At 43.4% G+C, this 144179-nt stretch overlaps 2 protein-coding genes and 1 pseudogene across 2 annotated transcripts; all 3 read left to right on the top strand.

The window, feature by feature from the left end:
* The first annotated feature begins 6388 nt into the window (after window positions 1-6388).
* LOC147447070 (uncharacterized) lies at window positions 6389-7182 on the top strand. The gene has a single exon (XM_086524241.1). The coding sequence runs from the start codon at window positions 6573-6575 to the stop codon at window positions 7071-7073; it is 501 nt and encodes a 166-aa protein (XP_086380367.1). The 5' UTR covers window positions 6389-6572; the 3' UTR covers window positions 7074-7182.
* Window positions 7183-38335: 31153 nt separating this feature from the next.
* Window positions 38336-98197, top strand: LOC147447069 (uncharacterized; annotated as a pseudogene).
* Window positions 98198-98408: 211 nt separating this feature from the next.
* On the top strand, window positions 98409-130255 carry LOC147447068 (UBX domain-containing protein). Its single transcript, XM_086522969.1, has 5 exons — window positions 98409-98563; window positions 98632-99672; window positions 99784-99954; window positions 129370-129573; window positions 129658-130255. Exons 2-5 carry the CDS (start codon window positions 98794-98796, stop codon window positions 129889-129891), a joined length of 1488 nt encoding a protein of 495 aa, XP_086379095.1. The 5' UTR covers window positions 98409-98563; window positions 98632-98793; the 3' UTR covers window positions 129892-130255.
* The last annotated feature ends 13924 nt before the right edge of the window (window positions 130256-144179 follow it).

Here is a 144179-nt window from a genome sequence, read left to right as displayed (position 1 = left end):
GGAGTGCGTGCTTGTGGATTTTCAACCCCATGAGACAGCGGAGTTTTTATTGGTTTTGGGAATGATAAACAGGTAAATCCAATTGTTTAATACACCCAAGTGTTCTATAGGGCTATGAGGATTTCAGTCCCTCACACCACTGCGCACGATATATTCATGGTGAGAAAGCTAGGGCTAGCGAACCCAACTTCACTCCTTCAGAAATTTTCGGAAAGAGCGAGATTGGCAGCAGAGAGGGCTGTGAACTTCAAGGGTCCAAACAAATCAAAGTGGCTAAAGTTGCCAATGGCTATCCTTGCTCAACTCATTTGGAAGGTATGCATTGAAAGCAATGTTAATCGAGCATGTGATTTGATTATGAATTTTTATTATATATGTTTTCATTGTATCCTTTGCAAATGATAGTAAGAGTTTGATGCTATGTACAATAGCAAAATTGAAGGTCTGCCATCAAAAGGGAGCTTTGACTATACAACTTGGCACCTGACGCATTCGAGCAAAGTATCATTTTGACGCTATCTCAAACAGAGCAGTAGTTCACGTGCAAAGGGCTTGAGATAGCAACAATTGCAAATACAGAAAACAACAACGACTTTTTTCAAAAATGTATATCATTTACAGGTTGGGGAGAGAAGACCACCACAAATGACACCATCTAGAGTGACAGAGGTTGCGCGGGCACGCATTAGCCTAGAAGAGTACGTAAATGTTTGTAAGTCTTTTGATATCTTTCTCTCTTCATTATGTGTCAATAAAAAAGAAGACTCTTTTCCTCTGCTAGAAAGTGCCGCTTAATCGACATGCTCCAAGGTGGTGATGCAACCTTGAAAGAGAATGGCATAGGGTTGACGGAGAAGGCATGGATCCAATGGCTTCGCTACCACGTGTATTGGTGGCAATTAGAAAGGTGGATCAATTGATTATGTCCTTGAATCAGCATGTTGGTGATCTCACTTGTGTCCTCTTATTTGTTACAGGAGAGTGCTTGAGATGGCCAAGAAAATGGAGGGCGAGAATCGACATGTTGCAAGCCTACACAAGTAGGTTGAAGAGAGGCATGGTTGCACTCTCACACACACATTGCAGAAATATAGGAGGAACCACTTTGACAAAGCCTTCAAGAAGTGGAGTGCACAGATCAAGTCCACACATGAGCCCCGAAGAGCAACCCCACTTTGCTTGCACGGCACGATGCATGTTCTACAAGTTTGACTTTTGTGCTTGACACTTTACGTATGTTTTGTAGGTTACACTAATCTTGTCACGGTGGCACAAAACATTACTTGTTGTTTTATAGATGGTGTAGAGATGCTCTAGTTTTTCCCATTCCCAAGCACCCTAGTGATGCATGGTGCATGTCTGAGAGAGAGGAGACGGGTTGATATCCGGATGCGTGGATAAATGATTTGCGGCCAAAGGCAGTGTGGGGAAAGTGTCCTTGGTGGCTGGATTAGCCGGATAAGGAGTACCCACCCGAAGAGAAAGAGCGCCGGATAAGGAGTACCCACCCGAAGAGAAAGAGCTTTACATAGGTAGAGTACTATTTTTATTTTGCCTTCTCCATGCAATATGACATGGACACACTAACCTTCATTTTTTAGTCAATAGCGGAGCATAATTCTTCACGTAAGAAAGCCGTTGTGGTAGAGGATGCACTCTCTTCGAGCACAATGAAAAAACCGGCCTCAAAGAAAGACCCAAAGATTGGATCCACATCAGGCAAGCAAGTCCCCTTGGCTGACCGACAAGGTGGGAAGAGAAGGAAGAGAGCTATGAGAGCTATGACCTCCAGTGATAGAGAGAGCGAGTATGTAGATGAGGAGAATTCTATCGAGGTCAGCCATAATGCTCACATCCTTAGTGCTATGAGCCACAGTGCTCAGAGCCATAGTGCTCGGAGTGCACAAAGATCACCATCACTTTCCTTCACTCCGAGACCACTAGGGGACACCCAAGAGTCACCTCCATCTTCACCATCACTGGACAGGGCTACAGAGGACCTATCGGACATGGCTCTAGGTTTGTAAAAATGGTTAATGTTGAATTGTTCTCTTTAGCAATGCATGCAAGATATTATTAATCATATGTTGGGCATATAGATATACATGTAGAGCCACGCACCTTGCAGTGCATGCTAGTGAAGTGCTTGGCAAAAGCTATTCCTTATGTGGTGTGCAATGACAGGTAAGCCATGCTATTTTGCCTTCCTAGTTATGTCCACAATTTTAGTGCTAACAAAGATTTTGTGCAGGTCTCTCCATTCAGTAAGTAGATTCTTGAGCTCTCTATCAGAGACAGGACAGACGAAACCCAATTTAGCATTGGGTGAGAGAGAGAGAGAGAGAGAGAGAGAGAAAGAGAGAGAGAGAGAGGTAGATAAAGAATCTTTTGGGGATCTGCTTGTCCAATTCCTAAAAGGCGCTCACCAAAAATTGCTCACCCAAAAATTACATCCCATTTTCAATGAGACCAAGGGCTAAGATAGGTTTATCCCCAATTAAAAGAAAAAAGGGGATGTGGCTACAAACATGGCGCTCCTCTTGTGATGGTCAGGTGAGAAAGGTTGACGTTGGGGGTAGCATATGAGTGGTCTAGATGAGAGAATAATGTTGCAATGATATCATGCAAGGTGATTAAGTGGCCATGATGGCATTAATTGGAACAAACAATGATACATCAAAGTAAAGTATTATGATGCAGATAGAATCCGTGGTCAAAAATTATCCACGCACAACTTTATTTTGCATCTCTATATGTTTCTTGCTAAAGGTTGTAGTAGATCTCGGCAAAGACTATTGAAAACAAATGCTTACCAAATCTATCAAATATTGATTTCACCACATTTGCATGCATACTAGTGTCCAAGTTGAACACCAGTGCAAGTTTCCCTTGATTCAAAAAAGATAAAGCAATCTATTAGGTACAATTTATAGCAATGAAGACAAAGAGTCCAAATAGGTACATTGTATAACAATACATGTGCGTTCTACAACAACAACATGATAGTACACAAGTGCTCTACGTCTCCCTATTGCTAGTTATACAAAGGCATGGGAGGAGGTTGTAGCAAAGCATCAAAGTGCTCTGCTTGCTATTGGTTATATACAGGCATAATGAGCACTCTTGAGTCCATATCAAATCACTTGATTGATGGCATGTCATAGGTGAGATGGTGCAGTAAACCTAGAGCCACAACATGGAAAGTAGTGGAGTAGGGGACATAGTGCCATAGTACACTATATTGGTTGTAGTGTGAAGGATCGGCAGGAAATGATGAAGGGGTCAAGCTTGAGTATGTAGGGGTTGGAGGGCATTATGCTCTCTCAAATCTACCTCACAAACAGGTACACCATGTACATGGGCCCCATTCCAACTAGAACAGAGTCCAGTACCAAGTGCATAGCCAACTGCAACATGTTGAATAGAACCAAGGCAGCATGCGTACCTAAAGTGTTCAAGCCCACTAGGACCAAGGTGACAGTTCCTGAGATGAGAGGTGGAGCCCTGTGTGCACTGAGTGCCATAAGAATCCCATGCATGAGGGGTGACCTCTAGTCATCCTCCGTGAGTGTCCACCTCTCCATCACCACCTCCTCCAATGGCATGTTTCAATGTTTATAGCTTTTGGTTAAAAGCACTAGGCTGATCATCTTCTTGTTTCGATATGCAGGAGATGCAAGGACTTGCATGAATGGAAGTGTACGACCCCATGATTACACCAAAGAGATGCATTTGTTGCTAACTAGAAACAACTTAGAGCAAATAACCTAGAGAGAGAGAGAGTTCCATGAAGGTTTCCATCACGCAAATGTATATGAGTGCCAAAATCAAGGAAGCTGGTAGTGGGGCAAACTGTGAGGAGTCGATGGGCTAGAGTTAACGACTGTCAAACCTTGGAGAGAGAGAGAGAGAGAGAGAGAGAGATGCCTTCATTGCCCATACAATGTCGCCTAGAGAAAAGGACTATTATAAATGGCCACTACCTTCTGAGACCAGTCAACTTTTTTCTAGGTCAATTTTTTTTTCTTAATTTCAGCTAGCGGCAAAAAGAGGACTGAACGCTATAGCCCATGCCCTTCACGCAGGCCAAAAAAAATTGCAACTCTCAATCTGGTCTAACAATGAACAAGGAAGAACGTGACTAGATCGTGTGCATTTTTCTTCTTTATCATTTTGAACTCTCCTTAGGAGGAGCCTATATTGTGTGCAACATTGATGAAAAAAGTATTTAGAGTTGATGAAGCACCTAAAGTGTCGGCCCTCTTTCCATATAATGTTGACTCATAGATTACATTTTATATACTTGAAATTGGCTCTACTGGCTCTATTGGCTCTAAAATCCGGAACCCATTAATTAATCGTGAAGATTCCCTTTTTCCCCAGATCAAAAAGTTCAAGTGTGTCCATTGTCTCTGGTTCCTGCGCGCGGTCCCCCACATGTAACCCACCCCGTCGTTGCGCCCGCCATCGCTATCATTGCGACCCTGGTGCCCTCCTTCCCGCACGATCGCTATGGCATACTCCACACAGTAAGATGCAGGGAGTGTTGTTTGACTCTCCTCATGTTCCGGACATGGTCCGGTCTTCGACCTGCAGCGAAACAGAGAGAGAGAGAGACACTTGCCCTCCCCATCGCTTGAACCTTCCCTTGCCTTGCAAGCAAAGGCCTCAACAACCTGTCTCTCGCATGCACCCTGGACCTCGCAAGCAAAGTATGCCATCAATCCCTGCTGCCGTCCCGCAACTCCTGCATCTCCAAACTCCTGGCCTCCCAAGGAACAATAATGTCTCGCGGTCTGCAAGACGACATTCGCGCGTTCGCTATTGTGCATAAGCACATCTCTCTCAGTTGTCGCGACGCTGAGCCATCGTCGAGAATGTCTACGTCTCTTGCCCGACGTACGCACTACGATATACCATCCACACGAAAAAATTTGCCTCTTTACCTTTCTCTCTCTCTTCCACGTGTTCTCCCCCACCCTTTTCCCCTCAAGCCATACAAAGCATCAAACAAAGATTCCATCTAATAGACCTTGTTTCGAAAATTGAGCGGGCCTACTTGAAGTATATATTTGGTTTCTTTAACTGTGAGGAAATCCAAGGGGTCAAATCTCCCAGGAGGGTACCCATCCTTAGGACTATGGCCACACATGCACATTTAGCTAAAGATTTTTGAAGCTTAGAATAAAGTGCCTCTCTTGCGCGGGGGGGGGGGGGGGGGGCACTATTGAGAACCCCACTCTTTTAGCCTTTGCACTTTTTGTCATATATAGGCTCTGCCCAAGTTTGGCCTTCTTGCCAATGGGACTTTACTATAGTCCTTCTGAGTAAAGTCACAATAGTGAGTATGCCTTTCGTCGAAACGCACTTCTAGTGAGTATGCCTTTCGTCGAAACGCACTTCGACCCGTTGGTTTAGGACATTAGAACTAATTCAAACTGCCCCCATAAAGTCTAAACCTTGGACATGTATAAATTTCTAGAGAGTCTAAACCACAAGCGATCTAACCCAAGGGGTAGGATGAGGTGAGGAGCATGAGTGGGGTCCATTGATGCTTAGAATTGCATTGTTAGGCATAGCCCATTTTCTCAAGAATCCTAATGGAATCCCCTTGTCCTTTCGGGTGGGAAGAGGAAACATAGCGATGATTGCCTAATATATCTTGAGACTCATTGTGAATTCTCCCTAATTCTCACCTAGCGAGCCAAAGACTTAGACCAAGCTATTATTGCTGTGTTTTTCCTAAAAATTATCCCCATTTTGTGTCTTAAAAAAAGATGCTTCGTTTTAGTTATTTGTAGTTGAGGTAACATCTCCCTAGTGTGACATTGAACTGATTGCTTAATTAATTGGCAAATTGATAAGCTTGCAAATTGGGTCTTTGTGCATCACGAGATAAGCTACAAGTGAATCACATTCTTGTTAAAGTTTAAGCTTGTCTTATTAACGTGGGCATAATGTCTCTCATAGCCCATTCGTACATACTAGTTAAATTACCTTATCTGAATAAGACAGAGCAAAATGAAAAGCAAACCATCAATTAAAAAACGGAAAATTGCCAAAATATCCCTGTGATTTTTAAAATTTCCAAAAGACCCTTGTGCTATTTCTTACAAGTAATTGTGCCAATTTTTTCAAAGATAAAATACAAAAACATAAACACATATTTACAAAGTTGCTAGCCAAAGATAATTATCCACGATAGCATTTGCATGTGTTAATATCGAGCTATTTTATCTCTTGAGTCCATAATACTATCGAGAATCTGCATTCTCACACACTCAGTTTGTTGAATAGAGTGCTTTATATAGAACCTTGTAAAAGATTACTTTTTTTTCCATGTTTTCTGTTATCACCAGGGGTAGATTGGGGATATTTTAAAATTACAGGGGGGTTTTGGGAATTTCCACAAATTTGAAGGGTAATTTGGTAACTTTCCCATTAAAAAAGCAACGCAACAACAGGGAGAAAGCAAAAATGAAAAGCAGTCCATCAATCGAAAAGCACTGCCGGGCGAGGATGAGAGCTCGTTCGCGCATTGACGCGGATGCAAGAGAACGATCTGCGCGGAGATGGGGAGTTGTGCAAGAGGCAGTCATGGCGAGGGGGCGCTATACTGCGATTCGTTACTACGAGACGCAGGCGAAGCAAGCAGCAGCCGCATACCTGGAGCGGGACTGGAAGAGAAGGAGGGCGATGGCGCAGCAGAGAGGGAAATTAGAAGGTCCATGAAGGCAGGTCAAGGGGGAGTGGAAGAAGCAGCGGCCATGAGAGAGGCCCGGGGAGTGACTAGGTATACGAGCTTGCGGGACGTGCCGGGTGGGGATGGCCGGAAGGAGAGGATGACGATATGGTTGGACGAGTCGGAAGTGGTTATGAAGAGCAAGATTGTGGAGAGGGCGGCCAAGGGCTTCCTGCGCACCAGCAACTCCTACCTTTCCCTCCTTCCTCCTCGACCCCCGGCCCCTTCTCTCATCCGCTCCCTCTTCAACACCCTCACGTCCCTCTTCAATTGCCTCCTTGGTCATAAGGATTCTCAATCCTCCTCCTCTCTCACAATTCCCTCATGTTAGCTCAAGAATATATGCTAAAGTAGCCCACCTCCTCTCCTTATCAAAAAAGAGAGGGAGAGAGGCTCTATCTCATCACAAAAAAGTCCATAACTCGCTCAACAAGAAGAAAGAGGAAAGGAGGAGGGGGGGGGGGGGAGGGGAGGGGGGGGGGGGGGGGGGGGGGGGGGGGGGGGCGCTCTCATCATCACAAAAAGTCCATAACTCACTCACTCAACAATGTTCGGTGAGCTATCTAAGGAAGTGAACCCCTAGAGCAACACACTGGTAAGGAAGATGAAGCTAGCTAGCGACGATGACAACATGGATCTATGTGTCAATGCATGTGGCACATTTAATACCACCCTAAAGTTCTCAACCACCATCAACACATGTCTCATATATGAGTTCAACTACTTTTTTGGCTTCTACTTTCCCGCATTCTTTGGTTTGCATTTGAAGATGTTAGAAGACATTGAGGCTTTGTAGGGAACATCATTGACAACAGATGTTGTTGTGTTTGGTCTATTTTTTAGGCCAGTTTTATTGGATGTCTTCATGAAGAAAAGCAAGCTAGATGTAGTTAAATATATATTCCCCCTTTGCACTTTCTCTCTTAGAATAGGCTCTCTCACATGAAGTATAAAAAACGTAATTAAAAGCACCTCCATTTTAAGGGACTAAGTATGGCTTGCTAACAATATATAAGAAAAGACTCAAGGAATCACAACAAAATTTGAGCTAGAGGGAAGGAGTATGGAAATCTCTTTAAGTTGGATGATTTACTTCAACACTTTCAGCCAGAGATGAGGCAATATCAACCTCTCTTTCAACTAATAAAGGAGGCCCAAAGAAGGTCCACTATGCCTTCCTCAATGAGCAGCTTGAGGAAGAAGTGAAGCAACCACAAAGGAGTGTTGCTACGCCTAAAAAGCACTTGGAAAGAACACTAAAGGAAAAGAAACAACCAGTTGCAAGTTCAATGCATTTAATTTGCATGCAAGCAAGAAAAGATTCTACATGGATTTTATTAAGCTTCAAGAGCTTGGCATGGAAGAAGGAAGAAATCTTTCAAGTCCAAGGGAAGCAAGAATGTATTGGTCTCGGATGCATACCATCAAGCAAGGAGATCCACAAGAGAGATTTAATTCCCAAATCAACCTTAATTGAGAAATGTGATTGTGCTCTTCTTAGCTCCACTATGGAGCATGCTAAAGCTACTACATACAAATACAATTTTTGGAATGGATGTTACTAAGCTAGATAATTGAAGATTAAACTACTACATTCAGGTTACGGGATGTGTTTGGCATGGATGTCGCTAAGCCAGTAGACATGTTCTAGCTTGAGGCCTTTGTGGGCACACGTCCACATATTGGCACGTCCACAACGAATTGGAAATCAACTTTTAAATGCATCTTGAGGTAGAAAAAATTCAAACACAATGGCCAATTCCTTGATGTGGGTGGAGTCAAACCATGTGGAGTATGGGGAACGTAGGATATACATGGATTACAACATTAGAGAACGATTAGCTATGCAAGGCAAAAGGTTTCATGTCTTTTGGTGCTAGGTGACACCACATAATGTGAGTGCATGTGTGATGCATGCGAAGTGCAAGTGTGAGTGAGGAAGGAGACAAGTACACATAGTGTTTGTGGAGCTCAACATGAGGATTGAAATATTTTATGTATCACATGATAACGGACTTCTATGCATTTTAACTTGAAATGGAACATGGGACTCTTCACTAATGCAATCGCACTCTAGCTATTACAATGAAACATTGGAGTCTGAGTAATGTCAAGATCTCCCACCAGGCAAGCTAACTACACAGCTTCCTTGCTAGCATCACAAGCTACCACATACTCTGCCTCTATGGTGGAAGATGTGTACAATCCTAGAGACATGATCTCCATGACATGACTGCTCTAGTAAATAGGAATACATAGCCATATGTGGATCTTCAGTTATCCACACAACCCACATAATTTGCATTCGTGTAACCCACAATGGATCCATCACTATTCCCAAAGCGTAAGTATTTGTCTGCCATACCTTTTAGATATCTCAAGATGTGCTTCACTGCTTTTAGATTATTGTCATAACAACCTCTCCCCAAAGTCTTAAGGTGAATTTGCCATAGATAGCATGGAAGTGACCTTCCTTGAATAGTCCTATTTGTGTATCCAACAACTCAATTTTGAGCAGGTGTGTATGATGTAGTAAATTGCCTCCTAATGCCTCGTTTGCTACAAAAGTTCTTAAACTTAGTGAAGACGTACCCTCACCCATAGTCAATGTGCAAAGCCTTCAACTTTTTGCATAACTAGTCTTCTACCATAGCAAGAAATGTCTGAAATGTAGCAAAAACTTTGTTTGTCCTCTTCAATAGAGGTAGACCCACACCGTTCGAGTAAATTCATCTATGAAGTCAAGAAATACGATGCAAGGCAACCTTAGGCTTGCCTTGAAGCTTGTGCAAATGCAAAGCACAGGAAGTTGACATGGCTATGATACCACTTGTGAGTGTATGTGAGGAAGGAGACGAGTGGCACAGTGTTGGTGGAGCTCAACGTAAGAATTGACCCCTCACCTTTCCTTATCGATCTATATTACCAAAGAATAGACAAGGTTAGTACGGTTAGTGTGATGGGTGTCTAGCCAATTGGCCTAAACCCTAACACAAAATGTGGGATGTCATGCCAAGGGCAGACCCAAGGGAGGTCATGGACCTGAGCCAGTAGGTGGATGGCTGCCAATGTGGAACAGGGGATTCGGTAGCCAAGGACTATATAAGGGGGGTTTGGCGGTGAATCCAGCCAAGGAACTTCCCTGGGCATTGTACTGGTATCAGAGCATGGTTCTATTTTTGGGGGAAGAATGAAAGGACAAGGGAACTAGAACATGCTCATCACCACGCAGCCATGCCCTATTATAGACCCTTGGCCTGCTAAGTATAGGGACCCCCTTGACTGCATGTCCATCCTGGCACGTGGCCGTGCCTGGTCTTACCCTTGGCATGACATTACTCCCCCCTTGGAGAAGCGTTTTCGTCTGCGAAAACAAAAGTGGTAGGATCTTCATAAGAACACTAATTTTTTCCAAAGTGGTATCCGTCATGGATCCAGCTTTTTGTTTGATCAAAACACGGTACAGTAGGAGGTTCAATGAAATCAAGAATAACATCGTGATTTTTCACATTGTTGTCCTTTTGGAACCATCTAGTGTGTAGACTCCATTTAGAATGCACATGAGCATGCTTAAACGAGTTATCACAACAAAGATGTACCTGAAAGAGTACCGCTTTTCACTTTCCGTGAAAGTAACTTGCTGACATAACTCATCAGCCAAGTATAAGTCCTTGACTTTTTCTCAAATTTCATCAGTAAACAACCCCACCATAACTAGTGTTCAAGGTTAACGCCACTTTGCAAGGCCATCAACATGATGTCAGGACATCATGACCATGGACTCAACCTTCTCTTCAGAAGCTCTCAATCACATGCAATTAGGAATTCGGATGCCAATCATGTGGCAAGGAAGCTCTTCGATTTCGAGAAGCAATCTACACACAAATAACAGACAGGGTATGTGTATTTTGTTCACTTTTCTTATTTGATTAGTTACAATTATGCAGTGCCAAAAATTGCTAGGGCTGCAACACGCTTGGCATGCATGGTCATGCAACATGCAGGATATTGGCAGCATAGCATGTCGATTCGTGGGATTACTGCGACGGCAAGCACAAGGTGCTTTTGTCACGCTAGCTTTTTGTGGCACAAACAAGCATGCACGGCATGTGTTGGACGATTTTTGTGCATGACTGCACGTTCAGCACTCCAAGCACAAGCACGGCTTGTGACAATTTGGAGCATTTACATTTTGAGCAAGGCTTTGACTCAAAGATTGAACATGGTTCGAGGTTCAAGGATGCTCGAAAATGTAGGCATTGTGGCCGATACAACAAATTGCTCGAAGGCATTTGGCATGTAAACAATAGGAGGTAAATAAAAGATTTCAATACCGCTTTGTTTTCCTCAAGAACATGTTGCATCAAGACACGAGAAAGGCTTGTAAGAACCGTGTTGTTATCAAATTTGCTTGCACGCATGGCTTATTCGGGGCATAAAAACCTTGCACGGTTGGATCATGCCGAGGGTTGTGTTAGAAAACTTTGGTTGTCCGAAGACCAATGACTAGTTTGACGACCAAAATCAAGCAAGGCTTAGTAAGACATGATCTCGTTTCACAACAAGGCTTTTGTCCATGCCTAGCAAAGGTTAGGGCATGGTAGTGCTAGAGAATCTCATGGAGATCGGCACAGCCTGTTGCTAATCTTGATGAAGGAGGCAGCACGTGCTCGATAGGACCAACCATTAACGACCATTTCAAGAAGCTGTCAAGAAAATTGTTAGGGCTTGTTTTCACTGGAGCAAGGATTCGTCTCCGTAATCAAGCCAAGCAGGTACGAGGTACATATTTTGCAAGAAATTTTTTATGTTTTGTTTTTCAGTACATTGTACAATTCCACAAGGTCAACTATTTGTGACTGCTCGACAAGGTCGACTTTCTTTTACTATGACATTTGTCTATGAGCAAGAGTATCTGTAGCTCTGCGGCATGGTAGTATGCAAAGTGAGTCTACTGAGAAGTATCATGCAAAGACAAGATTCCCTCAATTGGACTATGCTATGAGCATACAAAATTGGCACGAAAATTGGCAATATATTTGCAAATTATTTCTTCCTTGACATCTCAAGACAACTGGTTATAGCAGGACAACCAGTTTCACTTGAAGCCCGGCTTCGTCTTCATGCTAAGATAATGCCCATTGACTAGGCATCAAGGGCATGGCAACACAAGTTTGGAAAACTGGTGCGATCAAAAATTTGTTTCCATTTTAGTCGTAGTGACATCATGTTATGATGTATCACTATCACTGCAAAATGTGCAAGGCACTTATGGTTTTGGCTCTCTCGCTTCAGACTGTCACAGTAGCCAAGAGATTACAACATTACATGCAAGGCATGCTATCCAAGTGGACTGAACTCCACCACATCATGAATTACGCTTCCACTATAACACCAAACACTTTGTCAAGGACAAGAGATTCTTTCACATACTTTTGGTTGCTGTCAACGTACAACAACCCTATGAAGAACCTCAAAAACACGACTCCTATAGGGTAGGTGGGTCAGGATATGTTATGTGTTTTTTTGTTACCTCTCTCGATGAGAGCGTCATATCAGAAAATTGTGGTATGCTTAAGGGATAAACTTCAAGTCAGGCAGACGATGCCTAAGAGCATACACTCTCGAAATTTAGGAAAGTTCCTCAGCCCAACCTGCTCTTCTTCTCTCTCTTTCTTTTTTCTCTCTAAGAATAATGAAAACTTTCTAAGAAGCTTTTGATACATGTTTCATTGGTGCGGCGGCTTCAGCCAAGGTGCTCTAACTCTCAGCTAGAAATTGGGCAAGATGCCATCCAAATTAGTCTTCATCGGTTCCACGATTGAACACTAATTTCCATAACGGCTATGAGCCACACACGTTGGCTAAGATTCATTGTCAGATTTTGGGTAAGACCCAACTGTTGGCATTCCTTGGGGGCTTGTTCTTAAGATCGAACAGCTATCTGCCCACCAGTGGAGTACACGTCGAACACGTCGACGTTAATGGACACCCAAGAGTCTTGTCATTACGGATGTTTAGGGTGTCATTTTTGCACTACATGCTTTTAGTGCGACGCTCAAGTTGAGTTTTTAATCTTAGACTCACATCAGCTAATCTATACCACAGAATCTAGAGGCAGCAAATAGTTGAGACAGCATGGCTGTTGATACGAACTAGGCATGGCTTTTTGCTCTCTCTATAGCACCACGAGTGTCTATGGACGCAATGTTTTGGGGTAAGACCCCGCGGGTGCTTACTAAATCACCCATGTACTTTCAAGGAAAGAATTCTGCAATCTATCATGCGGTAGCAAAAAAATTCAACTTTTCAAGTTGATTCTCATCATTCTGTACACGGTTAACTATGTTGGCTACCGTTACCTGCTAGTTGAGCAGTTTCTACAACAGGTCTGACCAAGGGGTTTGACTACGTAGATTCTATCCAACGGGTTTGGATTGCGAAGGCAACACCCAGGGTTTCCAGTGCAAGGTTGCTTGGTTTTTTCACAAGTGTGAGATGTGCTCATGTGCATTTGAGCACGGGTAGCTGAACTTTCAGTTTAATCCCCAGGGCCATGTTAAGGGCATGTCGAAACAACTATTTTGTGCCGTAGTGTCCAATGTACATTATGTTGTCATGAATCCACTTGACGGATTCAATTTGGCACATGTTGTCACATGGGATACCACATGGTCTAGGGACTCAAGGAGTTCGGTTTAGCCAATGTGGAGCAAGGCTAATGAGGGTCCCTCTCACTCCCGTCGTAGAGTGTTTGCAGTTACCTCCACACACAAATACATCTTGTACTTGTAGGATGTTCTTTTTTGAGACATCCTTAGTTGAGACATATTCCACATGTGGCGAATATGAGTTGCTGGGACTAACACTGGCGCCACTATTTCAAGTATGTGTCACGACAAGGTCCCTAGGTGCTGGTCTCATCTGCTTTCTAGACCATTTTTAGCACGACATATTAGGGGCAATTTCAGTGGCCAGAAGTTGTCGGATAGTTAGAATGACTTGTTAAGGTACAAGTGCTGCTAAACAACATTACAGATGGTTATTTTACATATAGAAAGGCTATGAGTTGTTAATGAAAAAGTTTCATTGTTTGTACCTAGAAGTGATCATTATTTCACCTTCTATTATGGTTCAGACGTTTCAGCAAGGCTTGCAAAAGATTGCAACGGAAAGTATTTAGTTTCTTTTCAGGACTATTTACATTCCTCTTTAATATGTGCTAGGCGCATCACATTTGCCATAAGTATTGGCAAGGATCACCATGGATATACAGGTTCGGATCTGTTTTTTGCTAAATGCATGCACACTAGGTGTTATGGGCCCTAGTGTTTAGCAAAGGCTGATTTGGAACGACATGTGTATTCATTAAGTTGCTGTTTATGAAGTATTTTGCACTCTATATGCAGTATCTCTATGAGATTACTTTTGGGTCTACCAATCACCAATAGAGGTCATGGCTCGGTTTGGGTGTTTGTGGATTTTTCAAGTTAACCGTGAGGGAAACATACCTCGGTATCGTCAGTTATCCAAGGGGATAGGCAAATTACAAAGTGTAATCTTGTGCTAAAGGATATGCAAAGTGCGTACATTAGCACCAAGCAATCCAATTAATAAGCGTTTATTGATCTACTTGGAGTTTTCTTACCATCAGATAAAGCATGTTTGCGATTAGGTTTAGTCTCTTCATGTTTAAATCAGGTTCTGAACCTTGAACACTAGTTATGGTGGGGTTGTTTACTGATGATATTTGAGACTTTGCGGACTTGCCCTCCTTGCTTTGAAACCCTGCAGACTCGCCTCCGTGCTCGACCTGGGAGGGATGGGGCCCTCGGCACCCGCAACTGCAAAGTTTCTATCAATGCCCTTGCAAAACTGCAGGATAGCCCATGGGCCAACACCCTACTTGGGTGTGGTTAAATTTAGGCCAATTTTACTAAAATAAATAAATAAACTATTTTTGAAAAGGCTCAATGGCGTGTTGCCGCTCTGCGCAGGGAGTACAACAGACGATGAGCGAGTTGTGGTGCGCCTCAGCCGCCGTCGACTATGAAACGAAATTTTCTCCCCATCCTTGGACGAACATGCAGAGCCCATCTGCGCTCCATTTGGTGAAGGTGGCCTGCGTGAGCGGCCACTTACCAAGCCCCTCTGTACACAAGCAATTTCGACCTTCTCCAGCCAGCCTCTTACCAAGCCCCTCTGCACACAAATTTCGGCCTCTTCCTCCCAGCTTATGGAGAAGCCAAGCTTTCCACGGCCCCCCTTCTTCTTCTTGGAAGGCCCAAGAAAGAGTAAACGAGAGAGAGAGAGAGAGAGAGAGAGAGAGAGAGAGAGAGAGAGAGAGAGAGAGAGAGAGAGAGAGAGATCATGCAGCCATGCCCATGCAAAACCTTTCCCCCTCCTCCATAGCCTCTCCCTTTCCTGAGCTTTGATGCCAGTGAAAGGACGAGGGAACTGGAACATGCTCATCACCACCCAGTCATGCCCTATTATAGACCCTTGGCCTGCTAAGTATAGGGACCCCCTTGATTGCATGTCCATCCTAGCCTGTGGCCGTGTGCCTGGTCTTACCCTTGGCATGACAAAGAAGGAGTGGAGCCACCCACTTGCTTTGCATGTTGCATGAGGCGGGGAGGCAAGGCGTGGAAGCTCTCTACACAAGGGGAAGAGCCGAAGCCACGGCGCATGCAACATCCCTAGAGCCGCAAAGTCGACCATGGCAAAACAGGTTGGGGGTGGGCTTGTTGAGGTCGTGCAGACATGCTGAGGTAAAGCTGACACACAGTCGGGAGTCGCTAAACAATGCAGGCCAGGTTCTCTCTCTCCCTTGCTCGTTCACGCTATCGACAGAGCTCGCAGAGCTCCTTCTTTTCACATGGCGGGCACCCAAGGACCTTAAGGTTCTTAGATAATTTGCATAAGGGAGGGTACCCACAGTCGGGTTCCCCCCCCCCCTTCCTCTTAGCATTGGAAACCGTTCTCAAGACCATATATGCTTCTCGACAACATCATGAGTTCCCAGAGGTGCAAAGGTGTTTCGGCTTTTTGGCAAAGGACGGTCGTGGGTCTCATCTTTCCGACCAATCTCGACTAATTGCAAAGTTTCAAAAGACGTTTTCTTGACAGTGGTTCTGAATTCTATAGTCAAGCGGCCCAGTTCTCACAAGCACACCATCGTGCTTGTTTGTTTAAGAAAGAAAGGAATTGTACTTTTCGACACTGGGTACAGTTTCTACGTTGTTTACCTCCGACTTACCAAATCAAGTAGCGTGGTTAATTGATTGCGATCGCGACATTTTCTGGACTCATCAACAGCGCACGTGAAGGAACGCAAATACCTAAAAATCACATAATTAGCAAGGCTAGTTAGCGGTGGTTCACGGTAGCGACGGCGACAAATACGACGGCTTTACATCACATCTTTTGAAGCCATGTATTATTGTTTTCTTAAATTGCACAGTCGTCATGGATTCAGATATCAACATGACTTTTGATTTTGAGCACCATACGCCCGATCCTCCCAATGATGGCTCGCGGCCTTATACTCTCACAGAGGGTACCCGTGAAGCTACGAGAGGAGATGATGCTTATGAATTGCTTGATATTCAAGAATTTCAACACTTCAAGCACATATGTCGGTAATGGAAGCGAATTTTGCATCATTAAATGAAAATGTCAGTAAATTATCCACTTTAGTAGTGCAGTTTATGCAACAGTAGGCCAAGGGTCGTGTTGGCACACACATGTATGAGCATGTAGCCAATCAGGGGCACGGTCCTCCTGGTCAGGGACAAGGTCCTCCGGATTCTCTACACTCTCGAATCGCGAAGGAGGGTGGACGAGTTATTGAAAAATACAAAGCCACCAACTTTTAAGGGAGAGGACCGAGAGCGCAATAAGGATGCACTGAATATCTTTCTCAGCAAGTGGGACAAAATTCACGCCTTACAACGTACTCCGGATGCAGTCAGGGCACTACAGACAAGTCTAACTCTAGAAGGCAAGGCCTATCAATGGTGGATGTCTCTAAGGGAGAAGAACATCATACCACAGAGTTGGACAGCTTTTGAGGCTATGTTTATAAAAGAGTTCCTACCCACAAATGAGGCAGATAGAAATTGGATGGCTTGGGACACGTGTTCCATGCACCAACACCCATCATTGCTTGAATATATCTTGCACTATCGGGATGTTATCCTCAAGTTGGAAGGGTTAGAAACCTTTCAACAAGTATGTGGGTTTATTCGTGGTCTGACAGAGCTTAAGAAGCAAGTCAAGACTCGGGACGCTGAAACACTTGAGGAGGCCATAATGAAATCTCACATTCATGATGATCACGATGAGAAGAAATCACATAGTACTCACGTGCCTGCTAACACACATGGTAATACACACACATCATGGGCACAATAAAAGGAAATTTATAGTAGCCAACTCAGAAGCAGCTAAGAAACCCAAGGGGTCTCAAGGGTCTCTCTCTCCTGAGGAATTTGAGAAGGCTAAAAAAGAGAAGTTATGTTTTCAATGCTTGGGAAGCGGCCATGGCAAAAAGAATTGTCCCAAGGGGAAATTTGTTGCTCAAGGCAAGGAGAAAGCAATTCACACGATGCAATTGTTGCCTCTTGAGTCTTCCTCACGTTTCTCCAAGGTGGAGGTAACACACACCGAGGTGGTGCATGAATGCTGTATCACAAGTTCCATGTGGCAACAAACCTTCCGTCCACATGATTTAGTGTGTATGCATGGATATCTCCAAGGGCACAAGGTGCGTATCTTGGTAGATAACGGTGCTACTCACAATTTCATTAACTACAGATTAGTGAAAAGACTCAAATTGCCCCAAACTCCGAGTTCCCACCGCTACAAGGTAGAAATGATTAACGGCTATGATGCCAAAGTATGGGATACTCAAGTGAGAGCTGTACCGTTGGAAATTCGAGGCTATTCAACATCCTTGGATTTCCAAGTTATGATTATGAAGCGGATAGATGTGGTACTTGGTAGAGAGTGGTTGCATAGCCTAGGACCATCATTGAAGTGTAGCTACGAGCACAATAGTTTGATGTTTGTATCCCATGGCGCACATGTGTTGTTCTTAGGAGAGAAGGATGTGTCTTCCTCACCACCACTGATACGTACATTAGAGCTTATGAAGCTCACTTCTGATAACGAAGTAGAAGAAGTTTTCTTGTGTTACTCATTGTGTCATTTTCTTTCAAATGTTGAATCTATTGAACATTTCTCAATGCGGCATGCTTCTCTCTTTTCTTCCAGCAATTACTACTATTCTCTCTTCTCAATAGCAAAGGTTGCTAGTCAGCTAAAAGATTTATTAATGGAATTTCAATATGTTTTTCCTAATGATTTACCATCAGGATTATGGCCGACACGATTTGTGCAACATGGCATAGACGTGGTTGCAGGTAGTAAACCAGTCAGTAAACCACCCTACAAAATGAGTCATCATGAGGCTGCTGAGGTGGAACGTCAACTTGCTGACTATCTTAGCAGAGGGTTTATTCAACCGAGTTCTTCACCATGGGCTTCTCCTATTCTATTGGTGAAGAAAAAGGATGGTAGTATGCACATGTGCGTAGACTACCGTAGTTTAAATGCGATCACTGTTAAGAACAAATACCCATTACCACACGTGGATGAGCTGTTCAACAAGCTCACTCATGCTCGTATTTTTACAAATATCGACTTGTGGTCATGTTATCACCAAGCACGTATTCGACTTGCTGATATACCCAAAACTCCATTCCGAACCAGGTTTGGACATTACAAGTTCTTGGTTATGCCTTTTGGGTTAACCAATGTGTCCACTACTTTCATGACACTCTTGGATAGTGTCTTGAGACCGTACTTGGGCAAGTTTGTTATCGTTTTTCTCGATGACATTCTCATATACATTGCTTCTAAGGAAGAGCACTTGCAACATCTCAGGCAGGTGTTTGAATTGCTAAGAGCAAACAACTTATATGCCAAAGAATCAAAGTGTGGTTTTCTACAAGGAGGAAATTCACTATTTAGGGCATCTTATCTCAACTAATGGGCTGCGCATGGATCAATCCAAAGTGGATGTCATTCGAAGGTGGCCTTCTCCCAACGATCTAGAAAATTTGTAGATTTTTTGGGGATTTGCAGGTTTTTATCGACGGTTCGTAAAAAACTATGCTCGTATTGTTGTGCCAATGACGGCCCAACTAAAAGGTAAAGGAAGGACCTTTCAGGGGGGTGCCGCTCAATAGAAAATTTTTTATACACTCAAGGATGCATTAGCTCCTATTCTAGCTATTGTGGATTGTTTGAAGCCATTCGTTTTGGAAACAAATGCTAGTAACCGTGCTATTGGAGCAATCCTTCTACAGGAGGGGCGGCCAATTGCATTTGAAAGCAAGAAGCTTGATTCAACGCAGCAGAATTATTGCTTATGAGCGTGAAGTTTATGCAATAGTGTCTTTGTAAGGACATGGGTCCTATGGGCAAGGCCACCGGCACGACCGGACAGTGTGTACGCTAGGAGGAGGCTATAAGATAGCACGGTTGGCTAGAGACTAGCACACGCATTACCACCGCCCTTTCACTGGTATCCGAGCTAGTTTTGGATTCAGCGCAACAGAATTATTCTGCTTATGAGCGTGAACTTTATGCAATAGTGTCTGTGTAAGGACATGGGTCCTATGGGCAAGGTCACCGGCACGACCAGACAGTGTGTACGCTAGGGGGAGGCTATAAGATAGCATGGTTGGGTGGAGACTAGCACACGCATTACCACTACCCTTTCACTGGTATCCGAGCTATTTTTGGGAGGTGGTGAAAAGCGGGTTGCATGTGCGTGCGACGCTTTGCTTCTCTCCCACGTTCGGCAGACAAAGACGTCTCCGTTGTGCAGCAAAATGAAGGCAGGCATAGGTTTCCGTGCGAGCAGCACGTGGACAGACAGCAATAGCCGACCGCATATAAGGCGGGCGACCAAGGCAAGCTCAACAACAGACGAGGGGGACGACCAAGGCAAACTCGATCGGCAACTCGACGGCACCGAGGCTCCGAAGGCTTCCGTTGGCTGCACGCGTAGGAAGGCCCGCTTAACCCTTGCATGAAGGAGGGTTGAACCCACCCCATGAGGGTAAGAGGCTAACACTTTACTATCAAGCTATTGACCCTTGTTGTGTATAACAAGGAAAGATAGCTTTCTTGTGTTCAAAGGAAAACTAGAAGGAAGGGAAAGCTTCAAACTTCAAGGAATTAGCTTCACCCTTACTTTTCACTTCTTGGAAGAAGGCAAGTTTTCCTCCAAAAATTCTTTTTTCCTCAAAGAGGTGGCTTCAAAGTGAACAAAAGCCTTCACAAAAACGACATGTTTTTGTGAAGAATCAACAAAGGTGTTCTTACAACGAACGATTAGTGAAGCGCTCAAATTCCTGCAAGGCGAGGTTCACATGTAACGCAAATCGCGGAGCATACAAAACACAAAGACTTCAATTTCTCAAGGTACAAGTTGTCGTTTTTTATTCTCTCTTTGCATTAGTGTGTGTTTACCATGGCCAGTGAGGATATCCCACCTACACACACGTTTGATTTTGAGCACGTAGATCAAAATCAAGGCACCACGGGTGCTGCTGACACTAATATGCATGATGATGATCATCTAGGAGATCATGGGCTTGTAGATATGGCTTCTTTCAAGACTTTGGAACATCGCCAAAGTGTACTTGAAAGCAACCTCTTTGCACTCAATGCAAATGTTACCAATCTTACGGAGTTACTTGTGAAATTTATGAATTCACAGACGACTCAAGGAGCCACAAGTGGCACGGTTCAAGGGAACCAATCTCGCACGACTCAAGGAGTCCAAGAGACAAGTGTTGCAGAAGATGCAGAAGGTAGCAATGCATTACTTAAGAATATCACCATTCTTGAGTTTCACGGGGAAGAGCGTGATCACAACAAGGATGCAGTCAATACTTTCTTACACAAATGGAGTGATATTCATAGATTGAGACACACCCTGGATATAAAGACGGCTGTGGAAACAAGTCTATCTCTTAAAGGCAAGGCCTATAAGTGGTGAATGACATTTCCAATAGATGCTCGCCCTCCGTCTTGGGCTGTGTTTCAAGCTTCTTTCTTCAAAGAGTTTTTGGACTCCAATGAAGAAGATAAGAATTGGTTACCATGGGATGCATGCGGCATGTCTAGCCTCTCTCTCACACAGTACCTTTCGAAGTATCGGGAAATCATATTAAAACTAGAAGGTCTAGATGAATTCCAAAAGATACAGGGTTTTAATAGGGGTCTTGACAAATACTATCGTCTTCATGTCAAGACCCGACATCCAAAAACTTTGGAAGAAGCCATCATTCATGCGCAAAGATATGATGATGACCAAGAGAGGAAAGGAAATGTTCCCTACTCTAAGAATACTTTTGCTAAGAGCAATGTGGCTAAGAGCTAATGGCGAGGTAGATCTCCCACACGTTCCAACAGGAATAAGAGACAATCTACCTCTCCACGCCCACAAGAGCCTAAAAAGCCTAAGCACTCATGAGATACTCCACGTGGGTTTCTTAGCACTGCTGATTTTGAGCGTGCAAAGAAACACAATTTGTGTTTTAGATGTCTTTCGGACCAACATAACAAGAAAGATTGTCCTCTTTTGCAAGGCAAAGAAAAGGCCATGCACACGGTGCAACGCCTCACATTAGATTCATCTGCTAAATATTGTGTTGTAGAGGTTCTTCATATGGAAGAAAAGCACAAGTGTTGTGTGCCTGCTTCAATGTGGCAGCCCACCTTTGGCCCCTATGATTTGATTCGCATGCATGGCACTATTAATCGACAACGTGTTCGTATTTTAGTGGATGATGGTGCAACTCATAACTTCTTGAACTATAAGCTAGTCAAGAAATTGAAGCTTACACAGACTCCCTGCTCTCACAAGTATGTGGTGGAGTAGATGTCTGGGAATGATAAAGAAGTATGGGACACGGTAGTTCAAGGGGTTGAGCTTATTGTTCAAGATCTTACGATGACCCTTGACTTCCAAGTTATGAACATGGACCGTACTGATGTAGTTTTAGGACGGGAGTGGCTGCATGGTTTAGGAAACACATTGCACACTATTTATGAATACAACTCCTTATCCTTTATGGCCAATGGTAAACATGTGCTTTTGCTTGGTGAGAAAATTATTCTGCACCTCTTATATGTACAGCCGAGCTTTCTATTTTGCAGAAAGCAGAATTAATAGATGAATTCTTTTTGTGTTACTGCTTGTCTCCAAGTCTTGTGAATTCTCAAGAGCAAAGTGCGGTGAATTCTAGTAATGGTATGCAAAGTGCAATGAATTCTACTGATAAACAAAGTGTTAACAAATCTAGCAAGCAAAGTGCTTTCAATTTTAATTCTATAGAGCAACGTGCAACTGTTGTAAAACAAACATTACAGGAAGTACAAGATTATCCATCCCAGCATAACTCTAGTTTACTTTCTCCTTTTGCACGGCAAAAGTTGACTCACTTACTCATGGAGTATAGTGATGTGCTCTCAAGTGATTTACCACTGGGTTTACCCCCTACACGTGATGTGCAGCATGGCATAGATGTCTTGCCAGTCATTAAACCGGTGAGTAAACCACCTAATCGTATGAGTGCTAAAGAAGCCAAGGAGGTTGAGAGTTAGTTGGTTGACTACCTTGCCCGTGGTTTCATTAGACATAGCACTTCGCCTTGGGCATCACCAATTCTATTGGTAAAAAAGAAAGATGGTACTATGCGCATGTATGTAGATTAACGCTGATTAAATGCGATAACCATCAACAACAAGTATCCTCTACCTTGAGTGGATGAGTTGTTTGATCAACTCCACGGGGCAAGATACTATACAAAGATAGATCTTCAGTCAGGATACCACCATGTGCGTATCCTACTACAAGATATCTCAAAAACTGCCTTTAGAACAACACGGTTCGGGCATTTTGAATTTTTGGTTATGCCTTTGGTCTAACCAATGTTCCAGCTACGTTTATGACACTCATGGATAGTGTCTTACAACCCTATCTTGGAAATTTTTTTGTGGTTTTCCTTGATGACATTCTCATTTGCAGTAAGACTGAAGATGAACACATAGAACACTTACGATTAGTGTTTGAACAGCTACGAGCTCACGCGCCGTATGCTAAGCAAAGCAAGTGTGATTTCTTTAAAATAGAGATACATTACCTCGGTCATGTGACTCTTATCCTGGCATCAAGATGGACACTGACAAGGTCGCTGCCATTCTTTGATGGCCACATCCCAACATGGTTGAGGAGTTTCAAATATATTTTTAGGCATGGCTGGATTTTATCGACAGTATATCCGTGACTATGCCAAAATCATTGTTCCTATGACGGATCAACTTATAGAAAAAGGTAAGACCTTTTCTTGGGAAGAACCCCAAAAACGCAGTTTCAAACAGCTCAAGGTATCTATAGTCACTGCTCCCATCCTAGCAATCGTTGACCCACTTAAGCCGTTTGTGGTAGAGACTGATGCTAGTGATAAAGCCATTGGTGCGGTACTTCTCCAGGAGAGAAGACCTATAGCCTTTGAAAGTAAATAGTTATATAGAGCTCAACAAAATTATTCTCTTTATGAGAGAGAGCTCTATGCCATAATTCACACTTTACGAAAGTAGCGACACTATTTATATATGGTGACGAGTTTGAAGTAGTTTTTGACCATGAGAGTGTCAAATGGTTTACTACTCAAACAGACTTGAAGGGTCGTAAAGCTAGATGGGCAGAAATCCTTCAAGATTATGATTGTAAGCTACGATATCGCAAGGGGCAATATAATGTAGTAGCAGATGCACTAAGTCGGATGCCTCAGATTAATTCACTTGCTTTCACGGAATAGTGGATTTTTGGAGTCATTACGTGGCAAGTGTGCACAAGATCGATCATATGCTAAAGTGTGGAGTGCAGTTTTAAAAAGGGATCCCTCACACTCACATGTCGCTAAACAGCCAGATCAACATGTCTCTGCACGCGCAGATAAAAACTCCAACACACAGAGCTCCACCCATACTCAGGAAGAGCTTAAGCGATGGAAGAATTTTTTCCATTGATGATGGCTACTTACTCCACAAAGGTAGAGTATGTGTGCCAAAGGACTCACACTAGGCGCCAAATCTTATTTGAGTGTCACAATAGTCCAAGTGCTAGTCATCCAGGTATCCGTAAGACATATACCTTAGTTCGATGGCAATTTTATTGGTCGGGCTTACATCATGATGTTCAAGAGTACGTACTGAACTGCCAACAGTGCTAAGTTAATAAGACAGAGCGCCTGAAGGTAGGTGGCCTTTTACATCCTTTAGAGATTCCACAAGGTAAGTGGGAGAGTATCTCTATGGATTTTGTAGTAGGACTACCTACTACAAATCATGGACATGATGCCATTTGGGTAATTGTAGACCGTCTCACAAAGATGGGTCGATTCATTCCCACTAAGACTACGGTTAAAACACTAGAATTAGCACGGCTATTTGTAGAGCATATATATAAACTCTACGGTCTTCCAACTAGTATTATTAGTGACAGAGATCAAAAATTCAATAATCACTTCTAGAGAGCTGTGTTTCAAAAGCTGGAAACTAAACTTAATCTAAGTATGGCTGATCATCCAGAAACGGATGGTCAAACAGAAAGAGTTAATCAAGTGCTAGAGGATATGCTACAAGCGTACGTTAGCAAGAAGCAAACCAATTGGGAAGACTACTTACCTATATTGGAATTTACTTATAATAGTTCAAAGCATGTGACTACAGGGTTTAGTCCATTTATGCTTTTATATGAATTTCAACCTAGATCACCCGTTACGGTGGGTTTGGCTAAGGAGAAGATACAACAAGCGAACTCCAAGACCATTTTGACATGCTTCGAGTTGCTCGGGCAAGGCCACCGGCACGGCCGGACAGTGTGTACGCTAGGGGGAGGCTATAAGATAGCACGGTTGGGTGGAGACTAGCACACGCATTACCACCTCCCTTTCAATCTGCCTTAAAGACATGGAAAAATTATTTGTATGGAGCTCAATTTGAGATTGTGTTTGACCATGAAAGCATAAAATGGTTTACACAACAAAGAGACTCGAAGGGTCGAAAGGCCCGGTGGGCTGAGATTCTTCAGGAGTATGACACAAAGCTCTGGTATCATAAAGGACAATACAATGTGGTGAGACTGATGCTCTTAGTCGTATGCTTGAGATCAATTCTCTTTTGTTCCCGAAACTTCAAAGTGAGTTTTTGAATTCTCTAAAGGGAAAATATGAGCATGATTACGTATACTCCAAAGTGTGGAGCCATGTGCTAATGAGGGATCATTCTCACTCCAATGTTAGTGGTGTGTCATTAACCTCCACACACAGTTCTCCTCAGTCGAGTGATGAGCTACAGATATGGAAGATTTTTTCCATCGATAATGGGTACCTACTCCACAAGGGGAGAGTTTGTGTACCGACGGACACGGACACTCGGCTCCAAATTCTTTAAGAATGTCATGACAGTCCAAGTGCAGGGCACCCAGGCATTAAATAAACTTATGCTCTTGTAAGACGGTAGGTTTACTGGCCAGGTTTACATGGCTTTGTTCAAGACTATGTCTTACATTGTTTAGAAATGTCAAGTTAACAAAGCAGAGCACCTGAAGGCAGGAGGACTCTTACATCCTTTGGAGATTCCCAATGGTAAATGGGAAAGTATCTCTATGGATTTTATTGTGTGTTTACCAACCACTGTACGAGGTCATGGCTCCATATGGGTGGTCATAAACCGGTTGAAAAAATAATGCAAGTTTATTTCCAACCAAGTCGACCATAAAGAATCCAGAATTAGCAAAGTTATTTGTGGACAATCTTTACAAGTTGTATGGATTGCCAACTAACATTGTGAGTGATCGTGATCCCAAGTTTAACAATCATTTTTGGAGGGTTGTGTTTAAACAATTGGGTACACAACTCAACCTCAGTACAGCTGATCGTCCAGAAATGGATGGTCAAACTGAACGAGTTAACCAAGTGCTAGAGGATATGCTACGAGCATACGTTAGCAACAAACAAACAGATTGGGAAGAGTATCTACCTCTTCTTGAGTTTGCTTACAACAGTGCTAAGCATGTCACCGACTAGATTTAGTCCTTTCATGCTGTTGACCGCCGGTCAACAACACAACATAACTCAAGTTTTGTACCAAAGTCTTATCTTTTGCGAGTTATGAAATGCTGCGGATTATGGATATAAATGTCATTTGTAATGAGTAGTTATTCTAGTTTCAGAAGCCGGGGTGCAATGGCACTTCCAGATTGTAAATACAAAGCCATTTGACCCTTTCAACCCCATTTTTGGTTAAACCTAAGGTAGCCTTAGTATATAAGGTACCTAGGTCATTTTGTAAAGAGACTTTTTTTCATAATCAAAACTTTAGCGTTGCCGTCTACTGTGTGTGACAGAGAAAGAGAGTGAGAGTGAGCTTCATCCTCTCGCTACGCCCGGCTCGCTCAACACATTGGAGATCCGACTGCACCATTGTTGTAGGCTCGAGGAGAGCTACGCGACAACGCCAAGCATTCCACGCGAGACGAAGCGCACACGCCGACGCATCTACGAGCTATTTGTGGCCGTAAGTGTATCAAACGATGTCTGTTTTCTACGTGCTAGTAGTCTATAGAATCGTGGGACATAAGCTACGCATAGGTACTCATAAATTTCAGTTTCGGGCACTTTCAAAATTTGGCTCTGTCATCCTACGCGTTTTCCGCAGATGGGTTTAGAGTGAGGGTTTTGAGTGTAGAAGCTTAGGGACACGTGTATCCTAGTGAGGGGATGGTGTTCCTTCAGTTTCATATGATTCTGGCATGACTAGGTGAGTTACCTTCCGTATGTGTGTATGTGGCTAGGTGGTGTAGTTGAGGGCAGTGAGCTTCTTGATTGTGGTTTAGTTGGCCTTCCAGAGTGATGTATGTGTAGGATGGTCTCAGCCTGACAAGCTAAAGAGATTTCCTCCGTGTGCTTATCGTGTCATCTGTGTCCTCGATTGACATTATGTTGATCTAGGTAGTGTTGCATGCACTTCATGGGTGTGTGAGTCGCTTCCCGTCCAACATTGGCGCCGTTGCCGGGGACACAAGGACCTAAGTAGGTTTCCTACTAACACTCGTGTGATGGTTGCTTGATTTAGTTTCGGCTAAAGAAAGCGTTTTTCTTAAGTGGATCCGGAAGAGGATATTCCGCGATCAAGTGGATAGCCAGGAAGCGTGTGTCTTGCCGAGGGTCTACGACTAGATAGGTTTAGTTAGGATCTGTGGATTAGAGTAGTTGTTGGGGTGGTCGAGTGATTTGTTAGGTGATAAAAGCGTTTACTAGTGGCAGTGAAGCATTTTTCTACTCATAGATGCAAAACCCCATATGATTTGTAGGAGTAGCTTTAGGTAAGTGATCCGATTCCGATCTAGAGCTATTCATCACTGAATTATTTGCTAAAGTGCTTGTTTGCATTTGAAATCACGGAAAAGTGTGCTTTTGAGGGTAAAAATGCATTAAACAAGCTTTTGTGGATATTTTTGTATGACTGACTGATGTTGTGCATATAAAAGAGCATTTGCAAGGGTTCTGTGAAGAAAACCTGCAATTCTGTAAACATAGGATGTCTCAAGGGGGTTCTGGAGACCAAAATTTGAAAATTCTGACTGCACCAGTGGGTTCAGAGGGTAGGTTTTACCCTAGTAACATATTGACTTGGGTGTTTTTCCCTATTTTTGTTGACCAAAAGCCAAAAGGCGGAGTCAGAAAACGTAAAATTTCAGAAAAGGCTTAATTGAGTGATTTTTGCATGTTTTTGCAATTGTGAAGCATACTTGCACTTGCTGAGAGCATAAGGAAGCACCAGGGACACTTCAGCCTCAAAAAATCAGCAGTAGACATCCTACGCGGAGGATGTCTACAGGGTGATCCGGTGGAAATTTTGAAATTCCGAGGTTACCAGTGTGTTTAGAAGGTGGGTTTTACCCTATTTTCACCTAGAAAGTGGAAATTTGACCATATCTTGACAGGATAAGACCAAAAGATAAAAATTGCCAGACATCTTACCCAAATTGTGCCAAGGCATTATTCCAAGACCAAAACCATAGGATGGCTGCAGGAGCATGATCTGCATGATATATTGAGTGACTGAGAGAGTTTTCATCTCATTTGGGGGAGAAACGGGGGTCCTAAGCAGACTTTAGCACTTTTGACTGAAAAAGGCAAGAACAGCTAAAATTTGGGACTTTTGAAATACAAACCAAAATCTAAGCATACCACTGGGTTGCTAACATCAAGGGGAAGCTTTGGGTCAAGTCTGGGGTCAAACAGGCCAAAAAGACATCCTACACGTAGGATGTCATATGTGTGATTTTGCACTCCAAACCAAAATCTAAGCATACCACAGTGATCAGCACCTTAAGGAGAGTCTGTGGTTCAAATTTGGGGCAATTCTGAGTAGTTAGACATCCTACGCGTAGGATGTCTAAGGCATGATTTAGAGGCCAAATTCAAACTGTGGACATAGCACGGTGTTGCATAGCCTTAGGCAAGCCTCCTAGTCAATTTTGGTCCAATTTGGAGTTGATTTGACTTAGGAGTTCATCAGAACAGACATCAGGCTTTTGGAACAGATTCTTGACCATTTGACCAACCTATAGGTGTCAGAATCAAAAAGTAAAAATAGCTGTGAGTTTAGCACATCAAGGGAAAGCTACAATGCAAGTTTGAGCTGAAATAGAGCAAAAAGACATATTACGCGTATGATGTCTCTAGCTTGATTTAGGACTCCAAACCAACCTATGAGCACACCACTGTGATCAGCACATCAAGGAGAAGCTGGGGTGAAAATTTCAAGTCATTCTGAGCAAAAAAACATCCTACGCGTAGGATGTCTCAAGGCCATTTTTAGGTCCAAATGAAATTCTGAGCTTACCATCGTGTTGTTGGACTTAAGGGGAGTCCCTGGACCAAATTTTGTTAAATTCTGAGCATATAGACACCACGCGTAGGATGTCTCTAGGCCAGTTTTAGGGTCCAACTATACTTTTGACCATACAAAAGTGTTCACAGTGTCACAGAGATCCCAAATCTTTTTTCAAAATTGAATTTGGACTCATTTTGACCAGTCTAAACTGCATTTCACTGTTTTTGCCATAACTTTCACAAACGGTATCGGATCGGAAAAGTTTCTATATCAAAACGTAGCGTGAGAGCGGCTCTACAGATCTTAGAGCAAAACTTGAACTAAATGCATGCCGACGGCAACCATTTAGTTAAACTTTGAAAAAAACATCGTTTGAGGCCTCAAAATTCATCCACAAGTTAGGGGTGTCTGAAAGCGACAATTTGCGAGAATTGTGACGAAACGGTTGCGGTTTTGGACATAGTTTCGACTTTTCCCTAACCAAAGCACTTGAACACAGTGGACTAAGTCTACGTGAACCAAGAAAAAGATCTTAAGCCCAAAAATCATGTCTACCCTAGATTCAAACGCAGCTTACACAAGCTTGGAGATCCCGACGATAGAGGAATATCCTCCCACAATGGATCTACCAAACTTGCAATTGATAAAGACCCATCTTGTTGAGAGAGTTTGGATGATTGGTCATGAGAGTGAAGGACTATATAGATACATTGATGACAATGAGGTCAATCTTTATAGGTGCTCAGATCCATACCTAGAAGAGATAACGGATTACAAGCTCTTATATGTCTACACATACGGAGTCGACTGTCAATGGAGATCTATAGTTGTCGACAAGTATGGACGAAAATACAGAGTTGTAGAAAGCACAAATCCACAGACTGCACTAGAAAGAGGTGGATATTTGGTCAATGAAGGACCACAAATGCCTCCACCAAACACGAGAATTCCTATAGGAACTCCAAGAAGAGAGCCACCAGCATTCCCTTCAAGAGCGATAACGAGAGAAGGATTGGGAGAGTCTCTGGTTAGACTTGTAGACAATCGACGAGTTAGACCATCCCAAGTCCAGAAATGGGTAAACAGAAAATACTCCGGAGATGAAGATCCGAGAGATCACGTAGCGGCTTTTAGAAGAGTGATTAGAGCAGAGGAAGTTTCAGATTTTGCGACACAGTTTGCGGGATTTGGATTGACTCTAGAAGATGATGCAGCTACATGGTTTGACTCGGTGGAAAAATGGGATTTTGAGACCCTAGATGAGCTATTTGAGGAAAATATTGAAGAATTCTCGCCAAAAGGCATTGCTCACAACACGGTCTCGCAAATCCATGGATTCAAACAGAAAGAGGATGAATCAGTACGCAAAGCATCATTACGGCTCAAGAGATATGTTAAGCTCTGTTCGAGAGCGGAATTACCTACACAAGCACGATTGATGTTGATCTTTATCCAGGGAATGATACATGTGGGCCTTCAGAAGGATCTGCATATGATAAGGAGGATGACGCTAAACGAGTTGATCAAAGAAGCTCTTTATCTAGTGGATAACTGTGAGGCATACAAAGAAAAGGACTTAAAGAGTCAAGGAGATGACACATCCTCTCAGCACAGTGTTTCACAGATAAGTGAGTCCATTGCCAAGCCAACGGCACCTATTGATCAAGAAAAGCTTATCGACGACTTGGTCAAGAGGTTGATTCCTCTTGTAAGGTCTGATTCGGGAGAGCCGAAGTGGTGTGAAATTGAGAGAAAATGGACGAAACATACGGGGGAAGAGTGGTATTATAGCATGGAAAATGCTAGGGAGAGGTATGTACAACCTGTTCCAGAAGCACCTACTCCACCTAGATACATTACGGGGAATGCGCCAGGACCAGTAGGAGTTTTAAGGCCACAGCTTGTCTTAGGACAACAACCTCCGCTGCCAGGTGCTAGAATGCCGGTAGACATGAGATACATGCCAATTATGGAAGCATCAAATAAACCAACGCCAGTACCAGCTACAATGTGGTATAGCAACCAAAGTAGGTACTACCCTTCGGAGCAACAAAATGTGAGAGAAACACATGGAGTGGTGAGGCCGGTACAACCTCCACCTCCTGGGTTTCAGTCGAAAGAAAGAAGGTATGAAATGGACAAAAGGACATTGCGATTCATTGCAAATAGCGGCTTATCTAGGTCAAAGCTTGCTTATAGCCAAGAGGAAATGCTAAAAGAATCTCCTCAACCAGAGACAGATTGTCACAAAAGTCGTGACAACCACTTGGTCAAACAATGTCCTCATACGGAGATCACTTAAGTAAATGCCTATTGTCTTGAGTGTGGTATCACTCACTTGATCCCTGATTGCCCCAAAAAACCAAACCAAATCAGGAAAATCATGACAAATGTATCAGGGATTGTTCAACTCCCTAGTAGCTCACAAAATGAAAATGTTGTACCAGTTCAAGTAGTTACGAGAGCACAAGCTCAAAAGAAAGCTGATGAAAATCCAGAGACAAAGAACACGGAAAGTGACACAAGTCCAAAGACAGATGATGGACCAAAGACAGACGCACCTAGTCAGAAAACCAAGAGCAAACGAAATAGTTGAAAAGCTAGAAAGACTAGGATGAAAGCACGCAGGGAACGAGAGAAAAAATCCCTAGCTGAGAAGCTTACCGAAGCTGAAAAGAAGATAAAACAACATGAGGAAAAGGAGGCACCTTCTCTTACACAGATGGTTAAACCTCTAGAAGAACCATCCACGGATGAGAAACCGAGAAGCGCTAGTTCAGGAGGATCTGTGTTGGCAGAGAAGGTTAATGAGACATTAGATGCCCTCTTGAAAGCCTATGATGCGAGGCTCAAAAACAACCAAACCCAAGAACACAGGTGGATGACATATCCCTATACGGAACTAGAAAAGCAAAGGTTTGAAATGTGCAAGAAAATGATTCAAACAGCCCAAGCTTTACTAGAACCACCAGGTGCAAAACCTGAGGATGTGATCCGTGTCATGCCTACACAAGTAATCCCACCAAACCAGGAACTAAAAGAGCCAGATTCTATTCATGAGCATAGACCAAACCTCAAAGACCCAGCATTAGAACCAAGGATAGTACTGAATACCACGGATAACTCTTCCGAGGGATTTCACCAAGCTATACCTGAGGATTGTAAAGAGATAGATGGTCTTGACGAGGTGTGGAAACAAGTCAGAGAGGCCAATGAAGCCGATGACCTAAGAAAACGAGTAGACAAGACTGGTGATGAACGAGGAGTGTTTCTACCACCAATAGAGGAATTTGAGAATGGATCTCAAATGAATCTAGACGTGCAATCGTATTGGGGCGAGAAAGGATCTGTACAATCTATGGATAGTCAACCCCATTCGCTAAGAACACTACCATCCTACATTGGAGAGTACGAAACCAAGTCATATGTGGTTGCAGTCCCATCACAGAGACTGTCTCCCAACAAGGCCATCGATTCAAAGGGGCTAGTAGATATTCTATCTACCCCAGTCACCTGTACAATAATGTTAGCCGAGTTGCTCAGAATAAGACCAAACATGTGGGCTAATGTGGGTAAATGTCTAGAGAAATTTGATGTAAAAACCCCAATGCCATCGACAATCAGGTCATGTCGGGGACGACATGCACGCGGAAGGGGGGAATGTTGACCGCTAGTCAACAACACAACATAACTCAAGTTTTGTACCAAAGTCTTATCTTTTGCGAGTTATGAAATGCTGCGGATTATGGATATAAACGTCATTTGTAATGAGTAGTTATTCTAGTTTCAGAAGCCGGGGTGCAATGGCACTTCCAGATTGTAAATACAAAGCCATTTGACCCTTTCAACCCCATTTTTGGTTAAACCTAAGGTAGCCTTAGTATATAAGGTACCTAGGTCATTTTGTAAAGAGACTTTTTTTTCATAATCAAAACTTTAGCGCTGCCGTCTACTGTGTGTGAGAGAGAAAGAGAGTGAGAGTGAGCTTCATCCTCTCGCTACGCCCGGCTCGCTCAACACATTGGAGATCCGACTGCACCATTGTTGTAGGCTCGAGGAGAGCTACGCAACAACGCCAAGCATTCCACGCGAGACGAAGCGCACACATCGACGCATCTACGAGCTATTTGTGGCCGTAAGTGTATCAAACGATGTCTGTTTTCTACGTGCTAGTAGTCTATAGAATCGTGGGACATAAGCTACGCATAGGTACTCATAAATTTCAATTTCGGGCACTTTCAAAATTTGGCTCTGTCATCCTACGCGTTTTCCGCAGATGGGTTTAGAGTGAGGGTTTTGAGTGTAGAAGCTTAGGGACAGGTGTATCCTAGTGAGGGGATGGTGTTCCTTCAGTTTCATATGATTCTGGCATGACTAGGTGAGTTACCTTCCGTATGTGTGTATGTGGCTAGGTGGTGTAGTTGAGGGCAGTGAGCTTCTTGATTGTGGTTTAGTTGGCCTTCCAGAGTGATGTATGTGTAGGATGGTCTCAGCCTGACAAGCTAAAGAGGTTTCCTCCGTGTGCCTATTGTGTCATCTGTGTCCTCGATTAACATTATGTTGATCTAGGTAGTGTTGCATGCACTTCATGGGTGTGTGAGTCGCTTCCCGTCCAACACATGCTAATGTATGGTTTTCAACCTAGGTCACCCGTTACGATGGGGTTGGCAACTGAAAAACTCCAGCACGTTAAGGATTTTATCCAAGACCATATGGATATGTTGAAACTAGCTCATCAGGATGTTCGCCAAGCGCAAGATCGATATAAGAAGTACGCTGACGAGAAACGTCGGCAAGTTACCTTTAGGGGAAGAGGTATTTTTACGTGCGCCAGAGCATTCAAAAAGTCTGAAGATTGGACCAACACCTAAATTATCTCCAAGATATTGTGGGCCTTTCAAGATACTCAAGCGCTTTCGTGGTCATGCTTACAAACTCTCGTTACCAGCGTGTCCATCCGTTATTTCATGTAACCCGTTTACGTAAACGCTTTCATGGGTACGACAACGTCGTTGACCAACAGATTTTGGTTGATTTTGTTGAACCTCCTACCTATAACAAAGATAAACTTGAGGGACCATAGCTATAGGGATGTGACGAGAACACCGGTTGAGGAGTTTGATTCCGCCACAGTGGCAGGATCAGAACTTCCAGCTTGGTTATGGAAGCCTAAAGAACTATGGATGTGTGGAGCTTCACAATGTGGTAGCTTGAAACGTGAGGAATGTATCCTAGAGCGGGTTATAGAGGATAGCGACTATATCCCAGAACCATTTCCTGAAGAAGATTTAGAGCCTTTTGGATGGGAACACATCTTGGCTACTCTAGACGTGTGCGCCGTGGAGGATGCTCCCACAACAAAGTTTTGTGATGAAAACGGCTATGATGTCGTTCCTTATTTTGCAGTGAGTGTAATCCAGGAAAACGAAGAGAACTAGACATCAACAAGCTCTCGACATAAGGAGCAAACAAAGAAATGTGGAGAATCAAAAAATGAAGAAGACGACGAGTTCTATGACTCTGTAGAACACTTCGAGCTTCATGAAGATCAACGACCTGGGAATCAATGTCATCGCTACACGAATAAAGTGCATCAAAAGTGGATTCCAAAGTCCTCGATGAAGACACAGCCACCACAAGCATCCTCATCCATGGTTCCTAATAAGGATGGAAAGACTCAGCTAGGAGGAATACGACCAGAGCAACAAGCTAACAATGCTCTAATCAATGGGCGAGAAAAGTGCTCCAAGAAACTACCACCCACGAGCAAACAGACAGTAACTTTCCACTACCAGCCAAAAAATCAAGGGAAAGTACAAGAAGTCAACCTTGCTAAGGATAGTAGCGATAGTGATGAATCTTACGACATCCCCTGTCATCAACTCAGGCTATTACTATCACCAACCCCTTCAGCAACAACCATGACAGGTCAAAAGAACAGGACAACAAGTCAAAGCCAAAAAGCTCGACAAATCTGGATACCAAAAATCCAGATCGGCCAAAAACAGATATGGATCAAGAAGACAAAGATCTCTAATGACAAATCCCAAGATCCAACACCAAAACAAGGAAAGCGTGCACGAACGGGTAAGAATATCACAAAGTCGCAAGCTTTCACAACTCAGGTATGGGCTCCAAAGAAGTTGATTCAAGCACGAAAAAGTCAGGAATTTATTTAGATTCCAAAACAACCACAGTATCAACTTTCAAAGCCTGAATCCCATCACCAACCAAGCGTACAAGGGCTGAAGCAAAGACCACTGTCGACTCACACAACAAAAAGGTGGATCCCAAAGAAGTCTCTTCAAACACAAACGAAGCACGGGCTAGTATGGGTTCCCAAACGAGCGTCAGCAACAAAACAGCCAATAATCGCAAAGAAATGGGCCCAAAGAAGAACAACAAAACTGCTGTCAGTGCATCGCCGCTTGAATTCTTACAATTCTTCCTACGATTATAGTACAGTTAGAAGAGAGCAAGTCGCTTCAATCAAGCAACTATACAGGAGCTTCAAAGACCATTACATTGCTTAGAATAGGAAGCCTCGCGAACAAATGCCAATAAGCAAATTGCTTATACCCACATCTTGCACAACATGAGTCTTTTCCATGCATTGACTGTGTATGCATAATAGGGCTACATTACAAGGCCTGCATAGGCACAACTTTTAATTGCCCAAGCACAACACATACCCTTTGCGATACCCTGTCGTAAAGGATGACTCCAAATAGGAAGGGGAGAGGCATTCTGAATGCGGACCTAACATTATGACTATTAGGGGGCAATGTTTTGTGAGATGCATTGAATTTTTGCGTTTTATTGTGATAATTTTTGACAAAATTTAGAGTATATGCCCTCATAGTAGTGTTACAGAGGAGTATGGGGACAAAATCCATATATGAGCCCCTAGGGACATGTGTATAGTGTACATAGCATTTAGATTTCTATTTGAATGATTTTTCTTTTGTTGAGTTGTTTTAAGATTTTCTTTGTTTATTATTAAGAAAAAAAAATCCATAATCCACATGAAGAAAAGACCGACGAGAGGCCTGAGCACTACAAAGAGAAGAAGGTACAGGGAAACGATCAAACTTCACGAAGTATGTCTCAGCAGCCACTACAACAGCCGAAGAACTTGTCACAAAGCAGTGTCAACATGCAACCGACAAGTCATACAAGTCAGAGTCGAGCTAAGCCACAAAATGAGTGACGTGTTAGTCCCAAAGCTTCAAGTAATATTCTCTGGGTCTAAGCGTCTTAGCTATTCTAGGTACTGTTCAAGCTGGAAGAGTTGAGCATATTTACGTTGTGTCGCTCATGCTGGTATAGGTGAGCAAAAGAGTCGAAGTCTAAGTACTTAAGTCTGGTGAAGTGAATGAGAAGGTCCAAAAGACACTCACGTACTGAGCACAGTGAGATACGAGTGGAGAAACTTCTACATCGAAAACCCTTCTTGGAGTGGTGGAAGCTATTGAGACATCTTTTGATGTCACATGTGCTACATTTATTCCTCGAAACACCCATCATCTCCTTCTTTCACATTGCATGCTTTTATTGACAAATTTCTCATATGCATATAGAGTGTCCCATAATTGGCACTTGCATCAGGCACTCTTTCCGTGTTTCACCCAAGCACTCACCTTTCATGAACATGTACTTCACGTTCAACTACTCAACTCCAATAAGAGAGTATACCAAAGCATTTTTTTCCCACCGGGTTTTTTCCTTTGGTCATCCAGGTTTTAGACCCTAATCTAAAGACACCTATCACCATCCTCTTGAACATATTCCTTCTACATCAACAATAAGGAAATGCTACTCAAATCAATTGACAAATGAATCGGAGCACCAATTTCACATCATAGCATACTTCTCCTCAATGGCGAGTCGAAGAATGGCCTACAATGACAAAGCTGCAGACAAAACTAACAACATGATTGCACAAGAACAAAGAAGTCCCCAATGAAGAAGAGCAGACATAAAAGTAATCACAGGATCTCAAAAGCTTGTCCTTGATAATGCGCATCGAATGCTCGGTAGGGTTTTGAACCTCAAATTAGAATAATTACGTCCTGGATTCAGCCTGACAAACAGACTTTGCATTGGAGTGCAACTTGGCCTAAAGAAGTTAAGGGTTTAGCCATACAATTTCTACAAAAACCTTACAAAGTTTTCATTGGCTCACAAGATAAGAAAGCCAATCACTCAATTCTACAGATTGTAGAAGTTGTTTCTGAGAATCACAAATACTCCGAATTGACAGATTTGCTGGAGCAAGTGATGGATGGAGCTTTCTCTATCCATAATGATAAGAGTCAAGTTAAACAACATTGGCTTCTTTTTTAATTTAGATCTAGCAGTAGACCTATAATGATAGAAACAGATGCTGCAGCTTGGAGCGTGGATGTGAAAGACATAAAGTTCATCATCAATTATGATTTTCCTGAATCATGTGAAGACTATATACATCGGATTGGACGAACAAGACAAGCTAATGCAAAGGCTATAGTCTCTGCTTTCTTTCCAACAACAAAACGACAGCAAAGACCACATCGCCATCGACAATCAGGTCATGTCGGGGACGACATGCACGCGGAAGGGGGGAATGTTGACCGCTAGTCAACAACACAACATAACTCAAGTTTTGTACCAAAGTCTTATCTTTTGCGAGTTATGAAATGCTGCGGATTATGGATATAAACGTCATTTGTAATGAGTAGTTATTCTAGTTTCAGAAGCCGGGGTGCAATGGCACTTCCAGATTGTAAATACAAAGCCATTTGACCCTTTCAACCCCATTTTTGGTTAAACCTAAGGTAGCCTTAGTATATAAGGTACCTAGGTCATTTTGTAAAGAGACTTTTTTTTCATAATCAAAACTTTAGCGCTGTCGTCTACTGTGTGTGAGAGAGAAAGAGAGTGAGCGTGAGCTTCATCCTCTCGCTACGCCCTGCTCGCTCAACACATTGGAGATCTGACTGCACCATTGTTGTAGGCTCGAGGAGAGCTACGCGACAATGCCAAGCATTCCACGCGAGACGAAGCGCACACGCCGACGCATCTACGAGCTATTTGTGGTCGTAAGTGTATCAAACGATGTCTGTTTTCTACGTGCTAGTAGTCTATAGAATCGTGGGACATAAGCTACGCATAGGTACTCATAAATTTCAGTTTCGGGCACTTTCAAAATTCGGCTCTGTCATCCTACGCGTTTTCCGCAGATGGGTTTAGAGTGAGGGTTTTGAGTGTAGAATCTTAGGGACAGGTATATCCTAGTGAGGGGATGGTGTTCCTTCAGTTTTGTATGATTCTAGCATGACTAGGTGAGTTACCTTCCGTATGTGTGTATGTGGCTAGGTGGTGCAGTTGAGGGCAGTGAGGTTCTTGATTGTGGTTTAGTTGGCCTTCCAGAGTGTTGTATGTGTAGGATGGTCTCAGCCTGACAAGCTAAAGAGATTTCCTCCGTGTGCCTATCGTGTCATCTGTGTCCTCGATTGACATTATGTTGATCTAGGTAGTGTTGCATGCACTTCATGGGTGTGTGAGTCGCTTCCCGTCCAACACATGCTAATGTATGGTTTTCAACCTAGGTCACCCGTTACGATGGGGTTGGCAACTGAAAAACTCCAGCACGTTAAGGATTTTATCCAAGACCATATGGATATGTTGAAACTAGCTCATCAGGATGTTCGCCAAGCGCAAGATCGGTATAAGAAGTACGCTGACGAGAAACGTCGGCAAGTTACCTTTAGGGGAAGAGGTATGTTTACGTGTGCCAGAGCATTCAAAAAGTCTGAAGATTGGACCAACACCTAAATTATCTCCAAGATATTGTGGGCCTTTCAAGATACTCAAGCGATTTCGTGGTCATGCTTACAAACTCTCGTTACCAACGTGTCCATCCGGTATTTCATGTAACCCATTTACGTAAACGCTTTCATGGGTACGACAACGTCGTTGACCAACAGATTTTTGTTGATTTTGTTGAACCTCCTACCCCATTGCATGAACCTGAGCAAATCCTCGACTATCATGATTTGCATACGCATCATTATGTACATCGTCAAGCTTTAGTCAAGTGGAAATATCGACCTGAAGAAGGTGCCACTTGGGAAAACATTAGTGTTCTTAAGAAGAAGTTTTCCACTTTTGTTTTCGAGGATGAAAACACTTCTCCAAGGGGGGAGTAATGTCATGCCAAGGGCATACCCTGGGGAGGTCACGGACCTAGGCCAGTAGATGGCTGGCTGCTAGTGTGGAACACGGGATTCAGTAGCCAGGGGCTATATCAGGGAGGTTGGACGGTGAATCCAGCCAAGGCAGTTCCCTGGGCATTATATGGGAGAATCTTTCAACTTTCCATTTATGCTAGAGCTGACATGCATGCATGTGATGCGTGTAGGGTTTAGTGCACCTCAATGCAACAAAGGGTATTACATGGTGAAATATGTGGTAAATTGAGGCTAGTACACTTGGAATGGTACTTGGAGCGTGTTTGCATCTTAGTCAAGAAGGATTGTAAGAGCCAAGATGCCTTCTAGCCCCACTACACACAACAGATAATGGAATGTCGATAGACTAGGCTACTTGGCTATTTCCATGGATACCAGTCACCAAGGATTAATGGGAAAGAAGATAGCATGTTAGTCCTACAACATTGGGGCCTTATCTTGGTGGGTTGTATGCTTATGTAACAACCAACACAGAGGTCATATTGCAAAAGGCTAGCGATAAGGGGAAAAAAATCCTAGGAAGAATGATAGAAAGTGAAAGTTACTCTGAAGAGAGAAATCAGCAGTGGGCGTGTGGAAAGCAAGGTGAAGGTCCCTCATCGTCCGTTAAAGTTGTTAAAGCTGCAAGAAAAGGGAAAGTAGCAAAGACGAAATCTAGGGCTAGAGCTAGTATCATTGTGCTTGATGAGAAGCTTGTGGGCATGTAATAGAAATGGCCTATGAACTTTGAGAGTAGCAAAATAAAGAAATTAGATAAAGCACTTTTGTGAGATTACTTTGTGAGCATAGAGGGGGAACTTAATTGATGGTAGCAACATAAACATGGTACTTAGTTAACTTGGCATGAACAATACTTTTGCAAGAGAGAGAGTTTAGAGAACATGACAACAGTTGAGGACCGGATTTATGTGGAGCCGGTCCCCCCTCCAAGAGGCATTTGTATTATAGATTCTCCCATCAAGAGAGACTTGGTACAATACAATCTTTGTGTTCCTTGTGACCTAGGTGATGCAATGAGCATAACATAACTTTGCAAAAAGCATTAACTATCCCAAGCCTCAATCCCAAGGCCTCAAACACCTTCGAAGGTGGAGGGAGCTAGAGGGGAATGAGGGTAGAGAAGAGAAAGAAGAAATTTTCCATAGGAAAAATAAATAGTTCCTCACTTATCATCACTCTTCTTGCTAGCATACATAATAGCATGGTAATGAATATGGAGAAGATGTCAAGCTTAAGCATTGAAGCATCGCTCTTGGTTGGATCTACATTCCATAGCCAAGAGTGTTGGTGTAGGCTCTCAACTTCTCTACTATCTTGGAGAAGGAGATGGAGCTCTTGCACTTTGCACTTCAGACAATGAGAGTGTGTGTGAGTGTGTGTGGGAGAGTATACCCCCCAAGCTAGCCCCCTTCTTGCTTTGATCCACCCCCCTAGTAGCTCAAGCTTGAGGCTCATTGGACCCCTGCAAGACTAGCCATCACATAGGGAAGTCTTGGGACAAGTGTCCCCCTTTTCCCTTTGAGAGAGAGGACTTGATACATACAAAAACAATTAATTTAATCTACTAAATTAACATTGGACCCCTTGGGAGGCTAACCAATAGGCTTTAGGCACACCATGAGGGCAACATGAGGAGAACTTGACAAGTGTTCTATATGCTTTCTTCGTACAATCTTGCCTTGTGTGAGGGTGTGTGTTCTCTCTCTAGCCCCCTCTTGTAGGGCTTGCCCCCTCCTTGTAGGGATAGTTGTTGACTTTGTGGAACACCTTACCCTCAAGCACCTTAGTCAACAAGCATGACAAAGCACCTCACGCTTGGGTAATGCTCCCACAAGCATCTCAAGCTCCCTGGTCGACAAGCGCAACAAGCACCTCAAGCACCTTAATCATCAAGCACGACAAGCACCTCAAGCATCTTAATCATCAAGCATGACAAGCACCTCAAGCTTGGGCCGAGTTTCCACCTCAAGCTCAACCCTAGCTTACCTAAGGTCAAAGGATTTTTTAACACTAACCTTTGGAGGTCTTCAGTGAAGCTAATTATAAGGTATTTTAAGCTCCATTGGGTAGCCTTGCTCTTTGACATCCCATCTTTCATTTCGACCCCTTTACCATGGGCCCCATGGTGAGATAGATCTATAAGCACATGTCTATATTCTAACACTTGTTTTCATTTATTCTCCCACATTAAATTATCAGTTTAATATGAGAAAATCATTTGGGTTGGTTAGATATTAGATTTTATGACATTACCTCTCTCTTAAAATCATAGTCGTCCTCGACTATGAGGTAGAAGAGATAAAGCCTTAGTCATTAGTCAATGTTTCTTAGTAGGTAGAGGGTCCCTTTTTACCACTTATATCTTTCCAAGATGGATGACTAATCCATTTGGTGCTATAGCTGGCACAAGCATGTCTGCTCTTTAGTCCATTTCATTCTCCCAAGTAGAGTGACAAGTTTTACTTGGTGTTTGAGAGACGTTGTCATCACAAACATGATTCTAAGTATGCATACTACTTAAATTTGTGCACAATAAAAAGAGAGAACTAGTCTTATAAGACAAAAACATTGATCATTCAAAAGAAATTTGTACATTTTCTTACTCTAAAGCATTGTAAGCATTTACAAGGTTCATATTATCCTTAAGTTGTATTCCTTGCATCCATCTAGCATCTTCAAAAGGATAATTTTTTAACTCATTAAGATACTGTCGGATAATCTTACCATGTCGTAGTACCTTGTCTTCATGCCGAAGGATAGCTTCAAGTTGTAGCACCTCTTCTTGGTCTTCAGGGTCTTCAATAATTGGTTCACTTGGTGGCTCTCCTTTGTAGGGCTTAAGTAGGCTCACATGAAAAGCATTGTGTATGAGCCAATGATTGGGCAACTTGAGTTGATAAGCCATCTCATTGATGGGCTTCAAGATTAGAAGGACAATAGTATCTTTTTGCTAGCTTAGCATAATACTTTTGATGGCCCGTAAGATTTTTGCTCGTCGTTTGCCTCAATCAAGCCTTTGGAAACTTAAGTAAGACCCAATCATTTTCTTTGAACGTTAAGGCCCTTCTGTGCTTGTCAGCAGAGCAGCTTTTTGCCTTTGTTGGGAGATGGATATAGCTTTCTTAATCTTTTGAAAGATTCTTGTAGGTCACGGCTATACTCATCGGCAACGAAGATCTTCCCATGTACCTTAAGTAGCAAGGGACTTTTGTGTCTTCCCTCAATGATTTCAAAAGGTGCTTTGCCCATAGAAGTATGTAATAGTATTATGTATGCATACTCTACAAGAGGTAAGTACTTTTCCCATTGTGAGCATTGATCTACTTTGGTAACATAAGGCTTTAGTAATTAGAGTATCATAAGATTGGCTATCTCACTTTGGCCATCCGTTTGTGGGTGATAGGCCAAAGAGAAATTCAATCTTGTACCTAGATTTTCAAAGAGACCTTTCCAAAAATTACTGGTCATTCTAGGATCTCTATCTAACACGATGGATGTTGGTAATTTATGGTGTTTGAAAATCTGTGATATAAAGAGAGTAGCCATTTGGTGTGTCTTAATAGTCTTTTTCACAGGAATAAAGTGTGCTTGCTTGCCAAACATGTCGACTATTTTCCGTATTCCCGTATTCCCATGGATAGACTTAGGTAATCCAAAGATGAAATCCATGGATATACTCTCCCATGGTGAATTTGAGATAGGCAATGGCTGGAGTAATCCAGGTTGCTTCCCTCTATCATACTTAGTCTTTTGGCATACCACACATTTTGAAACATACTCTTGTATCATACATGACTTTCTCACGAAGGGAGTGGGTAACACATAGCCTATTTCCATGGAGAAGATAACCATCCTGCAAGGTGAATGGTTTTTCTTTCTTCCCCAGAGCAAAGGATGACATTATGTCTCTAAAGTCAAGTCAATAGCATACTCATCTATTATAGAAGATAGATCATTGTGAGTTGCTATAGACAGCGCATTAACTTTTGGACGTCGTGAAAGTGCATCGGTCGCTTGATTGTGCTTACTAGCAATGTGAGCAATATGAAAATTAAATTGCAAAAGAAAATTTTCCCACCTCATTCGTTTGTTGGAAAGCTTGGTTTGCGTCATGAAGTACTTGAGACTTTGGTGGTCGGTTCGTAAAATAAATAGAGTCCCACCAATAAATAGTGCTTCCATGTGTCTAGGGCATGTAGAACAGCTAAAAGCTCTTTCTCATAAATACCTAAGACCCGTTCATCTGTATTGAGCCTTTGGCTCTCATATGCTATGGCATGCCCTTCTTGAAGCAAGACTGCTCCAAGGCAATCACCACAAGCATCACATTGGACCTCAAATGGCTTTCAGAGATCCTGAAGCACGAGGACTCATGATTGGGAGGTAAGCTTCTCTTTGAGCTTGTTGAAAGCATTTTACTCCTTATCAATCCATGAATACTTAAAGTTCTTCTTTGTTAACTTGTGTAATGGTCCTGCTACTTGAGAAAATTTTGCTATGAAGCGTCTATAGTATGCACACATACCAATAAAGCTTCTTAGCTCATGTAGATTCCTTGGACTAGGCCATGCTTTTATTACCTCTAACTTCAATGGATCCATACGGATACCATCTCAAGAGATAATATGACCTAAGTATTGAATCTCTTGAAGAAATTCACTTTTCTTTTGGTTGAGAAAAAGCTTGTTCTCCCTCAATGCTTGAAAAATCACTTGGAGATATTGCTTGTGTTCCTCCAAGGACTTGAAGTAGATGATGATATCATCAAAGAAATATCCAATGAATTTGCAATAGGGTCTAAAGATTTTATCCATTAATCGATTGAACGTGGCCAGTGCATTGAGCCATGTAGCTTATCAATCAGATCTTCTACTCGAGGCACGGGAAAAAAAAATTGATATTGTAAAGAATGAGGATGCAAGAGAGCTACACAAGACAAGCACAAAACACACAGAGATTGAAAGCTTCTTCTTCTTCGTCGCTAAGAAAAGAGAGTACAAAATGACTAAGTGCTAAAGCTGAAAAGTAGCACATATGTACATGCGGTCACTAAGTGTGAACTCGCTAGAAGCGTACTAGGCTGGCACTATAAGTGTAGTCCAGCTGTAGAATCACTGGCAGAGATCCTCCGTGTCGATCACCTAACGCGCCAGTGAGTAAATGCCGTAAGCGGCCAAGACCCGTAGTGGATGTCAGCTCAAGATGTAGAGCTCGACATCTCAACACTCCGCCTCGAGCTCTACATGTCGCAGAGTCCAAGCATAGTCCGAAAACATCGAAGCTTCTCAGCTTCGAGGGCCTTGGTAAAGATATCCGCTATCTGCTCCTCTGTGCTGACGTAGACCAAGTCGATGTCGCCTGCCAACACTCGCTCTCGAACGTAGTGGTAATGGACCTCTATGTGCTTGGTCCTGGCATGGAACACTGGGTTCCTAGCTAATTGCATGCTTCTGAGATTGTCACAATGGATGACGATCTGCTAGTCCACCTACACTCCCAAGTCCTCAAGTAATGTGCGTAGCCAAGCTACCTCGCACGCCGCAACTGCTGCACCTCTGTACTCAGCCTCTGTGCTCGACAAAGCAACCGTAGGCTGCTTTTTGCTGCTCCAAGTAACAGCAGCACTCCCAAAAGAGAACATGAAGCCACTCGTAGATCTCCTATCAACAATGCTACCTGCCCAATCTGCATCTGTATACCCATACAATGCTAATGGCGTATCTGCTGCATAGAACAATGCGTAGTCAAGAGTCCCTTGCACATACCAAAGTGTGCATCGTACTCCATCCAAATGTGGCTTCCTCGGAAGCTGCATGAACTGACTCTCCAAGCCTACTATGTAGCTCAAGTATGGCCTCGTGATAGTTAAGTAGATTAGACTACCCACAATCTTCCTGTACATCTTGACATCCTCAACAACATCACCCTTCTTTGCACTCAGCTTTGCATTCACATCCAAGGGAATAGAAATTGGCTTACAATCAGCCATACCATACTTTGACAACATGTCCAAAGCATACTGTCTCTGTGACAGCCATACACCCTCTGGAGTCCTGATCCCCTCAATGCCAAGAAAGTAGTGCAACTCGCCCAAATCTTTCATTTCAAACTCCTGTTTGAGAAGACCCTTCACATGGTCAATCTCCATAGCATTGTCACCCACAATAATAAGGTCATCTACATATATGGTAATGACCACAATCCCCATATCACTCTCACGTACATAGAGTGAATGATCAGCATGAGCTCTCCTAAAACCAATACTGACAAGATACTTGGCAATCCTGTCATACCATGCTCTAGAGCCCTGCTTCAAACCATACAAAGATTTGAGAAGCCTGCATAAATAATATGGGTAACCTGGATCGACATAACCAGGTGGCTGATCCATATACACTTCCTCTTGCAACTCACCATTCAAGAAGGCATTCTTTACATCCATTTGATGCATAATCCATCTCTAGATGCAGCCACTACTATGACAGCTCTCATAGTCGTCATCTTTGCCACTAGAGCAAAGGTCTCCTCATAGTCTATGCCATACGTCTATGCATAACCCTTTGCAACCAGCCTTGCCTTGTGACGCTCAATGTTACCATTAGCCTTATGCTTGGTTTTATACACCCATTTACAGCCAATAGCTTTCTTGCCACTTGGCAATGGCACCAACTCCCATGTGTCGTTTGCTTCCAATGCAGCCATCTCTTCATTCATTGCATCATCCCAATGCACATTTTCAACTGCATACTCAAAACATGTGGGCTCCACATCCTGTATCACCTTAGCCATGTAGGCTTGGTGATGCACTAGATACCCATCATAAGTCAATTTCTGAACTGGATTTCTGACTATGTTAGATTTGCGCGGTCCTGGGTCACTCCTTTGCCCTCTAGCATCTTCTTGTACTTTCCTTACACCAAGTGTCCTGACAGCCGGAATTCCAAATTCCTCATCAAGACTTTGTTCAGAACCATCTGAATCCATGTCTATATGTGAAAAACCTGATGATGCATCAGCCATAAAGGGAGGTTCATCAACCTTTTCCTTTCCTTTTCGTGATACATTCCCTGTACCTGCCGGTGGAGTGACCTGCGTACGTAGTCTACCATTCCATGGCTTCTCAACAGAGCCACGAGAAGAGGACTCTTGTCGTCCACTCAAAACCTGTGACTGTGGCCTCACATTTTGTACAACCACATCATCTTTTACATCATCCCCAATAGTGCCATGTGCATTACTGTACCAGCTGCTCATCTCATCAAAGACTGCATCTCTGCTGACTCGTAATTCTCATGTAGTAGGATTGTAGCACTTGTACCCCTTTTGTTCAAGGGAATATCCCACAAGAATACATTTCTCTGCTTTAGGATCCAATTTCCTGCGCAACTCATCTGGTACATGCACGTAAGCTATGCAACCAAACACTTTCAAGTGTGCCAAATCAAGCTTTGTACCTGTAAACTTTTCCTCAGGTGTTACATCATGCACCGTAGCTATAGGTATCATGTTCATAATGTACACAGCTGTATTTATAGCTTCAGCCCAGAAATGATGAGGCATGTTCTTCTCATTCATCAATGCATGTGCAACCTCTGCAATGTGCCTGTTTTTCCTTTCTGCGACCCCATTCTTCTGTGGAGTATATCTGCATGTAAACTGCCTGCATATACCATGCATTCGCAGAAAATCTGAAAAATCATTGGAGAAGTACTCTCCCCCTCCATCTGACCTCAATGTCTAGCATGCACGGACAATGTCATCGTCTTCCACTGAGACTTTAATAGATCCAAGAGCCTCAATGATACTCTTGATCTTCAAGGCATAATCATTGATGGAGAGGTTGTTCCTCTTAACCTGATTTAGCTCCGACTTTAGTTGAAGCTTCCTGGCCTTGGTGTTCACCTCGAACACTCTGCCTAAGTTTTTCCATGCAATGGTGGGGGTTTCAGCATCCTGTAGATAGCCCATCATGCCATCTATGATGCTCATAGAAAGCCAATACATCACTTTGCTCTGGCCTTGTTGCCAGTCCCTCAAAGCTTTTCTTTGCTCTACCGTAGCATTTGCCTCAGGAATCTCTGGTTCCTTTTCATTGTCTCCTTCTACATAGTTCCAATAACCTTTTCCTTTCAAGAAATTAGTTATTCTGAACTTCCAGCTTCTCAATAACCTCTTCTCAAGCTTCTCAGTGACAATCTGACTGAAACTGTCAGACATCTTGAAGCATTAAGACAAAATAGGTGCAATCTGTAAAAACCTACAAATCTGTTGAACCTGCTATCGTGGTACCTTTAACACTTTCTACACTCAACAAGTGTCCACAATCAAGCGTACATACAACCACTGTACTTGTACAGTAAATCTCTGTATATTGCACTTTGGAGACATGTTCAGAAACTTGTACGTGGATTGCGAACGAAGAGATTGTAATGCTCTTGCTCTCTTAGCCTCTCTTGCCTGCACCAGGCTCTGATATCATGTAAAGAATGAGGATGCAAGAGAGCTACACAAGACAAGCACAAAACACACAGAGATTGAAAGCTTCTTCTTCTTCTTCGCTAAGAAAAGAGAGTACAAAATGACTAAGTGCTAAAGCTGAAAAGTAGCACATATGTACATGCGGTCACTAAGTGTGAACTCGCTAGAAGCGTACTAGGCTGGCACTATAAGTGTAGTCCAACTGTAGAATCACTGGCAGAGATCCTCCGTGTCGGTCACCTAACGCGCAAGTGAGTAAATGTCGTAAGCGGCCAAGACCCGTAGTGGATGCCAGCTCAAGATGTAGAGCTCGACATCTCAACAGATAGTGATATGGTTTAGTGCTTAATTGCGGTATACCATCTTTCTTTTGCACTAAAAGGGTTAGAGAACAAAAGGGAGAGGAGCTAGGCCTCACCATCCCTTTGTCTACCAATTCTTGTACTTGCCTCATGATCTCCTCTTGTTGAGCTTGGGAAACTCAATAAGGAGGCTTGTTAGGCGATGAGCTTCCTGGTAGGAGCTCAATTCAATGGTCATCATCCCCTCATTTTGGAGGTAAAGTCCATAGAGATATCATCGATGAACACATTTTGAAATCCTTTTAGAAAATTAGACAAGTCTAACTCTTCTTGATTCCTACCATTTACATTTTATGAAACATTAGGATATTTTAGGGATCTTTTGACAAAAATCATGTACATAGATGTGCGCTCCTTGCCGCACTATCGAAGCAAGGGACTTGCCGTTACACCGTGTACGAGCCATAGACGGCTCCAAGCACACAACTAGCTTAACTGGTAAGCTCAAAAGAGGGCAATGGTGTGTCACTCACCGCTCTATGCTCCTGTCGTGGAGGATTCCTCGCCGCGAAGAAGAAGGAGACGTCGCTACGTCGCGCTCAACCGCTTCACCGCCGTCGTGCCGCCGCAATGCTCTATCGCACTCTCTCTCTCTCTCTCTCTCTCTCTCTCTCTCTCTCTCTCTCTCTCTCTCTCACACACACACACACACACACACACACACACATACACACACACACACAAGGAGGTGAAGAAGAAGAAGATGGAGATGGAGATGGAGCAAGAGCACTCTTCTATTGCACAAATGAGACAATCCGTGAATTTTAGGTTTAGTTGGCTTTTATATGAGCTCACCCCATTCACACTTGGGCGCCCATGCTTAGCCAACTAATCCCTTGAATGTCCCAGTTAGAGTGCGCCTCTCATCGGCGATCACTCTCACCCTTTTCCTATTGGTCCGACAAGCCCGGTACCTGACTCTACCAAATACATAATACACGTCCGTCGTAGGTGATGGGGTGTCCGTGAGCCGTGAGGGTTAACATGCCCCCCTTCCTGATGAAGATTCCGTCCTCGGAAGCTATTGAGTTGAAGCTCGTTCGTCGAGGTGGAAGAGCATTTGAGATGAATGTCCTTAGCCTTCTTCAGTCACTGCAAAATCAAACAACATTGGCACAGTAATTGCATTCTCATAAGTGATTAAAAAGCATATGCAGTTTTAGGTAGACAAATTGATTGGTAAAAGAATTTCAAACAATTTGTCAGCAATGAACATTAAATTGCAATGTAATCAAATGCATAAACAGATGTAAAGGTAAAAAATTAAACAAGTCTGGGGTCGCTAATTTGACGGTCGAAAGGCACTAGAGATCGAATATTAATACCATGGGTAAGCTTCTTAATTTTCTGTGGTCAATTAAGTTGTTTAATTGCGAGAGCCAAGTATTCATGTTCGAGGGCTTACTAGAGGCCATATCTAGAAGACCTTGTAGTTAAGCTACCATAAAAGGAATTTCTCATGAAATCATCGCCTAACTGATTACTTTTTCTTTGACCCCCCAAAGTCTTTTCACAGTGATTCAATTTTGATGTGTGTGCTTATTTTGTATGCCTTGGGTTTTTTGCTTTTCAAGTAAAAGCGCCCATACTGGGAACCTCTAGGGCTCTAGTACCATAGGCAATACATGTGAGTGAAGTACCAAATCAAGCTGAGATTTCTCTTCCAGCTTAAGATTTTATAGTGTGGCACTTTGATTTTTTGTTTGTTCATTTTCAGCATTTTAATTTTGTAACTTTGAGGGGTCATATAACACTGATACACCTCCCCAGGCTCATCACACTAGTAAACTCCCTTTATAATACTTAAGCTAAAGGTCAATAGGGTCAAGCCCACTAGAAAGCCCTAGTACATTTCACACAATGCTGCCTAAATCGGATTAAGAACTTAAGTAACCATTAATTATTAGGAAGGCATTCCCCATGGTATTAAGAGAAGATTTCTAACACCTAACTTGGTCAAACTAGTTTGTCGGACTGCTTGATTTTTAAACCTAGACAAGTGATTATGACAAAAAATTACATTGAATTAAATGTTTGATACTAAGCAAATGCGGTGAATATTAGGCTACCAATCACAATTAAAGCTGACAATCATAGATGCAAAAAAGATAAGGGGCAATGCTAATAGACAAGAAACACCTGTTTGTGTCGATGGTCGCGCTTGATTTGAAGAGTGAGTTGAGATAAAGATTCCATGAAGGTCCAAATCCTACCAATAGCAACACGCTCCTGTACACACTCGGAAACAAAAGGAATACCTCCAGGAGGCACATTAGTGGAAAAATCCAACACTTATTGAACACAACAAAAAACATAAGGAACCCTAACCTAATTATTTGCACTCTTCCTAGAGAGTCAAGGGAATAGGATATTGTAGAGGTTGGGGGGAAACCCTAAGGCTAAACCCCTATCCTCGTCGTCGAGATAAACAAAGTCATCATCCATGAGACCATATGTGCCATCCGTGTAGTCGTGTAAATTTTCTTCTCCATCATAGGTGCCCATGTTTACTAAGAAGGTCACGAGACGCCTATAGTCATCTTGGTCAAAAGGGTAGGCTTGTGCAATGGGAGAAACGCTCTCTACTAAGTATGGATCAGACGTGGTCAAGAGACGTATCAGCCATTCTAACTCCTCAAAATTCCTCTCACATGCTAGCGTACCTATCAAATCCCATTCACATGCAAGCACTGGAAAGCCCATGTGAAATATTTGTGAAAAGTAACGAGGGTACCTCTCACCCAAGGCAGGAGTGGATGACTCTAGCGTACTAGCCATATCTGTACACGCAAATAGATGATGATTAGAGTGCAAATATTACAAGGGTCGTGTTCTTGTGCATAATTTGTTTTTATGATTTGTGTTATGGCTCTTGCTCTTTTACTTTTTTATCTTGTTTTTGTGAGTATAAGGCTTTATATATACATTCCCTAAGATTGGAGATTAAGAGGTCAGGGAGAAAGGTTGAGAGGGAAGCAAGTGAATGATGGATGTCCACAAACACTCCCCTCTTCCTTGGGTAGATCATACCGTTTGAAATGATGTCATCACCCTTTGAAACCAATTGTTCCAGCTGGTAATAGGTGAGGATTTTTGCGAGTAGTTTTCTATTACCCTAGGTGCCTCGTCAAGTTGCAAGGGTGGTAAGGTACTCTCCCAGGATCGAACTTGAAGTGGTTCATCAGGTGATTCTTGAACACTGGGAGGTGTGGATTCTTTTGTAGCTTCATGGAGGTCCACTACTATAGATGGAGGCTGTGTAGAAGCTTTTACCTCTATGGATGTATTACATGAGGAGCTAGAAGCTTCATGGAACTCCCCCCTTCCTGAGCTAGGTGGAATAAATTGGTTTTGCCTTGGAGCCCAAACTAGCTCTGGACTAGGTGTGTAGCATTCTGTGATCTTTCCCTTCCCATGGTCTGCCATTGGCTTTAGTGTTACATTGTTTGACTCATATGGGTTTGTTGTCGATAGGGAAGGACACATTTTATGTTTAGGTACCCAAATTTGCTCATTTCCATCATAGTAGCCTTGGGCTTCTAATAGTTGTTTTGGAATCCATCATGATTTGGTCTTGACTCTCCTAGGGCGCGCTCTTGGTTTTCCCAGGAAATTTTTTCTTGGAATGGATAGGAGGGTTGAGGTAGTTGGAAGTAAGGCCTTGGGGACCCATTGATATGTACTCTTAGGTCGTGCAGGTTGAGTACTTGCAATATTACTGCTTGCTGCAACTACAAGTGTTGAAGTGCTAGGTTCATGGGTAGCTGGCAAAGACGAGTTAACCACCTTGGCTTGTGAATGTTGGCTATCCTTCAACTTTGCTAGAGTTTGCAACGTAGGTGACTTTGCTTGAATGATAGGGGTAAGAGTCGGTGGTCGCGTCGTGACACTACCAGTATCCCAATCAATAGTGCATTTGGTTGCCAACATCCACGTGCGTCCCAGGTTTACGTTGCCTTCCATAGCTCCCGCGGGCATGACTAGAAACCTCTGCACTATGCTTCCATTGTCATAAACAACAGGGGTCTGAAGGACTCCAAGACTAGCAGTTTTCTTTTTATTAATGCCCTTGACTTGCATCGTACTCGGGGATAGGGTCGGTTTCCCTAATTGACACCAAACTCCATAGGATAACAAATTGTGTTTAGCTCCCGTATCTAATAAGGCATTGTATAGTACTTTCCCATAGGGGCTATTTAGCTCAATTGGGTATCGTAGGGGTGGCTCAGATTCTAATGAGTCGTCATCTGTGTCCTCGAAAAATGCTTGCGTGATTCCCAGATTAGCCTCTCGTTGGCGTCTAAGACGTTGTTGTCGTTCTCGAGCCTCAACTCTTGCTTGGATTTTTTTAAGCTCTGCTTGTTCGTTGGCAGCCTTCTTTTGATGGATGGCTTGCAACTCTTCCTGGCTTAGAGGATCATAATATCTTTTGAATTTACTCCCATTAAGGAATCCAATGGTTTCAACTCCATCTAGAGTCTTCATTGCACCAACAAGTTTTGTCAACGAACAAAAAGATTGTATTGTACAAAAGTCTCCTTTGATGGGAGAAGCTATAATACAAGCCTTTTTGGAGGGGGGGGGGGGGGGGCTCCATGTAAATCCAGTCCTCAACTGTTGTCAATTAATTGTTCTATTTCTCTCTCTTTTCAAGTATTGTCTATGCCAAATTAGCTAGGTGTAAATTGCTATGTCGCTTTCTCAAAATAAGTACTCTTTCTATGCTCATTAGAAACTTATTCTTAATGGAATGCTCACTATGTTATCAATTTCCACTACACACAAGTTACTAGTGCATTAAATGTTACATTGGTATCAGAGCTATTGGTTTATCTTTTCTTGCTCAATAAGAGAGGTCCTCAAGCTTGCCACAAATGGTTGGTGTTATTAATTGCAAAAGAGAAAGTTGAATAGGGATTTTTCATCCTTGAAGCACGCCTGCTTTATGCAGTTAACGGGGATACCATCGAGAGCTATGGTCTTAATAATGGAGTCCTATGAGGCTTAACCATTATTGAGCTATTAGAAATTTGACAGGAACCGGTGTTGTCTTGGCTCTGTCGAACCCTCTCTTCTATTCCTTTCAATTAATAATATTCGAGCCACGGGTATAGATGCTTGAGTGCTTATCTTTGAAGGTAAAGAGGAGTAGCAACTAGGGCTTGAAGTGCCAAAGTACAAGTAAAAATTTACACCTAAAATTTGCTGGTATGGTTGACAAGGGAAAAGAGATTGAAATGAACGTTGATAGCTTTGATTTTGCTAATGAAAGAGCAACTAATTATGCCCCTATGCTTGTAAACTATCTTGTTTCTAGGCTTCAACAATCCCTGGGCAATCCATCGCTCCAAGGTGAAGTGCTACAGCAATTGCGCACCCATGGCATTCTCCAAACTCCCCACCAAGAAGAGACAGTACCTAGGAAAGCTCCTGGTGAGACTTCCAAAAGAGCACTCTCTCTGATAACGGAAGAAGAGGAGGATCCATACGAAGGGCTCAAAAACTTACTACTCGATGAGGCATCTCCCTCCCAAAGGAGAACCTAAGTTTTAGCGGTAGAGCCCCCACCAAAAGAACGAGAAAGAAGCGAGTCTCCTGCCACCTTGGAAGAGATGGCTCCACAAAGACGGCGGGCAAAACGCTCTCCAACACCCCCTAAACGGAGAAGACCATCGCATACTTCTCTACACCATAATTCAAAGAGGGAAGAGAGAAAACAAGAGAAGAAAAAGGCAAGAAAGAGGTCACCCTCTTCTCCATCTTCTTCATCCTCTTCCTCTTTTGAAGAAAGTGATGGTGCAGACAAGGAGGAACAAGGGAAGAAAAAGGCGAGAAAGAGGTCACCCTCTTCTCCATCCTCCTCATACTCTTCCTCTTCTGAAGAAAGTGATGGTGCAGCTCCCGAACCACCCAAAAGAAGAGGCCAGAGGAAATCCTATGCCGCCTGGAAGAGGTTGTCCAAGCTCGAAAAGTTCAAAGAGGGAGGAAAGAACATCTCTTTCCTTACCTACGATGGCACCTTTGGTGCTACGAACAAAGTTTTGGCCTTTATCCAACAATTCGATGCGGTGTTCGGAGATGAAGGCTTCACGGAGTCCTCTAAGCTACGTCATGTAGCTATGCATTTTCAAAATTCCGCCAAGCAATGGTGGTCTAGCCTACGAGCAAACGGTGACGCTCCATGAACATGGAAAGCTTTAAGAGCTTCCATCATGAAGCAGTTTTTGGCTACCGATGCCAAAGACAAAGTACTCACCGAATGGCGAAGCTTGAAGCTCTCTCCCTACAAATCTATTCACAAATATGTAGACAAGTTTTGGAATTTACATCTCAAAGCCACTGTCTACAAAAAGATGGATTTTGGAGAGCAAAAACAACAATTTTGTGTGGGTTTATCCGAGGATATGGTGGAGTATGTTAACTCCCAAAGTCCACGCACCATATCTGCAAACATACATCATATTATGGTGGCTTCAAGAATCAACTTCCAACAAGGGGCTAAGAGAAATCTTAAGCCCATGGAAAACAAGGACCGAAATGTGCCTAAGGGGAAGGACAACGTCCAAAAGTCTCGCAAAGGCAACACCAACAATAAAAAATCCAAGGAGAAGGGAGTTTATAAAGGCAAAAGTAAAATCTCTCCTAAAGAGCTAGAGCATTATCGAAAAGTTTCAAGTGCGGGGAGCAGGGGCATGCGTATCGTGTTTGCCCCCACAAGGATACACGTAATGAGCCTCCTAGAGCTACCTTGGTCGAAATTCAAGAAGAGGATGCTCATCTCACAAAGGATCTCCTCTATGTCATGCTTGGGGAAAGGTAAGAGAACATGATGCTTTCATTCTCTTTGACCCTGGTTCTACTCACAATTTCATATCCACAAAGTTGGCCACCAAGCTAGGCATCCAAGCCTATGAGATGGGAGATGTCCTACCTACTGATGGTCCTTTCAAGGGGCAAGAAGCCTCAATCACTCCCTTAATTAAGAAATTGAGGCTCCATGTCCAAAGCTATGTGGACAAGGAGGATTTCTTCATATCTCCTCTCAAGCATGAGGATGTAGTCCTAGGGGCACCATGGTTTTGATCGCATGGTTGCCAATGTTAAATTCCCTGAAAGGCAAATCTACTTTAGGTTCAGGGAAAAAGATATGTACATAGATGCTAAGGAGTTGGGTAGCACTATACCCATTGTACATAAGCAAGCTTTCAATAAGTCAATAAAGAGCTCTATTCTTGTGTACATGATTTTTGTTAAAGATTCTCAAAATGAACCTAATGTTTTAGCAAAATAAGATATAAACAATCAAAAGGAATTAGAGTTATCCAATTTCCTCAAGGGATTCCAAGATGTTTTTATTGACGACATCCCTTGTGAACTACTTCCCAAACGAGGGGATGACGACCATGCAATTGAACTTCTTCCATGAAGCTCACCGCCTAATAAACCTCCTTATCGAGTTTCTTTAGCTCAACAAGAGGAGATTATGTGGCAAGTGCATGAGTTGGTTGAGAAATGCATGGTTAGGCCTAGCTCATCTCCATTTTGTTCACCAATGTTATTAGTGCAAAAGAAAGATGGCACATATCGTATGTGTGTCGACTATAGAGCACTAAATAGGATCACTATCAAGAATACGTTTCCCGTTCCACGGGTAGAAGATCTATTTGATAAGCTACAGGGGTCGACCTACTTCAGTAGGATTGACCTAAAAAATGGCTACCATCAAATAAGGATAGTTGATCAAGACATTGTAAAGCCCGCATTTCGCACTACGTTTGGCCTTTGCAAGTACATTGTCATGCCTTTTGGCTTGACCAATGCAGTAGCCACATTTAACCGTCTGATGGAGAAGCTATTTAGGCCTCATCGAACCTTTACTGGAGTGTTCTTTGATGCTATAATCGTCTACTCTAATTCATTAGACGAACACAAGCAACACCTCTAGGTAATATTTCAAGTTTTAAGAGAGAATAAACTTTATAGTAATCAAAAGAAAAGTGAATTTTTCTTACAAGAGATTCAATATTTAGGTCACATTATCTCTCAAGATGGCATCCAAATGAATCCATCAAAGTAATAAAAGGATGGCCTAATCCAAGGAATCTGCATGAACTAAGAAGCTTTATAGGTATGTGTGCATACCATAAACGCTTCATAGAAAAGATATCACATATTGCGGGACCATTACATGACCTGACAAAGAAAAACATTAGGTATATATGGTCCACCAAGGAGAACAATGCTTTCGAAAAGCTTAAAGAGAAGCTCGTCTCTCAACCTATGCTTACACTACCGAATCTCTCAAAGCCATTTGAGGTCCAATGTGACGCCTGTGGTGATTGCCTTGGAGCTGTTTTGCTACAAGAAGGGCATGCCATAGCCTACAAAAGTCAAAGGCTCGACCCTGTTGAGCAAGCTCTAGGGATATATGAGAAGGAACTCTTAACAGTTCTACATGCTCTAGACTCGTGGAAGCACTATTTATTGGGGACTCCTTTCATTCTGCGAACGGATCACCAAAGCCTTAAGTACTTCATGACGTAGACCAAGCTCTCCGACAAACAAATAAGGTGGGCAAATTTCCTTTCGCAATTTCATTTTCATATCGCTCACATTGCTGGCAAGCATAATCAAGTGGCCGATGCACTCTCAAGACGACCAAGAGTGAATGCGGTATCCACAATTATCTATCCTCTATGATAGATGAGTGCGCTATCAATCCCGATTTTAGAGATGTGATTTCAGCCCTTGCACTAGGGAAGAAGGAAGAACCATTTACCCTACAAGATGGTTATCTTCTCTATGGCAATAGACTATGCGTTACTAACTCATTACGTGAGAAAGTAATGTATGAATCTCATGCTCCGGGGCATAGAGGGTTTCAGTCTACCCTAAAAGGGATAGAAACATACTTCTATTGGCCTACCATGAAAGCAAACATACAAGAGTATGTTTCAAAATGTGTGGTATGCCAAAAGACGAAGTTTGATAGAGGGAAGCAACCTAGATTGCTTCAATCTTTGCCAATCCCTAATTCACTGTGGGAGAGCGTATCCATGGATTTTATCTTTGGATTGCCCAAGTCTATCCATGGGATTACAAGAATATGGACGATAGTAGACAGGTTTAGCAAACAAGCACATTTCATACCAGTCAAAAAGACTATTAAGACAGTCAAAAAGACTATTAAGACACATCAAATGGCAACCTTCTTTATATCACAAATCTTCAAGTACCACTGCTTGCCAATGTCCATAGTGTCGGATAGAGATCCTAGAATGACCAGTATTTTTTGGAAGGGTCTCTTTGAGAATTTAGGTACAAGGCTAAACTTCTCTTCGGCCTATCACCCACAAAGTGAAATAGCTAACCTAAAAATTATTGATCTACTAAAAGCTTATGTCACAGAAGTAGATCAAAAGTCCCAATGGGAGAAGTACTTACCTTTAGTGGAGTATGCTTACAATAACATTGTACATACTTCCACCGGAAAAGCACCTTTTGAGGTGATAAAGGGAAGATAAAAAAGTCCCCTACTACTCAAGGTACATGGGAAGATCTTTGTTGTAGATAAATATAGCCGAGAACTGCGATAATCTTTTCAAAAGATTAAGGATGCTATATCCATCTCTCAGCAAAGGCAAAAGGCTGCTGCTGATAAGCATATAAGAGCCCTAGCCTTTAAACAAAATGATTGGGTCTTGCTTAAGTTTCCAAAGGCTCGATTAAGGCACACAATGGGCAAGAATTCAACGGGACACCAAAAGTACTATGCTAAGTTAGCAAAAAGGTACTATGGCCCCTTTCAGATTCTTAGTACAATCAATGAGATGGCCTATCAACTAAAGTTGCCCAACCATTGGCTCATACACAATACTTTCCATGTGAGCCTACTAAAGCCTCACAAAGGAGACCCACCGGAGATTGAGGACCAAGAAGAAGTGTTGCAGCTCGAGTCCATTCTCTGACACAAAGACAAGGTATTACAAGGCGATAAGACTATCTGACGATATCTTATCAAGTTAAAAAATTATCCTTTTGAAGATGCTAGATGGATGCAAGGCATACAATTAAAGGATGACCTAAACCTTGTCAATGCTTACAATGATTCCCTAGAGTAAGCAAATGTAAATATGTATAAATGAACAATTTTTTGTCTTATAAGACTCTCTTTTTCTTTATTGTGCACAAATGTTACTAAGTATGCATGCTTAGGATCATGTTTGCGGAGACGACGTCTCCCAAACACCAAGTAGAGTTTGTCGCTCTACTATGGAAGATTGATATGGACTAATGTGCAGACATGCTTGCGGCAGCTAAGGCTCTCAAGCACCAAATGGACTAGTCATCCATTCTAAAACGATGTCGTAGGGTAAAATAGGGATCCTCTACCCCCTAGCAAATGGACTAATGACTAGACTTTATCTTCTCAACCTCATAGTCGAGGACGACTATGATTTCAAGAGAGAGGTAATGTCATAAAAACTAATATCTAATTCTCCCAAATGATTTTCTTATGTTAAACTGATAATTTAATATGGGAAAGTACCAGGGAAGTAAAAGCTAGAATATTTGTAAGGCTACCACACCGGTCTCTGCAGGGATCCAAAGGAGAGAAAATAGGGATCCAAAGGGGGACAGTCTGTAAAAGAGCAATGTGCATCACTGGAGCTTAAAAGACCTAAGGTTCAGCTCCATTAAGACCTCCATAGGCTAAGGTTCCAAAAATTAATGAATAAGTCCAATGGCTAAAGGTGGAAAATATTTGATGGTTATGGGAAGACTAAAAAGTCTTCCCACATCCCTAGGAAGGAGGGGCGAGCCCTAATGGTAGGGGATGAGAGAGAAACACACACACACACTCCCAAGCTCTCCCCAAAGGGAAGAATGGACACATGGCAAGCTGCTAGCCCAGTTACCCCCAATCTCCCCTCATATCTTATTGGATGGCCATAGAGGTGGACCAATGAGAATTAGGCTAGAGTAAAATTAGTCTAATCAATTTAAAATGCTTGATAAAAAGAACCAATAAAAATTAAGCTCCCTAGAAGACTATTGGACAGTCTACCAAGGGGTCCAATGAGCATCCAACAACCCAATTGCTTGCTTGATTCCTATTGGCCAGAAGAGTAAAAGGTCCAATGAGATTTTGAATAAATTATCTAACTACCTAAAGCTCTCACAAAATGGGAAAGGGGGGTTCATGTCACAAGGCTATCAATTATGCTTCTAATTTGTGATTAGCTAAGCTTTGCAGGAGCCAATGGGAAGCCAGCAAGAGCAAAAAGCAAGAGGGGTCGACCAAGTAGAGAGAGTGTGGGAATTTTAGTCTAACTCACTTTGCTACACACATACACAACTTATGTTCACCGTTTGCTCATAGGATGCATTACAAGCAACAAGGGTAGTCTTGGGACAAGTGTCCCCCTTTCCCCTTTGAGAGAGAGGACTTGATAAATGCAACAACTTATGTGTTGAGCAAGAACTCCATCTCCTTCTCCAAGCATTGAGAAGTAGAGGCCTACACCAACAAACTCTTGGCTATGGAATTAAAATCCAACCAAGAGCCAAGCTTCAATGGCATGCTCATCTCCTCTACCATGCTAATTACTAAGCTAAGCTATGCTATTAGAGTAATTATGTGAGGAGAATACTTCTTCCTCTCAATCTTTACTCATTCCCTGCTAACTCTCACCATTTTTGAAGGTGTGTGAGGTGTTGGGACTGAGTCTAGGGACACGACGTGTGTTTTTCAAGAATAATTTGGTACATGAAGCTTCCATCTTCATTGCACCAATGAGTTTTGTCAAGGAACACAAAGATTGTATTATACAAAAGTCTCCTTTGATGGGAGAAGCTATAATGCAAAGCCTTTTTGGAAGGGGGACCGGCTCCATGTAAATCCGGTCCTCAACTGTTGTCAATTGTTCTATTTCTCTCTCTTTTCAAGTATCGTCTATGCCAAATTAGCTAGGTGTAAATTGCCATGTTGCTTTCTCAAACTAAGTATTCTATCTATGTTCATTAGGAACTTATTCTTAATGGAATGCTCACTATGTTATCAATTTCCGTTACACATAAGTTATTAGTGCATTAAATGTTACAATAAGTGAGGAACTATTTCTTTCTCCTATGGAATGTTACTTTTTCCTCTTCCCTACCCTCATTCCCCGCTAGCTCTCTCCACCTTCGAAGGTGTTCGAAGCCTTGGGACTGAGGCTTGGGATAGTTAATTCTTTTTGCAAAGTTTATGTTATGCTCGTGATGCATGAAGCTTTCCATCTTCATTGCATCACCTAGGTCACAAGGAACACAAAGATTGTATTGTACCAAGTCTCTCTTGATGGGAGAATCTATAATACAAATGTCTATTGGAGGGGGGACCGGCTCCACATAAATCCAGTTCTCAACTATTGTCATGTTCTCTACACTCTCTCTTTTGCAAAAGTATTGTTCATGCCAAGTTAACTAAGTACCATGTTTATGTTTCTATTATCAATTAAGTTCACCCTCTATGCTCACAAAGTTATCTCACAAAAGTGCTTTATCTAATTTTGCTAATTCAAAGTTCATAGGCCATTTCCATTACATTGGTATCAGAGCATTTGGTTTCTCTCTTCTTGCTTAAGAAGAGAGGTCCTTAAGTAGCCTATTAATGGTTGATTTTGTTAATTATATTAGGGTAAGTGGGACTGGGATCTATTATTGATTTTGTTGAGCCCACTATGTGGGATATGATGCACAGCTCGGGAGCTTTGGTCTTAATAATGGAGTCTTTTTAGACTTGCCTACCGCTTTACCATTATTGAGGCATAAGAAGTCTGAAAGGAGCTATCCCTTGGCAACTCTGCAATATTAGACCCACACCACTACTCTCTATAATTAACCAATTTGAGCCGTGGGTGTAGATACTTAAGTGCTAATTTTCAAAGGCTAAGAGGAGTAGCAACTAAGGTTTTGAATTGCTAAAGCATACACTAAGTAAGTACAAATTTTTTGTTAACATGGCTGACAATAAACAAGAGAGTAGAATGAACATTGATAAGTTTAATTTTGCACATGAAGGTGCTAATGATGATGCCCCCATGTTTGTCAATTATCTTGTTACTAGGTTGCAGCAAGCTATGGGAAACCCTGCTTTTGCAAGCCGAAGTTACTCAACAACTTCATGGTTATGGGATTTCCCTTCCTCTCCAAGAGGAGAGAGAGCTTAGGAGGCCTCTTGATGAGACCCCCAAAAGAAGACTCTCTCCCATATAAGAGGAGGAATCCAAAGAATGGGAAAGTGATGAATCCCTATGTTCCTCTGAAGATGTGGCTCCACGAAGAAGACGGTCTAGACGGTCGCCAACTCCTTCCAAGGGAAATGTTCATACCATAGTCCTTCTCCTCGTCGTTCCACAAGGGAAGAGAGGAAACAAAGGAAGAAAAGGGAAAGAAAGAGGTCACCCTCTTCTCCTTCTTCTTCACCTTCCTCCTCTTCCGACGAGAGCTATGGCTATTCTCCTAGAGAATACAAGAGGGGAGGACATCGCAAATCATACCCTGCATGGCGAAGGTCACAAAACCTCAAGAAGTTTAAAGAGGGAGGAAAGAGTATCTCTTTTCTCACCTATGATGGCACCTTTGGTGCCACTGACAAAGTAATGGCCCTTCATCTAGCAATTTGATGCGGCCTTTGGAGACGAGGGCTTCACGGAGTCCTCCAAGCTACGCCATGTAGCTATGCACTTCCAAAAAGCCCCAAAGACATGGAAAACTCTACGAGTTTCCACCATGAAGCAATTCCTTGCAAGTGATGCAAAGGACAAAGTGCTTACCGAATGGTGCGATTTAAAGCTTCTCTCCCACGAGTCTATTCAGAAATATGTGGACAAGTTTTGGGACTTACATCTCAAGGCTACTGTCTTCCAAAAGCTAGACTTTGCCGAGCAAAAGCAATAGCTTTGTGCGGGATTACCTGAAGAGATGGTCGAGTATGTCAACTCCCAACGGCCTGAATCTATCACCGAAGTAATCCACCACACCATGGTTGCTTCGCGTATCAATTTCCAACAAGAGGCTAGACGGAATGTCAATCCCATGGGAAACAAAGACAAGAGTGATGCAAAGGGGAAAACCAATGCCCAAAATTCTTCCCAAGGCAATTCCAATAACAACAACAACAAACGGTCCAAGGAGAAGGGAGTTTACAAAGGTAAAAAAAAACTCTCCCCTGAAGAATTTGAAGCTTTTCGCAAGGACCATAAGTGTTTTAAGTGTGAGGAGCAAGGACGTGGCTAACGTTCTTGCCCCAAGAGAAGTGCTCGCAATGAGACTCCTAGAGCTTCCACCATCGAAGCTCCAAAAGAGGATGTTCATTGCAAAGGAGCACCTCTCTCCTATGCTTGGGGAAAGGTAAGGGAGCATGATGCCTCCATCTTGTTTGACCCTAGCTCTACTCACAACTTCGTATCAACGGAGTTGGCCACCAAGTTGGGCATTCAAGCTTTTGAGATGGAAGATACTGTTGCTGCCGATACAACTTTCAAGGGACAGCAAAAGCCTACGTGTTGGAGCCCCATTTGTCCAACTGTTGTAATGAGCCCATCTTGTAAAGCATATCAAATTCCCATTTTATGTCAAAGACGTCTTATCATTTTGATCCATTCGTCTGGGTTATGTAAAGATTAATCAGTTAGTCAGGACTCAGATTTGTTCACACTTTGTAATAATGAGTAAGATAACCCCATGTACATTTTTGAGCTAAGGTGACTAAAGTATAAAAGTCACCTTAGAACCATTTTTAAAAGGACATTTGAACATTAATTCTGTGTTGTACGAGCCAGAGAGAGAGAGAGAGAGAGAGAGAGAGAGAGAGAGTGAGTGTGTCTTATCCTCTTCGCTACACGCTTCTCCCTCACCGAATTCACGACGTGACTACACCATCGCGGTAGTCTCTCTGAGAGCTACGCGCCCACGCCACACATTCACATTTTCGCGTTGTTCGCGATCGATCCTTCCTCGAGCTTGTTTTGCTTGTAAGAAGCACAAACAGTGTCTGTTTTCAACAATCAGGTGCTTTATGGAATGAGAAAGAGATTAGCTACACATAGATACTCATAAACTTAAGTTTCGCCCACTTTTGGATTATGACCTGTTAGTCTTTCGCGACTGTATTCGAGATAGCTAGGGTTCAAATCTGGTGAGATTAGACTTATAGGTAAGCATATCCTAGTGAGAGGATGGTGCCTAGTAAGTTTGATACGATTCTGAGTTCATTAGAAGTGTAAATGGTGTTATGAGCGTTTAGGGATAGAGTGGGTTGCATTCTACCAGAGTTAATGATTGATGCATCATAAAAGTGCGTATGTGTAGATTGGTCTCAGCCTGACAAGCTAACGAGATTGCCTACATGCACCTACGGGTTAGTCGTGTCATCGGATGATAAGTATGTTGTCTGTGTCGTGCTCTTGAGTATGAACAGGGGAGTAGTCAAGCCCTAAAACATCGGCGCCGCTGCCGGGGACACAAGACCTTAAGTAGGGAGATCTACATCACTCGTGTGATGGTTAGCTTACTTTAGTTTTGACTAGAGAGAGCTTAAACTTTTAGAACAAGATCCAGGATAGAGTATCCTGAGGTCTAGTGGATAGCCAAGAAGCTTGTGTCTTGCCGAGGGTCTACGACTAGTTAGATTTAGTTAAGTAGGATAACGTGGAGTTATGGTTTTTGGTTTTGAGTGCTTGTTATACTTGTGAAGAAATAGAGTAGAAAAACGCTGTAAAAACGCAAAAAACAAACAAAAAAGAAGAAACAATAAGGCTGTTTGCTTACCTTGAAATCAAAACCCACCCCATATACCCTTGAAGGGGGTGAAAAGAGTCGACATTGAAATTTATGATCCAACACTCGAGAAACATAAAAATTGGGACCAAAACCAACAAAAAAGAAACAGGTGATTGTCATAAGGAAACACTAGGTGAACCTAAAGAGGCCAAGAAGAGATATAACCATTAGCCTAGGGTAAACTGACTGTGTCATGAGGTACGACTGATGTTCACAAGTTTAAGATGAAGTGTCATCAAATTTGCATCACTTCAAGTGCAATGGAGTTGTGAATTGTCAGAGAAAAGTGAAATTTGTGAAGTGCTTGAGTTTAAGGTCAAAATAAGTCCAAACTTCATAAAACTTGGGGGATAGACTTACATGGGCACAGGGAACAAGACTATACAAAAACATACAAAAAATTAAATCCCCATTGCTCTCTGCCTAGTCTATCGCGATAGACTGATGAAGGTGGTGATTGACTAGCAACAAGGAAAAGACCTTTATACCACAGGTTTAACACATCAATACAAGGGTACTCACAAAAATTGAGTGAAATTGAACACCATCTTGACCACAAAACTTCAAAACTCGTGTTTAGAGTCTGAATTCAGAGACAAGGGCAAGAAGTCTTTGACCAAATGTCCAAACAGTGCCAAAATTGGTCAATGCACTACACAAGGGGAGGCTGAACCAACTGTGGAGAAAACTTGAGAAAAATGATAAGAAAGGAGAAAATGCCAAGTCTATCCGATAGACCATGGAAACTGCTGCTGGGGAACTTTTCTTTCAAATTTCCCCTAGGGAGAGCTTTATCAGGGCCTATATAACAGACACACCAAAATTCAAGGCATTTAGATCACTGAAGGTCAATCTGAGGTTCAGATAGAGAATCAAGCTCTGAATCAAGCTTTGACTGAAATACTAAAATGGGACCAAAACCCAACCCAAGTGTCCAAACTTCATAAAACTTGAGGGATATGCTATAGAGGGTAACTGGAATTCAAGGGTAAAGTCACAATTTTGAATTGACTTGTGCTGAGCAAATTGTCAGTCTATCGCAATAGACTAAGAAAGTAGTGATTTAGACACATTTTGCAATTTGTGACTATACTGCTAGGACATACTCTCTATATAGATCCCAACCATCATTTCATATTTGAAATTGGACCACCAGAAGACTGACTAAGTGGTTGCTGTATATACTTGAAAGATTTTTTGGTAATTCAGGGAAAACCCTTGTGAACAGACTAACCATCCTTGTGTAGATCCCAGAAGGAGATCATCACAAAGCCACACAGGAAGAAGGAGTCCAGGTAAGCTTTAAGTTTGCAACCCAACTTTCATTCTTATGTATTTAAGGTCAGGAGCCTTTGTTAAGTCGAGAGCTAAAAGTGTCAAAAGTCAAGTAAGCACCACGTCCACCGAAGAAAGTGTAACTCAGACGAGACTAGACCCATTAGCGCCAATCATTGAAGAGGGTAGTGATACTGACACTTCGTCGAAAAAGTCCTTCTTCATGATGGGGAGTCAACAGCCAGGAGGTTTCAACGGTGAAGGACCAATGCCAGGGGGGAGCACTTCTCTACATCCTTTAAACAATATCAAGTTCACTATAATCTTCTTGGAAGGAACTAACTCGAGGGGAGCCTTAGTTTATTCTGACTATCGGGGACGCAAGTGTATTTGTATTGAAGAAAGACTGGCTCAGAGACTAGAGATAATTCGAGTCTATGATGACGGAGACAGATTCCGAGACGAAAAGGGGAACCACTATCTGATAGTGAGTAACCCTGAGGATTACAACAGATATGGGGATAACGTGGCAAAAGGGAAAATGGTTTCAGAAACCCAAGAACCGTCTCCTAACATTGATCGACCTGGAGCGCTTTTTATGTATGATAAGAAAACAACCAGGGTCCCAACCTATAATGAGAATGTAGGGATTTACAAGCATGAAAGCGAGGGAATAGTCTCTCACTTTCGATGCAAGGAACCCTACCCAAACGAATTAAGCAAAGACAAGGTTCTTTACTTATTTTCTTATGAAACTGTTATGGGGAAGGATATTGTTTTTGTTGACAGATACGGGCGAGAATACAAACGTATTCTCCCAGAAGAGATTGAAAAGGCAACAGTTCCGGGAGTATCGACCTATGGCCCCGACGAAGTACCAAGAGCCACCTACACCCCTAGCGATTCGACAAATCCCTTTTTAGAAGAGTATGACGCTACCTCACATTCTACCCGACAACCGACGTCCAACTACCAGGATCAACCAGCTACTCAGCCATCATTGCAGGCATGGCTTAGACAGAGTGCTACATTAGAACAAGACCGAACCCGAGAGGGTTATCAAACCGCACGAGGGTTAAGGTATTTACAAGAACCACCACTCTATGCACAGTATCAAGGAGAGAGTAAGCCAAAGACTCAGGGGTCAACTGAGCCTGGAAGAACACCCCGAGAACGAGTTCGGAGAGATGAACCATCTCTCGCGAGAACTGTTAGAAATTATGGATTAGGAGCACCATTGGGAGAGGAACCTGGCCACTACAGAAGACCAGAGGAGGTATATCGACTAGGACACGGAGATCCCATGATGAGATTTGTAAACCATCGTAGAATTAGACCTTCTGAAGTGCAAAAATGGGTAAACAAGAAATATACGGGAAGCAGGGATCCGAGAGATCATGTAGCAACCTTTGTGCGTGTTATTAGAGCTGAAGAGGTGTTAGACTTTCCTACCCAATTTGCAGGATTCGGTTTAACCTTAGAGGATGATGCTGCTACATGGTTTGACTCGGTGGAGCGAAGGGACTTTGAGTCTATGGAGGAAGTGTTTGACGAGTTTATCGAGGAATTCTCACAAAGGGGAATAGCTCATAATACAGTCTCACAAATCCATAAATTCAAATAGAAAGATGGAGAGTCTGTGCGAAAGGCAGCCCTCCGACTAAAAAGATATGTTAAGTTCTGCCCCGTGGAAGAACTGCCAACTTAGTCCAGACTTATGCTTATATTTATTCAAGGACTAAGGAATGCAGATCTTCAAAAGGACTTACATATGAAAAGGAGCACGACGTTGAATGATTTAACCAAGGAAGCTCTATACCTTGTGGACAATTGTGCGGTCTACAAAGAGGGTGAGTTCAAGGATCTTGATGATGATTCTTCCTCGCAACAAAGCAGAAGCAAGTCTGCTAAGACAACACTGAAAGGAGAAGTAGCGGTGAGCCAAGAGCAGCTTGTAGAGGAAGTGCTTAAAAAGATTAACTTGTATTCCAAACCACAAGCTAAACAACCAAAATGGTGTGCGATTAAACAAAAATGGACAAACCATGGGACGGAGGAGTGTTATTATAACAAGGGATATGTGAGAGAATGACCATATGCTCCGCAAGCTCAGGCGACATCCCCTCAAATCCTACCGATGCCTAGATATCAGACAGGCAACCTACCACGACCTGTAGGTGTAGAAAGACCACAACCAGTGTTGGGACAACAACCACCCCTACCAAGATTACGACCAGTCGGCATAAGATACACACCCACAGTAACTGAGTCGGATGAGAAGGCTTTGGTACCTATGCATGCATACCGCGACGAGCCCAATGGATATGTAGCGAGCTCTGTCTATTATCCACCAGAAGAACCCTCTACACCAGAACCATGGAGCATGATAGGAAATATAGGACCACCAACTACTGCACAGGCAGCGGGAGAAGGACGATATAGCCTGGATGAAAGAACACTGTTGTTCATAGCCAGCGGAGGCATGAGCGGGCAAAGAATTGCACACCAACAAAGAGGAGCTCCAGGAGCACCTCAACAGCCTAAAGGACCATGGTACAAGTGTGGTGGAGACCATTGGCTGAGGGACTGCCCTCATGACAAAATCATTAGGGTCAACGCATATTGCACGGAGTGTGGAATTACTCACTTGATACCTGATTGCCCTAAAAACCCGAGCAAAGGAGCAAAAACTACCTTGAATATGCTGGGAGCGCTGCCTTTCAGTGGAGGGTCAGAAAACATAACTCCAATTCCTGTTAAGGTCTTGACGAGAGCCCAAGCAAGGAAAAATGACAATCAGCCCAAGAGTAACGATGAAAATCAAGAAGAAATCAAGACTGACAAGTCTAGCGTCAGTCGTGATAATCCTTGGAAAGAACGAAGAGCGAAAATGAAAGCTAGACGTGAGCGAAAACAAAAAGATGTAGAAGCTGAGCTAACGATAGCTCGAGAGCAACTTAAACAGCAAAGAGAGTCCGACTCTCTAAAATCAACGGAGGGACCAAGAAGTGCAAGCTCAGGAGGGTCGGTATTGGTAGATAAGATCAATGAACCCTTAGATGCAATCTTGCAAGCATACGAAGCAAGATTGAAGAACAGACAGACTCTAGAGCAAAGGTGGATGACATATCCATATCCAGAGATAGAAAAACAGAGACTAGAGATGTGCAAACAGCTGATTTAAACTGCACAAGCTTTACTAGAGCCTCCACCTATGGAAGCGGGAGATAGAGTAATCAAACTACCAAACAATGAAACACCTCACAAAACCGAACAAAGGATACCCGACAAGATAGAAAACGTTAAATCCTTGCCGGATGTAGAGGATGCAAGAGACGTGCCTAATAGCACTGATGAATCAGTGAAAGATTTTCCACCATATTCCCCTATTGTGGAAGAAAATTGGCCTGAAGAGCTATGGGAAACGGTGCGAAAAGCTCAAGAAAATATATGAGACAAAAATAGTCGAGTCGGCGCCTTTCTCGGAGTTGAACTTGAATAAGCCTCCATGGGATTTAGACGTTAAATCATTTCGAGGGGATAATGGTTCAGTTGCATCCGAAGATAGTAGACCAGAATCACTCAGAACTTTGCCATCATATATGGGGGACTATGAGGCAAGGTCAGAAATTTGAAGAGTACCTTCTCAAAGAATAGGCGGGTCAAATCAATTGGACACTAGAATCCTGACAGACTTGTTGACCACTCCAGTCAAGTGTACAATCACATTGGCAGAATTGTTAAAAATTAGGCCAAGCATGTGGATGGAAGTGGGCAAATGTCTTGAAAAATTTGGCATAAGGAGACCTCTTAAGTTCTTCGAAACCGAGCTTAATGACACAGAACTGAAGAGAGTCAACACTAGACCAGTGCCACTCAACAAGGTAGGAGAGTATTGTGAAGGTGAAGACGACAACACAACCCTACCAGTTGAGTATAACGGCATAGAGACTAAGGCAATACTTGATAGTGGAGCTGGCATTGCCATTGCGACCAAAATGCTATGGGAAAAATGGGGAAAACCAGCAATACGAACAACTAGAATGAAATTGCAACTGGCGGATGGGCACATAGAAAGGCCTATAGGATTGCTTGAGGCAATTGTGGTATCTTCCTGTGGCATAGAGTACGAACATACCTTTGCCATAGTAGATTTCAGCAAGAAGAACAACTATGAAATTATCTTTGGTAGGCCGTTCATGAGGCAACTCAAAATGGTGCAGGACTGGGGTATGATTATTTGTATCTAAGACATGTTGAAACTACTACACGTGTAAACATGAAAAATCATAGCTACCATGATGTCACGAGAAACCCTGTGGAAGAATTTGACTCAGCCACCATTAGTGGATCAGAAGTCCCAGCGTGGCTTTGTAAGAAAAAGGAGATATGGATGTGTGGGGCATCTCAATGTAGTGAATTTGACCACAATGAAAGGACACTAGAGAGGGTCTTGGAAGACGATGCATATATACGAGAACCTTTTCCTGAAGAGAAGCTCGAACCCCTAGAATGGTCTCAAATTTTGGCTACATTGGATGTATGCGTCAATGAAGTCACTCCCACCAAATTTTGTGATGAGAATGGCTACGATATCATACCATACTACATGTTGAGCAAAATTGTGGAGGAGGACAAGAACGATGGAGATACTGAGAATATGAGGATCAATAAAATAGAAACGAAACTTGAGCTTAAGATAGTGGGCTATGTGGACATCCCCACTAAAGAAATCAAGCAGGAGGGAAAATAATTTTATGATTCTTCTGATCAAAGTGAAAACAAGGATAACACGGATGATGAGAAGTCAGAAAATACGGAGGGAGACGACAATCAAGATCAAGAAAATGACGTCTTCTACAATTTTCCAAACCAAAGTGAGAGACGCCAAAAAAGATACAAGAGTAAACGACACCATATCAGTCCACCAAGTAGGCTGAGACCCATGCCGGAGTTTAAGGGTAAGACACATTTCTTTATGAACATTCATGCTGTTGATTGTGCTAAGAATAAAGTGTCAGGAAGATTTCTTAAGGTTGTTGAAGACTCAGGATTTAAGTCCAGACTGTTGAAACCTAAGAAAACCAGCAAAGCAAAAAAAAGAGTTGCAACGGAAAAACTGAATGTCTGTGGTAGTCCAATTATGACGAAAATTGAACGAGATACAATGAGTTGAAACAAAAAATTAAAAATGTATGGACAACTGAAATGGAAAGTAGCGATGGAACGAACGTTAGTGATGGGAGTAAAAAGATAGATGTACCTCCTCACTATTGTAAGTACACCATTCAGGAAAGAAGATTGGTGGTTCAACAACCAATGAGGGAGCCTAAATCAAACGAGTCCTACGATGGGCCAGAGAATGCCAAGAAAATAGACTTAGCAGAGCCAGGAGAAAATCCTCGACCTGCTTACATTGCCATAGATCTAGGTCGAGAAGAAGAGGACTTACTAATCAAAACACTTAAGGAATTTCGAGATGTATTTGCATTGTCGTACAAAGATTTGAAGGGAGTGGATCCTAACATTTGTGAACATTCAATCCCTCTGAATTCTGATGCAAAGCCAAGCAAACAACGTCCATACACGTATAATGATACATTCGCCAAAAGGATAAAAGAGGAGATAGACAAACTTATGGAGGCTGAATTTATTTATGAGATAGAGCACACTGACTGGGTGTCCCCGATAGTGGTGGTACCCAAGAAAAACGAGAAATTACGAGTGTGTGAATCTCAAGAAGGTAAACGCAGCAACAATAAGGTACAACTACCCTCTTCCTATCACTGAACACGTTCTGGAACGAGTAGCAGGCAAGCAAGCCTATAGCTTTATGGACGGATTCTCTGGTTATAACCAATTGGGTGTCAAACTAGAAGATCAATACAAAACAGCGTTTGCAACAGAATGGGGCATATATGCGTTTAGGGTAATGCCATTTGGCTTGACCAATGCTCCAGCCACATTTCAGAGATTAATGACACACGCTTTTAAAGAATACTTGCAAAAATTCTTGGATATTTACATGGACGACTTGTGTGTCTATTCTCTATTGAGAGAAGACCATATAGATCATCTTAGAAAGGTATTCGAAAAATGCAGAACGTATAGGATTTGCCTCGACCCAGAAAAATGTGTATTCATGGTACGACAAGGTAAAATCTTAGGCCACATAGTGTCGGCTAATGAAATTACCACTGATGAAGACAAGGTAAAGGTGATCATAGAATTGCCAAGACCAAACACTGTACGAGAGGTACAATCATTTATGGGACATTGTGGATACTACCGAGGTTTTATCTACATGTATGCTGTAATAGCAAAACCCTTGTATAGTCTAATCACGCTCTTCATTTGGACCAATGAATGTGAGGATTCATTCCAGAAACTAAAAGAGGCACTGGTATCTGCACCAATTCTAAAAGCACCAGATTAGTCAAAGATCTTCCATGTACATGTAGATGCTTCGGCATTTGCAATAGGCTGTATATTAGCATAACCAGATGAGGGTAAGACGGATTTTCCAATCAGTTATGCTAGTGGACAACTCAACAGTGCAGAAAAGAATTATACTACCACTGAAAGAGAAGGATTGGGTATGATATATGCGGTAAAGAAATTTCGGCATTACTTACTCGCTAACAAATTCACATTATTTGTGGATCATCAGGTACTCTTGTACTTAGTAAACAAACCTTGTAACACAGGACGAATTGTAAGATGGTTCATTGTGTTGCTGGAGTTTGATTTTACGGTAGTAGTTAAGAAAGGAAAAACTCATCAAAGAGCAGACCACCTTTCTCGATTACTACATGGCGAAAAAGCTACCGGGGTAGATGATGATCTCCCAGACGCATACCTGTTTAATATAGAGATGGTACCGAAATGGTCAGAGCAAATTATTCCGTTGCTGACATATGGAATGAATCTTGACGACAAACACACGGTGGAAGACGTTAGACAAGCACGAAATTACACAATGCTTGCGGGAAGAATGTACCATCATGGAAACGATGAAATTCTAAGGTTGTGTATAGGCCAAGAGGAGTAAGAAGCGTATCTAGAGGAGGCCCATACACAAACAGGGGGATTCCATAGAGGAAATCAAATGATGTATGAACAATTAAGAAGACTTGGAGTGTATTGGCTAGGAATGGCAGGCGATGTAGCTAATTACATCAAGAAATGCGACTTTTGCACATCCAATACCACTGTGGATTATGCCACATTATACCAAGTGACAATAGCACCCGCATGGAGTCATGCTATTGTGGAATATTTGACTAATAAAGAGCTGCCAGGAGATTGGTCTAAAGCCAGACAAAAGGCTTTACAAATCGAAGCGAATAGGTATACCCTCATTAGTGACCAATTGTATAAAAGAGGAACTGATAACCAACTGAGGTTAGTTCCTCATGAAAATGACTACTTTCCATTATTGGAACAAGCTCATGCAGGCATAGCAGGAGGTCATTTTTCAGCAGAGAGAACCGTAAAAATCATTATGGTTGCAGGTATATGGTGGCCGACCATGATTCAAGATGTAGCAGAATTCGTGAAAAGGTGTGATGAATGTCAACGCACTAAGGTACCAGTTAAAAGAGACGAAATACCTTTAAGACCAATGATGAGTGCTCGAGCATTCGCTAAATGGGGATTGGACTTTGTTGGTCCTATCACTCCACTAGCGTATCGTTCACAAGCACAATATATCATAGTGGCCACAGATTACATGACCAAATGGGTGGAAGCAAAAGCCACAACGAAAGCAGACGCTAGAACCACGGCACAATTCTTATATGAATATGTGTTTACACGTTATGGCCTTCCAATCGAGCTGGTGAGTGATAGAGGGACACACTTTGTAAATGAAGTTATCCAACATCTCTTAAATGAGTTTATGGTAATTCATCGCAAATCTGCACCCTATCATCCACAAGCCAATGGCCAAGCGGAAGCGACCAACAAAATATTGTGCACAGTTCTTACGAAACTGGTTAGTGAAACAAGAACAAATTAGGATCAGATGCTCTATTCGGCATTGTGGGCTTATCGAGTTGCATATAAAACAACACTCAATGCTACACCATTTAATATGGTATATGGGTTAAATGCAATATTGCTTATTGACTTTCTGATCCCCACACTAAGGGTAGCCACACAATTGGACTGGACGGGGCATGAACTTTCAGAACGGTTAGAGGACCTTGAAAAATTAGATGAGTTACGACTCAATGCTGTAGCGGCCATATATGCAAAAAAAGACAACAGAAAGAGTTTTTTGACAAACATGTCAAGAACAAGGACTTTAAAACGGGCGACTATGTCTTAGTATACACCCTTAAACAGCATGCCAAAAAGCTAAAGAAAAGGGGAATGGGGCCTTATTTGATCCAAGAAATATCGTCCAGCGGAGCAGTAAAACTGTCGACACTAGATAGAAAAGAAATGCCGAACTGGATTAGTGGGTGTCGTTTAAAAAAATATCATCTACCTTTAACACCGGAAATGTTGTTTCAACTGCATTATGGAAAAACCTATAGACAGGAACAACAAAGAATTCAGGACCAGGCACAACAAGAAGCAAAGGAACGGATTGCTAAACGAAAGCAGTTTCTCAGGACAATAAACATGGCCACCCCAATGATGACTGACGAACATCCTCTTTCAACATCCCAAACAATCAAAGCGGATATACAAAGCGACGAATTAGAAAAGACCATGACAGAACTTAGGGCTCAGGAAGATAGCATCATTGACGACTTGGAAGATACATGGTGTAGTCCTTACATAAAAGCTTATGCAGGCATAAAACAAGTTGAAATCTATGCATTGCTTGACACTGGAGCAAAAATGAGTGTCATCAGCTTTGAGCTCTTTCAGAAACTTGGACAAATGAGGACGATCCTAGAGACACATCGGTTGAAAGTAGCATCGGGTGATGAGGTGACCACGTTGTGGTCTATTATAATACCAATCACAGTGCAGGCACACCCGTACACTACAAAATTCCATGTACTGCCACCAAGTAGATCAGCAACGCCGTGTATCTTAGCAGTGTCATGGATGAAAACTAACAGGGTATTCATTGATTTGGATACTAATGAAGCACTGTTCAGAAATGAAAACTTTTCAGGACCCTTCTTATCATATAACCAATACATGTCGAGGAGGAAACAAAAGTCAATACAACCGCAAAGATCTGCCCAACAACAAACAGAGTTTACAAGTCCAGCAACGTCTTATAAAAAATCAACAATCATGCAGGGAACTAGGCAAGTTTGGGTACGGCGTACAGAGCTAACCGAGGCACAATTACATCAAAAGAGGAAATACAAAGTTTGGATAAGGCACGACAGCCTAATTCCTATAAAAAAGGGGTCAGAAGAACAGACAAAACACCGAAAGCCAGCAAAACTTCAAAGAACCATAGTCAATCTATCGAATACGCAACGGACTATATTGGTATGGCGGCCAAAATTGCCAATTCAAAACGGGCCAACAACACAAGAAGGGAGGCCAAAGATGACAATCGAGGAGTTATCTACAACTGTCAAGGTCAAGCCACATCATGCAAACAGCACGAGGAAACAAACAGAATCAACAACAAAAATTACAAGGATCTATAAGACCCAAGTCATCAAAGCAGAAAAAAAGAATGTTCCACCAGATACGACAATATCGACTTCAAAGAAACCACATACGCCAATTCAAAACCAGTGGAAAACAATCAAACAAAGAGTGGCAGATTTACAACTACTCCTTGCAAAGAAAATCTGCCAGCCAACTCAAGCTACCACAGGAAGCCTCAACGACAAATGCCAATAAGCGAATCGCTTATACCTTCCTCTTACACTGCATAAATTCTTTCTACATGCATTGACTGCACATGCATATAGGGCTATATTACAAGGCCTGCATTAGCACGAGTTCACACCCATGCACAACACATACCCTTGAAGATACCCTGTCGTCCGGGAGGACTCCAACTAGGAGGGGGGGAGGCATTCTAAATGCGGACTCATGTCATATACTAGAGGGCAATGTTTGTGAGCAATTTTTCAACCATTTTTGCGTTTTATTATGTGATTTTGGAAAAAATAATATGCCCTCGTAATTAATCATAATTGGGGACCAAATCATCATTCATGAGCCCCTAGGGATGTGTATAGAATATAAAGAGAGTCAAATCTGGCCAAAAAATGTCTAAAAACAGCAAAAAATAGGCCAAGGTTGACGATAATGAGCGAGAATGTACAAAGACGAGAGAAAAGTGAGATACAAAGTGTTTTGCTTTTTATTGGTATTTTTATAGGTTAGAATTGCTATTTTGGGGTTTATTTGCTTTATTTTAGCCATTTTCTAGCAAAAATTATTTAAAAAAATCCGTAATCCAGATGGAAACACAAAAGAAGAGACGCCTGATCAGAGCAAGGTAAAAAAGACACAGAAAAAATAGGGACTACAAAGGTGACAGGGCAAAACGACCACCATCATGAAGAGACCTCAACAGGAGAAATCTACAAAAATGGTAAAACTGGAGCAACCGAAGTCCAAATCAGGAAATTTGGGAGCCTAAACCGCATCTCGCAAAAAAGTTATGGCCACAGGTAAAAGATGGGAAAATTTGGTGTCAGAGTCTCGATTATATATAGAGAGGATAGGCTAGAAATCTCTCATTTGAGTCATTTTCCGTAGTGAGAGAGAGAGCTCCTTACAGCAGTTGAGACTTCCAGAAGCTCATCCATCGCGCACGGTCACCAGATCGACATCAGATATGAGAGGTACGCTCGTCAACACTGACTCTAAGTGTTGTTTACTTCAGTTAGTCGCAAAACCTCGCCGGCATCACAATCACAACCTGTGCACACATACACAAGACCGGTTGTTAGGGAGACCTAGAGGCCACCAAATGGAACCAAAATTGAAAGGCACAATGCCTGTAGCTTAGGGATCGAGCCTATGACCTCGGAAAGCGCGAATGAAGCCGCTAAGAAAACCCTAATTTCACAGGACCTGCAAAAGGGCAACTGAACCAAGGTGATTGGAAATGAGCCAAAACTCATAGACAGCAAGTCAATAACCTCGACAGACCGACTGAAGGGTTAGACCATGAAAAAGTTCGTCAAAACGGAGCCTAAAGTCCTTATCTGACGAAAACTGCACAAAGCGTCACGACACTCTAACGGGCCGACCAAGTGACAAAATGACACCAAATTTAACAAGGTACATCCAAAAGAGGTTAACTACGAGATGGAATGTGTCCACTCATGAAAAAAGCTCTTCCTCTAGGGAAAATGCCGGCAACATGCCAGAAAGATGTCCAAATGGTCGTTCTTGGTGTTGTAAACACCAAAACAACAACTGACTGCTTGGATCAAAGATCAAAAGGAAATAAAAGACAGCCGGAGTCATACAATGACCAAAAGGAACGACGACCATCACCTAAGTGGTCTACTGCGACTCCAGGAATAGCTAAGTGCTACAAACAGGGAGTACACTCTTCTAAATTGATTAAAACTTGATGTGTGTGTCTAAGAGGGCCTATTAACACCATTGTGGTCAACTAACATAAAAAAAAAATGGTAAAAATGACCAAGTACTAGTCTATCGCGATAGACTTGAATTTACAATTAGACAAGGAAATTTTGACTTTGGCTTCATGAGGGGTGCTAACAAGGAATATTAACCACCATTATCAAATCAAAGTGCAAGAGGGATCATTTTTGGCCAAATAACTTAGTCTATTGCGATAGACTTGCTACACCAATAATTGGGGGAAAGACTTTTCAAGATTTTAACAAAATAGACTTGGGGAAGCACATGAAGGCAGTACACCAAATTTGGTGACAGGATGGACTCCTATGGCAAGCTGAGAAAGACATGATGACATAGTCAGAACAAGACATCTCAAGGGCAGACAGCTAAAATTCACATGTGAGGGGTCAAGAAACCTTACATCAACTGGGAGAAGGCAGACAGATGATCACAGAGCCAAAAAATGACAAATTGACATTAAGTACCAGTCTATCGCGATAGACTAAGCAGAGGGATACTAGGCCATCTTATCAAAAATTGGAATTAACAATTGGCTTCAACATGATGCAAGCGAGCTACCCACTAAGTTTGAGCCCAAAACAACACAAAATGAAGGAGATAGACCAACATCTCCTTAGAAGGAATCTGGATTTTGGGAGTTGATCCAAAAAGGGGTCACTTGACATTCATTTGAGGTGAAAATGGGATCAGATCATGTGCAAGGTATGAGAAACCAATTGGTGGAGGCACAACTGCAAAGTAGGACCCTTCTCAAAAAAAGGCTAGTCTATCGCGATAGACAGAGAAAAAGTTGCAAATGAACAAATTTTCAGTTTGGGCTTATAGAGTGACCTTACATGCCCTGTGAACATACACCACACAAAATTTCAAGGCATTTGGACTTGTTCTCCTTCAGCAACAACATTAATTTGAAGCCGCTAGAGTCGCACAATGGAAGAGCTTGCCTATCTGCTAACATTTTACGTTAACTAATCTTGGGACTAAGAAGGCTCATCTAGATGCATGATTAAGTGGTAATCAATTTAGAAGAGTAGTACTATGTTTGTGCATTAACTGTTAATTGTGAATACAGGATCTATGGATGCTTCTCCGGGAAAAAGAAAAGGCAAGAACTTGGCAACGGAAGGTGCAGTACCCTATGCACTTCTACCCAATTCCCTAAAGCCAACAGCCACCTGGATACCTGCAGGCATGCAACAGACAGTAGCCTTTCAGATCTATCAAGGTTCATATGTGGATGACAAAAGAAATTTAGTGGATACAGTGATGATCCCTAAGGAGGCAGAAAATTACTTGAAAAGATCACCGCAAAGGTCATGGCTCAAAAAAGTTGGCTTGTGGAACTTTGTATCACTACCACCAATAGGGATAGATTTCAAAAGGGTACAACATCTAATTGAGACTATCCAAGAAGATGGAACTTGCAGAGTGGTAGGCATGGATAATGAAGTGATGGAGATCCAGATCACCAAAGAGATCATCAAAGAGGCATTGAAATTGTCCGATCAAGGAGCCAACATGAGAGAAACAAGGAAAAACCTCACAGTCTACTTGCAAAAGTCCAAACTACCTTCTTTCGAACTCATAGCAAACCCGAAAGTAAGAGAACTGACATAGATCTACAGTCAATGTTTGTTGAGCTACAACAAAAGACTGCCAAGATACACTACACCACACTGGAGCATCTCAACCACACTGACATGGGCTATGGGAATGACCCATGAGTTCTATATAGATCACGCGTCATATCTGTTTGAAGAAATGACAAAGCTAAGGCATGACATACAAATTACATTGCAGGAGGAGAAGTCCTAACCAGAGTAATATACCAGGCCATAGGCGCGGCAGATCAGTTGCCACCTGCCCCTCATCAGAACGACTGGTTGGTATCAAGAGAGAATATCGAAGACAGATCACAAGGGAAAGTACCGGCCTCTATTAACACCATTGGAGGACGCAGGCTGGAAAGAGCAACAAGAAGTACACAAGAAGAAGAAGAAGAAGAAGAAGAAGAAGAAGAAGAAAAAACAGATGGTCGCCCAAACACTGGAACCATATCACAAAGTGATAAAGGCAAGCAAAAGGAGGTGGATCAGACAAAAGATAAAGCTTCCTCCTCTCAAGAAATTGAGCTGGAAGCTACTATCGATGAAGATTTGCAGTCAATGGAGACAATACTAAACCGAACAAGACTGCACAGTCAATGGCTAGCTGATCAGAACATGTCCAACAAAATGAGGTTACAAAAAACCCATGGAGAAGTTCAAAGACTGCAGGAGCAAAGGGAGGACACTCTAAAGCTTATCAGCATCAGAGATGCTGAGATCTTGGGGCTCAAAAGCACAGTAAATCTCCTCAAAGACAATTTACAGGAGTCTGAATACTTCAATGCCATTTGCGAAGATACAATCAACGTATTCCTTGAAGATGTCAGTGACAGAGATGAACACATCCATAAGTTGGAAAAAGAAAAGCAAGATGCGTTGGAGATAGTCAAAAGTTTGCAAGTTGTCATCGATGACTTACAAATTGAAGTCAAAGATTTGAGAGCAGTAACAGATATACAAGCAAGGGAAATCGAATGAGCTAAGAAGCAAAAAACGTCGCTACCAACAACACCGATAGTCCACCCAGAAGAAGAAGTGGCTGCACTGAGGAGGGAGCTAGAGTTGGAAAGAAAACAACGCTTAATGATAGCCGAAAGTGCGCTTAGAGCAGAAAATCAACTACAAAGGCAAATTTCAGACTTACAAAGTGAACAGCAACAAGGACCAACTCCTGATAGTGAAATGGAAAGCATTGTTTCCAAATCACTCAGGGAAGAAAATGAAAACTTGCACATCAGGTTAAAACAGTTAGAGGAGTCTGCCGCTAAAAAAGAAATGGAATTTCAAGCTCTACAAATCAATAGTAGAACAATGGCTGCGCAAATCGCAAGTCTACAAACTGCAAGGCAACACCAAGGACAGGTACGAGTGCACCTGGAGCAAGCAACAACGAATTTGGCTGGACTCGCCGAAGTATATGGGGGTCAAGATGAGTACAAGGAAGAATCAGATGAACAGGAGACCCCATATACACAGACTGATCAAACTGGCTCCAAAGACCAAGAAATAGAAGAAGATTCAGTTACGAGATTGGAAGAGCAGAGGCTGGCCGAGCAGATGGAAAAACAATCAAAGATGATATGGTACAAGGCAATGCAACTAGAAAAGGAGATGCTACAAGGGCTTTCCAGATCAGGCAAAACAACAGTAGAGCTACGGAAGGAATGGAATGCCCCTATGTTACCATATGCTCTGCTGAAATACGAAACTCTAACACATCAACGACAGCTCGAAAAAGAAGCACAAGTGCCAGTGTTCGAAGGAGAAGTACATGATCGGGAACATCAAAACAGAATAGTAGACAGCCAGCCAAAGTGGAGGCGTCAATGGCTCTTGGATCATCTTAATAACTTGATCCACTTAGTCAACGCCTGAGCTGAGGAATGACAAAACTTTTTGCCCAACTCCCGGAACATACACCTACAGCCAACATAAAGCACTACAGAGCAGAAATCCGACATGGCTAAATTATCCAATATTGCCAGGGCCAGCAGAGGGTGAGAGAATATCCGGTTCTTACATGGTGAAAACCCTTCAGGGTGCCATCGCAGAATTCGGAGGCTCTCCGGACCTATCCTACAAGATGCTATGTAAAATAGCTCGAACCTTTTTGGACTGTCTCACAGTCTTCTTAGAAAGCTGGACATCAGAGTATATGAATACCGAAAGAAGCATCTCAGAGCTGTCATACGATCTAAGTGGGCCACCTACAGAGCCAGTATTGTATGCCTATTTCAGACGGCTAATGTTTCTACCAAGCTACCATCTCCAAATCTTCGAAGAAGCATTTTACATAGGCTTCTTCATGTACAAGTCAAAAAATTTTGGCCCATTAATGGCAAGCGAGTCTATACGATATGATGCGTTTCTACATCAAATCAACCAAGAAAGACGACAACGACAATGAAAACAAAGACGATCATGTCGTGGTAGACATGAATTAGGAGGGGGGGAGTGTTGGAGCCCCATTTGTCCAACTGTTGTAATGAGCCCATCTTGTAAAGCATATCAAATTCCCATTTTATGTCAAAAACATCTTATCATTTTGATCCATTCATCTGGGTTATGTAAAGATTAATCAGTTAGTCAGGACTCTGATTTGTTCACACTTTGTAATAATGAGTAAGAGAACCCCATGTACATTTTTGAGCTAAGGTGACTAAAGTATAAAAGTCACCTTAGAACCATTTTTAAAAGGACATTTGAACATTAATTCTGTGTCGTACGAGCCAGAGAGAGAGAGAGAGAGAGAGAGAGAGAGAGAGAGAAAGAGAGTGAGCGTGTCTTATCCTCTTTGCTACGCGCTTCTCCCTCACCGGATTCACGACGTGACTACACCATCGCGGTAGTCTCTCCGAGAGCTACGCGCCCACGCCACACATTCACATTTTCGAGTTGTTCGCAATCGATCCTTCCTCGAGCTTGTTTTGCTTGTAAGAAGCACAAACAGTGTCTGTTTTCAACAATCACGTGCTTTATGGAATGAAAAAGAGATTAGCTACACATAGATACTCATAAACTTAAGTTTCGCCCACTTTTGGATTATGACCTGCTAGTCTATCGCGACTGTATTTGAGATAGCTAGGGTTCAATCTGGTGAGATTAGACTTATAGGTAAGTATATCCTAGTGAGAGGATGGTGCCTAGTAAGTTTGATGCGATTCCGAGTTTATTGGAAGTGTAAATGGTGTTATGAACGTTTAGGGATAGAGTGGGTTGCATTCTACCAGAGTTAATGATTGATGCATCATAAAAGTGCATATGTGTAGATTGGTCTCAGCCTGATAAGCTAACGAGATTGCCTACATGCACCTACGGGTTAGTCGTGTCATCGGATGATAAGTATGTTGTCTGTGTCGTGCTCTTGAGTATGAACAGGGGAGTAGTCAAGCCCTAAAACACTACGTTACTCCCTTGATTGGGAAGTTGAGGCTCCATGTCCAAAGCTATGTTGACAAAGAAGACTTATTTATCTCTCCTCTCCAATATGAGGATGCTATCCTAGGGGCACCATGGTTCAACCGCATGGCTGGCAATATGAAGTTCCCTGAAAGGAGAATCTACTTCACCTCTACGGGGAAAGAACACGTATGCTAGTGAGTGCGGTCGTACTATACCACTTGTAAATTCACCTGCTTTCGATAAATCAATGAAGAGCTCAGTTTCTACTGTTAACCCTCACGGCTCACGGACACCCCATCACCTACGACGGACGTGTATTATGTATTTGGTAGAGTCAGGTACCGGGCTTGTCAGACCAATAGGAAAAGGGTGAGAGTGATCGCCGATGAGAGGCGCACTCTAACTGGGACATTCAAGGGATTAGTTGGCTAAGCATGGGCGCCCAAGTGTGAATGGGGTGAGCTCATATAAAAGCCAACTAAACCTAAAATTCACGGATTCTCTCATTTGTGCAATAGAAGAGTGCTCTTGCTCCATCTCCATCTCCATCTTCTTCTTCTTCACCTCGTGTGTGTGTATGTGTGTGTGTGTGTGTGTGTGTGTGTGTGTGTGTGTGTGTGAGAGAGAGAGAGAGAGAGCATTGCGGTGGCACGACGGCGGTGAAGCGGTTGAGCGCGACGTAGCGGCGTCTCCTTCTTCTTCGCGGCGAGGAATCCTCCACGGCAGGAGCATAGAGCGGTGAGTGACACACCATTGCCCTCTTTTGAGCTTACTAGTTAAGCTAGTTGTGTGCTTGGAGCCGTCTATGGCTCGCACACGGTGTAACGGCAAGTCCCTTGCTTCGACAGTGCGGCAAGGAGGGCACATTTTTGGCGCCGCTGTCGGGGAATCGCCCTGCACTAAGCCCAAGAGGCACTTTGTGCTTCTCCTATGAGTTGTTTGTAGTAGGAAAGAAGAGGAAGAGGAAGAGGAATGAGTTGTTTTTCTACAAGTTGTTAATTTCTGTATTGTCTGCAAGTTCTGTGATTTCTGCATGATGTTGTGTTTTCTGTTTGCACACAGTCTTTGCACAATTAGTAGTCGTTAGCTTGTTTGCAGTGAATGAATACGTAGGAAGGCAGTTAGCAATTTCTGTTGCACACAGTCTGTACACAGTTTTCTGTCAAGGTTTGCCTGCACACAGTCTTTGCACAGTAAGGTAGTGAGAGAGGAAGTAGGTGGACAGTTAGCTCACTGTCCGTAAGCAGTTAACAGATTAGTTAGTAGATTAGTCAATAAGCAGCACTGTTAGTAAGTAGAGATAAGGTAGTGAGCTGTCTATGAGCTGTGAGTTGTAGACTGGGAGGGTAGGTAGGTGACAGTGTGTGTGGCCAAAAAAGGGTCACCAAAACCGCGCGCGATCGCTGCCCAAAAAAAAAAATTAAAAAAAATGAAAATATTTAAGCGCGAGTGACTGGGGGGCTACCGAAAATATTTAAGCGTGAGTGATTGGGGGGCTACACTAAAATTTTGATCGGGATCGAGATCATTTCCCCAAGCCCAAGCCCAAGCCCAGGCCCAGGCCCAGGCCTCAGTCCTCAGTCCTATGATATATACTAAACTCACTCTTATATATATACCCTACCCCCTCAAGAGGGAATGAGAGCATGTGGGGCAAGTCCTCCACTCTCCTCCCTTCTCTTCCCACTTGCACCCTTAGACTTTCTAATTTGGGCCTAGTTCCCTACTAGAAATTGACGGTTTTAGGGATTCCGAGGGCATAAAGTGACCAAACGGAGGGCTATAAAGCACGACATGTCCCTCTGACCGAGACGCTCGTTTTGAGCTATCATACGTTCTATTCTATAGCTGGGTCAGAAAAAAAGGACCAAAAAATCAAAAAATAAATAAATAAGAAAAGACTTGGGTTGCAAAACACCCAAAATTACTAGGCGAGCAGCCTTCACAGGCCCTCACTGACACTTCTAGGGGATCCAAGTCATATGAACCTACGCTCTGGATGAGTGTTAGAGCACGAGCATATTGGTAGTGCCTCCATTTACGCAGGCACCCATTATTCCTCCACCCTAGGTTCTGGACCTTTGGTCGGGACTCAAGGTAGCGCGACCCAAGATCCTCATATCGCGTCTAGTGATTCTTCCTCTGACTACGAAGTCATGGAGGGGTATCCTACACCAAACCCTGATAGTTCAAGTCAAGACATGCATGCCATGGGCCCACGGCCCGGGTCCAGCGTGTTTAGCCGCTTAAAAGAGACCCTTAGTAGAGCTACTCGCTCCGAACATGCGGTTAATGAAATAAATGAAGGGAGTGGGGAAGTAAATTCGTCATTCATGCCTAAAATGGACCCTATGCTTCTTGAGAGTGTGCATGTGAATGTTCCATCCACTGCACCTCCTAATCCTTTACGATTATCTCCCTCTGAGGTTTTACTACCCGATGGTAGGAGTCTTGCCGAAGTACAAGAGATCGAACGCTATATGCAAGCAACAAGGGAGAGGGAAATTGAGAACCTACGAAGTCTAGAACAAAGTCGAGCCCTGAAAGCAAAGGCTCCTATGACAACAATCATGCCAGCCGAGCAACCGAGTGCTCCCAAGGTAGCAGTCACGGAGGGGCAAGCTATGGGGAGCAATAATGCTTCCACTTCCAGGGAAACCTCCAGCACGCCAGGCCTAGATGGGATATTCCTAAACGAAAATTGGGAGTATGACCTTCAAGCAGAAGCTTTAACTGATCGGTACACAGGACACACCTATCATGTGGGTTGGTTAGATGTTCTACAATCCACATCGGGTGCTACTAGCATAGATGAGCAGCAACAGAAAGTCTGTGATGTCCTCCATAGGATTGTCGAGTTAGAAAGACAGAACACAGGGATCAACATGCCTTCAACAGGCCTAATGAGATTCTTGGATATGGGAAAGGCCAACCAACCAACCCTATCACAAATGGAGACTCCCTCAATGAGCCCCATTGATCCTCCATATGTTGTTTCGCCGGGAGCCTCAGTACAATCTGAGCCCACAAGTGGCAGCTTTCCCTTCCCAGATCTAGCTCATCTTTCTCTTAATGACACTACGGCTACCATGCATATCCCAGTGGTGAGCATGACAAGAAATACACCATGGAGTTCATTTGTTAACACTGCGCCAATGCCTAGTAGCACAGTGCCCCCAACTATACCTACATGTATGTATCAATCATGTGCACCTGTCGTACCTCAGCCTCATGTAGCTCCTACACCTCCGATTATTCCAAGAGCTTACAATCCACAATGGAATTATCCAAGCTCTTATACAAGTGGAGCCATGCCATTTAATAATAACATGCCATATCAGGCACCCCCTATGCCTAGGGCCACGCCTGTAAACTTTGGACCACCGTCTGGTACACCACCATATGAAATGTGGGACCCAAGAGCTGCGCGTATGCCAAGGCCAAGGCCAACTCCCATCTCACATGTGGTTCCAGGAGCACATACACCCATTATACCTGCTCAAATAGGAGATTTGGCAGCATTTGCTCAAACTATCGGTCGCTCTATTGCGGAAAACATGCGTAGTGCACCTAATAGAGAGCCTAGGAGCAAGGCAGTTCAAGTAGCTAAGCTCACACAGAAATTCAGTGGAGATGGAGATGCTAGAAAGCATATGGAAGTCTTTGAACATGTGTGCGATTCCTTGGAAGAGCACAATGAGCTACATAAGTGTAAGGCTTTGAGTTTGACCCTAAGCGGAAAGGCTGGATATTGGTATGGAACCTTAAGAGTAGAAGAGAAAACGATCTACTCTACTCTTAGGAGACTGTTCTTAAAAGAATACATACGAGAGAGAGTACTTTGGGGTGTAGCCTCTCAGCTCCAGAAAGCCCAACGAGAAGAGGTGAATCCGTGAGAGACTTCATTAGTCGCCTAAAGAATTTGAATTCTCGATGCAATCCAAACGAGCGATTCAACAACAACCAATTGCTCAATAGATTCATTAGGGGACTACGACATGAAAGTATCTATAATGGCCTAGTCATTAGAGGTATCACTACTTGGGAAGCAGTCACCATGAATGCAATCCAATTGGAGGATAATTTAATGATTGCAGGAGAAAGAGTGTCTGCCGAGCCGAAGTCTAGTAGCTCGCAAGCATCAGGGCATGAGCCAATGAAGATAAAGCCAATCGTGAAAGAGCAAACGATATCTGAGATGACTTTGGTAGATCTCACAAAGGCCATCCAAGAAAGCCTTAGGGGTAATCGTGCTCCACAAAACACTCATATGTATCCAAGAAGGGAGCAACAATGGTGCTCAATTTGCTTGGGCCCACATACTACGAGTGAATGCCCTACTTTCAGAGTAAAGTTTAACGGGACTTGTAACGCGTGTGGTAGGTATGGCCATCAAGCAAAGGATTGCCTAATGCTTAAGCGCATCATGGAAAATAGACCGCCTATAGCTTGGGCAGACTCACCTCGAGTTCCTGCATTGATGCCTACCCCACCCATGGAGCAACAGTTGCCATTACAGCACATGGTCCCTAGAACCCAAAATGTGGTCCAAACCACACCGTTGCCACCTCCAGTGCTAGGACCGCAACCCCCTCATCCAAGAGTTACAGCTATGAACCAAATAGGTTGCGAGTCATCTAGTACTTATGTAGATTGTGAAGAGGACATAGACTCTAGTATCACCTATGGAGTCGACATGCTTGAGGAGTGTCCCATGTACTATATGGAAGACCATTGGGGACAAATCAAACCGGTATATCAAGCTACTGCGCTAGCAGCAAGAGGCCAAAACATTAATAGTTTTGCCAGGAGACCACCTCTTCAGTGCTACGAATGTGGTGGACCACATCGAGTAGCTGAGTGCCCCATTAGAATGCAAAAGAATGTTGCACTAATGCAAACAAGTCAAGGGAGTGCATTGGCAATGCCAATACTCATTTGTGATCGTTGTGGCATAGATCATTTGATCGCACAGTGTCCTAACAATCCAAACGCACCGAAAATCACACCATTGAACATAATAGAGATTGTTGATGGGACACCACCAACTATAAACATAACACCAGTGAATGCACTCACACGGTCGATGCTCCAAAAGCAAAATTACATCCTCGAAGAGAAAGATGCTGCATCCATTGGCTGAGCGAGAAAGAAGAAAACACGAAGAAAGAAATCCCTTAATGCTTCTAGCTCAAAACCTAGTTCAAAGACTAACATAGGGACAGGAGAGGATCCCGTGTATATGAATGACCCTGAGGATGACTCAGATTCGATAGAGACCACGGAGACCAAAACTGTTACTACAAAGGAAAAAGCCAGTGAGGAGGATCACGAGAGGGAATTACGACGAACACCAAAAGAGTATTCAAAGTTAAACTACCCAGTTGTGAACCCCCAAGATAAGCCACGAGAGACAAAAAATGAGGATTGCAAGAGAAAGATTGGAACCTATCCAAATCCAACAGTGAAAATTGAACGAGTCCAACAACTGAGGGGTTTGGTGGAAGAAACTCAACGAACATTAGAACCTGAACCCAAACACATCCAGATGTCGGACACAGTGTTTCCCACACAAGTTCAACCTCACAAGAACTACAGGCCGTTAGCTATACCCAATATCATTCGGGAAGAGAGTGAGGGTAGGACATCTGAAAGTGGACACACACCTTTCCTACTAGAGAGAATGTTTGGTGAGGGAATACCCGACCCCCTAGAGGAAGTGGAGATTCCATCTTCACCATTCTCTTGTCAGGGTCCTACGTCCCACAAGATGCCATTAAATGTTGCCAAATTGATGGATTTCATGTCTTCAAAAGTTAGAACCACCATCATGTCCAAACTATATAAAGACCCCGAGCTAGTCTCAGCTCTTCGAGCCTTCCTCAATGGAGAATTACAAGCCGGATTACCACAGTTTGCACATATGAACAAACCTGACTTGGTAATGAATGATGAGGAACATTTAGCACCACCATCTGACCTAGCGGGACATGAATCTGTAATTGAAATACCCGTTAACAAGTTGGGGCAATACTTTGAAGGTGATGAATCTAATGCTACTCTGCCAATCACTACTAAAGGATTAACTGTAAAGGGAGTCCTTGACGGTGGTGCGGGAGTCAGCATGGTGACAAAGAGTTGTTGGGAGTCTATGGGGCGACCTCACCTTGAAGCCACAAGCGTAGTGGTAAAAATGGCTAATGGATCTATTGTTACGCCTATTGGAATGCTTAAGGATCTCAGGATCAAGGTCTTGGGACACAAGGTAAGGCAGACTTTCATTGTTATGGATTTTTCCAAGCATCCTATGTCATTTGAGATGATCTTAGGGCGTCCATTCATGAGGGAAGCAAAAATGGTGCATGACTGGTCCAAAAACCACGTCTACTTACAGTTCCAAGACTCTGTCATTCGAGTTGATCTTTTAAGTGGTCGAACGCATCCTCTAGGAAATAAATTCATCATTGATAATCGATCAGACACAACAATTCACTCAGCTCCATTACAATATTGTTACACGTGTAACGAAGACACGGATATTGGGGAGAACTCTCCTTATATGGATATCCTACCCGGAATGGCCGAGTCAGACAATGTCGATTGGGTACACCTAGCGGCAACTATAGATACATGGGGAGCTAGAGGAACAACCTGGGTAACACCAGATGGGGAAGAGATACCACACATTGCACCAGTAAACATGTTAGGTGTAGCGCATGTAACATCCGATGATAAGAAAGAGGCACACCTACCTGAGAGTGAAACTGATGATTCCTCAAAGGCTTCAGGCCAATACACATCGGAAACGAAATCTCAGAAAGAAATGGATTCAGAACCTGAGGAAACATCGAGTGAGCCAAGTATAGAAACTGAACACTCAAGGCCTAGTACGACCATCTATGGTAATTCATATGAGAGTGAAGAAGATACAAGCGAAGACCTATCAGGCGAGTCGAGTTCAAACATTTACCAAAATCAAAACCTTAACAAGAAACAAAGGTCATATAAGAGACGACGATATCGAGCAAATGTGAGAGCTAGGATAAACAAGGAAAGATCTACTGCAGAATGGCTTAGCTATCTAGGGGCATGTGATGCTCATCGAAAGCTAGTAGACAATTGGGGTGAACATCTCCAGAGTGTCATGTGGTGCAGCCCGCAACCCATTGACCTCGCTCAATTGGAGGTTACAGAGCCGAAATTGAGTCGAACTATAAGAAGACGTCAAAACCGAGAGTTAGCACAACAACAAAAGGAGGCAGAACTAAAAGAAAGGTCTCCGTCAGGACAAGAGCCTGCTGACTTACATACGGCTCCTGAACATTTTAAATCTTATACCACGGGGGAGCGAAAGGTTGTGTATGCCAAAGCCCAACGAATACCTACCAATGGAAGCAGTGGAGTCTATGATGGTCCAGCGGTAGTTAAAGAGATAGAATTAGCAGAACCAGGTGAGGAGTCTAAACCAGTCTTTATTGCTCAAGACCTTACCGAAACTGAAGAGGCTGTACTTAAGGAGCTCCTCAAGGAATACAAGGATATCTTTGCTTGGACATATCATGACATGAAGGGCATTCCACCTTCTGTGGTGCAACATACAATTCCCATGATCAACACTGCTAAACCCGTCCAGCAACGACCCTATCCAATTGAGAGGAAGAAGATGTATCTTACAAGAAAGAAGTATTCTCCTCACATAATTACTCTAATAGCATAGCTTAGCTTAGTAATTAGCATGGTAGAGGAGATGAGCATGCCATTGAAGCTTGGCTCTTGGTTGGATTTGCATTACATAGCCAATAGTTTGTTGGTGTAGGCCTCTACTTCTCAATGCATCCGAGAAGGAGATGGAGTTCTTGCTCAACACATAAGTTGTGTGTTTGTGTGTAGCAAATTGAGTTAGACTAAAATGCCACTCTCTCTCTACTTAGTTGACCCCTCTTGCTTTTTTCTCTTGTTGGCTTCCCATTTGCTGCTGCAAATCTTAGCCAATCACAAATTAGAAGTATAATTGTTAGCCTTGTGACATGTGTCCCCCTTTCCCCTTTTGTGAGAGCTTTAGGTAATTAAATAATGTATTAAAAATCTCATTGGACCTTTTAGTCTTCTGGCCAATAGGAATCAAGCAAGCCATTGGGCTGTTGGATGCTCATTGGACCCCTTGGTAGACTGTCCAATAGTCTTCTAGGGAGCTTAATTTCTATTGGTTCTTTTTATCAAGCATTTTTAAATTGATTAGACTAATTTTACTTTTTAAATTGATTAGACTAATTTTACTATAGCCTAATTCTCATTGGTCCACCTGTATGGTCATCCAATAGGATTTGAGGGGAGATTGGGGGTAATTGGGCTAGGAGCTTGCCATGTGTCCAATCTTCCCTTTGGGGAGAGCTTGGGAGTGTGTGTGTGTGTATGTGTGTGTGTGTGTGTGTGTGTTTATGTGTGTGTGTGTTTATGTGTGTGTGTGTTTCTCTCTCATCCCCTACCATTAGGGCTCGCCCCCTCCTTCTTAGGGAGGTGGGAAGACTTTTTAGTCTTCCCATAATCATCCAATATTTTCCACCTTTAGTCATTGGACTTATTAGTTAATTTTTGAAACCTTAGCCTATGGAGGTCTTAATGGAGCTGAACCTTAGGTCTTTTAAACTCCAGTGATGCACATTGCTCTTTTGTAGACTACCCCCCTTTGGATCCCTATTTTCTCTCCTTTGGATCCTTGCAGAGACCGGTCTGGCAGCCTTACCAATATTCTAGCTTTTACTCCCTTGGTACTTCCCCATATTAAATGATCGGTTTAACATGAGAAAATCATTTGGGAGAATTAGATATTAGTTTTTATGACACTTATCATCGCTCTTCTTGCTGGCATAGATATAATAGCATAGTAATGAAGATGGAGAAGATGGAAAGCTTAAGCATTGAAGCATGGATCTTGGTTGGATTTGCATTCCATAGCCAAGAGTGTTGGTGTAGGCTCTCAACTTCTCTACTAGCTTGGAGAAGGAGATGGAGCTCTTGCACTTTGCACTTCACACAATGAGAGTGTGTGTGAGTGTGTGTGGAAGAGTATACCCCCCAAGCTAGCCCCCTTCTTGCTTTGGTCGACCCCCCCTTGTAGCTCAAGGCTTGAAGCTCATTGGACCCCTGCAAGACTGGCCAATCACATGCGGGATGCATTACAAGCAACAAGGATAGTCTTGGGACAAGTGTCCCCCTTTCCCCTTTGAGAGAGAGGACTTGATAAATGCAAAAACAATTAATTAAATGTACTAAATTATCATTGGACCCTTGGGAGGCTAACCAATAGGCTTTAGGCACACCATGAGGGCAACATGAGGAGGAACTTGACAAGTGTCCTATATGCTTTCTTTGTACCAAGCTTGCCTTGTGTGAGGGTGTGTGTTCTCTCTCTAGCCCCCTCTTGTAGGGCTTGCCCCCTCCTTGTAGGGATAGTTGTTGACTTTGTGGAACACCTTACCCTCAAGCACCTTAGTCAGCAAGCATGACAAAGCACCTCAAGCTTGGGTAATGTTCCCACAAGCATCTCAAGCTCCCTGGTCGGCAAGCGCAACAAGCACCTCAAGCACCTTAATCATCAAGCACGACAAGCACCTCAAGCATCTTAGTCATCACGACAAGCACCTCAAGCATCTTGTCATCAAGCATGACAAGCACCTCAAGCTTGGGCCGAGTTTTCACCTCAAGCTCAACCCTAGATTACCTAAGGTCAAAGGACTTTTTAACACTAACCCTTGGAGGCCTTCAATGAAGCTAACTCTAAGGTCTTTTAAGCTCCATTGGGTAGCCTTGCTCTTTGACAGACCATCTCTCATTTGGACCCCTTTACCATTGGCCCCATGGTGAGGTAGATCTATAAGCACTTGTCTATATTCTAACCCTTTGTTCCCATTTATTCTCCCACATTAAATGATCAGTTTAATATGAGAAAATCATTTGGGTTGGTTAGATATTAGATTTTATGACAAGGCATATTGAAAGCGGCGAGGAAGTTGCAAATCACTTGGAAGGAGTAAGAATGTTGCATTGCTTTCTTGCCCAAACTCTGAGCAACATCACTCTCAGATGTCGCAATTCCTCCTACTTAACTCATAGCCTCAACATCTTGCTTGTTTTTATGTGCCAACATAAATTTTACATCATTGCATCAAACTAGTTGTACATATGTGACATTGACAACTCTAGAAATCTAAAAAAGTGCGCTACCAAAGACACTTCAAAAAATAAGTACATTGTACAATACTCAATGCATTTAACGAGAGTAGAATGTGTGGGTATATTGGTGTGCATGCACTCTTTGACAAATATCAAGATGAAGAGTTAGCGTGCTTTGGCACCATGCATAAGGATTTTCTTTATCAAAGCTACTCAATGCAAAAGTCACTATAATACACGTAACACACCTCTCCTTATCTCTCACTATACACAATAACACACCTCGTACTATAGTACACGCAACACACCTCTCCTTCTCTCACTATGCACAATAACACACCTCGTACTATTAACAAGCCACCCACCATACTACATGCATGCTCCTAGTGTATCCATTACTATGTTTTGTATTTCCTTGTAATTGATGTAATTCCAAATCGTTGACACATACTAGTTCCTCTTTATTTTTATTCATTCATTAAGAATTTCCTTTGAATTCAACATTGGAAACCCATGTATCCAATTACCCTCTAACCCTCTAAAAGGGGAATGGAGGAGTTGAACGCGGGCAGGCAGGTTGAAGTTTTCCTCACAGCCAACCCACCATCCAGGTGGTTGTGACATGCCTTCCAAAAACATATTAAAAAAAATTTATTTTGCAGCAAGCGGCTCTTACCCTCGTCCGTGCTGCTGTTGCCGCCCATAGCTCTCACCCGGCTGCCTCCCATGTCGCGGGTCGCCACCTGCCTGAGAGTGATATGCGGCACCCCTTCCCATTGCCAGGGCAAATCTTTATTGATTCTCAATAATAAAACATTAAAAAAGATCGTTAGCACATATTGGTGCTATTATCTATAGTTGTTGATCTTGATATTTCTGGTTACTTCGTTAGCGTAGGAGGCCAAAACGCAATTCTGGCTCCACGTTAACCCACGTGGCTGCTGTCTTCGCTATTTTTACTTTGTTAGCATGTAGCGGGATTTAACTAACGAAGTAAACATCTACGCAGCCTCCCTGCGACCAACACTTCTGGCGACTCCCTCATGGCTTGGCGTTTCCTCTTCTGTAGTGCCCAAAGGTCCGGCTCGGCTTAGACTCCCCAGGCCCATACTCCCCTTTCGGCTTTTGGTAGCTCTGCAAAGTAGTCCTCCTATGTTCTTCACTGGCGGCTTCTCACCTCCCTTTCTCAGGATCAACCCGACACACTCTTCCTTTATCTCCAGCAGCATCTTGCGGCTTTCACTGCCCTCCCTTCTGGTCATCCACTTTGCCATGCTTGCCACACACGAGGTCTCAGCCTCCCTCTTTTCCCCCTACTCTAGCGACCCCCCTTCTCTGCTTCCTCCCTGCACAGATGCCCGTACCTTCTTATTGCAATGCTCTTTCAACTCAAGCCGTTGCCCCCTTGGCCCTCTTTTTAACTGTGCAGGTAATGGCTCCAGAGTGAGCCTCTCAACTGACTCTCTCCCTGGCCTTCGAGCTCCTCCCCTCTGTAATATAACGCTAACGGCTCCCTCCTTTCCAGCGCTCTCCCTCATATTGCTCCTGGCGACCCATTATTCATGCATGCCTTGCCGGCCCTGCTCGCACCACTTGTTGCTTTCCCCTCCATGCAAGCCGTGAAGTAGCGACTGTAACGCCCTTCCTGCTCGCAGTTGACTCCAGCAACGTTTTCCTTTTTGATGCATTTATGTATTCAACCTTAACTCCAGCTCTTTAAAAAAAAAAAAAACTTGCTTGACTCCGCTTCCCACGCCACCAATTGCCTTCGTCTGTCGACCTTCTTTACCCGAGAAAGAACTTCTCTTTTGTCTCCTTTCCCTCCTCTACGCAATGTCCACCAAAACCCAAGGCAAACGAAACATTGCCATGCACAACATCATCCCAACCAAGGTATTCCTAAGCACAATATGTTCTACCAGAGCTCGTCGCAATCAAGGCAATTCAAGTGATGAAATTTTGGATATAAAGCACCACATTAAGCATATATATGGACCAAATCTTTGCTTAACACAATATGTTCCTTTGATAGTCCCCATCGAGCCAGAAATATCCTCGCTTGCCCATGTCATCGGCTTCGTAAAGCTGCTTTCCTTCAAGACACAAGCATAAATAAAGCATCTAGAGAAGGTCCTTTCCATCGCATATCATTATAATAGTATGTAGCTCCTCTATCATGGCTAAACCTAGTATATCAATTGAAGCATTGTCAGGCTGTCAATTTGGCCGAAATATTGACTAAAGCAGTGCCATTCTCCATACTTGGCGTGCATACCAACAAAGGCAATGCTGAGCAGATCAATTTTTCCCTGCTCTTCAAATTGACGTGGTCTACATCCTTTGGCCCTATTTCCTACCCTGGAAGAAGAGCAACATGACACCCCCCCCCCCCCCCCCCCCCCCCCCCACACACACACACACACGCCCCCCTCTGAACCTGCTCGACATGTGCCAATTGTTATGTGTACTTGCAAGCTTACACATATAGCCACCTAATCACTGCCCCTCTATAGGTATGCTCTAAAAAATTCTTTGAACCTGCTTCTTTGTAAGTATATATCCATCTCAAATAAAGAAAATGGAACGAATGAAGCATATGTCTCATGTACGTAATATGGTCCCTATGGCGTGGCACATAGACATACCCTTACCCCAAGTCAGAGAGATCATATGGCCCTCCTGGATCAAATGCAAAAATAAGAAACATGTCAAGTATTGGAGCTTCATAAAACACTGCCAACATTTGCTGCTGCAAAAGTCTATGATGTGTGTACACGTTGTAAACTTCACACAAAATAATATCATAGCTCGGTCCCAATAACATGCATCCGTATGGAATCTGGTTCCAAAGCTTTTTGGATCCACTTGATTCAAACTTTATACTGAGCATACGCCACCTGTAATCTTTGCAAGGTAGGAAAATTTGCCCGAATTAAGAGAAAGATCCCAAAACCTGTTGGTGATTGGTAATTAAGACAATCTGACCTTTAGCATGCATACAAGAGCAGCTACTCCCTTTTTCTGGTAACCATAAACTCTCTGACATAATCAATGAAAAGAAAAATGCAATAAAAAATCCATATTGTGCATACCCCTTGAAGAAGATAGCAAGCATTTGGTTATCTTGCCACCTTGGTTGACAACCTGGCATACCATCTGCACCCTCTGTAACCACATAGTTAGCATGAACCTTTTCACAATTTGTACTTATATCAGAGATATTCTTGATTAGAATTCCAACTTGGTTAGCTTCTACCTGTGAATCTGCATCTGCATCCACAACACACTTGTTAGACCAGCGGGTAGACAGACATGCGAATAACCTCCCAACCATCCTATATATAGGCCCCTGGCCCTCTTCCATATATAGACCCCTTTACTGCATGTGTGTCCGGCACATTGCCCGGGACGTGCCCGCCTAGTCCTACCCTTGGCATGACATTACTCCCCCCTTGGAGAAGCATTTTCGTCCTCGAAAACATAAGTGGTGGTATCTTCATAAGAACACTAATGTTTTCCACCGTGGCATCCCTCATGGATCCAACGGTTCGTTGAATCGGAACCCGGTTCATTGGGAGGTTCAATGAAATCAAGAGTAACATCTTGATTTTCTACATTGTTGTCCCTGTGCAACCGTCTTGGTTAACCGACTCATAATCAAAAGAGCGTGAAGGCTCCATTTAGAACTCACTTGAGAATGCTAAACGAGTTATCACAACTAAGAGGTGTTTAAATGCATACCCAGGGTTCAGACTTTCTGAAGGTACTGAAATGTGCAATATAACCTCGGCTCATCTTTCCATGAAAGTACTATGCTGACATACTCATCAGCAACAACCAAGTCCTTGACTTGCGGTGGTTTCTTGCCAATAGTCAACCTCATCCAAACTGATGATTAAGGTTGATAACTTGAGAATAACAGGCAGAGACTAGAACTAGATGTAACATGCCTTGGGCCTTGCCCAATTCGCAACCAATTTGGAATCTTGTGAGCAACTTCAATGCTCCAGTGGTGGTACACAAAGTGTGTGCCGATCATGCCGGGCTCTGTGCACCTTGAACAAAGAGCGTTTTCGTCGAACCATTCAAGCCTTGCTCGATAAATTCTACCTATCTCTTGGGCGGCAACCATTGCACCAGTAGGAATTCACAAAACCAAACAAAGTGCAGATGATTGTATAAAGAATATAAAAATTAATGCCGAAACATAACAAAAATACCTGGAGCGTTAGCAGATGCACTTTGAAGCCTCGCCAAGATGCCAACCCACGACCTTGTCGTGCATGGTGCTGGATCTCTCCCGTGGGATCCGTAAAGTCTCGAGTTTGGTGTCCTACCGTTCATCCGCTCCGAATAGGGCAAACCTTGCCGACTGGGATTCACTCGAATCGAAGAGAGTTTGTAATTACATTCGACAATTGGAATTGTTGCTCCATGCAATTGCCATGGCCCCTCCATGCTTGCCCATGATCATCGATATGCAGGCCATGCAAGCCTTCGATGGGAGGGGTAGCCGTGGGACGGCCCCCTAGGGGGTCTGCACCTGGGATGGCTTGCAGAGCCGCTCACTGTGGCCGTTTTTGTCATGCATATCATGGGCTGCCCCCCTTAGTAAGAGTGGGTGCCCAAAATAGGGCGCCCCAAAGGCCCTATGTTTTGAAGAAAAAAAAAAAAAAAAACAAAACATGTACTTCCTGGCTATGGCGGATTGACTTCGCGCAGAGATAACGCCATGCTAGGTGCCTGCATTGCTCGACACAACGCGCTCATGAAGCGAGCTTTGCTCCTCAGCCCGACGCGCTCCCATCAGGCCAAACGGCACTCGATTCCAAGCAGGTCGACGGATTCCCCAATTCGATGCAAGGTCCACTTCACACGCGGCCTCCGGCTCTGGAGGGACTACATCCCATAGCCCTGCTTGTTGTCGAGTCTCTGACGGTGACTGTTTCTGCCATGCAACTTGATGCACGACCTTACCCTCCTTTGCATGGCTTTTCATGAGACTTGAACTTCGCCAGGGCTGCGCGCGCGCGCGCGCGAGAGAGAGAGAGAGAGAGAGAGAGAGAGAGAGAGAGAGAGAGAGAGAGAGAGAGAGAGAGAGAGAGAGAGAGAGAGAGAGAGAGAGAGAGAGAGAGAGAGAGAGAGAGACATGCATCGAAGTAAAGCTTCCTCCTCCTCCACAAGGCTTCCTCCTCCTCCATAGCTCCTCTCTCCCCCTGAGCTCTGATACCAGTGTTAGACCAGCGGGTAGACAGACATGCGAATAACCTCCCAACCATGCTATATATAGGCCCCTGGCCCTCTTCCATATATAGACCCCTTTACTGCATGTGTATCCGGCACATTGCCCGGGCCATGCCCGTCTAGTCCTACCCTTGGCATGACAACACTCCATTGAACAGGCAGAGCCATGAAAATATGCATCATCTACCACTAAGAGAGTTCTTTAAAGATGGAATATAAAATATAATTGAGCAAAGCTGTTGTTGGCATGGTAGTGTTGCTTCTGTGAGCTAAGAGCTCGAGGGTGCATGGGTGACGCTACTGTAAAGGAGCCACTAAGGTTTGCATGAAGGAAGCCGCTAGTTGCATGGAATGCTCTTATTTTAGTGGTGTACCCTCAACATGAAGGTGATGAGGACACATTCAATTGTTTCTATAGGATGCGAGCTCAGAGTGTCCCTCCAAATGTTGTCAGAGGCTGTTGGAAAAAGATGTAGTGCTTGGCACAGTCTTGGTCGATATGTACGCCAAATGTGGTGCGCTTGAGAAAGCACAAAAAGTCCTTGAGGAGATTCTTATCCAGAATGTCGCCTCTTCAAATGCATTGATTGCGGGCTGTGCACAACGAGAACAGAGCCAAAAAGCTCTAGACTATTTCCAGCAGATGCGAAATGTAGTGCCGTCGCGATAGCACGAGAATTTTTTGATGGGTATCCTCTCTAGGCTGTCATCTCACTCCAGAAGCATTGCAGGCAAAGCAACATACCCAAAAGCGTGATATCCACTTGCCATGTGCATCCATCTCAAGCTTCGACAACTCGATAGTGGCGATGACAAATGCCAGTTCATGTTGGATTCAAAAAGAGCACGCTGGGGTTTTCTCCTCTCCTTAACCAATGGACTCGTTTACGTAAGTGCTAGAGTTGCAAAGAAACTTACACCAGGGAGTTGCAAGGAAACTTACAGCAGGGAAAAAAAGAAATATGATGAGGGAGAGCAGCTTCACTTTGAGGGCAGTGACAAACTTTACTTAGTCGAAGGACGGAAGCACAGTCAGGACTTTGCTTTCTCCTCAGTGGGTTGGAGAATCCGATGCTAGACGACGGTGTGCCGGTTGGGGGCTGCAGACTTGCACATCAACCACTGGATTTTCCTCGCTCTAAGGGGCTGTCTTCCCGCCATCCCCAATCGGATTGAGGCACAAGCGTGCTGCGTGTGCACTTCTACCGGCGACAAGCCGTTGCGCATTGTACATTAATTTTTTGGGTCAAAATTGAGCATCTTATAATTGTTGGTCACACATTGGATTATGTCAACTTAAGATGATAGCATCTGTGGAATACAAAGCACAATCTCTCTCTCTCTCTCTCTCTCTCAAGCTTCTCTCTTCTAGGTTCTTGTTTTCTCCTACCCTTGGGCTCACTTCAATCCGATACAAATGCGGCTAACGAAGCACTCTAGTTCTGGTTCTGGTTCTGGTTCCGGTTCCGGTTCCAATTGTCCTTAACTAGGTTCTAAAATCTCACACATGGAATGCTGTCCAAAATCACAGCGTTAATGTATATTCAAACGATAAGATTTTCGGTCGGTAAAATAGGTAAATTCATTTCTAAGCTGCGCAAGCAAACAGCAGATCTTGTTGGTGCGAGCTTCTGCGGATCAAGGGTCCCCCGTATCTCTTTCAATTTTCAGGTATGATTAGGGTCGTTGCACAACGTTTGGGTTTAGGGCCTTAGCCTGATGTTGCTTATGGTCTGTAGGTAGTCGACATAGCCGTCTTCTTCAGAAATACACAGCCACCGTCGGCAGATATTCAGTAGGTTTAGTGGATCTGCTGTCCTTGGATTGCTTTCCGAAGATTCATAGATTGGCTGAAGTACCCTCTGGACCTCGCTGCACGGCAGGGTCCCTCATTGCCCAATATGGCACAGGGTTCTCGTGACAATGATGACAAAGTTGCTCACTTCCAGGCGGTCACAGGCTTGCAAGACTCTTCATTGTGTGCGCAGATCTTACAAGCTTATAATTGGGACCTCGACCTAGCTGTTGGCTCCATGGCTGACGGAGTGGTTCCCGATGATGCAGCATTCACGTCATCTGATAACATTGGAGGCCATACCCTTGATGCCAGTGCAGGCCCGTCCAGTCCTTATGATGATGGTGTGAATCGTGTCAACATGCCTACCGAAGAAGCTCGCCTCGTGAATGCTAACAGAAACCATGCTGTCGTGCCTCATCAAGCAGGGCCTGGTTTGATATGGAGGGTAGCCACTCTCCCCTTTTCAGTTATACGAGGAAGCTATAACGTCATGTATGGTGCTGTTGGCCTTGGTATGTGGATTGCTGGTGGAATCTTGACACATTCACTTGGAGCTCTTGGTTTGGGGGCACAACAGCATGACACACAGAGAGGAGAGGGGGCAAGTCCACTTTTGCCAACTTCATATGGTGCAGTAGAGGCTCTTGATTTTATGAGAAGTTTTGAGCGAGAATACGGTGATTACCATCCCGCGTTTGAGACGACAAGTTTTATGGATGCACTGCGACGGGCAAGAGACCAGTACAAATTCTTGTTTGTATATCTTCATTCCCCAGATCACGAGAACACTCCTCCATTTGTGGTGCAGACACTTTGCTCTGAGTTGGTAGTGCAGTTCCTCAATGAGAATTTTATTGTCTGGGGTGGTAATATAAGGGCCAGTGAAGGATATAGAATGAGCAATAGTTTGAAAGCCTCCACTTTCCCATTCTGTGCAGTTGTCATGGCATCTGCTAATCAGCGGGTTGCCCTTTTGCAGCAGGTCAGTGTTTTGTGTTGGTTCAGTAGGGTGGTTGGAAGCCATTTTCATGAAAGTAGTTTTTTGTGATTCAAACCCTAGCCATGATTCGAATTTCTTGTCTGATCTTGGCAGCTGGATGGACCAAGGTCAGCTGCCAACGTGATATCTGCCTTACAAAAAGTTTTGGAAGAACAAGGTGCTTCACTTGTAGCAGCAAGAATTGAAGAAGAAGAGCGGCAGTTGAATAGGCGTTTGCGTGATGAACAAGATGCTGCTTATCGAGCTGCCCTACAGGCTGATCAGGTACAGTTGTTATATAAGCCCCTCTTTACAGCAGTGTTTTTTTGTTTTATGGTTGTAAACAAAGATTTCTTTATATCCAGCATGGATAGAGTCTCACGCCATTGCCCCTATGGTGAATATTAAAATAAGTATACTCGATCTTTGTTTGTCATGTAATTCAGACCATTTTCTAGTTTTAGCTGCAAGGTCTGTGTAACAATTGTGCCATACATTACAGATTTTTTCCCTTAATCAGCCAATGCCTGAGTCGCGCAACTCAAGTTGGTCTAACATGGGTTTTGTGCAGTATAATGTGTACATGGCACATAATTTATAGTACATGGGCTAAAGCTATGCGAATTTAAACCATCTAGAAGTATGTTTTGGATTCCCTCTTTTACAATATTTAGGTGCTGATGATGTGAGAATGTATTTTTAGGTGTTTCCTGTTAGAATTTGTTTCGATATACGGTCTCTATAAGGAATCAAGAAATTGCCCTTTTGTCTTATGGTTGTGGTGCAAAAATTTGATGTTTGGGAATAAGGTCTTTGCACTTTGTCTCATAAGATTGTGTGAATGATTTCATCTTTGTGTCACCCTTAGAAAATAAATGATTCTCTTGTAAGTATTTCAATTTTTTTGCCTTTCTCAGATTATATAAGAAAATTCAAACTAGTATTTCATTAATTCAATGTAAAAGTCTATCTAGCTTTGTTTATTTTTTGTTTTCATTTGTGGGCTTAATTGATCTAACGTGCAGTTGAGTTAGGTATTCTATTTTGCCTGTGAGAAATCCACTTCACAATACCATATGCCGTGAAATGGTAAGTAACTTATATTGGGATATTCGATTTTGTTATGTTTGGACAAATAGTTCCTTTTCAATGCTCTAGTTAGCCATCTTTTGATGCATTTAAAAGGCCTTTTTTAGTTCCATTTTGGATGGTCTAAAGATATATCTGGGATAATTGTCCGGATAGTTGTCCAACTATAGTCATTCTCTTTTAGCAGGCTCGCGTAAGTGGGCATTTTTCCCATTTTATAAATTTTTGGAGTTTTTGTGGATTTCCCTTGCTGGATATTTTGAGGTCTTCCTTCAACCAGAGCTGGCTCACTATATCTACGTAGCTCCTGTCCACTTTTTGGACATCTTGTATCATTCTACTTTTGGAGCCATTGAGTTACCGACTTCACCTCTCTCTCTCTCTCTCTCTCTCTCTCTCTCTCTCTCTCTCTCTCTTGCACGCGTGTCTCCTCCTCCGCTGCTCACTCTGATATTGTATTAGAGCACTTGGCACTTCTGTAGGATTTTGCCATCACCCTCCTTGCCCTCTTCACGTGCACTCTCCCTTTTGCATTGATCGCTAATGTTAATGTTGCGCTATGTTTTTTTCATTGCTTGCTGCGTAATATTTTGTGTCCCGTCGCCTGGTTGGTTGGAGCACACCCCCCTCCACCCCCGTTGTTACAAACTGGTGACGTGGCAGAGCCACCCGGACACACACTTAGATTGGCTGGCTGACGTGGCAGATAGTACGACATTCCGCGATGTGCGTTGACAGGTGATGGTGGCAGCCTGTACGGATTTTCAAATTGTGCTGATGCTTTTTTTGCCAGCTTTTGGGACCAATAGCTTTTGGAACTTATTACTTTTGAGTTTGAAGCTTGTGGGGCTCTGCTTTTAGCAACCCTTTGTAACTCTTTATAAGTGGCCTTAGGGGCTGGCTCTGTAGAGCATCTGGACGCAGATTATGAGAGTGAGCACCCGTGGGCTCAATTGTACTTTGCTCAAAGATTAATATAAAAATAAATACCGAAAGGGGCGCTAGTCTTTGGGGCCAATATCTCTTAGCACGGAACTACGTCGGGCCGTGTCGACTTTCTTATGATCTGTGAATAAGTTTGAAGTGAATCTCTGCTGTGTCGCGGTAGAATCTTGACGTGGGGTTACAGTGGTATCAGAGCACGGCCGATTTCTCTTCTATGGGGAAATCCGATCCCTTATCTCGCGACACTTATGGATTCCGAAAATAATCAGTCGACTTCTTCTGCATCCGCTTGTGGGAGGACACCACACAGAAGACTTAAACGAATTAACAGAGGAAGAGTACATGCTACCTCGGCCTACACAATATGAACTTCAAGAGATGCAACGTTGGCAGCAGGTTGACGAGTGCACGAAGCAGATGATTCAGTTTGTGAAAGACCCTCAATTTGCAAAATTTTTGTCGCAGCAATCCATCGTTGAAGTGCACACTCAATGGCAGAAAGCCACCAAACCACCAATCAAACCGACAATCAAGAAACCTCCTTCTACAAGGATGTTTATAGAACAAGAACTTCAAGAGGTGGTTCAGACTTAGATCAGTCAGCTTTTGGACACGAGGAATCAATCCAAAAAGCAATTGAAAAAGCGCAAGAAGGGGACTGACTACCCTGGTTATTTGGGCCGTCAATCTTCTTTTGCTTTTGCAAGAAAGCAGAAGTGTGTACGCTTTGAAGGACTACCCAATTCTTCTTCTTCCTCTTCTTCTAACAACTCGAGCGAGGAGGAGAGAAAGGGAAAATGTCTCAAACTGCTGACTTGTCAAGCCCTAAAGAATGGAGCCAACTTGCATATCCTGGTCGAGGGGCCTAAACCCTAAGAAGAACAAGCAACAACAGAAGAAGAAGTCCTACCAACTTATGGGGACCCCGTCTGATGGGGCTCAGGTGACAAAGGATTAAAATAAAGCAGGACACACACACAGAGAGAATTGTGTAGAATCTGATGACGTGGCAGTTGTACGGACGCTCCGCGTTTTGCGTTGAATGCTGACGTTGCAGTTGTACGAAATTTTGTGATTTACGTTGGCAGCTTTTTGGCATTGCTTTTGGACCAAAAGCTTTTGAGTTCGAAGGCTTTCATGTAAACTGCTTTTCATAGGCCAAGGGTCTTTAAACATGAGGCCAAGGGCTCATTCTCTAGCATGCTTCCTAGAGAAGGTGCAGAGTCTGGAGTACCGGCTTGTACTGTGTTGATGCAATCTAAAGAAATACCAAAAGGGGCGCCAAGGTTTGTGGCCAATACTCTCTGGGGTGGAATTCTGCCACTCCGTGTCGCGTGTCAGTTCAGTTGTTATTGAAGTGCTAAAAGTCTGTTCTTTTCTATTTGCACGTGGTGCCTGTCTTGTGACAGTGGTATCATAGCATCTTGTGACAGTGGTATCAGAGCATCAGGCGTGTGCTTTTCTTAAAGCATACCGGTCCTACAAAAGAGCATACAGAGCAAACCAAAACCATCGGAATTTTATGTGAAGTATACATCGCGCATCGGGCGCGCTCCCGTCTTCACCGCTCATGTCTTACAGGGCATAGATCACTTGCAAGAGAAGGATCCAAGATTTGTTTCAAGTCACTGTTTTTCTCAAAAGCAGTGCCATGCAGATGTTGATGTCTATAGCTACCAAGCCGCACACGCCAAGGACTTGGCAAGCTTTCAAGAAAATTTTTGCCCGAAGTTATATGGTTTCTGACATCTTCCTTTGGAGTGCAACTACTGGCAGAGTGGGGTATCTTGAAATGCTTGCTATGGAAACCCTAACAGATTATAACTTGAAATTTCTCGACATCTCTCAGTAGATGTCTCTTCACGAGTAGCTGACCTTGGAGGTCCAGTGCGATTGCTATCTTGGGACTACCATCGCTGCTAAAGAAACACTGTCTGTCCAAGAATTGATGAACCATCCTGTGCTCGGCTACGACCTTATGGAATGAACCTAACTCCCTAATTTTCGGTGTAGGTTTCAGGATGGAAAGTGAGTCAGCTTTTCGAGCTCGATTGATGTCGAGATTGCTTTTTAAGTTTGAAATCTGTTTTGAGAACTTGTTTGGTGATCTTGTTTGGAATTTGTTTGAAATGGATGGTATCTGTTTTGAACGTGTTTTGGTGCCGATTTGAAATGTTTGACGCTGGTTTTAATACTGGTTTCATTGATTGGTGATTTTACTCCTGGGTGTAGTGACAAATGATGTTTGAGAATGCTTGCTCGTTCATACTCATGGCCCGGACCCTTGGGGTTATTTGCGGGGGGAGTATTGAATGATTGAAAAGTGTTGTTTTTACTCATAGCCCAGACCCTTGTGGTTATTTACAGGGGGAGTATTGTTGTTATTTCCTCATGGACCGGACCTGCATTGTTATTTACGGGGGGAGTATTAAGAAGTCTAAGTAGTGGTTACTCTCAGCACCTGCAAACGACGCAGACTGCGGTCTGGGAGGCGTTTGATTGTAAAACTTGCATAGTTACAGGGGACGGGGGGGACGAGTCCTAGGGTCGTGGGACGCCCGTAACTCGACCGGGGACGCCATGGGACGGTCGGATTTTCGGCAGGACGGACGGGTCGCAGGCTGCCGGACCGGAACGGACCGGGAACGGATTTTTTCAGGCGGGGAAAAAAAATCAAATTTTGAAAAAACTGACCGTTTAAAACGGCCAGTTGCAGCCAACAACCATATTTTGGGGGGGGGGGGGGGGGGGGGGTTTGGCCCTTGGGAGGCTATAAAAGCCCCCTTGGGCCTCTTATTCCTTCAAGCTCTCTTCTCTACTCAAGCTGTACGACTACGCACCGTACGGTCTACGGTCTACCTTCTAGAGGCTTCTAAGCCTTCTACACTCTACCCTTGAGTCTCCACTCTCTCCCTCTTCTACCCACTTTGAAGCTCTCCTCTACTCTCTCTGCACACAAGCTCTCCTCTAACTCCTCTAACTTCTAAGCTCTACTCTCTCGAGTCTCTCCACCATCATGTCATCTCAAGCCAACTCCGCTTCTCAAGCCGGCTCTCCTCGAAGGAGGCCCGCCGTGCAAACATGGTCGTGGTGGGATGAAGTCGACTTTAGCACGCGTGGCAAAGGTGGCGGTGCAAGACCATGGACATGCAAGCTATGCTCGTACAAGAGAACGGGTGGTTCAAACAAAGTGCGAGCCCATCTTCTTCATGAATCTGGTCACGAGGTGAAGTTTTGTCCTTGAGTAACTCCGGAGAAGAGGTTGGGATCTTCTTGAGAAGCTCACAGTGTATGAGGTCGCGGAAGCGACCAAGAGGGACCGTTTTGTTGCCGTTGGTCCCTCCGCCACTGCGACACCGTGAGAGCAAAGGGAAGCCAACCTTGACGACATCTTTCGAGCCTTCAAGACAAATGCATCTACACTGTCCTCTTCCGTTCCGCATCGCCAAAGCACCCTCAACGAAAATTGGAATCCTAATTGAAGGAAGAGGTGGATAGGTCGGTTGCCTGATTCTTCTTCCACGACCACATTGCCTTCCATGCTTCGCGGTGAGTTTCTCTTGGCATATGCACATTGCAATCTTCCATTTTGTATTCATAATGGGTTCTAACTTCTCGACTCTCGACTCTCCATACTAACACAACATGCTCTATTTTGTGTGGATAGGTCTCCATACTTTCGAACCATGGTTACGAAAATAGGGGAATATGGCTCCTCTTATGTGCCACCTTCATCGAAGAGGCTTCGCAACACCCTCCTTGACAAAAAGAAGCTTGCGTGGAGCAAGCGGCCCAAGCAACAAAGGATTTGTGGGAGACCAATGGTGTCTCTCTCCTTGTAGATGGATGGAGCGACACCCGCAAGCGGTCCATCCACGGAGTGGTGGCCTACTCGGGGGAGAATGTCCTTTGTATGGTTTGCAGATGGAGAGGCGTCAAATAGGGCAGCCGGGGCTATCATTGAGGACATGTATCCCAGCATCCATGTCACATTTTGCATGGCGCATTGCGTCAATAACCTCCTCAAGGACATAGGGAACTTGTCATGGATTTCACCCACCATTGGTGACGCCTCTCGAATTGTGTCCTTTGTGCTCAACCATCAAAAAGTGCGCCATGAATTCTCAAAGAGGAGCCACTTGTTCTTGCTCAAATATTCAGAGACAAGATTTGCATTCAATTGGCTTATGCTAGGCCGCTTGTCTACATGTGGCGGAGCCTTAAGGGGCCTCTTTCTCAGTGATGAGGTCCAGGCCATGCCGGAGTCTACATCAGCAACATGATTGAAATGCCGAGAATGGGCCGTCGACGTCGCTTGGTGGGAGGAGGTGAAGACTCTTGATGCCATGGTCAAGCCTATTCTACATGTCACAAGGTGATGACGTGGCGAACAACAGAAACCCTAATTTTTGCCAAAAACCCTAAAATTCTTGCAAACCCTAATTTCCGCCAAAAACCCTAATTTCCGGAAATCGCGGAGGCGGAATATTATTATTATTATTTTTTGGGGGAAATTTTGAGCGACGCAAATCTAAGCTTTTCGCTTTGATTTGGGAGAAAGAAAGAGAAAAAGAGAACTTGCTTTTTACTGACTCTCATTGACAGAGAGAGAATCTGCTTTTGCTTTCAAGCTTTTGGGGCTCTGCTTTTGGGCATCCCTTGTAACCTTTAAATTAGTGGTGAGGGCCTCACTTCTCAGAGTATCTGGACGCATAGTCTGAGAGTGAAACCCTAACCGCTCTCTTGTACTTTGATGATTGATTAATACAAAAAGAAATACCGAAAGGAGCGCCAGTCTTTGGGGCCAATATCTCTAGGCACGAAACTCTGCCGGGCCAGTGCAAATCTATTGTGATCTGTGAATTGTTTTGAAGTGGTTATTTGGTGCTGTCGCGGTTGATTCTTGACTTGGAGTGTCCAAGTCTGTTACAGTGGTATCAGAGCACAACCGATTTCTCTTCTATGGGAAATTCGATCCCTGAATTTTTTTCTGCGGCACCTATGGCTTCGGGCAATGATCAGTCGACTCCCTCTGCATCTGGAGATGCAGGCTGGGATCACAACGAAGATTCTTGCAGAGAGTATGGCCGGCCTCGGCCTACTCAAGCGGAGCAAAGAGAGATGACGCATCGTCAATTGATCGGCGATGCAACGAAGATGATGCTCAGTTTTGCCAAGGACCCGAAGATGGCAAAATATATGAACCAGACCTCTTTGGAAGAGGTACAGATGGAGTGGCAGAGAACCACGACACCACTCCCGAAACCTGCTCTCAAGAAACCTTTTGCCTCCAAGAAATATACGGAGAAGGAACTGGAGAACGTGGTTGATGCACGGATTGCTCAGCTTTTTGACGTGCAAAAGAAAGCCAAAAAGCACCGCAAAAAAAACAGAAGAAAAGCGCTGACTTCCTGGGATATTTGGGTCGTCAATCGACTTTTGACAAGGCAAAGAAACAGAAGAAGCGTGTTTGATTTGAAGGAGTACCTAGTTCTTCTTCTTCTTCTTCTTCTTTTGACAGTTCTTCTAGCTCTTCAGATTCAAGCGAAGAAGACAGAAAAGGTAAAAAGCAAAGCAAGAAACAAAGCTTCGGAAAGGGCAAGAAAAAGGCAAAGAAGGCTACATCTCGCCCAGAGACTGACAGTTCTACTGAGGACTCGTCTACAGACAGCTTAGATTCCGATGATGGAAACTTTTATGCGAACAAGAAGAATTTTTTACAAAGCCAACCAGTATGACTTTCTCGAAGATGAAAGCAAGAAAGTCCGAGAGTTTAAGGAAGGTGGCCACTCGATCAAGTTTGATACTTTTTCAGGATACTCGGATGCTTCGAAGGCTTTGTCTTTTTTCAGCAGTTTGACATCGCTTTCACGGGAGGACGCTATTCAGAGCACTCCAAGATTCGGAGAGCTGCCTCTTACTTTAAGGGGAACGTTGGAACTTGGTGGTCCACGCTTCTATTAAGCAAGACTGTGCCAGTTACATGGTTGAAATTCAAGAGGCTTTTTATTTCTTCTTGGTTGACTCAAGAGTTTGAGCGAGATATACGAGCTGCTTGGAACCATCTCCGGATGACCAAGAGCGATACAGTGAATTCTTATTGTGAAAGATTCTGGAGCTCTTTTCTACCCGCCTCTTCATTCAAGAAGATCTCGTTCACAGAACAGATGTACGGTTTACCTTGGGTCTACCTACAGAGATCCGAGATCACTGCTTGGAACAGAAGTCAGCTTCTATTCAGGAGTCGATGAGTCATGCGAAGCGGGGCTTTGCCATTCACTCTCGCAGTTTGACCTACCCCACAGATAAGGCCATGACACAACGAGCCGAACAGACTTGTGGGAATGAAAGTAGAAAGAAAAAGAGCAACTGAGAGAAAAAAAGATGCACGACCCAAGCTTACTCCTGAGGAGAGAGCTCGCTTCATCAGAGAGGGGAAGTGCTTTGGATGCGGGGAACATGGACATATCTCCGCGAAGTGCCCTAAAAAGGCACAGAAAGAATAGAATGATAAAGATGACCACAGGTCTGAGAGTTAGAGAGTAGCTGAGGAATGTGGCAAAAAAGGCAGATAGAAAAGCAGAACTGGTACCACATGGCGTGGGACTTGCACCGAATCAAATGAATGAAAGTGCAAACTTTGTCGCTTTTTGGGGCAAAGTGAAGGATCAGGAAGCTCTTTTGAAGGAGCCAAGGCCAACTTCTTTTCACTTGGAATTGGCGGCTCGATTTTGAATTACGCCCGACAGACTGACGCCACAGGCGGAGGTAGTTCGACTGGCACCCGAATGGGATGTTGCCATTACACCGAGCATTGGCAAACTTCGTTTGCAATGACAGGGGTGTTCAGGGCACGCGAGTGACGTTCTACTCAGGATCCCTTGGTACCAGAAGAACTACGCCGTGGTTGACTACCGGGCCGAGAAAGCGACTTTGATAAATGAAGGGCTTAGAGATTGTACTTGATGAACTTCAGTTTCTTACTCATTCTTTTAGAAGAGAACTGAACGATGAATAAAGGTTGAATATGTTTTGACCTGATCAAAAGAACGCCAAGCTTTTTCTCCACACTCATGCCGATTGCTTTTCAGAGGGCCTGAAGATCAAACCATTGATCTGATACCTGGAATCACGCCACGGAATCGGCCACCTTATCGTGTGAGCCGAATACAGAATGAAAAGATTATGAACCCAGTGAAAGATCTCTTGGAAAAGGGTCTTGTCTAGCCTAGTACTTCACCGTATTGCTCTCCAGTGTTGTTGGTTTTGAAGAAAGACGGATCTTGGAGAATGTGCATCGATTATAGCACTCAACGAAATCACCATCAAGAACAGATTTCCGATTCCTAGGATCGATGATATACTCGACAAGTTACAGGGATCCTCGTCCTTTAGCAGGATTGACTTGAAGAGTGGATATCATCAGATCAGGATAGCGCCAGGAGATGTCTACAAGACTGCTTTTCGGACGACTTTTGGGTTATTTGAGTTTTTGGTGATGCCTTTTGGCTTAACCAATGCTCCTGCGACATTTAACCGGATGATGGACAGGATTTTTCGAGAGTACAGGCTATTTGTTGGCACTTTCTTTGACGACATCATTGTTTTCTCCAAGAATGAGGCAGAACACAGGGATCGTCTGCTTCAAGTCTTTCAGGCATTACGAGATCACACGTTAGTGATTAATGCAAAGAAAAGTGAATTTTTCCTACCAGAGATACACTTTTTGGGACACATTGTGTCAGCAGCAGGAGTGCAAATGGACCCGGCCAAGATAGAGACTATCCGTGATTGGCCCGATTTGAGGAATGTCCATGAAGTTAGAAGCTTCTTGGGACTGTGTTCGTACTACAGGCGGTTCATACGAAAGTTTGCAGAGGTTGCTTCCCCTTTGCATACCTTGACACAGAAAGGAGTACCTTTTTCGTGGAGACCCACAGAGGTGATTGCCTTTCAGACACTGAAAGAGAAATTGACTACGGGACCTATTTTGACTTTGTCGGACTTGCAGAAGTCATTTGAAGTATATTGTGATGCTTGTGGTTGTAGTCTGGGTGCGGTCTTGATGCAAGAAGGCCATGTCATAGCTTACGAGAGCCGTTTGTTCTCTAGGCCGGAGATGACAGCACAGGTCTATGAGAAAGAGCTATTTGCGGTTATCCATGCTCTTACTCAATGGCGGCATTACCTCCTCGGAGCGGATTTTACTGTCTTTACAAACCATTAGAGTTTGCGCTACTTCTTGTCACAGAAGCAACTTTCGTAAAAGTAGATGCGGTGGGCGAACATCTTGTCACAGTTCCACTTCCAGATTGTCCATGTGCAGGGACAAAAGAATGTGGTGGCAGATGCTTTGTCTCGGAAACCGTTGGTTCTGGCTGTTTCCGCGATACATCATAGGAGCTTCAAGGATATGGTCGATCAGTGTGCCACAAATACAAAATTTGCAGATATTTTCACACGGATACGGGATGGGGAGACAGTAGCTGGATACTCCCTTCGGGAAGGCTACTTGATGAAAAAGACTATGTTGTGCGTTACACAGCCGTTGAGGGAAAAGGTTATGACTGAATGCCACTGTCCACCTTTTATGGGTCACCGCGGCATTGCTACCACCATGAAGGGGGTAGAGAAATACTTCTTCGGGCCGAGACTCAAAAAGGATGTGGAAGAGTTTGTGCGCAGTTGCTTGGTATGCCAGAAGGTCAAGTTTGACAGGCATAAGGCACAGGGATTGTTACAGCCTTTACCCGTACCCACCCACCCCTGGGAAAGTATTGCAATGGATTTCATTTTTTTGATCTCCCGAGAACACAGAATGATCACGATGATTTTCCGATTACATGGCACGTCTGAGACGATTCTCTCCGACAGAGACCCCAGATTTATGAGTTGGTTTTGGAAGGCTTGTAGCCATGCATTGGCAAAGTCTACGAAGCCATGGATCGGATGATAGAGGCACTTGAGAAGCTTGTGCTTGACCCTGTTCAGTATGCGGAGATTCATGGCTTGTGTGAGTTGAGGTGGAATGGATACTACTCTCCACTTCATGCGGCAGCTTATGTGCTTGACCCTAAGTTTCAGGGAAGGCGTCAAGAGACCGACAAGGAGGTGAGCAAAGGATGGCGGCTTGCATTGGAGCGCCTTGAGCCTAGCAGTGACACTAGGCGCAATATTAGAGACGAGCTACTCAACTACAGGCAAAAGAAGGGTTCCTATGGATGTGTAGATGCACAGCTTGATCGCAACAAGATTGGCTCGGTTTTGTGGTGGGAGGACTATGGAGGAGATGGCCCACATTTGCAGCGCTTGGCTGTTCGTGTCCTTAGCCAAGCATGTACCACTAGTTGCTTGGAGCAACTATGGAGTGTGTACAGCCACATTGCCTCTAAGAAGAGGAATCGCCTCGGGGTCGAGAGGGCCAATGATTTGGTGTTTGTGAGCGCTAACTTGCGCATGCTTGCCAAGAGCGTCACACACAAGGCAGATCCCTTCACGGAGTGGGAGATGGCACAAGAGAATCCATCTATGGCAGATACACTTTTGGAGGAGCTAGAGGAGGACTTCGAGCCTCAATGCGAGCCTCCCGAGCCCTCATACGTCGTTGACGACCTCGACTACGACGACGATATGGAGATTCAGTAGGCGAGCACTTCTTGAGTTTGATGATCATTGATCACTCTCGACTCTCGAGTCTAGACTCTTGAGTCTACGACTCTACCTACTACATAGCCCTTTGTACTTTTTGTTATCCTTGAGGCTTGTCCTAAGTCCTTTAGGCTTTTTGACTCTTGAGCCCTTGTGGCATGCACTTCTCATTTTGTATCCATCGATGTTTTATTAGCACATTTCCGCCTATATGACTTGTGTTCTTTGGTCTATTTAGTGTAAATTTGTGGTCAAAGTGATGCTCTTATGTGTGTGGCATGTGTGTAGGTCAAAAAATCATAGTAACAGGGGACGTCCTTTTTCGGGGTTCTCGTCCCCACTTTTCAATCCCCACTTGCCGTCCCGTCCTCTTTTTTCTACTAAAAATCCATTTGAGCCCCGTCCCCCGTCCTGGAATGCGTCCCTTGTGACTATGCAAAAAATGCCAAAAAAACTCTCTTTTTTTTGTCGTTCCGATCCCCGTCCCTGTTTCCTCACTTTTGTCGCCCCGTCCTCGTCCCCGTCCCCGTCCCCGTCCCCGTTCCCGACCCCGACCCGCCGTCCCATGTAACTATGTGTAAAAGGCCTCTATATCTCATGGCCCAGACCTTTTAGGTTATTTGGGGGAGGAGTGATGAGGGAGTTGTTGAACAGCTCATGGCAAAACCTGGATGGTTATTTGTAGGGGGACTGCTCATTGACGGCTTTATGTTTCTATGTCTTGTAACATGCATATGTAAGCATTTGTGTTGCATTGTGATGTGCCAACTATTGAATATTCCTAATTGGATGAGATTGCTTGGCTATGTAATTTTAGTGCATCAAGACATGTAACAAACTTGGACACTCCAAGTCAAGAATCAACCGCGACAGCACCAAATAACCACTTCAAAACAATTCACAGATCACAATAGATTTGCACTGGCCCGGCGGAGTTCCGTGCCTAGAGATATTGGCCCCAAAGACTGGCGCCCCTTTCGGTATTTCTTTTTGTATTAATCAATCATCAAAGTACAAGAGAGCGGTTAGGGTTTCACTCTCAGACTCTGCGTCCAGATGCTCTGAGAAGTGAGGCCCTCACCACTAATTTAAAGGTTACAAGGGATGCCCAAAAGCAGAGCCCCAAAAGCTTTTAAAATCAAAAGCATCAGTTCTCTCTCTCTCTTAGAGAGTCTTTTCTCTTTTTTTTTTTATAAAAAAAAAGCAAAAGCAAAATTCGCGTCGCTCATCATTTTCCAAATTTTTTTTTTTTTTTTTTAATAATCCGTCTCCGCGATTTCCGGAATTTAGGGTTTTTGGCAAAAATTAGGGTTTGCAGGAATTTTAGGGTTTCTGGCAGAAATTAGGGTTTCTGCTGTCCGCCACGTCATCACTTTGTGACATACCCCCCTCTTGAAAGCATTGTAATCGACCGCGATTACGCCTGCAAAACCGACAAAAGCCATAAACCGTCTTAGCAGACACTGACTGTTAGTACCTACGTACTAGGAACACACATCTAGCACATGTACAAAATCGACAGTCACATCACACGACATCACAGGACATCACCAGACATCACAGGACATCACATGACATTCAACATTCATTCGGATCTTAGACCATGATTTATCGGCAATGTAGCTAGCAATCACATCTAGGTCCAATCGGGACCTCATCGATGTCCGATTGACTAACCCCTATTGCAACCATGTCTATTCGAGATCAATCAGACCAAAATGCTGCAGTCATTTCGGCTATCAGTTCCTGCACTCACAAGAAGTCAAGAACAAATCAGTATCATAATCAGGAATTCCATTTCATAAAGTCATCCAGCAGAATACTGTCAGCTCTCAGTATCCCTGAAGCTCAAAGAGACATCAGTGACTTTAGTATCAAAATCGAGGCATCTGTTGACAAAGGAGTGGAGTGACTCCCCTCTTGTGCATCCCACTGCACCAGATCTTCGGCCAAGCTGAGTTCTGGGTTCCGTTTGGAGTAGACTATGCTAAACCAAAACATCGAGGTAAAGTTTCACAATCCGAGGAGTATCTGCTAGGTCCTCCTCCTCCATCCACTTCGCATCAAATGCAGGAAAGTTCTTGAACTTAACCAAGAACCGCCTTCGGACTTTACCTTTCTTCGTATCATTATGTGCCAAAATCTGTTCAGGAACAAGGATCTCCTCGTTTTCTTCCACTTTGGGTTGCTCATCGGGCTCCCCATCATCAGGCACATCACCCTTAATAGGTTTCAAGAGACTCACATGCAATGCATTGTGAATCCTCCAAGTATCTGGCAGTTTCAATCGGAAGGAGACATCATTTATCTTGTCAGTAATCTGGAAAGGTCCGTAGTATCACATACTAAGCTTTGGAAAAAGCCTCTCCTTTCCCTTTTTCTTTCTTAGGCGTGCCTTCTCAAAAGTAAGAGCACCCAATCATCCTCCTTCAGTTTCCAGTCGCGACGATGGCGATCCGCTGCCTTTTTCTGTCGTTCTTGAGACTTCTGTAAAGTCTCGCAAACCTTGGCAAAAGCCGTATCCAAATCTCGCGAATATTCATCCGCTTCAAATTTCTAATCTTTCGTGCTCAGGAAGGATGGAACCTTCGTAGCAGTTTCAACAATCTCTCATGGCGTCTTCCCCGTCGAAGAGTGTATCGTGTTATTGTAGGCAAATTCCACCAAAGGTAAGTTCTTTTCCCATTGAGTCTTCTGATGCGAGATACAAGACTTCAATAAATCTAAAATCACTGAATTGGCAATCTCAGATTGCCCGTCAGTCTGCAAGTGGAACGATGACGAGAACTGCAACCGCGTGCCAATGTTCTCCCAAATTGCCTTCCAAAACAAACTCATAAATCTGGGGTCTCTGTCGAAGACAATCGTCTCAGACGTGCCATGTAATCGAAAAATCATCGTGATCATTTTGTATTCTCGGGAGATAAAAAAAAATGAAATCCATTTCAATATTTTCCCAGGGGCGGGTGGGTATGGGTAAAGGCTGTAACAATCCTTGTGCCTTATGCCTGTCAAACTTGACCTTCTGGCATACCAAGCAACTGCGCACAAACTCTTCCACATCCTTCTTCAGTCTCCGCCAAAAGAAATCTCTCTCTACCCCTTTCATGGTGGTAGCAATGCCGCGGTGACCCGTAAAAGGTGGACAATGGCAATCAGTCATAACCTTTTCCCTCAACGGCTGTGTAACGCACAACATAGTCTTTTCCATCAAGTAGCCTTCCCGAAGGGAGTATCCAGCTACTGTCTCCCCATCCCGTATCCGTGTGAAAATATCTGCAAAACCTGTATCTGTGGCATACTAATCGACCATATCCTTGAAGCTCCTATGATGGATCGCGGAAATAGCCAGAACCAACGGTTTCCGAGACAAAGCATCTGCCACCACATTCTTCTGTCCCTGCACATGGATAATCTGGAAGTGGAACTATGACAAGATGTTCGCCCACCGCATCTGCTTTTCCGAAAGCTGCTTCTGTGACAAGAAGTAGCGCAAACTCTGATGGTCTGTAAAGACAATAAAATCCGCTCCGAGTAGGTAATGCCGCCACTGAGTAAGAGCATGGATAACCGCCAAAAGCTCTTTCTCATAAATCTGTGCTGTCATCTCTGGCCTAGAGAACAAACGGCTCTCGTAAGCTATGACATGGCCTTCTTGCATCAAGACCGCACCCAGACTACGACCACAAGCATCACAATATACTTCGAATGACTTCTGCAAGTCCGGCAAAGTCAAAATAGGTCCCGTAGTCAATTTCTCTTTCAATGTCTGAAAGGCAGTCACCTCTGTGGGTCCCCACGAAAAAGGTACTCCTTTCTGTGTCAAGATATGCAAAGGGGAAGCAACCTCTGCAAACTTTCGTATGAACCGCCTGTAGTACGAACACAGTCCCAAGAAGCTTCTAACTTCATGGACATTCCTCAAATCGGGCCAATCACGGATATTCTCTATCTTGGCCGGGTCCATTCGCACTCCTGCTGCTGACACAATGTGTCCCAAAAAGTGTATCCATGGTAGGAAAAAAATTCACTTTTCTTTGCATTAATCACTAGCGTGTGATCTCGTAATGCCTAAAAGACTTGAAGCAGATGATCTCTGTGTTCTGCCTCATTCTTCGAGAAAACAATGATGTCGTCAAAGAAAGTGCCAACAAATAGCCTGTACTCTCGAAAAATCCTGTCCATCATCCGGTTAAATGTCGCAGGAGCATTGGTTAAGCCAAAAGGCATCACCAAAAACTCAAATAACCCAAAAGCCGTCCGAAAAGCTGTCTTGTAGACATCTCCTGGTGCTATCCTGATCTGATGATATCCACTCTTCAAGTCAATCCTGCTAAAGCACGAGGATCCCTGTAACCTGTCGAGTATATCATCGATCCTAGGAATCGGAAATCTGTTCTCGATGGTGATTTCGTTGAGAGTGCTATAATCGATGCACATTCTCCAAGATCCGTCTTTCTTCAAAACCAACAATACTGGAGAGCAATACGGTGAAGTACTAGGCTGGACAAGACCCTTTTCCAAGAGGTCTTTCACTTGGTTCATAATCTCTTCATTCTGTACTCGGCTCACACGATAAGGTGGCCGATTCGGTGGCGTGCTTCCAGATATCAAATCAATGGTATGATCTCAGGCCCTCTCAAAAGCAATCGGCATGAGCGTGGAGAAAAAAAAATCTTGGCGTTCTTTTCTTCAGGTCAAAACATATTCAACCTTTATCCATCGTTCAGTTCTCCCAAAAGAATGAGTAAGAAAACTGAAGTTCATCAAGTACAATCTCTAAGCCCTTCATTTATCAAAGTCGCTTTCTCGGCCCGGTAGTCAACCACGGCGTAGTTCTTGTGGTACCAAGGGATCTCGAGTAGAATGTCACTCACGTGCCCTGAACACCCCTATCATTGCAAACGAAGTTTGCCAATGCTCGGTGTAATGGCAACATCCCATCCGGGTGCCAATCGAACTACCTCCGCCTGTGGCGTCAGTCTGTCGGGCGTAGTTCCAAATCGAGCCGCCAATTCCAAGTGAAAAGAAGTTGGCCTTGGCTCCTTCAAAAGAGCTTCCTGATCCTTCACTTTGCCCCAAAAAAAAAAACGGCAAAGTTTGTACTTTCATTCATTTGATTCGGTGCAAGTCCCACGCCATGTGGTACCGGTTCTACTTTTCTATCTGCCTTTTCTGCCACATTCCTCAGCTGCTCTCAAACTCTCAGACCTGTCGTCGTCTTTATCATTCTGTTCTTTCTGTGCCTTATCAGGGCACTTCGCGGAAATATGTCCATGTTCCCCGCATCCAAGGCACTTCCCCTCTCTGATGAAGCGAGCTCTCTCCTCAGGAGTAAGCTTGGGTCGTGCATCCTTTTTTTCTCTGGGTTGCTCTTTTTCATTCTACTTTCATTCCCAGAAGTCTGTTCGGCTCGTTGTGTCATGGCCTCATCTGTGGGGTAGGTCAGACTGCCAGAGTGAATGGCAAAGCCCCGCTTCGCATGACTCATCAACTCCTGAATAGAAGCTGACTTCTGTTCCAAGCAGTGATCTCGGATCTCTGTAGGTAGACCCAAGGTAAACCGCTCAATTTGTTCTCTGAACGAGATCTTCTTGAATGAAGAGGCGAGTAGAAAAGAGCTCCAGAATCTTTCACAATAAGAATTCACTGTATCGCTCTTGGTCATCCGGAGATGGTTCCAAGCAGCTCGTATATCTCGCTCAAACTCTTGAGTCAACCAAGAAGAAATAAAAAGCCTCTTGAATTTCAACCATGTAACTGGCACAGTCTTGCTTAATAGAAGCGTGGACCACCAAGTTCCAACGTTCCCCTTAAAGTAAGAGGCAGCTCTCCGAATCTTGGAGTGCTCTGAATAGCGTCCTCCCGTGAAAGCGATGTCAAACTGCTGAAAAAAGACAAAGCCTTCGAAGCATCTGAGTATCCTGAAAAGTATCAAACTTGATCGAGTGGCCACCTTCCTTAAACTCTCGGACTTTCTTGCTGTTATCTTCGAGAAAGTCATACTGGTTGGCTTTGTAAAAATTCTTCTTGTTCGCATAAAACTTTCCGTCATCGGAATCTGAGCTGTCTGTAGACGAGTCCTCAGTAGAACTGTCAGTCTCTGGGCGAGATGCAGCCTTCTTTGCCTTTTTCTTGCCCGTTCCGAAGCTTTGTGTCTTGCTTTGCTTTTTGCTTTTTTTCTGTCTTCTTCGCTCTAATCCGAGGAGCTAGAAGAACTGTCAGAAGAAGAAGAAGAAGAACTGGGTACTGCTTCAAATCGAACACGCTTCTTCCGTTTCTTTGCTTTGTCGAATGTCGACTGACGACCCAAATATCCCGGGAAGTCAGTACCTTTGTTCTGCTTTTTGCCGTGCTTTTTGCCGTGCTTTTTGCCTTTCTTTTGCACGTCGAAAAGCTGAGCAATCCGTGCATCAACCACGTTCTCCAGTTCCTTCTCCGTATATTTCTTGGAGGTAGAAGGTTTCTTGAGAGCGGGTTTCGGGAGTGGTGTTGTGGTTCTCTGCCACTCCATCTGTACCTCTCCCAAAGAGGTCTGGTTCATATATTTTGCCATCTTCGGGTCCTTGGCAAAATTGAGCATCATCTTTGTTGCATCGCTTATCAACTGGCGACGCTCTATCTCTCGCCGCTCCGCCTAAGTAGGCCAAGGCGGGCCATACTCTGTGCCTGAATCTTCGTTGTGATCCCAGCCCGCATCTCCAGATGCAGAGGGAGTCGACTGATCATTGCCTGAAGCCATAGGTGCCGCGGAAAAAAAATTCGGAGATCGGATTTCCCATAGAAGAGAAATCGGCCGTGCTCTGATACCACTGTAACAAACTTGGACACTCCAAGTCAAGAATCAACCGCGACAGCACCAAATAACCACTTCAAAACAATTCACAGATCACAATAGATTTGCACTGGCCCGGCGGAGTTCCGTGCCTAGAGATATTGGCCCCAAAGACTGGCGCCCCTTTCGGTATTTCTTTTTGTATTAATCAATCATCAAAGTACAAGAGAGCGGTTAGGGTTTCACTCTCAGACTCTGCGTCCAGATGCTCTGAGAAGTGAGGCCCTCACCACTAATTTAAAGGTTACAAGGGATGCCCAAAAGCAGAGCCCCAAAAGCTTTTAAAATCAAAAGCATCAGTTCTCTCTCTCTCTTAGAGAGTCTTTTCTCTTTTTTTTTTTATAAAAAAAAAGCAAAAGCAAAATTCGCGTCGCTCATCATTTTCCAATTTTTTTTTTATTTTTTTTTTTAATTTTATAAATAATCCGCCTCCGCGATTTCCGGAATTTAGGGTTTTTGGCAAAAATTAGGGTTTGTAGGAATTTTAGGGTTTCTGGCAGAAATTAGGGTTTCTGCTGTCCGCCACGTCATCACTTTGTGACAAGACATCTGTAGAAGATCAGTGCGGTCTTGTCACGTGGCACATCCAACCCTATATGTGCGTGGATAATCTAGAGCATGACCAGGGTTCAGTTAAGTTAAGTCAGTCTAGAATAGGAAGTGATCTGGCACTTTTGTGAGTCTGTTCGCAGACCGTGCATGTCCAAACACTTAGAATAGATGCATATCCTCTGGTTGCACACAACATGATCATCAGATTTCCATCAAAACCCATCAGGAGCATTTTTACAGTGCATAGACCTATTTTCCCTATTTTTGTCATTTTTCACTTATTATTTTTAAGTGACTTTTGTTGGAAAGTAGGTAGGGCAATTTTGCTAAGTTTGTATAAGTAGAAACCTACCGCTAGCACTTTCTGGCAGAAGAGGCAGCAGGAGCACTCGCTCAACAGGCACTTCTCAGCAGAACCCCTAGATGCCCTAGCGTTTTTGCATCACACCAGAAGGCTAGCGTTTTTGGACCAGATCAACTAGCGTTTTGCATTGGCAACAGCGTGGCGACAGCAAGAAGCAGCAGACTCCCCAGCGTTAGCAGATTCTCCACAGCAAGACCATTTTCAGCCCTAGCATTTTTGCATCTGCAAGACACTTCAACGTTTTTGCAGATCTTCGCGACGGAATCCCCACAAGCATCACCGTTTTCAGTTTTCAGCAGTTAGCACCCGCAGTAGAAGTCCCAAACCTCGCAGATCTCACTTTCCCGCAGCAGATTCTCACCGCACGATTAGATCCTGCGTAGTTAACAGTTTCAGCCCTGAAAACGCAGATTTCAACATCTGTGTTTTCAGCGCGTCGTCGTTGCATCGTTGTCATCGACATAGAGTCAGAATTCAGTAGATAGAAGATTTGCAGATTTCAGCCATTAGCAGTTTCAGATTCAGCCCGTCTCGTCGTCGTCCTCATCGTCGTCGACATCGTCGGCAAGTCCAAGCATTGTAGAGGTTTGTGCAATCAATAGTAGACTGCTCTCGCCATAGAGAGGGGGGCCTTCGGAGGAGGGTTTTGACAACATTCTGGTGTCGTATTCTCTTCTCTCTATCTCTCAGTCTCATGTACCTTCATTCATAGTGTTCACCACTTTGATTGTGTCCATTGCACTCTCTCACTAAAGGAACGGAAGGCTCTTCCTTCCGTAAGTAAAAGGAACCTTGAGCACAATTCGGAGTACTCATCTTGCTCAAAGTTCAACATTCACTTCTGCTGCACCTTACAGGTCTGGGTGTGATGGCTAATTTTACTACGCCGGAATATCAAGAGTTTCGATCTGGACGAAAGGAGAAGCCACCTCCTTAACAAAAAAAATAGCAAACTGATTGTCCCTCGGAAATTTTTGAGCTAACTTGAGTTGTTTTGCAGATATGCTGTAATCGCGGACGATTACTCTCTTTCAAGAAGGGGGGATGTCACAAACTGCTGGCGTGTCAAGCCTTGAAAAATGGAGCCAACTTGCATATCCTGGCTGAGGGGCCTAAACCCTAAGAAGAACAAGCAACATCAGAAGAAGAAGTCCTACCAACTTATGGGGACCCCGTCAGATGGGGCCCAAGTGAGACAAAGGATTAAAATAAAGGAGGACCCACATACACAAAGAAAGGATTGCATAGAAGCTGATGACGTGGCAGCTGTAAGCTGCAGCGGAAGTGAATGTTGAACTTTGCTCAAGATGAGTGCTCTGAACTGTGCTCAAGGGTTCCTTTTAATTACAGAAGGGGAGAGCCTTCCGTTCCTTTAGTGAGAGAGTGCAAATGATCACAAACAAAGTGGGTAAACACTGTGCATGAAGGCACTGAGACTAAGAGATAAGAGAGAAGAATACGACATCAGAATGTTGTCAAACCCTCCTCCAAAGGCCCCACTCTCTATGGCGAGAGAAGTCTACTATTGATTGCACAAATCTCTACAATGCATGTGACTGTCGATTGGTACATGTGCTAAATGTGTGTTCCTAGTGCGTCGGTACTAACAATCAGAGCCTGCTAAGACAGTTTATGGCTTCTGTCTGTTTTGCAGGCATAATCCAGGGCGATTACAATGCTTTCAAGGGGAAGGGGGGGGAGGTATGTCACAAACTGGTGACGTGGCTGGCCCCTGGGCATACCTTGAGTGGGCAGCAGATACACACACCTGCCACTGGTTGACGTGGCAGCAGTCTCGAAAATCTGCAGTGACATGTGGCAGCAGCATACGAATATTTTCGGAAATTGCGGTGCAAACTGCGGACAGTTGACGTGGCAGATGCGTAGGCAAATAAAGCAGCTTTTGCGTGGGTTTATTTCTACTCAAGAGAATGAAAGTGAGAGCTTTATTTTACTAAGCAAGGAAACTTGTGAGAGAAATTTGCTTTACTTTGGAAAGATTTTTAATGGGCAGATTTTGGAACAGTTTTTGGGGCTCTGATTTTGGCATCCCTTGTAATCTTTAAATAAGTGGGCAGGCTTCCCACTTCTCAGAGCATTTGGACGCAGAGTCTGAGAGTGAGAGCCTTCCACTCGCTTGTACTTTGCAACAGATTAATACAAAAAGAAATATAGAAAGGGGCCCCAGTCTTTGGGGCCAACATCTCTAGGCACGGAACTCTGTCGGGCCAGTGTCGAATCAATTGTGAACCGTGAATTGTTTTGAAGTGATTTATTGTGGTGTCGCGGTAGCTTCTCGACTTGGAGTGTCCAAGTTTGTTATAGCGAGAGTGGTCTACTATTGATTGCACAGATCTCTACAATGCAATGGACTTGCCGACGATGTCGACGACGATGAGGACGGCGATGAGACGGGCTGAAATCTGAAAACGCTAAGGGCTAAAATCTGCAAATCTTGTATCTGCTGAATTCTGACTCTATGTCGGTGACGACGACGATGCGACGGTGAAGCGCTGAAAACGCAGATGCTGAAATCTGCGAATAGCGGGCTGAAACTGCAAACACTGGCTGATCTGACCGTGCGGCGAGGATCTGCTGTGGAAAGGTGAGATCTGCGAGGTTTGGGGGTTGCGGTACGGAGGCCATCTGCTGAAAATGCAGAACTCTGGTGCTAACCTGCTGAATTGTCACCAGAACTGTGAAACGCGAAGGCTGGTCTGCTGGTCCCAAAACGCTAGGGCTGAAAATATGTCTGCTGCAGAAAACGCTAGAAGATTTGCAAACGCCAGGCTGATCTGCAAGTGGCAAAACACTGGGACTGATCTGCACTTGATGAAAACGCCAAGCTGATTCTGATGCTGAAAACACTATGTGTTCCGCCGGGGGGTCTTGCTGAGAAGGTGCACTATCAGACTTGTGGTCTCTGTTGCCTCTGTTGCCAGAAAACACTAGTGCTAGCTTTTCTTATATACTTGTCAAATTGCCCTACCCAGTTCCCAACAAAGTCACCTATTAATAATAAGTGAAAAATGGCTAAAATAGGGAAAATAGGTTCTGTGCACTGTAAAATGCTCCTGATGGAATCTGATGGTAATGCTGATGATCATGTTGTGTGCAACCGGAGGATATGCATCTACTCTAAGGGCCTGGACATGCACGGTCTGCGAACAGACTCACGAAAGTGCTAGAACACTTCCTAAGCTAATTGAACCCTTGTCATGAAGTAGCTTGTCCACGTACACATAGGGTTAGATGTGCACGTGACGGTAGCTGTACAGACGCTCCACGTTTTGCGTCGACTGTTGAGATGGCAGTTGTACGGAATTCCGTGATTTACGCTGGCAACTTTTTGGCATTGCTTTTGGACCAGAAGCTTTTGAGTTTGAAGGCTTTTCATGTAAACTGCTTTTCATAGGCTAAGGGCCTTTAAATATGAGTCCAATGGCTCATTCTTTGGCATGCTTCCTGGAGAAGATGCAGAGTCTGGAGTACCGGCTTGTACTGTGTTGATACAATATAAAGAAATACCGAAAGCGGCGCCAAGGTTTGGGGCCAATACTCTCTAGGGTGGAATTCCGCCACTCCGTGTCGCGTGTCGTCTCTCTCTCTTTCAGTTCATTTGTTATTGAAGTGCTAAAAGTTTGTTTAATCTGTTCTTTTCTATTGGCATGTGGTGTCCGTCTTGTGACAGCAAAAAGCAAAGCAAAAAGCAAAGCTTTGGAAAGGGCAAGAAAAAGGCAAAGAAACTCAGATTCCGCCAAGTTTCTGATAGCTCTACAAAGGAGTCATCCTTTGACAATTGGGACTCGGATGACCATATGTTTTATGCAAAGAAGAAGCACTTCTACAGAGTCAACCAATATGACTTCCTTGAAGACGAGCAAGAAAACAAAGAATATAAAGAAGGTGGACAGTCGATAAAATTTGAATCCTTTTCTGGATTCCGAGATGCTCCGAGGGCTTTGGCCTTCATCGAGTAGTTTGACATAGCCTTCTCTGGAGGGCATTACTTAGAGCACTCCAAGATTAGGAGGGCTGCATCTTTTCTCAAAGGAAATGCTCAAACATGGTGGTCCACTCTTCTTCTGAGGAAAGAAGCTCCAGTCAAGTAGTTGAAATTTAAAAGGCTCTTAAAACCGCTTGGAACCATCTTCGAATGACCAAGGGAGATTCTTTGGACCTTATTGCGAGAGGTTTTGGGACTCTTTTCTACCAACCTCTTCATTTAAGGTCACTTTTAAGGAACAAATTGAGCGGTTTTGTTGGGGACTCCCTACAGAGATCCAAGACTACTGCCTTGAACAAAAGTCGAATTCTATCGAAGAATTAATGGGTCATGCGAAACTGGGTTTCTGGATACATTCGGGGAATTTGACTTACCCCACTGATGGGATCTTGATTAGACAAACCTCAAACAATAAAAGTAGAAAGAAAAAGAGTCCCCAAGAAAAGAAGGATACACGACCCCGACTGACTCTTTGAGAAAGAGCTAACTATCTCAAAGAGGGGAATTGTTTTGGTTGCGGGGGAACAAGGGCACATCTCCGCAAAGTGCCCAACAACAAGGCGCAGCAAGGACAGACTGAAGACAGGCTAGAGAGTTCTAGAGCAGCAGAGGAACGTTGTAGAAAAGGCAAGATGAAAGTAGGGTTGGTAGCAGATTGCATGGATACTTGACCTAAGCCAGATAGATGAAAGTACAGAGCTTTGCCAAGCTTGAGCCAAAGTGAAGATCAAGAAACCCTTATTTTCTTTGATGGAGGAGCCAAGGCTAACTTCATTTCACCTGAATTGGCGGCGCGGCTCGAGATTGCACCCGAAAGGATAGGACCACCAACAGAGGCAGTTCTAACGGCGCCCTCCTAGGAGTCCCTTGGTACCATAAGAACAACGCCGTGGTCGACTATCGGGCTAAGAAAGCGACTTTGACTAATGAAAAGGGTTGAAAAATTGTACTTAATGGAAAACTGAAGGGCGAGTCCGTCCCATTTGTATCGGCTTCGGCCATTTCCAATATTCGCCCCAAACCTTGGCGCCCCTTTCGGTATTTCTTTATATTGCATCAACATAGTACAAGCCGGTACTCCAGACTTTGTACCTTCTCCAGGAAGCATGCTAGAGAATGAGCCCTTAGTACATATTTAAAGGCCCTTGGCCTATGAAAAGCAGTTTACATGAAAAGCCTTCAAACTCAAAAGCTTCTGTTCCAAAAGCAATGCCAAAAATCTGCCAGTATAAATCACGGAATTCTGTACAGCAGTCAATGCAAAACGTGGAAATCCGTACAGTTTGCCAAGTCATCATGTTAGCGCAATTTCCGGAATTTTCGTACAGCTGCCACGTCATCCGTTGCTACGCAATTCTTTGTCCCTGAGTGGGTCCTGCTTTATTTTAATCCTTTATGTCACTTGGGGCCCCATCAGACGGGTCCCCCATAAGTTGGTAGGAGTTCTTCTTCTGCTACTTGTTCTTCTTAGGGTTTAGGCCCCTTGGCCGGCATCTGTAAGTTGGCTCCATTCTTCAGGGCTTTGACATGTTAGCAGTTTGTGACAGAATCTAGTGCAGCAGGTTTGCACAAGAGGGGAGTTACTCCGTTTCTTTGTCAACAGATTGCCCCTATTTTTGAATAAGGTCACTGATATCCCCTTTAGGTTTCAGGGATACTAATGGGCTGAGTAGTATTCTGCTATATGACTTTATGACACGGAATTCCCGAAAATGAATATGATTGATTTGTACTCTGTCATTTGACTTGTTTGAGTGCAGGAACTGAAAGACGCAATTATTGCAGCATTTCGGTCTCATAAAACTCTAGACATGATTGCAATAAGGATTAGTTAATTGGGCATCAGTGAGGTATGGAATGGATCTAGATGCGATTACTAAATACGTTGCTAATGGTCATGATTTGAGATTTGGGATGAATTTTTCTGTGATGTCCTGTGATGTGGCTGTCATTTTGTACACCTGCTAGATGTCTCGTGTCTAGTGCGTTGGTTCTAACAGTCAGTGTCTACCAAGACAGTTTATGGCCTCTGTCTGTTTCGAAGGCGCAATTGAGGGCGATTACAATTCTTTCAAGGGAGGGTATGTCACAAACTGGTGACGTGGCAGAGCCATCCGGACAGACACACACTCAAACTGGCTGACGTACGGCGGTTGACGTGGCAAACAATACGACATTCCGCAAATTGCGTTGACAAATGATGACGTGGCAGCCTATACGGATTTTCGCAAATTGCGTTGATGCTTTTTCTGCTAGCTTTTGGGACAAATAGCTTTTGGAACTCATTGCTTTTGAGTTTGAAGCTTTTGGGGCTTTGGTTTTAGCAACCCTTTGTAACTCTTTATAAGTGGCCTTAGGGCTCACTTTGCAAAGCATTTGGACGCAGAGTCTGAGAGCGATCATCCGCGGGCTCAATTGTACTTTGCGCCTTGTCGACTTTCTTGTGATCTGTGAATAAGTTTGAAGTGAATCTCTGCTGTGTCGCGGTAGAATCTCGACTTAGGGTGTCCAAGTTTGTTACACCCGTCCCCTCCCATCCATGCTCCCTCGAGCTCTCTCATGCCGACTCCTCTAGTCTCGGCTTTGGGGATCCTTGGTTTTTTTCTTGCGACCTCGTTCATTAGATCATCGGCATTTGCAAATTTCAGGTGGGTATTCTCTCCCTTCTGTAACATCACCTTCCAGCTTGAAGTGCTGCTACCGGTCTTGTAACGGGACGGGCACCACGTGCCAATTGAAAAGAACAGATTGAACAGACTTTAGACGCTTCAAAACAACTGAACTGAAAGAGATGCACGACACACGAGACGTGGAATGGCGGAGTTCCACCTCGAGAGTGCACTGGCTCCAAACCTTGGCGACCCTTTCGGTATTTCTTTACGAGCACGTGCTAACGGAAAAGAATATACTGAACAACTTTAAGCACTTCAAATAGCAATTGAACTGAAAGAGATAGACGACACACGAGACGGGGAGTGATGGAGTTCCACCTCGAGAGAGCACTGGCCCTAAACCTTGGCGCCCGTTTCGGTATTTCTTTATATTGCTTGAACTCAGTACAATGCTGGCACTCGCGCTCTGCACCTTCACCCATAAGCGTGCTAGAGAAGGAGCCCTTGGCTCATATTTAAAGGCCCTTGGCCATGAAAAGGAGTTACATGAAAAGCTTCAAACTCAAAAGCATCTGGCCTCAAAAGCTGCCGCCCAAAGGTGTCTGCACAAATTACGGAAATATGTTCACCTGCCACGTCATGAGCGCTAATCGTGCGTGTCCATGCAGGTTGCCACGTCATCAAGTTTTTACGCAGGCTTCTAGGAGCTTTATTTTAATGCCTTTAGTCACTTGAGTCCCATCAGACGGGTCCCCATATGTTGGTGGGAATAGGCCTCTTGGCAAGACTTTGCAAACTGGTAAAACTTTCTTCTGTTGTTGCTTCTAGGGTTTAGGCTCTTGGGCCGGGATGTGCATGTTGGCTCCGTTCTTTATTGGCTTGACACGTCGGCAGTTTGTGACATCTATCCATTGGGGCATGTCAGATAAATGCCGGGACCACCCTTGGTCACTTGTACGAGCAACTTGTTATCAACATGGAGAGCCTTTCCCAGATCTCTCTCTATCCTCTCATTCTCAGATGTCTCGTCTCTTTCTACCTTAGTGATCTCTTTTTTGTTCATGTATGTGGCATTGCAGGTATTCTAGATTGGAGTCGGGGTGTCCACAAGATTGCGAGCCAATTCTCGTCTTCATTGCATCTTCTGTTGTCACAAATTGCTAACGTGTCAACTGTCACAAAACGGGAGCGTACACGAGCACTTCGAAAATCTGAAAATTAATAAACTTTGCAAATGTGAGAGAAGGGAGAAGATTGACACAGTATTGGGGACCAGAAGATGGGCTGGTCCCCCCCCCCGTCAAGAGTATCTTTATTCAGGGAGAGTTCTTTTACAAGCACAAGAACCGGAGAAACCCCTCCGTTCTTAGTCTTAGACGCAAAGGTCATACCTTCCCGTGAGGGAACTTAGACGCAAAGGTCGTGCCTTCCGGTGAGGGAACTTAGACGCTAAGGTCGTACTTCCCGTAAGGGATTCTTAGACGCAGAGGTCGTGCCTTCCGGTGAGGGAAATCCTCGAGAGATCACTCTCTCTATCGTATTCCTGCTTGTACTCAGAGCACGAAACTCCGCAAGCAATCTCGAATTCCGTTCCCGGAATTCCTTAGTGTAGGCCGAAGCCTTCACGCGTAGTCTTCTCCTCAAGGGAGAGTACCTACAACACAACCACACAAAGCAACAACTCGCAATGTGCATCGACAAATTATACCTGTCGCTCCTCGCTCGGAAAAGTGACCTCCGTACTCCGTCGTCACGAACACTTGCAAAATTCCGTCGCCAACGTCTGTCAACCATTGAAGAACGGAGCCAACTTGCAGATATCGGTCGAGGGGCCTAAACCCTAAGTGAAGAAGCAACAACAGAAGAAGTCTTACCAACTTGCAAAGTCTTGTCGAGTGGCCTTCTTTTAAAGAAGAGTTCCCACCAACTTACGGGACGCCGTCCGATGGAGCCCAAGTGCCTAGGTTCATTAAAATAAAGCAGGACCACACACACACACACTCAATCTCTGGGCAAGAATGTGATGACGTTGCAACTGTATGGACGCCCGTGATTTGCGCTACGTGACAAGCTGTACGGAATTCCGCGAAACGTGTGTTGATGATGTGGCAGATTGTACGGACAGTTCTCTGCGCTAGCTTTTGAGCACCAGATGCTTTTAGAACTGGTAGCTTTTCATGTAACCGCTTTTTAGAGGCCAAGGGCCTTTAAATATGTGCCATGGGCTCAGTCTCTGGCACATCTCCGTGTGTGAGTGCAGAGGATAGGGTACTTACTTGTACTGAGTTGAAGCAATATAAAGAAATACTGAAAGGGGAGCCATGGTTTGGGGCCGGTGCTCTCTCTCAGTGGAACTCCACCACTCCCCGTCTCGTGTGTCGTGCATCTTTCAGTTCAGTTGTTTTGAAGCGTCTAAAGTCTGTTCAGTCTGTTCTTTTCCGTTGGCACGTGGTGCCCGTCCCGTTACATCCGTTGCCTCTTGACACGTTGCTGGTGTCTTTTATTGAACGAGATGCCCCCCTCCCCTTTCTTTTTTTCCCTTCTCCTCCTCTCACGTTCGGTTCCCATATATGGGGGGACTTGTGACGGGTTCTAGGGTTAGGGTTTTTGCTCTAGATTGGAAGCTCAACTGATCAGTGCGTACTTCCCTTCCGTCACTGAATTTCTCTCTAGCAAGGAGGCCTACCAAACTTTGAGCCATAGGAAGAATCTTTCGAGCCACGCATTGACTTTGTCACCTGCGTAGGAAAAAGGCAAAAAGAAAGAAACTTGAGAGCATTGCAAGTCAAAGATTAGCAGGGAATGTTTGGGGGGCCGGGGGGCAATTCAGGTCACGGGAGCATCTGGCAGAGGAAACAAATCATTGCGTCAGTAGGTGGACTGGCCAGCACAACGCGAGCAACCCAAGAACGAGAAACGCATGCGTAGGGGAGAGATATTGTCGCCCAGTCGCCAAGCAAAAGAGTTTCTTTAACTACCCAAGTTATATGGTCTTATATATACATTAAGTGTGTCAAAGATTCAAGTGGGTTTTGAATCTCGGCTAGTTTTTGTTTCATAACGATGTGTGCAGGATGAGTGTATGCATGAACTCTATGCTTTTATTTCTATATCTTGTCACAACGAAACCATTTCGAAACTTTTGAAAGTTTTTTCATACTTAACGTTTCAAAACTCCCAAGAAACATACAATACTTGGAGATATACATTCCCCCTCTGTTGTTTGGAATAAGCTCTGTAGGTCCCTCCCTCTCTATAGGAGCCAATGACTTGTCTTCATAAGCAGTTTCACCTCATAGAGCCTCAAATCAAACACTAAATTGCGAGATGATGTCATGTGCCTATTAACACCATTGTCAATGGTCCAATGGCATGAATCTAACTGTATCTTGTTGGTATGATTCTAGCTTTTAGGTGGTTTGTTTGTTAATACAAGGAATTCTCTCCTATAAGTTCGTCCTGTTTTTGTATTCTTCCTCTTTCAGTTACACGTTCCGAAATCAGAAGATTTTTTATAGATCGAATTTTTGTATTGTTCTTCTTATAAGCTGATTGTGTAGTTGATGAATTTCAGAGAATTCCTCTCTGATTGCAGTAAGTGGGCAGATTTTTGGTCTGTTTAATGCTTATGAGAAAGATTTTACAACAGGAAAGAGAGCGCCAAAGGCAAGAGGAGGCAGAACGATTGGCATTTGAGAAAGCAGAGGCGGAAAGGAGAAAGAGAGAGGAGGAAGAAGCTGCAGCAAAAGCTGCCCGTGAGGCTGCTGAAAGGCAAGCAGTTTTGGAGCAGAGAAGGCAGCAGAAGGCCTTGGCTTTGGGGTCTGAGCCGGAAAAGGGATCAAATGTGACGGAGGTATCTAGCTCTTTTTGTGAGGTTACCATATATCTTTTTTTGCTTATTCACAGATTTTTAACCTTGTTTTTCCTGTTAATACAGGTGTTGATACGGTTTCCCAATGGGGAGCGGAAGGGACGGAGGTTCCTTTCGACTGCAACAGTATCATACATTTATGATTATGTTGACTCGCTGCCCGATTTTGATGCAAGAAGCTACAAGCTTGTCTCTAATTTCCCACGAGTCGTGTATGGCATGGATATGATGGGGATGTCCTTAAAGGATGCTGGCCTGCACCCTCGGGCAAGCCTGTATATTGAAATAGAGGAGGATTAGGGGTGCTATATAAGTCCCATCGCGAACTCTCTCCTTCTTCAACTAGTCGTCAGTCCTATACTTGCCCTCCAATGATGTGGCATGTTTACACAAATAGCCCTCCATCTCTTGTATCAGGTATTTGCTATTGAAAGGTGTAGTCACGGCGAAAGGTTCAATGTGCCACCTCTTGTGGCATGTTTACACGGATAGCCCTCCATCTCTTGTATCAGGTATTTGCTATTGAAATGTGTAGTCACGGCGAAAGGTTCAATGTGCCACCTCTTGTGGCTTTTTTTTTGCAACAGTTGTTTCAGCATTGACTCAAGGGTTCGGCTTGAATCGGTTCTTTAATAATGCAAACTGATGAGCAGCTTCATACCCATACTGTGCATGTGTTGGAGTTTCCCACAAGAGGTACTGCTTTTCAACAGGAGGTGGTGAATTTGAATTTTGGACATCCTCTTTTCATCTTTCAAAATTCTAGGTGGTCATTGCCTGGCATTTGAAGCCGTCATGACGCCGTTGTGCGGTCTAAAATAGAATGTATAGGGTTTGTGAGCCAAATCTACGGCAATTTTTGGGTATTGATTCCCTAGGTGAATATGAGAGGGCAGTGAGTTGATGAGTGTGGCAATGTTATTTGATATCGTGGGTCATCTCAGGGGCCAAAAGGACTCGAGAAGTCCCTGAGCTTGTTTTGGGCCCCCTACATTGTTTAGATTGTAACTCATAAGGACCTTCATCTTACATGGTCTCAGGGTGCACACACAATGCGCTTGAGAATAGAACATTGTGCTCTATGAGGTAGTAAGGAGGCACTACTTTAAAAAAGGATGAATTAACGAGAATCTTTTGAGATTCTCTTAACTTCTCTCTATTCTTTCCATTACAAGGCAATGCACGTGATTGCCTGTCCATGGTTGCATGGCAATCCCCGTGGTTGAGGGATATGAGACGTTGTGTTGTGTCTCATTTGTGCTTACATGTTGCATTGCAACATGAACCCCCCCCCCCATCCCCCCCTCTCTCTCTCTCTTCAATCGCATCGTTTGTGTCAATAGGCTGCGATGACCCTATGGCTAGAGGGAAGAAGAGTGAGACGGTCGAGGTATGCGCAAGCTCACGTCTCTCGGCACCGAGAAACAGGCACATGGTCCGTGCCAGTAGGGGGACACATTTTTGCTTCTCTTTGTCGTAGGCTATGGGCAGAGTTGCGAGCAGGGCAAAGCGTTGCGTATTGTAAGTAAGAGGGAAGGGGGGGGGGGGGGGGATGTACTACTAACAAATGAATTTTATTGACATCTAGTGTATTAGGAAGTAGTTTTGTGGAGGTTCACACACTTAACCATCATGATGGATGTGGAGGCATTTCTGTGGCTACTATTGGTACATAAACGTGCATGCTTAGGCATTATTGCTTGGTTACTACATTTATTTTCCTATAGTATGCTTCACTTCGTAAGACAACTATGATAAATTGGTCCATTTTCAGAAGGTTGTCATAGACATAAGACACCTTACAAAGGATGATAACAAAGTGAGCATGGAAGACCGCATGAGAATGACGACAATGTAGTTCTATAATTAATCTAAAAATGGTACAAGTATTCAAAAGAAAGAGAAAAGTGCATCCCAGCATTGATTCGACAATGAGAAAAGAAAATGGCATTGAAAATGTTTAGACTACCATGTGAAAAGCATTGTTGCATGTCCAAGAGACCGAGCAAGGCGCAGAAGTAACATGACACATATTTAAATGTTGAAAAGGTCAAGAGGGAAGAGCCAACTCGGAAATGCACTAGGACAAAGATTCTAGCAAGGAAAAGAGAAGCACACTTTTCAAGTTTAAGACAAGTAAACACCAAACCACTTAGAGGAAGCCCAAAAAGATTGATGACTTGGAAAGAGGAAATGAGTGAAAAAGTTCAATCTGAAGTGCCACAAAATGAATGATTAAGGCTTGAGCATAAAGAGCACATTTGGAGGTGAGCCTGGTAGACATTATGCTTTCAAGTGGAGATTTGAGAAGAAAGGAGAAACATGCAATGGGTGCCTGAAATGTCAAAAGAACTTGGCCTTAACCGAAGTAGAAATCCATAAAGTCCAGATAGCTCTCATGATATCCACATTGAGACATTACTACTATACAAAATATCTATCCCTTGCCAATAATTGATAAGTAAAAAAGGAGCGGGAAAAGAAGCCTATAGCTTCCTAGATGTCTTCCCTTGCTACAATCAAGTGTCCAATTTTTTTTATCAATGCACTAGCCACAATCTAAAGGCTATTGTGTCATGCATCCAATCAATATCTTCTAGAAAGTTTAGAGGTCTTTGTGGATGACTTATGTGTGCCCTTGATGAGATGAAAAAACTCTATAGTCGAGCTCTTGTAAGACTTCAATAACCTAGATCCCATGAATGAATTCTTTGTTGGTCAAACAATATCATAACCTTGTTGCCATATATGTATGTCCTTGAAGTCTTAAGCGCATGGATAATTGCATATAGATGCCTCTCATAAAGAAAATATTTCCTTCAAGCCATTTAGTCATAAAGATCACAATCTTGGCATAATCTATAATGAACCTACAAAATTTATGTGTACACGGGAAGCACTATAGCCTCAAAATCCATTAGATCCATATAGATTCCTTTCTTTGAGATGAAGTGGCAAAGGTACCTCATCTTGCATGCAAAGAATTCACACTTCGATTTTTAAGCAAAGCTCTCTCTTAGAAATTGAAATATGTGTTGTAAATGCTCTTTCTTTGTCCTACTATAGGTCTAGATGTCATGAAGGAAGACCGTCAAACTACCAAGCTACACATTTGCCCATTTCTAACAAGCACCCAAAATAGCAAATTATTAGATGATTTCTTTCTTTGACTACTCTCAAAAATTTCTCAAATATGATTAAAATGATCACAATTAAGTTTTGTGTTCTTCTTGATATCAAGTCCGTTTGCTACATCTTTTGAAAGTTGTCATCTAGAGCTTCCTTGTCCAAAGCCCTTGCTAGGCATATACTCTTATATTTACATCCAAAGAGACCCTTGCTAGAAATATACTCTTATATCTACATCCAAAGAGAAACCCTTGCCATGCTTCTTGTCCTTGCTCCTACTATTCAAACCTTGCAAGCAAAGCAAATCACGAGATTGTATCTTGGAAAGGGAACTCATCAAGAGCTCTATGTGCATAAAAACATTCCACGTTTGGCATAAGTTGTTAAGCACAATGTATGTTTGAATCCTTTGATTGCCCAAGGTAACATCTTACATCATGCCACACACTTTTCAAAATGCAAGCAAAGGTGGTCACACTTGGAGAGAAGCACTCTTTGAACATATCCCATAGCCTTTGAACTTGTCATAGATTTAAGTTCAAGATCCTCTAACTTGTCTTATATATTTATACTTTGCATAATGCTTGGTGTCCTCAAGAATAGATTTATGAATATTTTCACTCCCATCAAACTAGCAGATATATCCTACCTGCTTCCAAGTGATCTTTCCTAGTCTCATGCATTTAAAGCTTTTTTGTTAGGAGTAGGATGGGTTCTAAACTATGCAATCTCAGTACAATTAGGGCAACCCCCAAGACAATCTTGGATCCCTAAGCTTCTTATAGTCTTAGGGCGTCTCCCTTTGTATGGTAGAACCTTTGTATGGTAGTTGGCTCTATTGTGAGTTTGGAAAAAAAAAAAGGAGTAGGATGGATTCTAGAGGGGCCACTTTATATGGAAATGTAAGGAGTAAAACCTTAAGAAAGTAATCAAAGAATGTATTTTCAATTTGGATGAGAAAACATGGTTAGTGAATCTAAATTCAAAGTTTCCTCCAAAGTTAATTTGAAATAGATAGGAAAAGACTATACCATGTAACATCCCTATGGAAATAGGAGGTAGTAAAAGAGACAACAAAATCAACGAGGCTAGAAAAGCAAGCAAGAAATAACTTCAATTTTGTATGAATCATTCAAAATTTTGCTATTGGAAGGATCACAAATGTGCTTCTAGACCAATCAAATAGATGTCAAAGTTACAATGCATCGAGAGCCCTTCAAATGAATCCTGCAAAAAATGGTGGATTGAGCAAATAGTATAATTTTAGGTTTTTGTACAGAGATAAATGAGTGTGATGATGGCCAAGCCACTCAACCCCAATCTAATTTACCTACAAAATTTGTCATGAGCACCAATCATCTCAATGATTTAGTGTAACAAGAAACGTTCCGTGGGTTCATCCTTTTGTTGTTTTGAGGCTTTGTTTCAAAGATGCCAACACAAAACACAATCTGAAACACATTTGTTTCTAGAGATTAGAGTAAATGTATTAGTTAGGAGTCTAGTAGGTGGATACATCCTATATACATGGTCATTTAAGTGGTAAAATTTGTTGCACATCAGACACTATATCTTTAATTTTGAATTTGTAAATTATACCAATTTTTTTGAACATGATAACGAGAGTAAGTTGCATGCTCTTGTCCTCGGCTCCCACCACGACTCGCACCATCTCGAGATTCATAGCGTAGCCCATAGTTGTCCTAGCTGCCATTCCTATGGCTCGTGCTCATCTTGGTGGTAAGAAGCCCAATACTTCACAAAAACACTTGTATACAACATCATTCCTATTCAACTTTGTAGCTTCAACAACTCGTGCTTAAACGCATTCAGCTAGTGAGACGCGGCAAGTGGACAAACAATGCTCCAATAGTGAGTGTTACATCTACTAGAACCACTTCTAAGTGTATCTTCTAAAGGTTTTTTCCAAATAAGCAAAAATCGAATTAGAACTCCGACACCTTCATCACAACACCCCCAAAGTCCGGGCTGTTAAAGGTGAGCCATGCAACCACACCAACTCTGCCACTGTTGTACGACCCTCCTTAAGCACCAAAACTCAGAAATGGATAGAAGCACCACGTGTAGATCCGAACGGCCATTGAAAACACGCAGCACCAACGAACAGATCCATGCAAGCATTTAACCTTCCAGTAGAAGATGAGCAGCCACCATAGCTTACGTGCAAAAATATGCATTATAGCTGACCCCCAAACACCACAGGGCAAGGTACAAACAGTCGGGTGCCCACTCCCTGGAGCGACCCCTGCTTGCCACGGCCATCGCCAACCCCCACCCGACAATCACAACGCCTGTAGCCCGCACTTATCCAACGCCCGCCACTCACGAGACCTCCAAAACCGGTCCACCAAAAGGGCCCCCCACCTTGTGTGCGATCGTTGGCTGTCTTGAGAGGGCGAGGCTAGGGTTTGGGGAAGCTTCTCACAGACATCGCGAAGCGCAAAGTAAGTTTCTCAACTATCAAAGATAGGCAAATGTGACTTCAAACTGCCACAAGCAATCAAAGAGGTTCTAAAACAAAATCCTATTAATGATATCTATGTCTGCAAGGAGGGTAATGTTCCTAGAAAGAACATCACTTGGTGTGCAACATTTTCAATCCTAAGCTCTATGCCTTCTAACGATAAGAACTTTTTCTCTTTCCTCTTCTTTCTCGCACTTTTTTTTTGAAATGCTCAGTAGAGTTTGTTTTGAAATAAGGCAAAAAAATACATGCAAACCCTTTGCAGAGGGTTTCCAACAAGTACAAAAAGGTAAGTTCAATGGGTACAAATCCTCATGAGGGATGTGGGACCATCAACCCTAATCATACCCTTAATCCAAGTTACAAAAATTTCGTTGTTGTGCTATATTTTTGCTTCTCGGTAAGCCATTTCCTCCTTCTTGACAAAAGCCATCCGCAAGTTTCCAGCAGCAGATCTACATGTAGCACTTTGTTCTTTTTTTGGAATAGTTGTTCATTCCTAGAAATTCATATGGATTTAAGGTTTGTAGCTCTAAGTATACAAATTTTCGTCCTCATATCTTTATTGTCCAATCACTTGGAGCCCAATGCAAGGTCTCGCCTAAAAGGGGTGCCAAATTGACGAACCACCCATCTACAAACATTCCAGTGAAGCACTTGATTGTTGGACATCCCCATATGAGATGGGATAAGCTTACACTTTCTTGTAGTATTTTATGATAATATTTTCTCAATGTCCACACATGAAAATGAGTACTCCTTAATGCGTGTAGCCCCATATTGTAGTATTAGTAAATAATAACTACAGAGAGTTTCATAACATATTGCAGTATTGGTGAGTAGTTGCTTCAAAGAGTTTGGTAAGTAGTTGCTTCGGAGAGCTTCAAAAAAGCGAAGATGCACACAAATGCACAACTAACCATATACACACACACACAAACACTTGGAGCTACGCATGACATGCTCTTAATAATTGTACCTTTTGATCTCTCTCTCTCTCTCTCTCTCTCTCTCTCTCTCTCTCTCACACGCACGCACACAAAATTCCTTTTTGACCTAGTAAATAATGATGGGTATGTGGACTTTGACCTATTTATCTCTATATGGTGTGTATCTTCTCTACTCCACTCATTAGCTTGTGTGACACTTTTCATGCCACTTCCATGTGAGTTTGAGGTGTTCCAACATCCAAATGAGTTGTACAAGGTTTCAAATCGCTCTCCTAGCTTCATCGGTCAACCCCCCTTTGTTGGGGCTGACTTGGGGTGCCTCTTATATCCTGGAAAAGAATTTATACAACGACTACTTTTGTTCAAAAAAGGAAAAGGATCCTCACTTCACCCGTACAACCAAATAAAACATCATGCTTGGCTTGAAAGTGTATGACTATTGTTGATAGACCCACTCCAATTGTTATCTATGTTGCTTTTTAAACCAAAAGATTTATTACTTTGCAACGAGTACAATATTCTTTATTCCAATATATTGGCATTGTAATAAGCATAAGATCAAAGGTTTTCATCCAAGTAAATGTTTGCAATGCAGAATGGCTAGTGAGAACCTCTCTCACTTATTCAAGGAGTGCTCGGAGTTTTGTGGCCTAGTTGGGAAGATTTGCAAATGGGTTTAAAAGACTTGGAAGATAGGGTGGAAAGGTGTTCAAGAGTCAAGCACTTCTAATCAACACACAAATTGCTAGATTCTGCTACTTCATACATGTATGGAAGGCTAGGAATTGTTGGGTCTGCAAGGATGCCCTAAAAACAGCTAGGTTCACAGAGATTTTACAGGAAAGCAGGGAAGCAATTATCGCCATCGGGAAACGAATGAACTTTGAAGAATGGAACATGGCGATTGATGTTGCATTGAATGATAAATATTTGAGTCCTTGCTCTAGTCAAAGTTGGTTCAACCAAGTTTCTTTTTTGTGTGTCCTACCCTATCAACCGATGTATCTATGAAAGTTGAAAGACATCATGGCTTGACTCGAGCATGACTAAAATTTGTAATTTTTTTGGTTATGCTAATATAATCCACTCACTATTGTGAGTTTTGAAAAAAAGAAAAGGAAAAAGGGACCAAAGGTTAGATTCGTAACAAAACATACATTTCAAAAGCTTTTGTTGAAGCCCCCCCCCCCCCCCCCCCCCCCGCCATTTTTTTTTTCAAAACTCACAATTGTTAGTAGATTATACTATAAAAGCAAAAAATTACCAGTACCTGTCATGCCTGTGTCGAGCCATGATAGCTTCCTAGGGTCATCATTACATTGGCTGATAGGGGAGCCACCCCATGGGATGAGCTCATACGTTCACCCAAAAATTTCTTTATAACGATGCCTACGATCTTGTTCCATTCATTTGAGTTCATCTGTTTCCTCATAGCGATGATCATCTCCTTACTTTCTTGGATTATCTTCGTGAACTTAGTTGTTTCCAATGTGCTCTCGAATATACGACTGTTTCTTGCCTTCCAAACATGGTAGAAATAGCAAAACCTCACAATTGGCAAGACGATGAGTAGTGCTTGACTCTTAAACACCTTCCCTCCCAAGAAAAGGTTATTCTTGAAGAATCTTATTTTCCAAGTTTTCTTGACCCATTTGAAGATTTTTCATGCTAGGCTCCTTGAAAAGGTGAATGAGGTCTTCGCTAGCTAATCTACATTGTGGACATCTATCCGAACCGATTCCTTTGGTGAACACCTTCACCCCAGTTGGCATGGCTCCCCATAGAACCTTCCATACGGATACCTTCATCTTATGCGGCCATGTTGGGCGCCATATATTCTTCACAACTAACTCCCATCTTGAATCCAGTCAGTGCTTGCCTATTGCTTATTAAGCGGAGAGAACCAAACCTTCGAATACATTAGTGTAAAATATACTTCATTGGTTTGAGGTTTAAGGAAGTATTTGTTCTTGGGCCATTGCTAAGCTTTCCACTCGAACTCGGATTACAATCCGCCGATAAACACAATTTGTTAACCCTTTCTAGAGCTCTACTGATCAGTAGCCTTTCTGTCCCATTCAGGTCATACTAGAGAGCCAGCTGGTCCGTTCCTTTCCAATTACAACTGCTGTAATCCCAGAGTTGACCAAGACGTTTGATATCTTTGTTATTAACTTTCCTAGCCTTTTTTTTCCAAAAAGGGGTCAGCAAGATGCTTCCAGCCTTGGAGGGCCAAGGAGACCAATGAGTTGTGGAACTATGAAAGGACCAAAAAAACTCTCCCCATTCCAAGGACTCCGTTGCCATGTTGCATTTTTGCGCGAGTTCACCCGTCAAACCCCCAAGTTTTTGGACGGCCTAGCGAGGGGTAAGCAGCTTGTCATGCACTTCAAGCCCTTTCCACTGACCACCTTCTGAGTATATCTTAGAGTTATCCATCACCACCTTAACAATAATAGCCCAAGTCTGGTCCTGTTTTGTGAGTGCAACCACAAGCTTGGCTGTAGAAGGCAAGGACAGTTGAAGCAGGCGAGAATTGCCCCTTGGAAGGTCGAACAGCGGGAGCAGTCACACTAGCAGTAATTACCGCAGGCAGTTACTACAGTAACTCCTAGGAGCTATAAATAGGACCCGCTACATTGTAAATGGGCTTCTTGGCTTCTTAGCTGCTTGACTTTTTTTCTTTTGGCTTTAGCTTTCTAAGCACTTTCGGGTTTACGAGCTCTTCGCCTCTAGTTTCACCTTGTAATCATCGCTTCTGTAATCATCTGAGCTTAAACCCATTATACACTGTACTAGTTATCCTTGAGCGATCAATATGAATCTGCAAATACTCTTTCCAGTCTTTCAGTTATGTCTCTCGTTTCAGTATAACATTCCATTTCAATATAACATTCCATTTCAGTTCTCTATTTCAGTCCAGTACTCTGTTCCAGTCTCACTAACTCAACTGACGACATAACCAGTAGCTCTAAATTCTAACACTGGAATCAATTGTCTGAAGAGACCAGCTCCAATTCCATTTTTTCGATCACGGTGGGATAGTTCCAGCAGGCGGGAACTGCCCCTTAGAAGGCCAAAGAGCAAGAGCAATCACACTAGCAATAATTATTGCTGGCAATTACTGCAGTAACTCTTGGGAGCTATAAATAGGACCCGCTACATTGTAATTGGGCTTCTTGGCTCCTTAGCTACTTGACTTTTTGTCTTTTGGCTTTAGCTTTCTAAGCACTTTCGGGTTTACGAACTCTTCACCTCTAGTTTCACCCTGTAATCATTGCTTCTGTAATCATCTAAGCTTAAACCCATTATACACTGTACTGGTTTTCCTTGAGCTATCAATCTGAATCGGCAAATACTCTTTCCAGTCTTTCAGTTATGTCTCTCGTTTCAGTATAAAATTGTAGTTCAGTTCTCTATTTCAATCCAGTACTCTGTTCCAGTCTCACTAACTGAACTGACGACATAACGAATAGCTCTAAATTCTAACACTGGAATCAGCTGTCTGAAGAGACCAGCTCCAATTCCATTTTGGTGATCATGGTGGTTAGAGATGTTTTCTCTTCTACCAGAAAATTCTTATCTCCGAGTTAGAATTTTCAGTTGTACACATGGCGCCCAAAGCCAATTGTGGTCACAAACCGTCAACCCGATTAGGCACTGATTCCAACCGCATTGACCCTATTCCTGAGGAATCAAAAAGAGAGTCTGATCCCAAGAAGGACCTAAGAGTGAGATTGAGGCTCAGGAGGAGCACAGTCATGCTGAAGAGGCTAGGGACTCTCAACACTCTAGTCATTCCAGGAGGAGAAGGGTTGTGCGGGAAGAACGCAAAACTAGGAGTTATCGGTCCACACACAAGGCAGTTGAGGCCAAGGGCAGTTGTCACAGTTCCAGCAGGAAAGCCAGAGAAGAGACAGAGATTGAAACTGAAGAAGAAATTGACTGGGATGCTGATACCGATCACTATAGGAAATCTTCAAGACGAAGTCAGGTTCCCAAGATCAAAAGAAGCAGAGAAGATGCTGACCGGCATGATTATACTCTTTATTGAAAATCGCTTTCCCAGTGTTCAAAGGAGGAAAGAAAGATGATCCATATGTTCATATTCAAGCTTTTGAACAGTATGCTGAGTTTAAGAATATTAATGAAGATGACTGGGGAGAATACTCTCAGACACTGAAAGATGCAGCACGGAAATGGTATTACCATTACCCGACTTGCCAACTCAGATCATACAACAAATTGCTTAAGGCTTTTAGACTAGAGTATTCAGACAACAGGGGTGATGAGGGCATCCTCTACGAGCTAGATAAGATTAAACAAGGGAAATTGTCAGTGAGAAGTTATGTTGAGAAGATGAAGGAGTTAACTAGGCAGTTGCAGGAGCCACCATCAGAACAGAGGCTACGTGCATGGTTTCTAAATGGGTTCCGCAGTAAGAAGCTCAGAGAACAAGAGGTACCTGCACCAACAAAGAAATTTATTGATTTAGTGCAGATAGCTCTGAAGCTTTAACAACAAGCTAAGAAGGAGAGAAGTCACAAGAAGAGGAGGTCTAGCAGTAGCATTTCTTTCACTGAGAATTCCAATTCTAGTGAGACCTCCGGCAGCTCTGATAGCAGCTCAGATGAAAAGAGCAAGGATAAGGCCAAGAAGGAGTCTTGGTCCAGGAAGATTAATGAAATGGCCCGGCAGATTGCTGAAATCAGCCAGACCAGACAATCAGCTAGGAGAATGGAAACCTAGTGCTCAAGGTGCAAATCTAAAGATCATGTTTCCAATGAATGTCCACAATGTACCTATTGCAAAGCGTATGGTCATTTATGGAACAATTGTGGCATTCGAATTCATCACTTCAAGAAAGGAAAGGATCTATCTCTAGTGGCATTTACCAATGTTGAACCAGCTAAAGTAGAGACAACTAGTGTACCCCAAGAAGAGAATACAGGTACCACTGGCACTGGTATTGGGCATGGCAGATACCAGGGAGGTACTGGCCGAGGCCGGGTCGTGGTAACTTTCAAAATCAAAGCCTTAATTGTTATACTTGTGGCAAGTATGGGCACTTTGCGGCTCACTGTCCAGAGGCACCCAGCACTAAAGATACTGAGGAGAAAGCCCCATAGCCAGTTCCAGTACGAGCAGTTACACGCAGTAAAGGGGTAGTCATTGAAGAAATCCCAGATGAGCCGACAAAACCAGTCAGTCCTGAAACTAGCAAATGGGCTCAACAAAGAGAGGTACGGAAGGCAAAGGGCAAAGAGAAGGTAGTCGATGAATGGCAGTAGCAGAGAGAACTGGCGGCTAAGATCACAGAAGATCTAGCCAAGAAGCTACCAGAGCAGCCAAAAAGTACTGATGCTCGGGTCATTCAGAAAATACTAGCCCAGTCTTCTGAGAAAAGACAACCAGATCAGTCAGGATCCGAATTTTTTGAAACTATGTTGGATGCAGTCCAAGGACTGGTGGAAGATCTAGGAAATGTTAAATCAGATCTCACTGTAATGGGAAACAATGAAGGGGACACAACAGACACCAGAACAGAGGAGTGGCACTTTGAAGATAGTCCCGATTCCTCAAGTTCTGATAATAACTTTGAGAGAGAAGAAATTCATGTAAAAATCTATGAAAGAATTCAGAAACTGGCAATTGAATTAGAAGATATCAAAAAAACTATGCCTGAAGTAGCAAAATTCATCAGACACAGCAAAAATCTGTGAAAGAATTCAGAAACTAGCAATTGAATTAGAAGATATCAAAAAAACTATGACTGAAGTAGCAAAATTCATCAGACACAGCAAAGAAAGGCTGAAGCCGATGCCAAAGCAGTTGACTTAGCAGCTGTCAGAGATGATGAAGTGCGGCTGATCCAGGTAGACTACAAAGTTAGGAAACAATGGGAGCCACTATCCGGTGTCATAGTGGATGGAGGGGTAGGTGTAAACATCCAAGGGGCACACCTTCAACAAAGAATGGGTATCGCAAACTTGAAACCAGTATTCTTTAAAGTTTGAATGGCCGATCACAGAGTTGTGCAGGCAACTGAGATGATAGAGAGTATGCATATAAGGGTGGGAAAAGAAAAGTTCAAGACTAGCTTCCTAGTACTGGATGTGCAAGGTGCATATGGGATGCTACTGGGACGCCCATGGTTGAGAATGGCACAGGCTGTTCACGACTATGCCAATCAGACTCTGACACTACAAGGCACCAGTTGAAGAATTCAGATCCAGACAAACAACACTAGAAGCTGGAGGAAGGCACTGCGACCAGAAGAGCTTTGTCAAAAGTATGGGGTAAAGAAGATTGAGAGGATGCTGGCAACAATGAATATTTTTCCATCGATCGAGATAGCCCTAATTTGACAAGGATCAGGCTGAAAAGCAAAGGAAGCAATTTCCAAATCAGTTCACTGAACTGAATACTGGAGAATGTCCATTTCAACTAATTGGACAGCCAGAGCAACCAGTTGACTCCAAAGAAGAATTCTCAGATCCCAAGACACCAACAGCCACTGAAGAGGTGCACTCTAAAGAAGTTATTGAAGTTCAAAATGACAGTTTAGAGCTAAAAGGTCCGTCCGTCCTGGGATTATGCTGAGGAGTCAACCAAAACGAAGGGAGGTGGACCTAATTGGTTGCTTCCAGATGATCAAGAAATCAAAGAATGGAACCTGGGTTCCAAGGAAAGTCCTAGATTGATCAAATTAAACAAGCATCTGAACCCATGAATGAAAGAAAAAGCCCGACTCATGTTCCAGAAGTACAAATACGTATTCGCATGGGAACATACTCTAAAAGGTGTAGATCCAGAGGTTTGTCAACATAGAATACCTCTGAAGCCGGATGCCAGACTGGTGCGTCTGCAATGGTATAGAATGAATCCAAATTATGCTAAGACTGTCAAAGAAGAAATCGACAACCTTCTGAAGGCTGGATTGATCACAGAAGTCGCCAGTAGTGACTGGCTATTCCCTATTGTGGTAGTGTCCAAGAAGAATGGAAAGATTAGAGTTTGTGTGGATTATCGAAAGTTGAATGCTCAAACCATCAAAGATCCTTTTCTATTACCTTTTACGGATATGCTTCTCGATGAGATTGCAGGCCATGAGATGTATAGCTTTATGGACGGCTATAGTGGTTATGATCAGCTAAAGATTGCTCCTGAAGATCGGAGTAAAACCACTTTTATTACTGAATGGGGTGCACTCATGTATCTGGTCATGCCATTTGGTCTTTGGAAGGCTCCAACAACATTCCAAGGTGTATGATGGAGATATTCAGTGAATTCCTCCATCGATTTCTCACCATATTTATGGATGACTTCATTGTATTCTCAACTGAGGAGAAGCATTTGCTCTTTCTGGAAATGGTTTTCCAACGTTGTAAGGAGAAGAGGATCTGTTTGAATCCATTCAAATTTGTTTTTTTAGGTCTGGAAGGGACAACTACTGGGACATATAGTGTCCAAGAATGGCATAGAGATGGCCAATGATAAGATCTAGTGTGTCCAACAGGCCAAAGCACCCCGCACAGCATCAGAGTTAAGTTCATTCTTGGGATATATCAATTTTTATACAAGATTTGTTCATATGTTTTCTTCCAAAGCATTACCTTTATATGAGCTCACCTAGAAAATCAGCAAGTTCATTTGCACTGCTGAATGTGATGAGAGCTTCCAATGTCTTAAAAATGCCATTATCAATAAGCTAGTACTCCGACAACCAGATTGGGATGTTATTTTCCATGTGCATGTTGATGCTTCGGGACTGGCAATGGGAGCAATAATGGCTCAACCAGAAGGGAGGACTAATTATCCAATGTATTTTGCCAATCGGAGATTTAGCCAGGCTAAACAAGGATATACTACTACGGAGAGAGAAGCCTTAGGAATGGTTTTTAGTGCCACCAAGTTTCGACATTATTTACTGGGCAAGCCATTGAAGGCGTGTGCCAATGGAAGGAAGAATGCAAGTTATTTCTGAAGCACACGATGGGGATTCTGGAGGACATTTCTCCACT

The sequence above is a fragment of the Adiantum capillus-veneris genome, chromosome 11 (assembly GCF_014529385.1).
Source record: "Adiantum capillus-veneris isolate H3 chromosome 11, ASM1452938v2, whole genome shotgun sequence".
NCBI lineage: Eukaryota > Viridiplantae > Streptophyta > Polypodiopsida > Polypodiales > Pteridaceae > Adiantum > Adiantum capillus-veneris.
The sequence above is the reverse complement of the archived record's forward strand: the minus strand, read 5'-3'. Positions and strand labels throughout refer to the sequence as shown.

Coding starts and splice junctions, on each gene's coding strand:
- LOC147447070 (XM_086524241.1), top strand. CDS start 6,573: ATGGGGAGTTGTGCAAGAGGCAGTCATGGCGAGGGGGCGCTATACTGC.
- LOC147447068 (XM_086522969.1), top strand. CDS start 98,794: ATGGCACAGGGTTCTCGTGACAATGATGACAAAGTTGCTCACTTCCAG. Junction 99,673..99,783: donor GGGTTGCCCTTTTGCAGCAG/GTCAGTGTTTTG, acceptor TGATCTTGGCAG/CTGGATGGACCAAGGTCAGC. Junction 129,574..129,657: donor AGGGATCAAATGTGACGGAG/GTATCTAGCTCT, acceptor CTGTTAATACAG/GTGTTGATACGGTTTCCCAA.